Source organism: Ursus arctos, unplaced genomic scaffold (assembly GCF_023065955.2).
Source record: "Ursus arctos isolate Adak ecotype North America unplaced genomic scaffold, UrsArc2.0 scaffold_2, whole genome shotgun sequence".
NCBI lineage: Eukaryota > Metazoa > Chordata > Mammalia > Carnivora > Ursidae > Ursus > Ursus arctos.
In genome coordinates this window covers 18,249,514-18,380,544 of record NW_026622874.1, presented here as the reverse complement: position 1 = coordinate 18,380,544, position 131,031 = coordinate 18,249,514, and the positions used below count along the sequence as shown (strand labels likewise).

The 131,031-nt window shown below is 46.2% G+C and overlaps 2 protein-coding genes across 3 annotated transcripts; both read left to right on the top strand.

The window, feature by feature from the left end:
• Positions 1–10,749: 10,749 nt before the first annotated feature.
• Positions 10,750–38,597, top strand: LOC113262782 (quinone oxidoreductase-like protein 2). The gene is made up of 10 exons (XM_026509287.4): positions 10,750–10,828; positions 10,907–11,015; positions 13,358–13,454; positions 14,797–14,855; positions 15,382–15,447; positions 16,188–16,297; positions 17,713–17,794; positions 21,629–21,810; positions 24,267–24,495; positions 37,325–38,597. The coding sequence occupies exons 1-10, from the start codon at positions 10,779–10,781 to the stop codon at positions 37,391–37,393; spliced, it is 1,053 nt and encodes a 350-aa protein (XP_026365072.2). The 5' UTR covers positions 10,750–10,778; the 3' UTR covers positions 37,394–38,597.
• Positions 38,598–54,140: 15,543 nt separating this feature from the next.
• On the top strand, positions 54,141–109,672 carry SEC16B (SEC16 homolog B, endoplasmic reticulum export factor). Of its 2 annotated transcripts, XM_048225068.2 has the most exons (26): positions 54,141–54,262; positions 71,195–71,544; positions 73,066–73,178; positions 74,509–74,599; positions 75,337–75,445; positions 76,918–77,062; positions 77,730–77,881; positions 78,249–78,310; positions 79,866–80,001; positions 80,478–80,708; positions 86,124–86,221; positions 88,125–88,206; positions 92,538–92,655; positions 93,900–94,011; positions 95,650–95,755; positions 97,394–97,534; positions 98,682–98,795; positions 100,065–100,137; positions 101,428–101,712; positions 102,496–102,563; positions 105,694–105,846; positions 106,024–106,119; positions 106,447–106,555; positions 106,684–106,763; positions 107,844–107,942; positions 108,588–109,672. In XM_048225068.2, exons 2-26 carry the CDS (start codon positions 71,249–71,251, stop codon positions 108,657–108,659), a joined length of 3,141 nt encoding a protein of 1,046 aa, XP_048081025.1. In that variant the 5' UTR covers positions 54,141–54,262; positions 71,195–71,248; the 3' UTR covers positions 108,660–109,672. The 2 variants fall into 2 exon arrangements, with proteins under 2 accessions (XP_048081025.1, XP_026365075.2); XM_026509290.4 differs by lacking the exons at positions 54,141–54,262; positions 71,195–71,544 and having other exon boundaries at positions 73,075–73,178; positions 74,502–74,599.
• Positions 109,673–131,031: the final 21,359 nt, after the last annotated feature.

The following is a 131,031-nucleotide window of genomic DNA, read 5'->3' as shown; positions in this document are numbered from 1 at the left end:
GCCCCACCCCAATCCCACCCCCTTAGCCACCACCTCGCCAGTTCCACTGAATTTCTTTCAGTTCCTCAAATGTGGTCTGCTTCCCCTCTTCCCCAACTTTCAAACGCACTTCCTCCTGCCGCTCCTAACTCATCCTTAAGTTGTTGCCCTGAATATTTCTACCCCAGGAGAGCCGTCCTTCACCCCTGCCGGTTCTGGATTAAGTTTCTCTAGGAGCTTGCACAGACCTCCCCCTTAACCTATCACTCACACACTGCTTTGTAATTACGTGTCTGTTTGTCTGTCTCTCCTACTGGCTTGTAAACACCCAAGGGCAGCAGTAAGGCGTCTGTCTTGCCCACCGTTGTCTTCCCAGTGCATGGTCAGTGCCTGGCACTCGTGGTGCCCCACAAGTGTTTGTTGAATATGTGGGCATTATGCCTGTCTGACAACAGAAGGCCCAGCAGCCCTTCCCATGTTTGCATTTGCCGTGTTTATTTGAGTTAAGTCCCTGCTGAGACATAAGGAAGGGCCCCGAATTAGAAAGGCATGCTGCAGTTGGGCGGCCCTGACCTCCCCTCTTCCTTCCCTCTCCTGTCCCACCTTCTCCATGATGCCTTCCCAAGGATCCTTGGTCTTTCCAAGTTATCCCAGCCAGCTTAGGACCCCTCATGGAGTTCCTGGTTTTTGTCTATACTGGCACTGGTCTCAGTTAGTGATTGGTTATATTTTTTATTAATTTGAAAATTAACATTAATTAGAAATATTTTTAAGTGAGTTCATGTTTATGCCTTACCTTTCTCCTGTTTTTCTCAAAAGTAGGAAGAATGTCTTCTTTTGTCAATCCTTTCTTTAATACCTCATGTTGGGGTAGATTTGTAAATATTGAATGAGTAAACATAGCATGACTTGAAGTCTCATTTTTCTTTACAAGTTGTGTTTATCACAGCCTCACAGGGCAAATGCATGTGAGATGTATTTGGTGATGTGGCAACTGGACAAAGTTTCTTAAAGGAAACTGTGTTTCCAGGATGGGCTTGGAAATTGTAGCCCAGAACTATGTGTAACCCTGGTCGGTTGGCAGCAGAGAGCCCACAGCCTGGGAGAAATGTTGTTCCAGGGTGCCCTCTAGTGATCCAAGGCACCACTCGGTCAGAAAGCCAGGGCCAGAGGCCCTTGAACTTCAGCAGGAAGCGGACTCATGGTGGGAGCCAAGAAAGCTAGAGATGCCAGGATGCCAAGCCAGCAGGGAGACCAATCCTTTTAATCAGTATCTTCAGGAATTGGATGCACAGTGAAATACCAACTAGGTGATGCCCATCAGAGAAAATATCCCAGCTATGGAGTCTGAGGATGCCCAGTGTCATTCCTCTGCTTATAGGGGATGGATCACGGACTCCTTGCTCACAGCTCAAGTGTGGACCTCAGTGAGAAAGAGAGAGACACAGAGGCAGCCTAGGTCTCTGATGTAAAGTACAGTCTGGGACACACAAGAGCAGGCAGCAGCATTTTTCGCTGGACCACTGAGCAAATGTTTTAGAAAGGATTGTGTTACCTTCTCTTGATGTCTATTCTCCAGTCGAATGGAGGCAAGCCCCCCTTCTCTTTTTGTGCCTTTCCTGGCAATGGACTCTTGGTTTCTATTGAGCACACGTTCCATGGCCAGCACTATGTCAGACTGTTCCCACATATCATCAGTAGAAGTCCCTGGAATCAGCGTAAGTGAGGCATTCCTTATGCCATACAAGCAGAGAGAAGGCTTGCCAGACAACTGGTTCAGGCATAGGCAACAGCTAGAATTTGCTATTGTGTGTTCTGTACTTACGTCCTGTTAAGCAAATGTGCTCGAAAGATAAAGCAACAACCCCATCTTTTCTCTATTGTAAAAAGAGCTAATTCCTGCTCAGAAATCCAGTAGACAATTTTTTAAAAGACTGTCTCTGAATCCCCGTCAGTACTTCCTCCCGCCTGATAATTTCCCAGTTGAAGGCTGCTGCTTTAATTAGGGACTGTTCGCACATTAAAATGTTTGTTGAACCTTGAAAGGTGATAAATTACTCTGATTTGCAGTCTAATACTCAAGTCTAATTATTTTATGTGCTTTTTCATGTACTAATAGCACCTAATGAATTCATTTGAATGGTAAAACCACATTTATTGAGTGTCTACTATGTGTCTGGACACCATGATGGGCTGTGGAAATATAAAGGAGGTTAGGCTGAGTGCGGACCCCACCGGGCTCAGAGCTTAGAGGGGACATTACCTCGGATGCGGTGTAATGAGTATCGTATCGGAAATATGAACCCGGGGCTAGGATAGCACAGGACAATTACATCTCTCCATGGGAACCAGTTGATAGAGAAATGCTATCACAGATCCACTATAATTGATGAATATTAGTATTTTTCATGAGGCATTGGGTAAAACCATGTCATTCATTTTCAAATTACCTTGGACGAAAGAAAGAGTTGAGTTATCGAATCTCTCTTCTTACGAATAACACTGTTTTCTTTCACACCCCCACCCCCATTATTATATCTTTAAAATGAAACACGAGGTGCTGGCCTGATGCCGTCTGATTTCAGTCCTGCTCATTTGCTTGTCTGGAAAACTTGAAGCAGAGGCTCACAGAGTCCTTAATGAGAAAGCTCATTAAAAAGCCGTCTGAAATGGGGAAACAAATTACATGCACAACACAGTCCCCTCTTTCCTCCTCATTTCCTTCTCCCCCTCCCAAGGTTAGAAATGACAAGGCGGAGTGAGTCATCGGGTCAAAACAAAGCGCCGAAGCCGAGTGGGTCTGTCTTTACCTTGTTGCTTTGATGCCATTTATCTTGCTTCACTGCCGCACTAAAATGTTGCCCAAACAGCAGGAGGGCCTCGTGCACGTAATGATGGCCTTGGTAAAGCCTTTGATTGTGTGTATTTGGGTGGAACTTGAGCTTGTAATTGGCGATCACACATTGTCTGATTTCAGAGCCTCTCTCTAGAAAGCTTGTTTATTCCTGGTGAAGGGGGAAGTTTCCTTCCTTCCAGGTGCATCTGTGACTACCTTATGAAGCTTTCCTCAGGAGGATTATTTCAGCATGGTAGTGGTCATATTCAGGGCTGGCCCAGCTGCAAAGTGTCTCATTAAGTCCCTCCCTACCCTTCTCAAATCAGGAGTTTCACGAGCCAGGATAGACTTCCTGCCTCCTGGCTCAAAAGGAAGTGATGGTAGTGACTGTCCACTGGGAGGAAGAAATGGAAGGTGGTTTTTTTTTTTTTTCTTCCTTCTTCTCTTATCCTGGAGTTTGCAAAAGGAAGGCTACAAACACCAAACAATTCTTCCACACCTGGTAGCAAGGCACTGTTTGGGGAAAAAGGAAATCCTTCCTGCCACTTTGTCCGCTGATTTCTATAATTTGCTGCGGTTGAAGAACTTACAATGAAATACTTGCAACATGGCTCTTTGCTGTGCCGAGGTGGAGAGACTGACTCCTTTAAAGTTAGAGGATGAGGGTCCATCACATACTAGCTGTTTGGCTCTTTTTAATTTTTTATTATCTGTTATTTTTTAAAGTAGGCTCCATGCTCAACGTGGGGATTGAACTCACGACCCTGAGATCAAGCGTGGCATGCTCTACCAACTGAGCCAGCCAGGCGCCCCCTAGCTGTTTGACTCTCGAGAATTTTTATTTTTAGCTTTTTAAAGATTTAATTTATTTACGGAGTGGGAGGAGAGTGAGAGCATGAGCAGGAGGAAGCAGAGGGGCAGAGGGAGAAGCAGGCTCTCCACTGAGCCGGGAACCCAACGTGGGGCTTGATTCCAGGACCCTGAGATCACGACCCCAGCCGAAGGCAGATGCTTAACCCACTGAGCCATCCAGGTGCCCCGACTCTTGAAAATGTTTAAAACATCTCTAAACCGAAGCGTCTATCGTGTGCCAGGCCCTAGGCCAGGCACCGAGAATGTAAAAATGGAAAAGTCACTCACTCCATCCTGAACTTGTTCGTAATCTCCTGGGGAACACAGATGCACGAACGGTCCCAGCACAGCGTGATGTGTGCTTTACTGAAGCTACGGGAGAGTGGCCAAGAAAGCCAGAGGAGGGGACTGTACATGTTCCTGAGGTGGGGGAGAAGAGCAAGGTGAGAGGTGGGGACACTGCGGTGAGGGAGGCCCCTCAGGTCAGAAGCTGGAGCAGGATTCTGAGGATGAAAAGAGAGTTCATGCAGAGAGAGGGTGGTAGAAAGAACCCTTGGTAGAAAGGGCAGGACTGAGGAGTGGGCTAAGTGGTAGGGAACTGGCAGAGACTGGCTCCAAATGCTGCTGGAGACTCATGATGATGGAGACTGACTGACCTCCATTGGACTGATCATGATGATGGAGACTGACCTCCATTGGACTGATCAGAAACGACAGATGGGACGTCAGTGGTGACTGTAGCAAGAACAACTTCAGGGCACTTAGGGGAAGATCCCAGAGCAGAGTGAACGGAAGGAAAGCAACGGAGCTGCTGCCTTCTTCGCCGAGCTGGGGAAAGGAGATGAATAGGGTGTTGGCTGGAGAGGGATGGTCGATGAAGGGAGGTCTTGGTTGTTTTGGTTGGTAACTGAAATTTGGGCATGGCTCTCTAGCCCAGGGCGGGAGGCAGTGGGGAGGGAAGAGTTAATTTAAAGGACCGAGATGGGATTAAATCGGGTTAATTCCTACCTTGTAGTCCTGAGGATTAAATGAGATCCCCCTAGGCCAACCCTTTCTGTAAAGAGATATACACATGTGAAATATGATGATCCTGCTATTGAAATAAAATCTCCACGGGCAAGGCTGCTGAGTTGGGCAAATCTCCCTTATCTCCCTTATCACTTGGCGGCTCTGATAGGCCAATCTCCCTCTCCGTAGCCTTTTTGTGTGTGGTGCTGCTTTCCTATTTCCTCTGGCCACCACTTTAAACCCAGAGCCCAAGAATGAATTGAACCCTCCTTGACATTTCTTCCTGCCCACAGCCCAACTCCCCAGTTCCCCTGGATCACAACAGGAAGCTGGGGCTGATAAGTGAGAAGCATTAAGGGAGGGGCACGAGCCTTCTTATTGTTGGGAGGTGGGGCTCCCGTCCAGACCTCTTGGAAACTTGCTTTGTCGTTTGATCAGCTTTTCAGCAGATATACTGGAGCTACCTGGGTTATCTGCGCTCTGAAGTAGACGGTCCCCTCACAGACACCAGTGGCCCCCTTTTCCTTCTTAATTGATGAACTACAAGTCCTACTAGGGCAGAGATTTTTGTCTGTTATGCTCGCTGCTATATCCCCAGTGACCAGAACTGTGCTTGGCACATGGATGGTATCTCATAAATATGTGTAAAGTTAATGAATTCACCCATTCATTCATCCTTTCATTGATTCAGTCAAAATGATTGTGTCCTGCAGGCCAACCCACCAAGCCCATCCTAGATAAACAGATAAGTAACACTTGCTATCATTTAAAAAATATATATTCTGTGCCAGGCACTTTACATATAATAGTTCATGTAATCACAATCACTTTACAAATGGGGACACTGACACTCAGAAAGAAGACCCTTACATGAGGGTATAGGGCGGGGAAGTGGTGAAGTTGGAATTCCTGACTGCCTCACTCCCAAACCTTTGCCCTTTCTACACCTGCCTGCTTCTCCAGCCTCCTCTCTCAACGTTCTCCAGCTCAAAGCCATCATTTCAGTCACAGCGGAGCACTTACAATTTCTTGACCATGCCACACGCTCTCTCCTGCCCTCCTTTGCCTGGGACTCACTTAGCTGTGCCTTCTGTCTGCCGAATTCTTACTCCTCTTTCCTCTGGGAGGCTCTCTTGAAATGATGCTCTCCAACTGGGGTAGGTCGACCTTCCCCCTGTGCTGTCCCAGCCCCCTTTGCAGCCCTCTGTCACAAGTGGTATCACAGGCATCTTTGATGCCTAATTAAATGTGTCTTGCTCCATTAGATGGTGAGAGGTTCAAGGGCAGGGACTGTCTTCGTAGTAGGAGCTGCCATTTATTGAGTGCTGCCATGTACTTTCTTCCCTTGCTAAATTCTCGACCACCACCCGAGGTGGGGACGACTATGCTTGCCTTCCGTATGAGGATAAGGGAGCCCAGAGAGGTTAAATATCTTTCCCATGGTCCCAATAAGTAAGGAGCTAGGTCCAGATCACACCCGGGTTGATGTGATTTCAAGGCCCCAATTCTTTTCACTTTGCTATACTAGCCTCAGAACCATCCACGATGCTCAGAGCTTGGCTAGAAAGACAGATGAGTACTACCTGAACAATGAGATTAGCAAGCGCATACAGGTTTATACAAAGTTCTCTGAGGAAAACATATGGAAGGGAAGAATTTGTTCTCTCTGTGGGAGGAGGGGTTGGAAAAGCTTCATAAAGTTGCCAGAATGCTTGGGAACTTGTAAACTGGTTCCATAATTATGGTTTAAGGTGGAAAATAGATTTCTGCATCAAATACTGGTGATTAGTTTTGGGGACCACGACAGCCAGCGTCTGGGCCACCACTGGTTCCAAATTGGCCCGTCAGGGTGCCAGGAATTTTGCCCAAATGCCTGCTGGTACATGCTGAAGTAATGGCTGGTAACCAGGCAACCCGGTCAGCACATTGTTTCATTAAAATCGTGTGTGTGTGTGTGTGTGAAAAACTACTTCACATAATCACAGTTTTAATCTCACATACGATACTTTAAATTTAAATGAAATCGATACATTTTCCAGCTTCTGGCTACATGGGCTAGGGTAGTAACTCCTAATTCTGTGTTCTCCTCCCGCTTCCGTCTCTCAAGGGCTCGCATCCCCTGGAGGCCGCTGTCTGTGTATTCTCTCCTTCAGGGAATTCCTCTCTTTTCTAGGCTACAACTACTGTAAAATTCCTATGAAATTAAGCTTAAACCCACAAGAAAAGCATGGCTTTAAAATGTATCGAATAAAAGGTTCTTTGTCTGCTCTGGAGGGGGTGTGAGGGGAGGCGCGGTGGGCGGCTGGGTACCCGGATACCGATGTCACGGCTCCGGCATCAGGCAATCAGGAGGCTTTTCAATGGCTCCATTTCCTAACCATGTGGCCTTGGGCAAGTTACTTACTTCATCTCCTTAAGTCTACATTCCTGATCCATAAGAGAGTGAAAATAATAGTATACCAGTAGCGGGATGATCGCGAGGACTGACGAAATAATGGAAAAACACCTGGTGACTCGTTTGTAACGTTACCAGTAAGTGCTTGTTGTAATGATAATTATTATTACTCTTACCGATGGCAGGATGAACCAATTTGGGTGACAGTGATTTGCAACCTATGAAGGGCTATGAAAATGCAAAATATTATTATTATGGTGTCTAGTGTTGAGCGAATGCCAAAGAGCTCAGTAGAAAGAGAAGCAAACAGGAAATCAGGAAAGCCAGATCCTTTTTTTCTTTTTTTAAAGATTTTATTTATTTATTTGAGAGAGAGAGAGAGTGTGAGCACATGAGCAGGGGTGGGGGAACGGGGGAGGGACAGAGGGAGAAGGAGAAACAGACTCTCTGCTGAGCAGGGAGCCTGATTCCAGAACCCTGAGATCATGACCTGAGCTGAACGCAGATGCTTAACTGACTGAGCCGCTCAGGCGCCCCAGGAAAGCCAGATCCTAATGCTACTCTTGCCTCTAACCCTGCACTGTGACCTCGTTGGGCTAGTCTCTCCCTGAGCCTCAGCTTTCTGGCCTGTAAATGAACCAGTTTGATTAGATTATCTTGAAGATCAATCCCCGCTCTGAAATTATATGATTCCATGAATGTTGGAGCAAATAAGGGACATAGCACAGCTTACAGAGTTCTTGGAATAGAGCGGAGGGTCCATATGTACTATGTGTATCAATGGCCAAAGTTCATCTCTGAGGCTGATAAAAGTTAACCCCAACTCCAACAATCAGAGAGAGCCATCTGGGGGAATTCAGTGAAAAGGCAAACTACTCCGCCACACCTCAGGAATCTTGGAGGACATCCCTGTGGCAGAAGGTAATAATTTGTATCTATAATGACAATGCTAAACAGTCAGAAGAAAGGTCGGATTATACCCAGCAGCGGCAAGTTTAGGCAGGGACGTGAGTCCAAGACTCTGAAAATGTTTCGGTTTTGTGCCTTGGGATAGTAATGGGCTGGGAGCTCCTCCACTCAGCTTACGTAGGGCGCTTTGCTTCCCATGTTCGTAATGTACCAAGCACCTGCTGCGGGCTAGACAGAGATATGGTGGTAAGCTCTGGGCCACTGAGAAACAGTCCGTATTCTTGAGGAGCTGACAAACTGTTGGATAAAGCATTCAAACTGTGGGGGAATACTTTAACCTTTTCAGCATAGTCCTGTACGGTGCTAGCATCGTTTATATATTATTTGTCCATTATTCTGTGAAAATATAGCCTCTGATGTATTCAGCTCTGACTTGCTTCCCCACCCTCAGCCCTCCAGCAGCTTCTGGATGTTCAATATTATCTCTTCATGTGAGCCGTACCAGAAGGAAGAGTCATCTGTTACTCTTTTACTTCCTAGGGAGCCCCTCATGCTGGTTTGCAGAACAGCTCTGGATTCTTTCTTTTCCTTCTCAGAGGACTGATTGGTTCAGATGTGGCTGCTTGGTCTCAGTCTTCCTCTGAGCTCCAGTTTTATTCTTCCTGTCCACTCTTCCACCTTACTCTCAATTAAAACAAAATAACCAGAAATGATAACAAAAACTAGATGGTACGGTGTGGTGGCAGCTCCTGATGGATAGGCTAAATATTTCTTTTGCTACTATAGCAACTATCATTGAATGCCTTGTCACTTACCTTTAAAGCACTTTGGAAATGTGAAAGTTATTTTGCATATAAATGCTTAAAATCACCTCATTTAGTTAAGATACTTTCATCTCCCTCCAAGATTCTTCTTAAAGGGACTTTTACTATTTTCTTCAGATACTGTTAGACATGTAGAATGCCACATTGATAGATTTCCCCCAAACTCACTGATTTTCATATTCCCTGAGAATGACAAGGATATTATGAAAACCACAATAGAAAAAATTTCCATAAAAATACTTAATCAAAAATAGAAGGCTTGAGGCTTAAAGATACTTCCAATTATCTGGAAAACTGATACTAGATAATTGAGTGCTCATTTAACAATTCGTTAGATAAACATGTATTAAATGCCTAAAAACGTTGCATGTGCAAAGTACTTCAAACATAAAGGAGATTAAGAAGCGGTTGTTACTTTCAAGGAGTTCAACTGAAAATTGCTTGCATTATATCTTGCATAAATACCAAATATTTTACAAAACATTTTCAGTATGTAACAACTCATTTCGTCCTCAGGGCAATCAACCCTTGTTTCACACTTCATAAACTTGAGATTTCTTGTTGCTCACTGTTATTTGGCAACCAGAATGTTCATTTTGATTCCTGGCTTGATTTTATGTGCCTAATGACTAACAGTTCACAAAGCAATTCATTGGAAATAAACTTTTTTCATCTTCTCACTTTCTAGTCCTTATTTCTCTTAGGCCTGAGTTTCCTCCTGAGGGGGTCAAGGGCTCAAATGACTTTTCAGGTTCTCTGGCAGTGACTTCTACTGTGCACCTGTGGTGGGGGCCTGGTTCTCGGATTCCTCTCCTACCCAAGCTTCTAGGCCAGAATCCCAGACGTTCATCACTCCTTCATTTTTGCTCTCTATTTTCCCTTCACTCCACCCCTGATCATTCCTTTCAGGTCATTTGCTATCTTGGACTATTTTCCACCAAAAAATTGAAAGAATTTAGCAATTCGGGAATTATTCTGTCTGATGCTTTCACTTTATAGAGGAGGAAACTGGGGCCCACAGCCATCAGTTGTAATGCCAAAGCCACACAGATAGGCGGTAGAACTGGGCTTGAACCTGAGAGGCTATGTTCTTTGACTGGATGTCTTTTATAGACATCAAGGTGTGTTTAAAAGCCATCTGTCAAATGAAATATTCTTCCCAGGGTTATGTGCTTTTCTCATCTTGCTAATATATGAACATTTGGTTACTGGTACAGTAGAAATCTGTCCAGTTTTATAATATTTCACAGATTATATTGTTATGTTTTTCCAGAGTGTACCTGTTCACCAAGGAACTAAGTAGTCATTGGGTCAATTATTGAGCGTCTACTATGTGCCAGGCATAATCGAGGCATCAGGAATATAAAAACCACCAGCTTCAGGCCTGCCTTTAATTGAAAGTATTCTTTGGATCTGTGTAAGATCATTCAACGGTGGATTACTAGTAACTGCATAATTTTAGTGTAAATAGCCCCGCAAATGTGAGAAAATTAGTAACAGGAACTGAACTCCAGCAAGGTGTTGATGCAGGCATTAAGGCCTTTCCCTGTGCATTTAGGATTTTGCAGTGCAGAGGACCCAAGAACTGCTATGTACATGTCATCAAATGTGGTTTTAAAAATCTCCGAAATTTGCTAGTAAAATGTCAACAGAGCTTAATCTTGGCCGATCTATTCCTTTTATTCGTTTTCTTTCCTCTCCAGCGAGCTCCACCACCGGGGAGGCCGGGGCCCCAAGGGGCTCAGACCCCCGGGGAAGCACCGCGCCCTGTGGGTGCGGTGACCCAGCCCCGGTCCCGGCCTCCGCCGCCCGCCTGAGTCGGGTCGCGGTCCCCGGGCGCCCCGCCGGAGGCTCTTCCGCGGTCCCCGGGGGCCGGGGCGGGGCCGGCGCCGTATCCGCGCTTCCTGCCATCTCCCCCCCCCCCCCCCCCCCCCCCCCCCCCCGCTTCGGCCCGCGTGCCACCCTGCTCTGGGCCATGGCGGCGGTGGCTCGGGGCCGGTGCCTCCCTCGGGCGTGGCTCTGCAGGTGGGGCCCCGACTCTCCCCTGAGCCCCGAAAGGCAGCCGGGGGACCCCCGTAACCCGCCGCTTGCTCTGTGTTGCAGGAGGGCGGGGCCGGGCTGCGGCCGCCACTACCGCGCCGCGCTCTGCGCCGAGCTGAAGCAGCGCCTGGCCATCGACGAGGTCGCCTCCCGCCCTGTCCGGCCTCACGAGGTAGGGTGGTGACTGGACCCCTGACGCCCCCTTTCACTCTCCCCTCGGCCGCCACACCACCCCCCGCGGGCTTCGGTCCTGAATGGAATTCCTAAGTGCCCGCTAGGGGGCGACCGGGAGCCTGGAGCTAAACTCCGTCTGGGCCAGAAGGGCCCTTTCGGGGTTCACAAAAAGGCCACAAGTGTTGAAGGAAGATTGCTCCCCCAAACTCAAATGCAGGCCTCTTGCGAAAGGCCCCAGAGCTGTTGCCTTAGAAACAGACAATTCTGATTTGCACACGACTTTGCACAACCCCTTGCAGGTTATTGGTTGAATACACAGAAATGGACCCCATCCTTGGCTTCCTCTTCAGCGTCAGCATTTAATGATCTGTCCTCCCTCTTCACCCAAACCAGTCCGGTAACGTCTGTCCTATAATTCTGAGTACGTGCCTTGTGCCCTGCTCTGGTGTAGTGCCGTGATTTGGGGTGGGATTAGTTTAGGATTGTGGGCATTTCCAGTGAAATGTGGAAGTCACTTTGGCCCTGCCTGGTGACCTCTCTGGTGACACGATGTCATCTCGAATGGAGAATGAGAACCTCTAACAAGGTGAAGCAAGCAGTGAGCCTCAGCGTCAGGGACCCCTGGTGAGAAGGAGCAAGGCGGCCACAGCGCTGAAGTGTCACTTCACTAGCAGGGACCCCGTTGCGAAATGGATTATTTGAGTGAGCATATCATGGCAGCTGATCTGCTTCCTGGGATTCATGTGCTGAAAGACGTTTATTCTTGAATCATCCTTGAATCAAGGTGGAGTGGCTTGAGGACCTACGTGGGCCATGCATGTCAACAACTGACGTGTCACGCACACAGTGTGTGCAGCCTGAAGGCTGGGCTCTTTTGTTCTGTTCTTTGCCCAGACACTGCCTCGTAAGGAATTAGCTCATGGGAGTTGGGTCTCTGTGGGTTTACTCACCATCAAATCCTCATATTCTGGAATGGTGCCTGGCACATGGCAGACACTCAAAACATCGTTGAATGGATGCATTTTGTCCATAGAAATGTCTTCTCACCAACATGGCTTCCTCTGTACTAAATGGGAAATGTAAGCAAACAAAGACATGAACGTCAGCGATTCTTTCAGCCTTCATTTTCTCCTGTTTCTCAGCCCTCTTCTCAGCCTGTGTCAGAATCAGCTGGGGCTTGTTAAAACAGATTGCTGGGCTTTGTCCCCAGAGTGTCTGATTCCTTAGGTCAGGGTGAGGCCTGAGAATTTGAAAGTCTAAGTAAGCTCCCAGGTGACACTGAAGCTGGTGGTCTGGGAACCAGACTTTGAGAAGCACTGGCTTACAGGGTCTAGAAAAAGTGCTGGGTACACTGCCTCAGGTCTGCCTCTGCTCTAGCATGGGCACGAAGCACAGAAGCCGGGGATCTAGAACTGGCCTCCACCATGATTGCTGATCCCCAGAACAGCTGGTCAAGTTACCCTTCTGCTTAAAATCCTTTAATGGCTTCCCACTGTTCCTCCTGTGAAGACTCAGAGCCTCCGTAAAGACGACATACCCTTGGACGGTGTGGACCCTGCTCTGTAGCCCCATCTCTTTCTCCTCTTTGTGCGCTAAGCTCACTGGTTTTTCTTCTGATCCCATCACAGGGCCTTTGCACATGCCATCATATTTGGTTGTGTTAGTTGTTCTTAGTTCAAGTGTTCCTTTCTCAGAGATGTTTTTCCTGACTTCAACAAAAGGTTAAATCACCCCATTATGCACTTTCATAGCACCATATATTTCTCTCTTTAACATTTTGTGTAGGAGTTGTAATTTAACACGTTAATCATCACAATTACTTGGCTGATGTCTCTCTTCTCCCATCCAAGTACTAACCAGGCCCGCCTGTGCTTAGCTTTTGAGATCAGACTAGATGGGATGCATTCAGGTGGGATGGCCATAGACAGATATCCGATATCTACTATACTCTTAGCTCCATGAAGGCAAGAACCTTGTCCATTGTGCCTCATGATTGCACACGGGCACTTAGTTCAGTCCTTGGCATATAGTAGACATTCAGGAAATATTTTGGTGCAATTGAATGAACTTTGTCTCCGTGGACAAGCACCACTCTGCTTGCTGCCCCCCCCCTTTTTTTCCCTAAAGATTTTATTTATTTATTTGAGAGAGAGTGAGCACGAGTGAGAGAGAGAGCAGGAGCAGAGGGTCGGAGGAAGAAGGAGAAGCAGACTCCCTGCTGAGCAGGGAGCCCGACCCAGGGCTCCATCCAAGGATCCCAGGATCATGACCTGAGCTGAAGGCGGGCACTTCACCGTCTGAGACACCCAGGCGCCTCCTGCCGCTGTGTTTCCTTTGCAGGTCAGAGTTGGTGTCCATTTCTGTGGAGTTAATTTTGCTGACATTTTGGTCTGCCGTGGTCAGTATCAGGAAAAGCCCCAACTTCCCTTCACACCTGGTGAGTACGAAGGGGCCAAGTGACTGCTCGGGAAGGAAGCTACAGAGTTTTCAGAACCGTGTGCGTCTCGGGCGCGACGCTGGTGGTGCTTACGTCCCCACAGTGATGTGTCAGATATGTCAGCCTCGCCACTGATAGGAAGCACTAGATTGTGAGCCCCCTGAGGGAAGGTTCTACGACTGTCTGGCCCCTAGCTTTAGCCCCCATCTTAACGTTGGGCCTGGCTCTTAGTAGATGCTCAGTAAAGATGTTAACGGTGCATAAATGAACTGTGAATTTCATTTCATAAGTGAATTTTTGCATATCATGTCCAGCAGATTCTGCTCAGAATCCTCATTGGTCCTCGTCATTCCCTTCCATTCCTTGTGAGTGCCTCAGTGTTGTTTTTTCACCGAAGGATCATAAACATCTGTTTGCAGCTAAAACTCTCAGTCATCAGAACCACATTCCCAAGGAAACCTAATATCAGAGGATCAGAAAGAGGACAAAGAGTTTATACATTTCTAGCAGTCCACTGTCTGATTTTCATTGTGCCCACTCTGATTACATTTAGCTCCTGAATATGTGGACAAATGACTGCTTTTTGTTGTTGACATTTAGTTAAAGAGATAGAAGTATAGCTTATTGTGTATAGCACATGTAGATTTTATACAGACATATACTATTAAGGATACAGTGATTGCAAAATAGCTGCTGTGTTTTGGCCTTGGGGTGTTTGGTTGTGTCTCAACATTTGGAACCATTTCCCTCTGTTTGTATTTGCTGACATGCTGGATGGGGGGAAAATGTCGTAGTCAATGGAGTTATTCCTCTGGCAGCGCAAGTGGGAAATGTATGATCATTAAATTCAGAAATTTTGGAGGTAGAAGAGGAAAGAGCAGACAATATCAGTTCATCCAAATTGAGCCAAGTACTGTATGAATAAATATAGTTCATGTCCTTGAGGGCCCCATAGTCTACAAGAGGTGACACAGAAACAGATAAATACAATATGATGAGTGCCGTAACTGGGGTGCTGTAAAGAGCCCAAGGCCCCAGTGAGCAGGATCAAAAGTACTTGTGTACCTGTGCCTCTCTGTGTTTTTGCCCATTCTTGAAATTTTCATTTGTAAATTGGTAAGAGTGGGACTGCTGTCACTTTTCAGGTTGTGAGCCTGAAATCTTAAGTTCACTTTCCTGGGCTTTGGGTACAACGCTCTTCCTGGGGGGGGGGGGGGGGGGGAACGACGCTTAAGCCCTCTCAGCTCTAGAAAGCAGGTAGGATGGCCTGTTGATCAGGCTTTTCTCTTCTCCGTGGTGCTGGGCTTTATAGATAACGTAGCGTTTAAACCAATTGTTTTAGGAATGGAGTTTTCCGGGACTGTACTGGAGACAGGCGCAGATGTCAGCACAGTGAAAGAGGTAAATGAGTTGAAATCTAGGGAATTGATGTGTGTGGAGCCATGAGAAATGTGCTAACCTCATCTGTAGCCAGAGGGTCTTACTTCTTTTGGCCTTTGCCAACAGACACCAGAGGGAAACCAAGATGAAGGGGGAAGAAACTAATTCTGAATTGGAGGAAGGAAGCCAGTGGAAGTTCCTGGCTTCGTCAAACCTTTTATTACTAAAGAAGGCAGCACCTCAGTCTTCAGTTACTGAGAGGATAGAACATTCTCAAGTTTCAGCCTCTTGTGAAAAAATTTCTGGGATTTTAATTTATTTCAACTTTTTCCTTACTCTGTCCTGTCCAAAATGTGCTCATATTGTCTTGGTACCCTGGTGCGGGTATTGAGAAGATGGTTGAATTATTTACTAAACATTAACTCTGAACAGATGTGTCTTATGGGGTCAGAAGGAAAGATTTTCTTTCTTTTTTTGATTAATTTGGGAAGAGGTAAATGGCAAGGCCATGCATTTAAACAAGCCCTTAATGGTATTTTCTCTTCAGGGAGATCGAGTTATTGGCGTGAGTGGCTTTAATGGTATGGCTGAAGAATGCATCATTGACCAAAAGGTATCCCTAGCTCTCAATATGTCAGCTTGGAGATTGTTTTTCTCCTTTCTTTTCTTTAATCTCCACCTAGCTCTTTCCTTGTTACCCTTCTCTCCCCCTTCTTTGTATTTGTGTCTCAGCCAAGCACTTCTTCCTTTCAAATGCTAAAGCCCTTTTCCGTATCGGAGTGACAACCCTTGCACAGAGCTTTGTTTGTGTGGAGCCCTGAGATGAAGGGCATTTTGTTTTCCGAGTCCTGGAGCGACTGGCTGGCTGTCCAATTGGACCATAGGTAGTTTTGGTAGAAAAACTGGTTTGGGGCATTGAGCTGGATATAATAGGTTTCTCCACCACGTCAAGCTTGTGAAAGAGATAGTCTTGGGAAGGGAGCCAGCCAGGGTGGAGGGTAGGCTTGTACGGGGTGTGAATGGCGGCCCCTAGTGGTGCAGATTACACAGTTTTCCCCACCACTTTATTGAGGTAAACAGACATAGAAACATCCTACTCATTGATTACAGTACAGTTCCATTCTCTGAAACTTGATTCCTTCCTGAGCTAGATGCCAGCCTTGGGATTTGTGACGACCCATACACCCAGGTTGTCACAGCTTGCTTGGTTTTGACTTGTGGTGGGTTTTGGTTCCTGACAGGCTCGGTTCCTTTACAAATCAGTCGCTCAATCCGATCATAATGTTTCCTGAGCAGCTTTTATGGACAGGTACACGTGCTTAATCCCTACATTACTGTTATCTCTTTTTATAGACACTGTGGCGGATTCCAGAAAGGGTGCCCCTCCGAGAAGCTGCTACCCTGCCTGTATCTTATGGCACTGCTATTTTGGCTTTGGAACATCGGGCACGTACTCGGCCTGGGTAAGAGGCTTTGTAGACAGCCCAGTATCTCTTTCTGAGATCAGAAATGCCCAGCAAGACCTTGCCCCTTCCTCTCCCCTCCCTAACCTTTAGCTCTTGTTCAGTTTGTGTGAGGAAAGCCCAAAGGGAGGTAGTGACCCAAGATAGGGGTCCAGTGTCCGAGGAATGATAAGACTGTGAACTTGACCAGTATGAATTTGGGGAAATAGCTCTTTCAAGAACCTGGCCACTCTGGAGATCCCCTCCTAGAAAACCTTACATTTTCTTTTATTTCTTTTATTTATTTATTTTTTAAAAAGATTGTATTTATTTATTTGACAGAGAGCGCACACAAGCGGCGGGAGAGACAGGCAGAGGGAGAGGGAGAGGGAGGCTCCCTGCTGAGCAGGGAACCTGACATGGGGCTGGATCCTAGGACCCTTTTTTTTTTTTTTTTAAAGATTGTACTTATTTGACAGAGAGAGATACAGCAAGAGAGGGAACACAAGCAGGGGGAGTGGGAGAGGGAGAAGCAGGCTTCCCACTGAGCAGGGAGCCCGATGTAGGGCTCGATCCCAGGACCTTGGGATCATGACCTGAGCCAAAGGCAGACAATTAACGACTGAGCCACCCAGGCACCCCAAAAACCTTACCTTTTTTTTTTTTTTCTTAAGATTTTCTCTATTCATTTGAGAGAGAGAGAGAGAAAGCACGAGAGAGGGCAGGGTCAGAGGGAGAAGCAGACTCCCCACTGAGCAGAGAGCCCCATGTGGGACTTGATCCTGGGACTCCAGGATCACGACCTGAGCCCAAGGCAGTCGCTTAACCGATTGAGCCCCCCAGGCACCTGAAACCTTACAATTTCAGAGAGTTGGTTTATGTAAACTTGTTTCAGTCTGGTTTTAATGGAGCCCTGTGGTATTTGTTTCTGTGAGGCGTGGTTCGGTATGCCTAACTAGGGTATTTCAGACTCAAAGGTGCAGAAGTTTCCCACTTTACCTGAAATATATGCCTTTTGCCCTTTTCAGAGAGACTCAGAATTGCTCCAGAGAAGTGACTTTAATTGAGCGGTGGCTGTTCCTTGATCACCACTTTCTAAAATTCAGCAATGTTCAGTATGACAATGATTTTAGGACAGAATTTCTGAAGCAGAAATTGGAGTGGTAGCTGAAAGAAAGGGTTGTCCCTGTCACGAGGAAGAGGCTCCCTAGAGAGAGTAAGGAATATTTTTTCCTGGGAAGTCTTCAGCTGGACCAAATCTGCACTGACCGAGCAGTCACGTACATAAGCCCACTCCAAACACTGAAGAACGGGTGTCCGTGAAGGGCTGAGTGAAATGGCCTTTAAGTTCTCTTCTTGCTTTTAAATGTTCATGAACTCATGTGATTGGATGATTTTTGAAGGTTTCTGAAGTAACGTTCCTCTTTCTCTGGCAGAGAAACTGTCTTGGTGACGGCAGCAGCTGGAGCCACAGGCCTGGCGGTAATAGATGTGGCAACAAATGTTCTTCACGCTCAGGTATTTGTGTGTTAGAGTCTCCGTTTAGAAAAAGTCGTGCCTCCAGTTTTCAAACATAGAATATATTCATTCATTTGTTCATAAATATGGTGGGCGAGGCACTGAGGTTATAAAGTAACCCAGAGTAGGGTCTTGCCGTCTATTTGTTTACAGACTGGTGAGGGGACATGGGAGTGGATCACTCGTCCTTCCAGCCACCGGAACCTGGCAAGAGCTGACTTGCTTCATGGCCTCTGCAGGTTCTGTTCCCTCTACCTGTAAAGCTTTTCTGAATTGTCTTGTCTCTCAGGAGATGTTAAGCTGTCCACCACGCCCCCGCCCCCAGCTGTTTGTAGATTCTCTCCCAGCATCCCATGGTACACACCTTAGTGTGTGGTTAATCCTTTGCTTGGGTCATGATTGGATTACTGTCTCCCTCCTACCTGACTGGAACCCCCATGAAGGCAGGGACAGTGTGTGTTTGGCTCATTACTGTAGTCCCAGCCAGCTGGCATGGTAGCTAGACCATAGTAGGCACTCAATAACTATTTCTTGAACAAAAGAATAAACAAAGGAAAGAAAGACCCAAGTCTCTGCAAGGGCATCGCTCTGAGGCTGTGGGTGTCAGATAAGGAAGATTTCTTGGAGACAGTAGGCCTTTCAGGTGACTTCTGTAGGACTGGTAGCAGTTGAATAGAGGAAGAAGGGAGGCGAAGGCCATTGTAGTGCTGGGAGGGCATGTCAGAAAACAGACATGGGATGTCTCAGGATGTGTTCAGGGAGTTGCAAGTAGCATCTGTGGAGCAAAGCATCGGGGGGGGGGGGGTGGTGGTGCGGGGAATGGTGGAAGATGACTCTAGGGACAAAGGCAGAGACACGATCATGAGGGGCTGAAGAGTTTGAACCCTTATTGGAAGCTCTCAGGAGCCACTAAGGACTTTAAACAGAGAAGTACCAGATCATATTTGCATGTAGCCAAGTTCATTCTGGTAGCAGTGGGGATGCGAGATGGGGCAAGGTCAGGGGTAGTCTGGAGGCAGTAAGGCAGCCTCTTGGAGCCATCCAAGCCGGCGGTGATGATACTTGAACCAAGACACTAGAAGGGATGAATTGAGAGATACTGAAGTAGAAGAAAATAGAGAGTTTGATCCTCATACAGGTGAAGGAACAAGGACTTTGAAATTAGTCTGACCTACGTTCGGATTCCAACGCTGCCTCTAGCTTAATTGCTTCAGTTTCCTCATTGGTGAAATAAAGCTTTCCTCATATGGGGTCATTGTGGGAATATTGAAATTACACGTGCAGTACGCCTGCTAGGAGGAATGGCATGTTGGTAAGAATCTCTTAAAAAGGGAACCTGTTATTATTAGACATTGAGTGGGAAGGAGCAAACTAGGTTAACTGGTGGATTTGCCGTTATTTCGTGGAGAACACGGGAGAGAACGACGAGCTCAGTTTGGGAAGCATTAAGTGTGAGGTTTCTGTGGTGCGTGCAGTTGGGATATCCAGAAGGCACCGAGATACCCAGGTTTGGAGATAATTGGATTGCTCCGGAATTTTTTCAGGGGGTGTCTCTCCTTTCTCGCATTAAGTTCTCTTTGGGAAGGACATGTGAGTTCTGAAAGCGATCTTAGCTACCAGGAGGCTCTCCATGGAATATTAACACATTTCATGTCAAAGCAAGGGCTTTTAGCACCTCTCAGTGGGGAGACCAAAATTAGTCTCCTTGTCTAGAGCCACTGACTGTTTACCATTTCTAGGAAGATAAAATTGCACCATTTGTTATGATTAGACATGGTAGGTTAAGTAGAGAGAAAAATTCACTTCAACTCCGATATTAAAATTAATTCAAGCTGTATATTCTTTCATAGCCATCATGGTTTGCAGCAAAAGCAAACAACAACAAAATAATAAAAATAACTTTAAAAATGTCATCATGCCGCCTACTTGGAACGGGTTATTTTGAGAACAACCTCCATTCACAGCATTTCATATCATTTTCAAAGTGCCTCCACACCAATTATCTTACCTCCGAGCCTAACAAACCCCTGGAGATGGATAATGTGTTTATTATCCCTATTTCACAGATAAAGAAAGTGAGACGCCAAGGGAGACGGGTTCGTGGCAGGTCTCGCAGGCACCCTTGTGAGAATTGAGACTGGCGTCAACTCCCTGACCCTAGGCTGGGGTCTGCCGTCTGTGCGCTATGTGAAGCTACTAGAGGGTTCCCCTGGGGAGTACTTGAGGGTAGCTGTCAGGTTCAAATAGTTAGGGGTGAGTTTGAAATCTTCTAAGGGCACCGATGATCTTGTGTGTTTGAATGCAAGTTCTCAGTGTCACCTTGGGGCCAAACTGCTCGGGCTGGTGGGTGCTATCCAGGGATAAGTCACCTCTAGGCAGTGCTTATGTGTTGGAAGCATTTCTGGAGACTTCCAAACCCCAGACCTGCTCACAGGATGGCCCATGGCCATGTTTGCCAGGCTTTAAGCGTGGTTTTCTCCCAGGCAGATGGAGTAGAAAAGCATGGGCTTTGGAGTCAGGCAGCAACATTGGGTTTGAATGGTTCTTATACCACCTTCTACCTGTCTAAGCCTGGGTTCATGACTTAACCTCTAGGTCTGTGTCTCCGTCTATAGAATGGGCGTAATTATACTGCCCCTGTAATGTTCTTATGAGGTTTAAATACAATAAATGATTGTGTATGTTCAATAATAGATTCAATTTATCTAGTACTCTGTTTTCCAAGTGCCTTATGTACAGTATTCCATTTGATTTTTAAAATAAATCTTGTTTCACGGATGAGGTCGCTGAAGCTTAGGGAAGCTGGTGGGCAGCGTGGAGGTTAAAAGCGTGAATTCTGGAGATGGACAACCTGGGGTTGATCCCAGTTCTCCCTCCCACTAGCTGTGTGACCTTGAGCAAGTTACGTAACTTCCTTTGCTTCAGTTTCTTCATCTCTAAAATGGGGATGCTCGTAGTGTGCATAACATTGGGCTTTTAAGACTGAGTTATGAGTTTATGTAAAGCTTTGAGGAGTTCCTGGCACACAGTAAGCATTATGTAAGTATTAGTTCTTACTAAGTCATTTGTCTTAGGTAACAGTGCTAGTTGAGAGCAGAGTCAGGATTTGAACTCAGGTCTTTCCATCTTCAAGATCTTTTTACTGAATCATGTTTTACCCTCTGAGAAGCCTTTTGAGATCTCGATCTAGATTGGCTACCTCTCCTTTGCACTTTGCAACCCTCTGTACTTCCCTACCTTCACACTGCTGTATCTTGCTATCTTGACTCTAAGCTTGGGTATCTTTTTTTTTTTTTTTTTAAGATTTTATTTATTTATCTGACAGAGAGAGACAGCAAGAGAGGGAACACAAGCAGGGGCAGAGGGAGAGGGAGAAGCAGGCTTCCCGCTGAACAGGGAGCCCGTTGCGGGGCTCGATCCTCGGCCCCTGGGATCATGACCTGAGCCGAAGGCAGACGCTTAACAACTGAGCCACCCAGGCGCCCCAGAAGCTTGGGTACCTTTACTACTTAACTCATAGTAGGTGCTCAGGAAATGACGGTTTCATCCATATTTGGAAAAGACTTTCTGAGTGTCTCCTGAATCCTCTCCTAGCTAGACACATTGGGGTTTTAGGATTCTTGGAACTGTGGATCCCGTGGCCAGTGGGTGTGGAGGGGCCAGTGTGATGGTGCTGTGTGCTGGCCCTGATGTGTGGGGTGGAGACTGATGCTAGGGCAGCAAGGTCACATTGGTTTCCTTGGGTAGTACCCTTTGGGGGGAAGCTGGGTAGGTAGGGTGAGCCCCTCTTGGTTCATATTCTGGATCATCAGAAGCTTTGTGTTCTCTGTGCAGGTGATAGCTGCAGCCGGAAGTGACGAGAAGTGCAAGCTGGCGATGCAGAAGGGTGCACAGTCCGTCGTGAACTACAGTCGGGGCAGCCTGAAGGAGGCAGTGAGGACCCTGGTGGGCAGTGCTGGGGTGAACGTGGCCATCGACACTGTGGGAGGAGATGTCTTCCTGGAGGCGCTCCGCAGGTGCGTACGGTGGACTTTCCAGAGGGGCTGGACCTGGGGGTCTGCTGAAACCTTTCCAGACCTGTCTTCCTTCTGGCCTTACTTCTTTTCCATTTTTGCTGCTCACTTTTCCTGTAGGCTTCGGCATCAACGGGAACAGCTGAGTGGGAGGGTGAAAAGGAATAGAAGCAGAGGGAAAATCAGGAAATGCTTAAATATAGAAAAACAAGATATCCAACTGGAAAATATCCAGAAAATGACTGCAGACTCTCTAGTTGGCAATATTGAATGCTTTAGAAATTATGCATGTGTTAGATTCAGCCATGCCGGACCCCATTAACTACTTTATGTACGTAGTGTTGGTAATTCTTGGCATCATCGTTCAGATGTTAGAAGGACCAGGGGGAGGGGTGGTGGCAGGTCCCTAGTTCACCATGCACCAAAGTACAGACTCTTTTGATCTCACTGGTTTCAGAAGCAGCCAGCGAGTTTTAGTGAGACTGTTATATCCACACCAATTCTCATTCTGTTTTTAACCAGAGACTCTGGAGTGTTCCATTAATACTGACTTCATTTCTCCTGTCGTCTTGGCAAGCACAATTTTCTGGTTTATCTCAGTTTAAAGTTGAAGAAACAGAAGCGGACAGAACAGCTTACCCACAGAAGGGACCCAGTTGGTTCTCTGGCCCCTGAACATCACTACACTGTGCTCAGAGAAGCAAAGGAAGGAGGCTATCGACTCCATAGAGAGCCAGGACAGAGAGCTGCTAGCTCTCATGCCCCTCTTGCCTTCTGGGTAACGGGTAACAGTGTTATCAGAAGCGGTTCTCATTTCCCTCTAAAGAAGAAAAAGCAAAAAGCAAAAGCCAAACAAAGATACACACATTCTATATCAAAGATGTTACAAGTTTTTTAGAAAAGATTTTTATTTATTTATTTATTTGCCAGAAAGAGAGAGAGCATAAGCAAGGGGAGCAGCAGGCAGAGGGAGAGGGAGAAGCAGACTCCCCACTGAGCAGGGAGCTCAACTCAGGGCGGTATCCCAGGACCCTGGGACCATGACCTGAGCCGAAAGCAGATGCTAACTGACTGAACCAGCCAGGTGCCCTGCTTATGGCTTATTTTTATGTTTTCCTGCAGAATCCAAAGTGCTATAGAATGATTCACCCCTGCCAGCTTGTCAGGTCAAGAGGAATTTCCAGCTGGGGGTTGCTTTTTTTTTTTTTTTAAAGTTGTGGTAAAATATACGTAACTTACCATTTTAAACATTTGTAAGTGTGAAATTCAGAGGCATTAAGTATCCTCACAATGTTGTGTCCCTCTCCCCAGCGAGGACCCTGTACATGTTAAATGATAACTGCTCCTCCCCTCCCCCACCTCCCTGGTAACTTATACTTTTTCTCTCTACCAGTTAACGTAGATTGCTTTATTCATTCTACACTTTTTATTGTGATTTAAAAAATACGTAACATAAAATTTGCTCTATTAACCTTTTTTTAATAAATATATTTTCCCAAGATTTTATTTATTTATATATTTATTTATTTATTTATTTATTTATTTGTCAGAGAGAGAGAGAGAGAACGCACAAGCAGAGGGAGTGGCAGGCAGAGGGAGAAGCAGGCTTTCCACTGAGCAGGGAGCCCGATGTGGGGCTTGATCCCAGGACCCTGGAATCACGACCCGAGCTGAAGGCAGACGCTTCACCGACTGAGCCACCCGCGGCACCCCATATATTAACCATTTTTTACATTAACCATTTTTAAGTATGTAGTTCTGTAGTGTAAACTATGTTTATATTGTTGTGAAACATGTTCATCACTTTTTCAACTTGCAAATCTAAAATTCTTTACCCATTAAATAATAATTCATATTTCTCCCTCCCCCCAGCCACTGGTAACCACCATTTTACTTTCTATGAATTTGACTACTCTAGATGTCTCATATAGGTAGAATCATACAGTATTTGTTCTTTTGTGACTCGCTGATTTCGTTTAGCATAATGTCCTCAAGGTTCATCCATGTCTTAGCATGTGACAGCATTTCCTTCCTGTTTAAGGCTGAACAATATTCTATTGTATGTATATGACACATTTCGTTTCTCCATCTCTTGGTTGATGGACATTTGGGTTGCTTCTCCCTCTTGGCTATGGTAGATAGTGCTGCTTTGAACGAGGGAGTGCAGCTATTTCTCCAAGACCCTGTTTTCAGTGATTTTGGATATAGACCCAAAGTGGCATTGCTGGATTATATGGTAGTTCCATTTTTAATTTTCTGAGGAACCTCCATACTGTTTTCCTGTTGCACCATTTTACAACCCCACTGACAGTACATGAGAGTTCCGGTTTCTCTATATCCTTGCTAACAGTGGTTATTTTCTGTAGTTGTTGTTTTTTATAGTAGCCATCCCAATGAGTGTGAATATATATATGTTCCTTTTTAAAATAATTTCCTTTCCTTGTCCTTTCTTCCCCCAGCTTGGCGTGGGAGGGCAGGATCGTGGTGGTGGGTTTTGCTGGAGGAACCATTGCTTCTGTTCCGGCCAACCTTCTGCTCTTGAAGAATGTCTCTGCCATGGGGCTATACTGGAGCCGATACAAAGAGCAGAACTTTCCCGTCTTCTCCAGAACCCTGTCCTCGGCTCTTCAGTACTGCCAGCAAGGGCGCATCCAGCCACACATCGGAGCGGTTTTTAAGCTGGAGGAGGTGAGACGCTCTGAAGGGATGGGATATGGCTGACTAAACCCCAGGACCTAATCGGTGTCAAACGACTGGGTAGTTTCTCTCTGGGTTCCATAAATCCTCCTTTTATGGAATGAAAAGGTACAAATGCAGTGCAGAATAATGGGGTCTCACAGGCTGCAGGGGGACAGGATTTCTCCAGGTCTTCCTGGGTTGAATGGCGGTCGCCTCAGGCCCAGTGAGCCACCTGGGAGACTGAATTTGCGCAGGCCACGAAGGAGCTGGATTTCGAGGGCTCTCCTTACGTCATTGGTTTCTTAAGCAGAGGGAAGTGATGTTACTTTAGAAAATCATTTACCCGTGTTTATCTGAACTCTGAACTGCATAACATACACGTCTAAGAAGGAAGCATTTAACTTGACCTTTGATTTTAGAAAACAGACGCTTTAAAGTACAACCAGATGATCTAGACTGAGGTTCTGTGAACAAAACACTAAATCGTGCCGCACGTCATAGGACTGTAATTCATCCATTAGTCACCGTAGTTAATTTTGTTGGCTCTTCACTCCCTTTTCTCATTCCCCCTCAGTCCCATTAATGTGGCTTAAACTTCCTCCGAAGTGTAATTGTGTGCATGCATATGCAATATGGTTGTAAATGTGAATCTGTTAGGCATTCACTGTGAAGTCCTTTTTTTTTTCCCGTTTAATTTGCTTTAATGTTCAAAAAACTGTTTTGGTGACTCTAGTCAGCCGTTGATGGCGCCCCTGTTTTGTTCGTATGCAGATTAGGGGGCCGGAGCTGTCAGTGCCAGACTTCCTTGCCCACCAGCCTTCCGTTTTTATGTTTTTCCCTATAATGGGGCATATTCTTCTCAAACATGGTTTACTTTCTTCCTCTTCTTTTTCGTATGTCAGTCCAGAGGGTCGTGTTGGGTGGTAGAAAGAGAACCTGACTGGCCTTTGGAAAACTGGTTGGATTCTACTTCTGGCTTTGCCTTCTCTAGCTGCAACCCTGTGGAAGTCTCCTCTCCTTTCTGACCTACAGTCTCCATGCCTCTACAGGGGGGCCGCAGCCAGGATGTGGGCAGGTGGAGGGAGACCTGAGTGGCCTGGGCTCTGGGCCCCCCTCCGCTGCTGGGGTCTGAGTGGCTGCACATTTTTACCTTTCTGTTCTGCCTTTTGTGAAAAGGTTTTGCAGCTTACAAACTTGAAGATCACCCGTTTCAAGAATTTCTGAGTCCCCTTCCATCTTGTGGCTTTTATCATGTGTCTTGCGAGCTGAGGTTTGCTTTACCCGAGGCTCACGGATACCTGTTGACAGAGGATGAGGATAATAGGACAGGTGCGCAAACGCTGGCTGGTTTGAACCACCTTGTCTCCTCACTGACCTGTGTTCAGGTGCTGCTCAGGCAGGAGAGAAAGTCAGACGGGGATTATTGTTTTATTATTTTTTAAATTTTTATTTTTTTAAGATTTTATTTATTTGTCAGAGAGAGAGAGAAAGCACAAGCAGAGGGAGCAGCAGGCAGAGGGAGAAGCAGACTCCCCGCTGAGTGGGGACTCGATCCCAGGACCGTGGGATCATGACCTGAGCCAAAGGCAGACGCTTAACTGGACTGAGCCACCCAGGTGTCCCTGAATTATTGTTTTAATCACTCACACTGAAGTTCTCTCTTCTCTTAAACACGAATTAACTATCTAATCACTAACCTTCTGTCGGCTTCCATTTGCCCTGCTGCTTTCCAATGAGGGCTCCACATACAGGGTTAATCTGGTTCTTCCCACTCTGCTGACCATCCTGCTACCTCTGGGCCCTCTGAGGAGACCGTTCTTCCTAATCATTTCATCTCATTCACACACCCTCTATTCACAATTTCTTCTCTTTTCCCCCCATATGTCAACTACTTAGAGGACTAGTGATAGAAGTGGTAGCTCCCAGGCGTTAGGTGCGTACTGTGGGCCAAGAACTATGTTCAGCACTTTAACATCCATTTTCTCATTTTGTCTTCATAATGCTCCCTTGAGGTATGAGCCATTTTTATTACACTTTACAGATGAAGAAATCAAGACTCGTGGAGGCTAAGAAACCCACTCGGTATTATGTAGTAAGTGACAGACCTGGAATCCAGTCCAGGTTGGTCCGACGCCAGAACTGGGCTCCTTATGGCTATGTCGGACTCTCTCCTCAAGCAAGCCAGGAAGTTGCTTCTTAGAAACCTTCTTCTAGAGTATGAAGTTCGTTCATCCACTGGAGAATTATCTATGTGAAAGAGCTGTCTTACAGTTAAAACTACCAGGACGCTTGACCTTTCCCAAGCACTAGCAGAATTTATATATTTTGTTCTTTTAAAATGAAGATGATTAAATGAATATATAGTTAATTTCACTTAACCTGGGTAATATTTTTCATGTAAATCTCTTAATGTTTTAGAACAAAATTATTTGTCAGAAACTGCCCGGGCTCAGAAAATGACCACAAGTATATACATATAATAACCGGAGACACCAGTGCTTCCTAGCTTGATATTCTCCCGATATATGGGTTTATAGGTTTGGCCTGATAGTCAGTATTAATAACTACATACTTCGTACCCTAGCCTGTGTAGTTGGCACGAGGTCTGAGCTCCCGTAGCACTCTGTGCGTTTTCTTTGTCTACTTGTAATTGTTCAGTGCTTGTCATTCCCATAGACCGTAAACTCCATGTGGGCAGGGGCACGCCTCTCTTTGTGTCCAGCTCCTGGCAGGTACTCATGTATCTGTCGAATGACTGAGGGCAGGAGGCTATCAGGTCAGACCACCTGAGGTCAGATCCTGGCCCTACCACTTAACTGGCTGTGGGCAAATTGCTCACCTCTAATGCTTGAGTTTCCTCATCTGTAACGAGGGCAGTAATATACTTTGCCTCCTAAGGTCGTTGTGAAGATTAAATAAGATAACACATGTAAAAGCACATAGCAAACACTTACTATATTGTGTAAAGCAAAATCTGGCTCGTTATGAAATACAGAGCTGAGCTTTCTCAGGTCCCATGAGCTGTAACACATTTGCGTGGACATTTCATGGGCAGGATTAGAGAGGCAGTCTTTAGATTTTGAATTTTAACTAGAATTTATTATTTCCTGAAGTGTAGCATCTGTGCCCGATGGGTGGGCCCTGCGTGAGCGCTGTCCTCTGTCCAGGGGATGGCCTTATTCGGAGCTGCCAAGTCTGCTTTCCGTAGGGAGATGCTCACACACGTCTCAACCAGACATAGGACTTACACCTCAGAGATCCGAACTTGTTTCAGGTGACGTCAGGTGAGGTCAGGGGAGGTCACCACATCAATAGATTTGATAGAAATTGTTTACTTGGAGTTTCCTGAGTGTATGTGTGGAATATTCTTAAAAATTAAATTACTCTCTTAAGTTTAGAGAGTACATTGATTTGAGTCCACTCTTCCAGACCCAGTATATAGGGTTCTCCATATCCGCCAGCGACACTTGCCCCAGGCCCTGGCCCCTTGCCACCCTTGTCTAGTGATGGCTCACACCACTGATCCCTGCTGTCATACAACCAGACCCTGTCCCTAGGGCCCATCTCCTAACACTTGGTGGTCAAGTGCTTTCCCTGGCGTGGGGGTGGGGGGTGGGGGCTGAGCCTAGGCAGGGCCTCCAACGTGCTCTTCAGGGTGGGAGCTGCTGTGGTCCTGGTATGCGGTGCTGATCCGAAGGAGCTATTGAAGTGCTGGCTTCTCCAGACATTGGATGCGGGGGTCTGGGTAACACAGCTGGGAAGGTGGGGGTGCGGAGCTTACTGCATGGGGTAGGATTTGACAAGGGAAAGACAGGAGACAAATTGTTGCCTTTGTTCCTCCTGATGGAGTGTGTCGACAAGCAGTGGGTTCTATATATGGCCTCTCTGGAGAGGTCCCCTGGAGCCGTGACCAGTTCCGGATTAGTAACACACACCACCTTCCTTGATTCACTTCACCTTTCCCACCTTTGCCTCCCTGGGGTTGCAGTGAAGCGTTAGGCCATACATTTTTTTCCTAAAGATTTATTTATTTATTTATTTATTTGAGAAAGAGAGTAGGGGGAGGGGCAGGGGGAGAGGGAGAGAGAGAATCCCAAGGAAAGTCCCCCTCTGTGTGCAGAGCCTGACCCGGGGCTTGATCCCACAAGCCTGAGATCATGACTTGAGCCGAAATCAAGAGTCCGTTGCTTAACCCACTGAGCCACCCAAGGGCCCCTAAGGCATACGTTTTGACAAGGCTCTATTTTCTAAGGAACCCAGGCTGACACTTAGTTTTGAAGATTTATTTATATCTGTGTTTCATAATACACGGCTTGACTTTTTTCTGTAAAGTTAGGTTTATTGAGCCATCATCTACATTTAGTAAAATTCACTCCGAGCTTCGACAAACACATATAGTCATGTAATCCCCCCACTGCAATCACGATATAGAATGGTTCCATCACTCTGAAAAGTGCCCTTGTGCCCCTTGGTCATCACTCCCCTTCTCCTACCCCACAGCCCCTGGCAACCACTGGTCTGTTTTCCCTCCTCATCGTTTCGCTTTTTCCAGAATGTCGTATAAACGGCGTCATACAGGAGGTAGTCTCTTCAGTCTGGCTTCTTTCAAACCTTGTGTAATACTTCTGAGGCTCACCCATGTTTTTTGTTTTTTATTTTTTGTTTTCAAGATTTTATTTATTAGAGAGAGAGAGAGAACATGAGCAGGGCAAGAGAGGCAGAGGGAGAGAGGGAAACAGGCTCCCTGCTGAACAGGGATCCTGATGTGGCCTCGAGCCCAGGACCCCAGGATCATGACCTGAGCTGAAGGCAGACGCTTCACCGACGCAGCCACCCAGGCGCCCCCCGCCCCGATGGTTTTGCATGTGTCAGTAATTTGTTCTTTTTTTTTTTTTTTTCTTTTTCCTGCTGAAGAGTGTTTATTGTGCGGGTGTTTCACCACTTACTTTTTCATTTATCAGTTAATAGTTGGTTGATTATTTTTAGTTTTTGGTGATTATGAATAAGCCTTCTATAAACATTCACTTGCAAGTTTTGTATAGACATTTAAAAAAAAATTAGGACTGGGATTTCTGCGTCACATGCTAAGCGTAGGTTTAATTTTTATAAATTTGCACAGACATTTAGTTGGCGTTATTTACAGAGCAGGTTTATTCCGCCCAGTCTCCAATGGTGCCTCGTTAACATCATTAGGTAAGAATGTCAGTTTAAAAGAAATCTGTGCAGATCCTACAAATGCCAGTTATCTGTGGTTCTCAGGAAGAGGCATGCTTGACTATGTCCACTGCTCGCTCTCTCTCTGCCTTGTTACAAGCGCTTCGGATGCTGGGTCTACCGCCCAGGTTTTGAAGACACGGCCACTATTATCGCATTCCCACCAAAGCCCATACATAGCATGTGGGTTTTCTATTTTTTGGTGTATCCTGGGGGAGACGCCGGTGCTCTAGCATGCATTTTCTGTTTGTACACGTCAGGATTTTGTTTGTACTGATTTGCTGCTGTATGTTTAACTTTTAGTAAACTACCGACTACGTATCGGAGCGGTGGTATTGTTTTACATTCCCACCAACAATATATGAGAGTCTAGTCGGGCACCTGCCAGAACTTCACACTGTCAGGTCGTTTTCCTTCATTTTAGCCATTCCAGTAGGTAACTGGTGGTATCTGATTGTGGGTTTAATTTGCTTTTCTCTATTGAATAATGATCTTGAGTATCTTTTCATATGTTTATTTGTCAGCTGTATCTCTTTTTTTGGTAAAATGCATTGACTTTTAAAAGGAGATTCAGATCAACTTGTATTAGAGCAATGACATGATAAATATAATTCAAATGGGACTGTGTATCACTAAACATTTTTACCTTTTAAAAACAATCCCACTCAGTCCCAGGTATATTCATTCATTCATGAGTTCATTTTACTCATCAACTTTCATGGGGTACATTCTGTACGCCAGTCAATAAAAACGAAGACTTAAGGAATGTCTTTGTTTTGTCGGGAAGCTCTCAGGACAGGGTTATGATAGGGGGAAGGGATGGTTTCTAAGGAGGCATGAATCAGCATGATGTATTTAGGGAGCTATAGCTTACTCTGATTATTCCTGCTTGACAAGCTAATTAAAAATTCAAGCAGCGGAACCTAAAACAAAAGAAGTATCCTCACCCTGCCCCCACGTTCCGGGTTGCATATCTCCAGAGACAAATTTAACGATGGCTTCACCCACTGCAAGGGCGGGTTCTGGGAAGGGCCTGTGGATCTCTCTGGGGAGCGGGATGGAGCACTTCCCTCTCTGCAGCAGTAGAATGCAGGAGGAAAATGTCCCCAGGCATCTAAATTAGCTGTCGGAAGACTCTGGTCTGGTGCCCTGCGCTTCCCTTCTTCGTCTCTCACTCAGAGCCCTATCCTACTTACTAAGCATCCAGTTCTTCAGGCCACTGGCTGTCTGTTTTCCCAGCCTGTATAGAAGCCACAGGGTGGAAAGGGGACAGAGCTGGATTATTTTTAGAAGTGTCTACAATCACAGCAGAAGTGGCAACTGGACAGAGATGTAACAGAATGTCTGAAAAACAGAAGGGAAAATCACAGACGTTCAGAGTTAAGAGATTCCCAGATCATGGAACAAAAGTGTATGCTTCCTGCCAATATTATCTTTCAGAGAAGTTAGGTAAATGTGCCCCACGGTTTTATATTTATACGCAAAATGATTAAAAAGAAGCTCTGGCTCTTAAAGGGACAGCTTTCTTTTTATGTTAAGATTTACTCGTTAGGAGATTCCTTATTTCTCTAGGATGCCAGGTAAAAGAAGTATCACTATCTCACATCATGCTTGCTTTCCTGAGTATTTTCTGTCATTGGGCTGTGACAGATCTCTGGGAACAAGCGGCTTCAAACTGACAGGGAGAGATGCTGCTGTGAGTCGCCTGAGCTGTGCCTCCTAGTGACAGGGCAGGGAGGCATGTTTCAAAACACGTGTCTTCGACCTCTTCCAGCTCCTTTGAGTATGTCTAAATTTGCATGGATTGGAAAGGTCTCTATAAGGCACGAAGACCTGCAAGGCAGATGTTTTTGAAACCAGGAATTTCGTGCTGCCGAGAATGGGATTTGTTTGATTGATTGATTGGTTTCTCTGCTTATTTTTACTTATTTATTTTTTTCTATGCTTTTGGGGAAGGATTTTAAGTGGGAAGGGTTGGTGATTCATTTTTCTCATTTCAAAGCACATTTGCATTGTTGGACCATCTTTTGTTTTTATGTCTGTGTATTTCTGGATGTCTGTATTTACTTATTCCCTTTATCCTCATGACCCACTACCATCCTCCACTCTTGTGTTTGATACGTGTCCTTGGATTTATATTTCCTTGTAAAACATGTAATTTTTTGTTTGCTAATTTATTTTCCAGTTACACAAATAACAGCACAGGGTTGTGCTGTAGACCTTATTTTGCTTCTTCATTTTGCACTCAGTGCTGTCCTGTTAAGATCGCCTGTGTTGCTGGTGCTGTTTTCAGTTCATTGCTTCCCGCCGCTGCAGAGACCGTGGTGTGCACCTGCTAGTTTACAGCTTGGCTTCGCGGTGATGCACGCTGGGGTTGACCCGGTTCCCTGCCACCATAATCAGCACTAGCATCCGCAGTCTCACAGTCGGGACTTGTGCGAAGTTGCTTTGGAAGTATTTTCCCGGAAGTGGGGTTGTTGGGGCACAGGCTGTATGCAGACTGAATTTGACAGCAAACTGCTCTCCAGGATGACTTGAGCAGTTTATGCCCCTGCCAGCAGTGCGTGCGAATTCTTTCTTCGCCACCCTGTTGCTGTGTGGCATTGTCCTACTTTCTGATTTTTGCCAAACCGAAAGGCATAAACTGGCATCTTATTATTTTAATTTGCATTTCCCTGATTTCTAATCAATGTAAGCATCTCTTTATAGATCTGGTAAACATTCGGGTTTAGCAATTTAAGCCCTTTGTGCAGTTTTCTATAGGGCTTCCTGCCTCTTTCTTACTAATTTGCAAAAGTTCCTTGTGTAACCTGTAGTTCGCAAGTTTTAATGTGTACATGAAACACCTGGGGATCTTGTTAAGATGCAGATTATGATTTGGTAAAGGTGGGAGGGGGCTCAAGATTGCACGTTTCTAATAAGCTCCCAGATGATGCAAAAGCCTATGGTCCTTGAACTACCCTGTGAGTAGCAAGGTTCTAGATGTTAGTTTGAGACTTTGCAAAAGTCTGTCCTTCCAAATTTCTCGTTTCTCTGTCGCCTTTGTCTAGGTTTAATGTAATTGAACACATTGATATTTTGCCTTGTGAGTTAGTGCTATTTGGGACATGTTTAAAAAGTCCTTCGACTGGGGTGCCTGGGTGGCTCAGTCGTTAAGTGTCTGCCTTCTGCTCAGGGCGTGATCCCGGGGTCCTGGGATCGAGCCCCATATCGAGCTCCTCCGCTGGAGCCTGCTTCTTCCTCTCCCACTCCCCCTGCTTGTGTTCCCTCTCTCGCTGTCTGTCTCTCTCTCTGTCAAATAAATGAATAAAATCTTAAAAAAAAAAAGTCCTTTGTCATATCTGGGCCACAGTGATCTTCTCTACTTTTCTCTACTAACTTTTTTAAAATAAAGATTTATTTATTTTAGAGAGAGAGTGAGCAAGTGCGTGAGCAGGGGCAGGGGCAAAGGGAGAGGGAGAGGGAGAGACAGAATCTCAAGCTGACTCTCAGCTGAGCAGGGACCCCGATGTGGGGCTCGATCCCAGGACCCTGATCATGACCTGAGCTGAAATCAAGAGTCGGCTGCTTAACCGACTGAGCCATGTGCCCCCTCTACTAACTTTATACTTTTATTTCACACATAAGGATTGAATCTATCTGAAGTCACCTCTGTATTGGGTATAAATTAGGTAACCAATTTTTATTTTTCCCCTTGTAGTGAGCTAGTTTTCCCAGACCAAATAGTTTGTTGTTTCTCCATTGAGAAGTGAAGCTTCTGTAAGAAAATGAAACAAATTCATCTTGTTTCAAGTTCACAGATACACTCTGCATTCTCTTCTATTCCCTAGGTTCAGATTTCTGTTCCTATAATGGTATCATACTGTTTTTATTGTTATAGCTTTGAAGTATGTTTTAATATCTGGAAGGATCACTCTTCCACCTTAGTTGTTTTTAAAAATTTGATTTAGCTCTTTGTGAATCTTTATCCTTTTAGGTAAATTTTGTGGCTTTTTTTTAAGGTTTTATTTATTTGAGAGAGAGAGACGTAGCGAGAGAGAGAGAGAGAGAGAGTACACGAGTTGGGGGAGGGGATGCAGGACTCAATCCCGGGACCCCAGGATCATGACCTGAGCCAAAGGCAGACATTTAACCAACTGAACCACCCAGGCACTTTTAGGTAAATTTTGGAATAGATTTGGTTAGTTCCTAAAAAATATCTGGCTGAAATTTGGAATGGAATTGCATTGACTATTTAGATTAATTTGGGAAGGTATTGATATTTTTACAATGTTATCTTATTTGTGAACAGGGATATATTGCCATTTATTCAGATCTTTCATGTTTTTAAATAGATTTTAAAGTTTTTCTCCATAAAGTCTTGTGGATCATTCTTAGTTATGTTAATTCTAAGTACTTTACTGTTTCTTTTGCCTTTGAGAGTACTGTTTTATTTTTTATATTTCCTACTTGATTATTTTGATACAGAGAGACGTCAGTAATTTTTGTTAGCTGATCTCATCCCTCACGATCTTGCTGACCTTTCTTATTTGCTTGTCTGTTGCTTCGATTAATTTTTCTATGTAGATTATTCTATTATATGCAAATAATGACACTTCTATTTTCCTCCATTCTCTGTTTTTTTCAATTTTAATTTTTTGCATTTGTTGTTTATCTTGGTAAATATCAGGAGACTTTGCTTTTTCAGCAGTTTTAGGTTTACAGAAAAATGCAACAGAAATATAGAGCACACTCATATATCCCTTCTCCTACCACCCAGTTTCCACTGGTGTTAACTTTTTTTTTTTTAAAGATTTTATTTATTTATTTGGAGGGAGAGAGAAGGAGAGAGAGAGAGCACAGAGGGAGAGTGAGAGGGAGAAGAGGCCCCCCACTGAGCAGGGAGCCCGATGCAGGGCTCGATCCCAGGACCCTGGAATCATGACCTGAGCTGAAGGCAGACGCTTAACCGACTGAGCCACCCAGGTGCCCCTCCACTAGTATTAATGTCTTGCATTGGTGTGGTGCATTTGCTACAATTGATAAATCAGTATTGATATATTATTATTAACTGAAGTCCGTAGTTTACATTAGGGCTCACTCTTTGTGCTGTATGGTTCTACAGGCTTTGCCAAAACAAATGTATAATGTCATGTGTCCGTCATTGCAGTATCATACAGAATGCCTTCACTGCTCCGAAGAATCTCCTGGGCTCCACTTATTCACGCCTGCTCCCTACCCCAACCCCTGACAGCCACTGATCTTCTTACTGTCTCTACAGTTTTGGCTTTTCCAGAAGGTCATATAGTTGGAATCATATAGTATACAGCCTTTTCCGACTGGCTTCTTTTACCTAACAGTCTGCACTCAAGATTGTCCCGTGTCTTTTCGTGGCTTGATGGCTCCTTTCTTCCTACCGTGGAATGACATTCCATTGCCTGAATGGAGCACAGTTTGTTTACTCATTCACCTGCTGAAGGACATCTCGGTTGCTCCCAAGTCTGGACAATTGTGAATAAAGGTGCCATAAACATTTGTGTGGACCTAACTTTTCAGTTTATTACCTCGGAAGGTGATTGCTGGATCACATGGTAAGATGGTGTTTAGCCTTGTGAGAAACCACCAAACTGTCTCCAAAGGAATCCATTTTGGATTCATTGTATGATACAATCCCACCGGCAATGAGTAAGAAGTTCCTTTTGCTCTTCCTTGCCAGCATGTGCTGTTGTCAGCGTTCGGGATTCTAGCTCTTCTGAGAGGTGTGTGGTGGCGTCTTGTTTTTGCGTGCATTGCCCTAATGACATACGACGTGGAACATCTTTTCATGTGCTCTTTTGCCGTCGGACTGTCTTTACTGATGAGGAGTCTGTTCAGATTTTTTGCTGCTTTGTAATGAGGTTGTTGGTTTTCTTATGGAGTTCTTTTTTTTTAAAGATTTTATTTTTAAGTCTTCTCCACACCCAACACGGGGCTTGAACTTACAACCCCGAGATCAAGAGTTGCATGTTCCACTGACTGAGCCAGCCAGGCGCTCCAACTTATGGTTGAGTTTTAAGAATTCTCTGTATATTTTAGGTACAAGTTCTTTCTTAGTCATGCATTTTACGAAGATTTTCCTCCCAGGCTGTGGCTTGTCTTCTCATTCCCCTGAGTGTTTTTTGCAGAGCAGAAGTTTGTAATTTTATGATGTCCGACATACCAGTTTTTTCTTTGATGGATCATGCTTAGGTGCTCACTACCGATCTAAGGGGATGTGGATTTTTTTTTCCTGTTTCCTTCTGAAAGTTTTATAGTTTTGCCTTTTACGTGTAGGCGGAAGATTAATTTTGAGTTAACTTTTGTGAATGATGTAAGAACAGTGTCTTGATTCATTTTTTTTGCATGTGGATGTCCAGTAGTTCTAGCACCATTTCTTTTTTTTTTTTAATGATTTTTTATTATATTATGTTAGTCACCATACAGTACATCCCCGGTTTCCGATGTAAGGCTCGATGATTCATTAGTTGCGTATAACACCCCGTGCACCATGCAATACGTGCCCTCCTTACTACCCATCACTGGTCTATCCCATCCCCCCACCCCACTCCCCTCTAATGCCCTCAGTTTGTTTCTCATAGTCCATAATCTCTCATGTTTCATTCCCCCTTCTGATTACCCCCCCTTTCTTTATCCCTTTCTTCCCCTACCGATCTTCCTAGTTCTTATGTTCCATAGATGAGAGAAATCATATGATAGTTGTCTTTCTCTGCTTGACTTATTTCACTTAGCATTATCTCCTCCAGTGCCATCCATGTTGTAGCAAATGTTGGGTAATCGTTCTTTCTGATAGCTGAGTAATATTCCATTGTATATATGGACCACAACTTCTTAATCCAGTCATCTGTTGAAGGGCATCTCGGCTCCTTCCACGATTTAGCTATTGTGGACATTGCTGCTATGAACATTGGGGTGCATATGGCCCTTCTCTTCACTACGTCTGTATCTTTGGGGTAAACACCCAGTAGTCTAGCACCATTTCTTGAAAAAACTATCCTTTCTCCATTGAATTCCCTTTGCTCCTTTGGTAAGGATCAGTTGCTTGTATTTGTGGGTTTATTTTTGGGCTCTAATTTGTTCCATTGATCCGTTTATCTATTCTTTCCCCGGTATCACACTGTCTTGATGACTGTGGCTGCTTCTTAATTTACGTTTTATAAACTTGTACTTCTAAAAAAAATAGGATTTGAGGTGGATTGCGATTTCAGTTACACTGGACACAGGAGAATTTTAATAAAAAGATAAAAATTGTAAAATATCAAACTATTGATTCTTCTGGCAGTGGCTGTATTCTTTCAGAAACTAGAACATGCAGAAATATTGCAATAGAGTATGGACAGGCCTGAGGACTTTTTACCTGCTGTCATTTATCTGACAACATTGAAAACTATACTTTAGACAGAAAAATTTCGAGGTTGGGTTATTCTTAAATATTATTGTTTTCCTTTGAGTTTGTGGTGATTAATTATTTAGTTAGTATTGCATAGTTAGCTCTATATACGTCATTGGAGACACATCTTGATATCTGAGCTATTTGAAGACTCAAACTACCAACAACTGTTTGTTGAAATATGCAAGCGTGACCACATTTTTTTTTGAATTTTTTTAGGTCAACGATGCTTTCCTTCATGTGATTCAGCGCAAATCCACGGGCAAGGTGCTTATCTCCCTTAAATAAATCCTCACCTCAGCAGCAAACTCAGCGTGTCCAAATCCAAACTCATTATCTTTCCAAAAAACCTCATTTCCCTCCTGTGTGTCTAAAGGTGTTACTACTTTCCTTATTAATCCAGATTCAAAGTCTTTTAGAGTCACCGTTGATTCTGTTTTCTTTTTCCTCATAATCAGTGTGACATACGCTTTATTGCCCTAACTTGGATGTCTTTGAGAGTGAAAGGATGCTATTAGTAGTGAAACCAGGAAGGCAGGTGTCCCAGGCAGAGCGGGGGGTATGGTCATCCTGTTCGTAATACGCCAGTGGCCGGGCTCTGTCATCCCGGCCTCTAAGGCAGCTCCACCTCCTTATCCTCTTTTCCATTCTGCCCAATTATGTCTCATCTGTTAATTCCAGTAACTTCCTAACTGGCTTTCCCACCTTTAAACTACCCCCACCCCTCCATCCTTGTTATGCACTGTTCCCATCATGCCCTTCCCAAAGCACAACTATGACTGTGTTTGACTCAAAACCCACAATGGCTTCCCATTGTCTCCCTGGTGGAGTGTAGACTCTTCAAGCCAGTATTTTTTTATGTCCTTGATTTTGCCCCTCTGTGCTTTGCGGCCTTACGTTACACACCTCCGGCTCCTCTGTACGCTCTTACATTTCCTGCCAACCCTCCTTTGCTCTGCTCAGGTTCCTCAACTCCCTTATCTCTGTGAAACATAAGCCCTCCTGACCTCCAAGGCTGACCTCTGCCACGAATGAGCCTGTCACTTTAGGAGGACGGTCATTTCTTCCCTTCCACCTTCCTGTAGCTTTTTCCTCAGAACTGGTTACATTCTGCCTTGCACCGAAGGGAACAGCTGGGCTAGTTGAATGAACACAGGATTCTGCATCTAAGATGTAGGTTTGAATCCCAGGCTCACCACTTCGGAGGTGGTTACTGTAGGTCTGAGAGATTTCCTTTTCTCACTGTAGAGAGGATATTACAATATCTACCTCATAATGTTGCCATGAGCAATACGGGCAGTGATTGGGCAAAGTACCTGGCGTATGGTAAGCTATTAGCAAATGCTAGTCACTTCTTCCTTTCCTCCCTTCCCAAGGTAGTGTAAGTTCCTCGAGAGCAGGTACCATGTCTGATTCACGTTTGTATCTCCCACAATACCTAGCACAGTGAGTTACCCTTATTAAATACTCAATAAATGGAACTGATTTTAAATCATCTGCAAGTCTAAATTGTGGGAGTAAGTTAAGAATACATTACCTTGGTAACCACCCAAATGTCCGTCAACAGATGAATGGGCATACAGAATGTGGTATATCCAAACCGTGGAATATTGTCTGGTCTTAAAACTGAAGGACGTCTGACACATGCTACAACATGGATGAACCTTGAAGACACTATGCTAAATGACATAAGCCAGTCACAAAGGGACAAAGATGGTATGATGGTATAGGAGATACTGAGAGGATTCACAGTGATAGAAAGTAGAATGGTGGTTGCCAGGGACTGGGGGAGGACACCGTGGGGAGTTATTGTTTAGTGAGAGCAGAGTTTCAGTTTGGGAAGATGAAAAAATTTTTGAGATGGATGGTGGTGATGGTTGCATGACAATGTGAGTGTACTTAATGTCACTGAACTGTCCATTTAAAAATGGTTAAAATGGTCATTTAAAAAAAAAGACTTTATTTATTTGAGACAGAGTATAAGCAGGGGAGAGAAGCAAGGGAGAGGGAGAAGCAGATTCCCTGCTGAGCAGGGAGCCCAATGCGGGGCTCGATCCCAGGACCCTGGGATCATGACCCGAGCCAAAGGCAGACACTCAACCAACTAAGCCACCCAGGGGCCCCTAAAATGGTCATTTTTATGTTATGTATATTTTGCCGCAATAAAAAAGTGTTTAAAAAACACAACGTATTTCCCTCACATTTAAGTGAATCCATTCAGAGAAGAGAACAGAGGGTGTGAGTAGGGTACCCAGCTCACGCTAAAGTAAGTGCCAGTCTCTGCCCACAGTTTCTGGTCTGTGGGGCAAAGTCCTCTACATTTCTTGGTGCTAAACTCTGCTCTCTACTCCTCCTGGTCCACGAGCGATAATTCTGCACCAGCAGAGTGGTGGGGTGGTGAGAAAACAGACAGCGGGCGCCACAGGGATGAGTGAACCTTTACTTATTCTTGATGGGGTCTTCTTCCAATACATGTGGTAAGAGGCTTTGTTTTCTGCTAAGCACCTTAGGCCATTTGGAAACACCTATCTTCTCAGGAACTCCTCACCAAAAAAGCTTTTGGAAAAATTGAATTGTAAAATAGGAAGTGAACATTTGGGGAAAGAATTTGAAATCAAGAAAGTAGCAGAAGGAGGGGGAGGGGAAACCACACTTAGGTCTATTGTGGGCCCACGTCGTGCTTCTGTGAGGCTCAGAGCCCACGCTGTACCTCTCCCATGCCTTCTGGGAGCTACCTGCCCTGAGGTTCCATTTAATAGTATGCCTCTCCTTACCTGCTTCCCCCCAACCTTACTTCTTAGAATGAGCTATTTTGTATTTAAATGAAAGCTGGTATTCAAAAATATCAAGACACCAACTCTGAGGCTAATTTAAAGATTTCCTGACACCCTGTGGGATAATTGAAGACAGATCCCAGGAGAGAAGGGAGACAAATCAGGATTGGGAAAGGCGCACAAGCCCAGCTGGGAGCTACCTTTCCCTCTGTTCAGAGCTGATCAGTAAGTGTCACTAGCCATAAAGATTGATTGTCCTCAGCTCACTAATGTCAAAATGACTTAGATTGAAAGAGGCAGTCATTAAGGAGAGCGAATTTCTTCGGGTTTAGCAAGTATTGGTTAGAACCCCTAATGACCTGCTCTCTGCTTGCCGTGTCCCTGCTTCATTGGAATGATTTGATTTGAAAGCATGTGACTCATAAGTTAGTCACTGTTTGGTTGTTCCACCCTCTGAGCCATTAGTCTGAAAAAAGAATCAATGCAGCTCCAAGTGACGGCATTTATTCCATATTCACAGACTTTCCCCAGCTCTTCCTTGCGGGCTGGCTGCTGGAGAAGTCACTCCCACGCACCTACCTCTCCCTTTTCACTAACTGTGGGTCTGTCCACCTGCACACACTTCTCTCAGCAACCCAAGGGAGATTTTGTGCTATTAGCAGTGGAGTCATCTTGTCTACACATCTCTACAATCCGTATGGCGTTAGGAAGCTTAGAGCTACGGTAAAGACCACAAAAGATTTGTTATTTAGCAAGTGAAGAGAAATAAAGGTGTCTTCGCATAACCACTTGTATTCAACAAAAAAAAATTAAACTCAGAAAAATTTATGCTATTATTTCTTGCACTTATTTTCTTTCTCAGATTGTTTAAGTGAATCAAAGAGCAGTGATTTTTCAAAATATTTATTATTTATAAAAGTGTGAAGGGAAGACCCCAGTTAAGCAAACAAATGCTGGCATGTCTAATTATGCTCTTCCCTTGGCATCTCTGTCACAGCCCGTGCCAGGTTGAAGCTCTGAGCTACAGGTATGCTGGCTTCTGGAACTTTGCTATTGTTGAGGAACCCCATACAACGTGATCGTTGTTATTTTTATTTTTTGCTGTAGTTAGAGACTGTTTCTTAAACTTCAGCGAATCGCCTCATTATTTTTTAAAATGATGTTGTTAAAATCATTACAAAAATACCGTGTGGCCATTGAGAAAAATCAAAGCAGCAAGCAATTTATGAGTAGAAATTGTTCTCCTGTTCTTCTCTAACCTGTCTTATTCCCATTCTCCAGGGAAACCACTGTCAGCAGTTTGGTGCTGGTCTTGCAGGCCCTTTAAAAACATATACGTGTATGCGTACCCACAGAGGGGTTTTTTGGTTTGTTTTAAGATTTATTTATATATTTGAAAGAGAGAGAGGGAGAGTGCGCGTGTGTGTGTGCAGGCTGGGGAGGGGCCGAGGGAGAGGGAGAGAGAATCCCAAGCAGTCTCCGTGCTGAGCATGGAGCCTGACGTGGGGCTCAATCTCATGACTCTGAGATCACGACCTGAGCTGAAACCAAGAGCTGGATGCTTAGCCGACTGTGTCACCCAGTTGCCCCCCAGAGATTTTTTTTTTTTAGAAGAAGACATAGATAGGTTTTAAAAATAACTGATCATAATGTGCGTACTGTTGTGGAATGTACAGCTTTTAATCAATACTATGTCATGAACGTCATTCCATGTTAGTAAATATAGATGTCTCATTCTTTTTTTTTTTTTTTTTTAGATGTCTCATTCTTTTTAACAGCTGGTTGGTGTTCCATAATGAGGACGTATAACATAGGCAACCACCTCCTTGTTAGTGGGATTATTCATTTGTTCACCTTGATATGATAAACGTGGCTGCGCCTCTGTGTGCGGTCAGCAGATGTTTACAAATTTAGTAGGGGGGACGGACATTAATTAAAATCACAAAATCATCTCAAATTAGTGTCTTGCAAAATATAATGGGGGAATGTAACTCATGGAAGTCAAGAGAGGTTTCCCTGAGAAAAGACCCTTCAAGCTCTCTGAAGATGGAGGCTTCTGGAACATTTAACTCTAGAAATTTAAGGAGGCAGGGAAGAAAGGGAGGAATGTTCTAGGACCCTGTGGCAAATGAAAGCATGTGTGAGAAGGGCTAAAAGAAGGGGAGTGGGGCTGGAGCAGGAGCAATGGAAGCAGGTGTTGTGAGATGAGGCTGCAGGCAGGCCCAGATGAGGCAGGGACCTTTGGGCCAGTTACAGCTTTGTGCTTTTACCTTAAAAGAATGTGATGCCACAAAGTGCTCTAAGCAGGGGTGAGGTTGGGGCAGCCTGCCCAACATGGCATTTTGGGAAGAATCCTCCTAGCTATGGGGAGAGAGTATTGGAGAGGAACAGACAAGTTAGGAATCCATGAAAGTCAAATGGGAGAGGCTATCTGGGACTAAGGAGCTGATGATGGGGAAGGAGAGAAATGGACAGGATAGAGACCTCTGCAGGAGACTGAAGTGGAAGGACTTGGTGTTAGATTGGTTACAGGCAGGGTTGTTGGAGGGGAGAGGGAGGGAAAGGTCAAGATGATTCCTAGCTTCCTGGATAGGTATTTGAGAGGAGGAACATCAGAAGAGAATTGGGCTTTGGCCATGGCAGGGGATATGATGGGGTCAGAAGATGAGTTTTTGTACATATTGAGACATCCAGATGTCACCAATGTGGTTTTATGTACTTGTCCAGTGCTCGGAAGAGAGGTGTGGCCTGGAGATGCAAATCTGGGTGTCATGTGCATGGAGGGTACTATTGGCGCCTGTGATAAGATTGTAGAGACAGCATGGAGAGAGAGGGGAAGAGGGTCTAGACCAACCACAAACAACCTTCCTCTCAACAGAACTATAGAGTATTCTGTGACTGTGCCGTGGACCACTGAAAGGGACTTGGAGAGGAATAGGGATTTAACAGGAATCACAAGAGGTTATCAGGAAGGCTGTGTGGCATTGCACAGTGGATAAAGCACCATTCTCTCAATGGAGGACCAGCAACTCAGGCTCTAACTTCCAGCTGTTTGATCTTGGGCTAGACTCATCTTTTCCATTTTTCTCATGTAAAAAATGAAGATCCTAATATGTTTTTTCTACCTTGCATGGTTCGTGTGATCATGTATGTGAAAGGCTGTGTAAATTGTCATTTTCCTAATAGATTATGAGGTTGTCTACTCCCAGTGTGTTCAAATTCAGCTCAGAATTGAAGCAAAATGTATCTTTTTTCAGCATTTTGGCCTGACATGGAGCAAAGGAATGGTTTGATTTTTAAAAGTGTCTCTCAAATATTTCTACACTTATTTTAGCTGAAGTCATTGTGCTCTTTTATACAGAGTAATGGACAGAGTGATGGGTGCCCGATGAGCTGATGTACCTCAAAGACATACAGAACCAGACAAGGTCTAGAGAAGGACACCTAAATTGATCCAGGGGGTAGAGAGGATTCTTTTGTGAGAGATGATAAAAGAATTAGGGCTCTTCATTCTGGAAAGACATAGGCTGAGAGGGGAATATGAGTGAAATTTATTTAAAAAAATGAAAATCATAGGATAAAAATATGAACTTATTAAATCCCAAAGCTAGGGACAACTTTATCATTTTAAAGAAATAATTTTAGGGCAAAGTAAAAATAGCATGTCTTTGCATAGGAATAGTACACATATGGAACTTACTACTCTCAAAGATTGCTAGGACCAAAATCAAATATTATAAGAGAAAGATGTGTGTTGCTGGAGGATAGTTTCATAGGAGATTATAAAATGAAATTAAAACAACTTAAGGGGCACCTGGGTGACTCGGTCAAGCATCTGCCTTTGGCTCAGGTCATGATCCTAGTGTGCTGGGATAGAGTCTGCTGTTGGTCTCACTGCTCAGTGGGGAGTCTGCTTCTCCCTCTCCCTCTGCCCCTCCCCCAACCCTCTCTTGTGCTCTCTCTCTCTCTCAAATAAATAAATAAAATATTAAAAGAAAACCAATTTGGGTAAATCTCCCTGATCTTGAAGGATGGCACCATAGAGAGTGGCCATGAAGCTTCCCTCTTCCCTTCTGGTGTCCTTGTCCAGTTCGAGACTCCTGAGTGCCGGAGAGGACAGAGCACAGAATTGGAGCTCAGTGGGCCTGGCTGCAAGTGTTACCTCTCTGACCCTAGGGAGTCACTTTTTTTTTTTTTGTACCCCAGTTTCCTAATCTTCAAAAAGAAAAAACCAAAAGGTAATGTCAACATTAAAACCTGCCTAATTATTGTGAGAGATTCAACTGAAGGGATGTCTGTGGAAGTGTTTTGTAGTTGATAAATATATCTGTACAAGCGTGAGAATTTCCACTTTTATTGTTGTATTTCCAATTCTATTTCCTTCAGGGGGGTTGACCTTCCCCTTGTCCTTCCTGATCCTGGCCTCATTAGGGAGCAGTGTTTCCCAGCTCAGAAGTGAAGGAGAACAGTGAGGGCAGGGGCAATCCCTCGTTCTCAGGGGAGGTGGAGAGAATGCAGATCTCTCTTCTTTCACCCCCTCTTCCTTCCTGTGCAGGTAGAAAAATAAAGTTAAGGAGAACTTTAAGCATCTCTCTTTCTCCTTTAGTTGTTTGGGTATAAGATGCCACCTAAAAAATGGGGTGCTCCTGGCCGGCTCAGTCAGTAGAGCATGTGACTCTTGATCTTGGGGTTGTAAGTTTGACCCCCATGTTAGGTATAGACATTGCTTAAAAAAAATGAAATCTTTTTTTTTTTTTTTTGTAAGATTTCACCTATTTATTTGACAGGAAGAGAGAGAGAGAACACAAGCAGGGGGAGCAGCAGAGGGAGAAGCAGTCTCTCTGCTGAGCAGGGAGCCCGATGTAGGGCTCAATCCCAGGTCCTCAGTATCATGACCTGAGCCAAAGGCAGATGCTTAACTGACTGAGCCACCCAGGCACCCCCCCTCCAAAATGAAATCTTATTTTTTTTTAAAAGATTTTATTTATTTATTTGACAGAGAGAGAGAGATAGCCAGCGAGAGAGGGAACACAGGCAGGGGAGTGGGAGAGGAAGAAGCAGGTTCCCAGCAGAGGAGCCTGATGTGGGGCTCGATCCCAGGACTCTGGGATCATGCCCTGAGCTGAAGGCAGACGCTTAACGACTGAGCCACCCAGGCGCCCCCAAAATGAAATCTTAAAAAAAAAAATTAAAAACAAAAACCCTGGGGTGTTCCAGTTTCTGGGCGAGTTTGAGGGTTCTTATAGATCTTAGGAAAACTAAAAAAAGGTGAGTACAGGGCTGGATGAGAAAAACCATGGGGACTGGTTTCTTAATGGCATCTATAGGTTTACAATTTAAGGGAGAGAGAAAAATAATGACTGAAATTTCCTTTCAAGATGGCCACCACTGGAGGGAGACACTGTGTCTTGCCTGGAGGGGCCTCTGAATCTCATGTGTATCCCTAAGGAATCCGACTTTGGCAGAGGAGATCCAGGAATGGCAGGAAGAGAGAACAGATAACAAATAACTTTTTATTTCCACCATAGCAAATATGAACTGCTTTGCCTGGCTTCCAGGCACTCCACCCACCGTACCACCTCCCCTGACCTCATTTCCCATGGGGTATAGTGAAGGAGAATGGCCCACAAGCCAAGGCTGCCCTCAGTTTGAATTTTGGCCTCAGGACTCATTAGCTGTGTGGGCTCAGCTTCCAGGCCATACAATGGTGATGATAGTAACCCTTATGCTTGAGCTGTGGGGAGGTCAGGTCAGGCTGTATCTGTGAAGCACTTAGCATGGTGCCTGCGCAGCATGGGCCCCGAGTGAATGTCAGCCTTTGTCACGATCCATCAGTACCCTCTGCTCTGAGGACGGACTGCTAGATAATGACTCCGTGAGTGTGGGGACCAGCACGTGCTTTGCTCACTGGGTGTCTGTGGCGTACCTACCCCGCCCCTGAAGAAATGAATTTCTCTGCACCAAGCCCCTGTCATTCCCTTTCTGTGCAAGTTATATCCATTCAGGGCCCCGCTGAAGGCTCATTTCCTCTGGGAAACGGGCTCATACTGATCTTGCTCTCCTAGGGACTCCCGTAGCACAGCGTTCAGCCCTTAGAGAGCTGTGGATTTGCATAGCTGTCTCTTTGCATCGTGTATGGTGGTCTCAGCCCTCAACGACGTTGGGCGTTTAGTGAACATTGCCTATGATCAGGGCCTTGGGTTACAAATGCAACCAGGGAGGAAGTTTCTTCATCTCAGGACCTTTTTCTGGCACTTTCTCCCTGCACGGGACCCAGTGTAGGAAAGTGCCCATTTTGCTGTATCTATGTGCTGCTTTGGACACATGACACACCGGGATGCTTGTGGGAACCTCTCCCTTTGAGGTCCTGGGAGACATACGTTCTGGCACTTCTGGTGTCTTCATTCCTGGTGTCTTTGAGTTGATGGGAAAGCTGGGCAGGCGGTTTGTAGTATGGCTCATTTGTCTCAAAAGACATAAAGCCATACTCAGAATATTTTTTTCTCATAAGAGCATCATTCACATGTCAGCCGGTGCCACTCCCGCATTGCCCAGGGCAACCGCTTCAAAGATTCCTCTTCCTTTCCTTCTGTTCTGAAATATGCAAAAGCCCGTGGTAGAAGCTGGACGAGGCCCACCTGACTCTCTCTCTTTCTCTTTTTTAAAAAATTTGTTATTATTTTATTTTATTTTTTAAGAGATTTTTAAAAATCTATTTGAGAGAGAGGGGGGGAGAGAGCACAAGCAGGGGGAGCAGCAGGCAGAGGGAGAGGGAGAAGCAGACTCCCAACTGAGCAGGGAGCCTGATGTGGGGCTCGATCCCCGGACCCTGGGATCATGACCTGAGCCGAAGGCAGACGCTTCACCGACTGAGCCACCCAGGTGCCCCCCACCTGACTCTCTTTCTCCATTACTTGTCTGAGGAAAGAATTAAGGGCAATGTCTTTTTTGAAGGCAGGTCTGGGGAAGTGGCACTAGCACCGGCATGTCTCCTGCCTCTGGTTTCTGCTCCTGTCTCAGGTTTCCTTTCTGATGTGGATTCCAGGCCACCTTTCATGGTTCCGATGGAGCCAGGAACTACTGTGATCCGCCAGGGACCCCTCCCTGTGGCTTGCACGGCAGGGTCAGTCACCTACCTGTTCCTATTGAGCAGCTCCCTTTTGACTTAAGCTTGTAAAATTTCTGATATATATATATTTTTCATTTTTATCCTCTCCTTTTCTTTAAAGGTTATTTTTAAGTTAAAAATAACCATAAGGAGACCTTGTGATCCTCTTCTCACTGACCCAGATATTTTAAGAGCTGGAGGACTGACAGCAGCTCCTCATCTGGGGATACAGGCTGGCTCTCAGGAGCCAATTAGCTAAATGTAATAATAAAATATTAATCCTATTTCCCACACATAAAACACTCTCCTTGTTCTTCCCTTGCTGATCCAAACCCTACTCACCCTTCAATGCATTGTACAAAAAGCCATGGACTTGAGGATAAAAGACTTGGGTTCGGTCCCTAACTTGGACACCTGCAAGCTGTCTGACCTTGGGCAAGTCACTTTATGTGTGTGGACCTTGGTTTCTTCTCCTGGAAAACTGAGATGTGATTGTCTCATAGAGTGAAGGTTGAAGGCTTCGGTCCAGCCCCGTTCCTGGGGTCCACAAAACAGATTCCAAGGAAATACTTATTGAACTCCAGGAAGCCTGATTTGAGTAATCCTGGGATCATTAACCTGTCCTATTTGGGGATTTCTGTATTCCTGGGTCTATATACACCATACAATTTAACAGTTAATTGGAGCTTGTCTTTCATCTGTGGCTCTAGTGTTTTCACATCCTCAACTGGTGGATAGGTTCCTTTGCAGGATGGTGCCACAGTTTTTATTTTTATCTTGTCAATGTTGCAATAATAGGCACTTAATCCTTGATAATTGATTGATAGAGTACATCACCCATCTTACTAAATTTGGGTTCTGTAGCATAACAGAGGTTATTTTCTTTGTCTTTATCTCTCTAATTTCACTGCCTGATGCTAACGGTGAGATAGTAGGAAATCTTTTAGGCTTTCATTATCTTGTCAATTTTAGCTCCTCATCAAATATGTGCTATTCATTTGTTCAGGATACTGCTGACCTGCCATGAACACGAAGTTTGTTTGAATTTCTTATCCAGTATAAGGTTGGGTTTTCCACTGAATCGGCTTTGTTTTCTCACTCAGGCAGGGTTGAGGACAGCCCACCAAGCTGCATCTGTCCTGGTGAGACCTCCAGCTTTTCCTGCCCTGGAACTGAGGTCTCTAAAGCCGACCTACAGCTCTCTTTTGTGGTGACAGGCTTTCAGGGGAATTAGAGATTTATTTATTTATTTGAGAGAGAGCATGAGCAAGCATGGGGAGGGGCAGAGGGAGAGAGAGAATCCTGAAGCAGACTCCCTGCTGACCAGTCAGCCCCAGGCCTGGCTGCACTTCAAAATTATTTGGGAAACTTTAAAAAAACCTCAGGTACTGCCACCCCCACCTCTGAACCAATGGAGCCAGAATTAGAGGATCGGAGGCCTGTGTGTATTTTAGGAGCTCCCCGGGTCATTCTAGTATGTGGCCGGGTTTGAGACCACTGGTATGCGTGATCAACAACGCCTCCTCGGCCGACGGGTCTTACAGTAACGCTCTGTGTTCCGCATTAGTAGGACTTGTACTGCTCGTGCTCGTGGAGTTCTGGCACCCCTCTGGCCACTACCTTCTCACTTCCAGCTCACTCCCTCTGGAACCCTATTCCAGCCGTTGTTTGGTCTCACTCCATCCACGAGGCCATCATCCTTATACCTTGTCACCATTCCTCACGGCCCTCAGGCCTTGCCTTCCCCTCACTCTCCTGAATCTGTGGAGCAGCTCAACTCCCTTGCCTCTCTCCTCTCCACTGCCTTTACCTGGCAAACCCCCAGATCTGATAACACTCTACTCACCTACTCATGTCTGCATCCAAGCACCAAATCTCCAAATGTGGCTGAATAAAAATACACAGCAGGCTTACTGGTCTTAATTTTATGAACTCAGAGCTCGAGTGGATTCTCAGTGCTGCCTGGCAACGCTGTCTCATTTCCCCAGTTAATTTGCTTCCCTATTATTCAAGAGGCCCTTTTACACCTTCTCCCTCCAAACCAGCTCCCTCCAGTATCCAACCTTCTCACTCCTCCATTAGGCCGACCTTGTTCCTGTCTCAAGACATTTGCACACTCAGTTCACTGTACCTTGCACACTTTCCCCCAGATCTTGCCATAGAATACCCCTCACTGGATTTCTCTCATCTTCGCAGGGAAATATTCCCCGACTCTTCTACCTAAAATAAGCCTCCCACCTCGACCCTGATGCTCCATCCTCCGACTCGTTCTTATTTTCTTTGTAGCACTTACCATCGTCTGATATTACATGATGGCTTTATTTTTGTTTGCTTATCTGTCTCCCTTATAAGCATACAGGCTTTATGAAGGCAGTTCCCTTCTTTTCTTTCTTTCTCTTTTTTTTATTAAGATTTTATTTTTAAGTGATCTTTATCATGGGGCTTGAACTCATGACCCCAAGATCATGAGTCACATGTTCAACCGACCGAGCCAGCCAGACGCCCCTGAAGGCAGTTCCCTCTGATCTGCCTAGTTCACGTCTAGATCCCCAACGCCAGGTCCAGTGCCCGGCACACTGTAAGCTCTTAGTGAATGAAGGAGTGAATGAACAAACACAGGAATGGGTCTATGTTGTGTATTTTTGTTTTGCTTTTTTAAAAGATTTTATTTTTTTACTTGACAGAGAGAGAGACAGTCAGCAAGAGGGAACTCAGGCAGGGGGAGTGGGAGAGGAAGAAGCAGGCTTCCAGCGGAGGAGCCTGATGCAGGGCTCGATCCCAGAATACAGGGATCGCACCCTGAGCTGAAGGCAGACGCTTAATGACTGAGCCACCCAGGCGCCCCAGTGTTGTGTATTTTTGAACTGCTGACTTGGGAGGCTGTGAAAACAGTGATTAATACACGTGCTGGATCCAAAGTCTGGTTTGACCAGGGCTGGCTGTGGGATGTGGAGTACATTACTCAGTCTCTCTGTAAAGAGAGGGGGATCTTCTCCATTGGTGAATATGTGGAGATACAGGGAGAATGGCATGCGGAGAGAGGGCATGCAATAATAATAACAGTAATAACTAGTATTATTAGGCTAGTTATAAACCATAGACCGTAGCACTTTTCTAAGTGTTTTACCCATAATGATTCAGTTGACTCTTGAACAACATGGGTTTGAACTGCATGAGTTCACTTATACGTGGATTTTTTTGATAAATACAGTACAGTGCTGTATGTGTATTTTCTTTACGATTCTTAACAGCATCTTTTTCTAGCTGACTTTATTGTAAGAATACGTATTGTAATACATAGAACATACAAAATATGTGTTAACTGACTATTGTTGCTAAGGCTTCTGGTCAGGGGTAGGCTGTTAGTAGTTAAGTTTTTGAGGAGTCAGAAGTTATACATGGACTTTTGACTGCACAAGGGGCTGGGGAGTGAGCACCCCAACCCCCATGTTCTTCAAGATCAACTGTACTCTTCACAATAACCCCTGATGTAGTTACTTTTTTTTTTTTTTAGATTTTATTTATTTATTCGACAGAGATAGAGACAGCCAGCGAGAGAGGGAACACAAGCAGGGGGAGTGGGAGAGGAAGAAGCAGGCTCATAGCGGAGGAGCCTGATGTGGGGCTCAATCCCAGAATGCTGGGATCATGCCCTGAGCCGAAGGCAGACGCTTAACCGCTGTGCCACCCAGGCGCCCCTGAGTAGTTACTATTAACCCCATTTTCAGATACAGAAACTGAGGCCCAGGGAGGGAGATTCCGTGATTTACCCAACATCAGTGGATCTAGAGAGTGGCAAAGTCAGGACCCCAGCCTGGTGGTGTGGCTTCGGAGCCCGTGCACATAACCATCGTGATATGCTGCCTCTGCTCAGAATCTTTTTGCAGAATCTCTCCTGGGGAGTTAAAGAAGTTTTCCCATCACTTGACAGTCTTGTGGTGGGTGAACACAATTTTGGTCTGCTGTATATAAGTAATTTAGTTTAAGGGATGGAGCTTACAGTTCTTTCAAGTAGAAACATTTGTACTTGTTTTCTGCCATGAATTTTGGTTTAGCAAAGTCAGAGCCAACACCTCCAATCCGCTGCTGATATTTGAAAGAACGTGCCTACGAGACCCAAAAGGTATGTATTTGGGACCTAACAATCATTGCATTTTTCCACCTTTTATTCCATTGTTTAGTTATATACAGATAGGTCTGTAACTTCCCCAGTTTACCCAAGATGTCTGAGCCAAGGAAAATGCAGGTTTATGAATATATGGATGTATGCTTTTTGCACATTTCCCAAATGTGTCTTTTTTAAGTAAGGGAAAACGAGACTGCAAGATTGTCTTCAGATCAGGGTCACAAGTCCTGTGTCACTTAAGGCCCAATATCGTCAATAATAGCCTGAACAGTAGAAGTATTCTCAAGTAAGAAAGCTCATAATTTGAATATTCTTTCCTATCTCTTTTAGCATTGTTTTCTTTTCTCACCCCCCTCGAAATTACCTTATGTTTCCCCCTCTCCTGATCTCTTCTCACATTTACTACTGACATTCCATGTTTGTGACTTATTCACATTCTGCTTTTTATGGATCCTTTGTTTCATATAGATTAGAATGATTACTATCAAGATAAAATACAATAAACGAATCGTAAGACAAGGTGGCAAATGCAGTTCATATTTAACTATTCTTTGCATAAATCTAGGGAGGAACTCTTTGCATACAAAGCAAGAATATGGTAATTAGGAGTGTCTTCTCTGGTTATGACAAGTCACCTTAGGCAAGAGCTATGCTTAATATTTAGAGCACAATGTTGTGGAATGCTCTCTGAGAACCAGAGCCCTAAGCTCTACTTTGTGACCTTGGACAAGTTATTTAACTTCTCTGAATCTCCATTTCTATCTAAAATGATGGGTGGAAATAAAAACCCTTTTACGATTAAAGAAATTTGAACTCTACTGTGGATTATTTTTGTAGTTGAAAATGAAAGAACATTTCTTTTTAAAAAGTTGTTTTTAAGACAGTCCTATAATTCGGAAATTTTACGTAAGTCTGTCCTTTTCCTCGTTTAAGTTTAAAATCAGGAGCTTCCCCAATTCCAGGGTAATGAATAAATACCAACAATATATGCCTTCTGATTCATACACATATCTGGTTGTTACACAGCCCTTATGGTGGTGGGACATCTTGAATTTTCTATGATTGCCCCAGTTAAAGAAAAACTCTGTGTTGTTGTTGTTTACATAATTAAGATAATTTAATGTCTAAGGATATTCATATATCTCATTTTATTTTAATTCAGAAAATGGGGCCGGTGAATATGTAGTGACCTTTACCGTGCTTTAATTATGTAAAATGTGTTGGTTACTTGGTCACTGATCAGTACATGCTCGTTTCCCAATCTCTGGCTCTGTTACTGAAATGCAGGGATTGGTTGGTCAATTCCAGCTTCTTTCTTTTTCTCAATCGGCGTGTTCCTAAATGATCTCTGGCCACTGCTACAGGCATCATCTGAGACAGTATGGATTACAGCACTCTCGGCAACACCATTGTGTGTGCACGCGCTGTGGAAAGCTCCCTCTGAACCCAAGTTGCAGAAGGGGGAAGAAGGGACCCACCTCTGACATCACCTTTAGGGAGAGGAGGGCTGTGTGAGGTCTGGGCTAAAAAGTGTTTTACATTTTCTTTGGCATGGCTTGTCTGCTCCAGAGAAGCACCAGAACATCTTTAGAATTCTTGAGTGTTTTGGGGACACACAGAGGAAAAGAAAACCCCACATCTATTTAAGATTCAGCACAGGGGCTGGATAGTTCGGCCCCATAATACATTCAGGCAAGATAGCATTTATAATTTTTACACAATAGAAACAACTTTAGTGTTTCTTCTGATTATATAAATAAACATTTTTCCTTGAAAAAAATTGAAGTATTGGGCACTTGGGTGGCTCAATTGATTAAGCATCTGTCTTTGGCTCAGGTCATGATCTTGGGGTCCTGGGATTGAGCCCCACATTGGGCTCCCTGCTCAGCAGAGAGCCTGCTTCTCCCTCTGCTGCTCCCCCTACTGGTCTCTCTCTCTCTCTCTCAAATAAATAAATAAAATCTTTAAAAAAATTGAAGTATATGTAAAATGATAGAGAATAAAATCAGTCAGATAGCATTCTAGCACTTAAAGACATGTAATTAACACTTTTATAAGCTTAACATGTACTTCTCTTTAAGCACACACATCATTCACATACAGATGATTTTACAGGAGTGATGTAGTAAGTGCTGCTTATTGTGAAGCCTTTGGAAAAGTTATTTGTGCCCTTACCCATTGTCCTTACACATTCCCTCCCTCAAACTAAGTGTTTTAATTGCCCGGTATATGTCTTGTATATACTTTTGTCTATGTAGATATATAAATGCTCATATAATTGTCTATATGCATATAGAATAGTATATAGAATAATCCTTTTCACTCAAAAGATTTCATAACAACCCCAAATGGGATAATATTATATACTTTTTTTTTTTGGTTTGGTTAATATGCCATAGAAACCCCTCCAAGTGAACCACTGCAACTCTAATTTATTATTTGTTACTAGATACCCTAATATTCCATGACATAAATGTCTCATAATCTATTCAACCATTTCCCTATTCATGAGCATTCACTTTCTCATTTTTTTGAAATGAAATTAACTTTTTTAAAGAAAGATTTTATTTATTTATTTGAGTGAGAGCAGGATAGAGCATGAGCAGGAGGAAAAGGCAGAGGGAGAGGGAGATGCAGACCCCCCGCTGAGCCGACAGCCGGATGCAGGACTCCATCCCTGGGATCATGAGCCAAAGGCAGCCGCTTAACCGGCTGAGCCACCCAGGCACTCCCCAAGCTCATGATTTTTTCATGCACTAAAATCTGTAATCCTGATTCAAAGTCTCTAACTTTTTCAATTTCTAATCCTGACTTTTTTGGTCAGTTGTTAACTTGCTATCATGATAGTTTAGAAAGTCAACCCGGTATTTAGGGCCAGGAAGGGGTATACAGTGTGGTTTCTTTCTCGCCACTCAGGTAGCGGCCGCTTTTACTAAGACCTTCTCAATATGGTGGTCAGATCATGTTTCCAGCCTCAGGATCCATACAGAGAATCAGTCCGTTGGGAAACTGCTGCTCTAGCAGAAAGGTTCTGGGTGGCTGACGTGGCATCCCGGTTCACAGCGTCTGCCAGCTGTGAGAACAGCAGGCTGTCATGATGGGATATCGCAGCAGCAGCAGCAGCAGCTCCTGATTTAGGGGCAAGAGATGTAAGTACTTATTTTCACCATTAACCAAACCAAACTCACACTGAAGAATGCCGAGAGGGAATCCAATTCCCACCAGAGACTCTTCTAACAGATTCATTTGAGAAGCATTTGGTCTCACCCAGAGTAGAAAGGCATCAAGCTGGCACATGGTTTTCAGCAAAATGAAAAACCTCACAGGGTCTTGTTTTACAGTATAAGCTTCAGCTGCAGCTAATGCCCCTTACCAACCCCTTAAAGTGCCCGCATGCTGCCGCAGGGGCTGTCCCCCGTGGGATGGCAGGCGTTGCTAATGTGCAAAAAGAACATGGGATTTCAACTTGCATAAAAATTTTAGGCAGGTTCGATTATGGGAAGATGGAAGGAGCCTCAGCAGTTACAGTGTCTGGGGGAGAGGAGAGAGCCTGTTAAATATTTTAAGGAGGATTCAGGTAGGTGAAAGTTGACTTGGAGGCAACGTGGAAACTTCTGTGTTCTCAGGCTCTGACTTGGGGTGTGGTGTCTGCCAGCCCAATGACAAATGAAACCCTGATGTGTATCCTTTAGCAAGCGATGGCTCTACGGCCGCTGTTCCCAAGGCTTCCACCCTGGAAGGCACGTCCAGAGTCTCTGGTGTTTTCCAAGTTCATAAACCATGTGTTTATGGGTTGGTGATTTCTCTTTCTTTCTGCTGAGACCTTTTACTCTGATGTTGAGCTCTGCATGAAACCTCACGAATGACCAGTAGCGGTCCGCCCTGAGTGTGGTGAACTGAGTAACAGATATTTCTGCTTGTCACCTCCATGCTGGGGATATCTAAGTGAACACTATGCAAGAGGTTCCTGACCCTGTGGAGTATGCTGCCCAGCAGGAGAAACAGATGTGATGACAGAACGAAAGAACAGTGGGTGGAGAGTCAGGAGACCTGGAATCGAGTTCTGGCCTGGATCCCAATGAACCAGACCGCACTCTGGGCTTCAGTTTATTGCTATAAAATGAACAGGTTGGAAAGGATAGCCTCTTCAGTAGTTGATTCTTCACCTAGTGTAGTTTTTCCCTTGCCAAACAGATTTTCACACAGCCTTGAATTTGCTCCACATCCCATTTGGGAAGGGGGCAGTGTGGCGGGGGTGGGGGGTGGCTTTCTTTATGAAACCTACCTCATGTATCACCAACCAGCCTTCATCAGATCGTGATTTTCTGTAACAGAAACTTGAAGGACAATATCATGTTGGTAGGAGGAAAGGTTGTTTTCAAGAAAGAAGTCTTAAAGGTAGCAATTGCATATAGACTCATCTTAAGTATCTGAGTTTCTATTTTCAAATGGTTATTGATTGGACCAAGTACATTTCCAACTGCTGCTGATTTTTGAGGGGAAAAGATACAAAAGTCTGACACTAAGGAAAATGAAAATTGCTTGAAATAGGTGTGACTCACAGGCTACAGCTTGAAAGAAATGAAACTGACTAAAAAATAAGCCAGGCTGTGGTTTCAGATAGAATAGAAAATACCATTTAGAAAAAAAAAAAAGAAGAAGAAGAAAGAAAAAAATAAAAATACCTATCTTGGTGACTCAGCAGTGCATCCTCAGTGTCCAGAAACATCAGCATCAGCTCAGTCGTTTTTGGCTTTAAAAATTGTGGGAGTTTCATTGACACATTTTAATAGAATGATGGATAAAATCAATTTCTTTAATATAATTAGCATGCATAATTTTTTTTCCCCATCAGCCTTGCTTAGCTTAGCTCACAAAATTACCCACATGGGCATTCATACATCCCTTGCTGCCCTCTCCCTTCTCAATGGCATAAATGTACTTCTTGACCCCTGAGTAATCCCTTCTCTTGGGCTATGAGCTCCATATCCATTGGCCTCCTGGGGGGGACCACACCCATCAGTCATTCCCTTTATTACCCTGTCTCTTCTCTAATTGGCTTTCCACCATAGTATCTCCCATTTTATACCAACCAACCAACCAACCAACCAACCAATCAGTCAGCCAATGAAAACCCCTCATGGTTTCTCCTTTCTGTCTTATCCCTTTTCAGACCATTCCACCAACCCTGTGGAATCCAGGGGATTGATCTTGATCTCTTCCTATATTTTTTCTCTTCATCTCTTCCTCTTTCTTGACACACTTTCCTTCCTTGACGTTCTTTCTTTTTTTTCTTCCAAGATTTTATTTAAATTCAAGTTAGTTAACATATAGTGTAGTATTGGTTTCAAGAGTAGAATTTCGTGATTCATCACTTGCATATAACACCCAGTGGTCATCACAACATGTGCCCATTTAGCTCATCCCCCCACCCACCTCCTCTCCAGCAGCCCTCGGTTTGTTCTCTATAGTTAAGAGTCTCTTACGGTTTGCCTCCCTCTCTATTTTTATCTTATTTTATTTTTCCTTCCCTTTCCCTATGTTCACCTGTTTTGTTTCTTAAATTCCTCCTTCCTTGACTTTCTTGATGCTGTTCTAACTTATGCCTTCTCAGTCCACACGGACTTGTCTTTCTCTGCCTTTTACCTTAAGTTATTGTTATTATTTTTTAATTTTGAAGCGTGTGCTCTTCCTTGACAATCTCATCCACATCCATGATTTTAATGATGACTTGTGTGCTGATAACACCTAAATCAAAGCCCAGACACATCTTCAGGAAAGAAGCAACACATAAACAAATAAATCCCACCCACCGCAAATGTGAGTTCCTGCAGACTTCTCTCAGGAGCTCCTGACTCATTCACTGCCTGAGACACCTCCAGTACATTGTCCTGCAGGCAACTCAACTTACCGTGGCCTCCTGAACTTTCCTTTCCACACAAAACCTGCTTCTTCCAGTCAAAGACAGTTCAGTCTTGATCAGGGACATGACGAGGCCAGAGCTGTGTAAATTAAATTACCTTCTAAATCTCATTTATTCCGCTTCCTTGTTCTCTCCTGGATCTGACGCCCACCCCCTGCTCGCATTTGCCGTTCTGCCAGCACTTTAGTTTGGCTTGCATTGACTTTAACGAGGAAGCTGCTGGCAACTGCATTTTAAGGCTCACCCTGCCTTCAGTCTGGCACTCCCCAAACCATTCTCTACATGGTGACTTGTGTGATTTTTTTAAATGCTCTTCATAGTATTTAGCAAAAATTCCAGATCTTCATGATTCATTCCCAGCTTGGCCATATGGACTCCTTTCTCCCATTCCCCTGAATGGGGGTTACCCTCTAGTCTGATTGAATATGGGGTCACAAGAGTTTGTCCAGCTGAACATTCCCTCCATGCCTTTGTGCTTGCTGATTCCTCTTCAGGAACCATTCCCATGCCCCAATTCACCCTGGTTTGTGCTAATTATCCAACAAGGTTCAGGGAGGGTTTCTACCTCAGGAAGCTTTGCCTGAGTTAGCTGTCCTTCCCAGATGATATATTAATTTTTGTAACAATTACCACATTTTATTAAAGTGATTAATTTACTCTATTTGCCTTTCCAGTTGGTGGTGAAAATCTAAGAAACAGAATTCTGTCTTATTTCTGTATCCCTAATGCCTATAACAGCATGAGGCACATAATTGTTATTCAATAACTGTTATCGAATGAATGAATCGTGGACAGATGGCTGCCTGGAGCTCCAGGTTGATATTCTATTATTTCAGTCAACTCAGGGGGAAACACACTTCTTTCTCAGTAGTCCAAGTGTACGTTCGAAGAGGGTGCTTCTTGGACATGTCCCTGGGCACATGCTAACTGCTGAATTAATCACTGTGGCAGGGAGCCGTGAGACTCTTACTGTCCAGGTATGACTTTTGTGTTGATTCTTAGGGAGAGGGAGGGAGGGTCTGTCCTATATGTGCTATATAAACTGAGAGGGGGCAGGGAAGTTCATCAGAGGATAGGTTGCTGGGAGGCAGACATGGCAAAGCTCGCCATCATGTGTGCAAACAATATGTACTGGGGAGAGCTGGGGCTACACTCTGCTCCACGTGGCTGGCTGAGGCAGCTAGGACAGCTTCTTCAGTCTCAGCTCTAATCACTGCTGTCTTAGTCTGCTTGAGCTGCTATGACATATTCCACAGACTGGCTGGATTATTAACAGTGGAAAATTACTCCTCCCAGTTTTGGAGGCTGGAAAGTCTAAGATCAAGGTACTGGCAGATTCTGTGTCTGGTGAGGTCTGCTTCCTGGTTCATAGATAATCCGCGTCCTTGTGTCTCTGCGTGCACCATGTCCTAACTTGGCAGAAGGGGTGAGGGAGCTCGCTGGGGCTTCTTTTATAAGAGTACTAATCCCATTCAAGAGAGCTCTATCCTGTGACCTAATCGTCTCAAAGGCTCTATCTCCTAACACCATTACATTGGGGATTAGATTTCAACATATGAATTGAGGGGGGGGGCAGACACAATCTTCAGCACTTCTTTTCCTACTGGAGGCTCCAACCACACTGCACATGAAACCCACTGATGATATGCTGAATTCACAGGCCCTCCTTTATCTCTGAGCCTTTATCATAGGCATCCTTTTGTGGGAACAAGTTCTCTCTTGCTCTCCTTCCCCTCCGTCTAGGCTGAGGTACTCAGTTTCTCACTCATTTCTTCGTTATTAAATAGGAACAGGGACTTTTTGGGGATCCTTTTGCTTTATCAGAGAAAGTATGCAGAGTCAGCTTGCATAGGAGAAAATATTTTTATTACATCAAATAATGAATTAATATTTGTCTAACATATTATTTGTTGAATGATGGAAATAGTTTTTTTCTCACTCCAGGGGTAAGGCTATATACCCCAGTCAGTTTCACTTAATGACATAACTCATTCCAGAAATGACATTTGGGCCAGCACCAGGTCATGGTGGCATAATGTCAATGTCATACAAAGTATTGCATCTTTAGTGAGAAAGGAAAATTCTCGAAAAGCTTGTACAGAAACAACATGGCAGAAACAATGTCAGGAAAGGCAGTAAGTATTTACTCATCATGCTGAGAATCTCTAACATTTGTTTATGGGATCCTCCCAGAAAAGAATGAACTTTGGCCATCTCCCTTGTGATACCTGCAGACATCTGTGCTTAGAAAGGAAACTTCTCCATCATCTTGACATGCCCTTCAATGGCCTCCAGAAATTGAAATTTGAACTTTGTTTTTTGGCATCGTAAGTGGCTCCTATGGAAATTGCCCTGATGTGCTAAATTCAGCATTAGAACAGCACTCCTGGGTATCTCCGCTGTATCTGCAGTCACTAACTCCAAATCGAGAGAACAGGGATATGAGTGCTGCTAAAATATGTGTGTGTACTGACGCTCAGCACAGGCACAGGCTGTTTCCGTCCACGGAACAGCGGGCAGAGGAGGAGAACCAGCAAAGTGTTATGCACCTTTATGGACTAACAAATGGGACAAGGAGAAAATACAGAAATTAATCTTTGAGTTCTTATTTTTATGATTATATATATATATATATATATATATATATATACACACACACACACATATATCAGGTTGAATGAACCTATTTTCACCGACTGACAGCTTTGAAGATTGTAATCATTGCATTCTCATGGAAGCTTTCTAAATAATTGCATTTTGCGTTAAATGTGCCACATGGCTGTTCCTAACCAATATGCTTTTCTGAGCAAAGCTTTGACTGGAAGTTCTGTGCATGATTTTTCCTCCCCTTGATGACATACTGACGGACACTGTGTGAATTTGGTGAAATCTCTTATCCTTTCTGGTCTTGCCACTGGGTAATGAAAACGATAAGCCAAGGATGTGTGTAGATTGGGAAGACAAGCTATGAATGTAAGGGATAATTATGATGAGAGAGAGGGCAGAATGAAAACGGAAACCAATAACCTCAGGTTATATGCTAAGCCAATAATAAGGAACAGCTAGGATAAAAACTCGGTCTGAACTGTAAGGATGAATGCTCAGTAAGAGCGTATGCCCTGAGCAGCCCAGAGGCGAACTCTACTGCTGTGCTCTTAAACAGCAACACTGACAACAAGCATTTGTCGAACACTTGCTACGTGTTGGTGCTGTGCTAAGTGATTTTCCTAGGTCATGCATGCGTTTATTCATCAACTATTAATCGAGCACCTATGACATACCGTGAACAGTACATTATCTTACTTGTGCTACAACAACGTTGTGAAGATATCTATTATTATATGATCATTTAACAAATGAGGACACTTAGGCTGAGAGGTTAAGTAACTGGCTTGAAGTCTCCCCGCTAGGCATGGAGGTAGTGGGACTCAAATCCAATTCTGACCGCCAAGCCTGAGCTCTTAACTGAGCTCTGCATGCCATTTAGCTTGTCACACCTTTAACAGAGTATAAGGAACCTAGAAGAGGAAAGGCAAAGATTTTTTTGGAAAACCAACTTCCCTATTTAACAGGCACCTTGGTGTTTGCCCATATATCATTTCGTTTCATCCACATTACAGCCCTGTGGGGCACTTTCTAGATTTCATTTTAAAGATGAGGAAACTGGGTCTCCTACATATTGAGTGTTTCCCCCCACACCCCCGAGACACATGGCTGGGAAATGGCATAATTAAAATGAAATCCAAATTTCAATTCCTATTTTCTTTCCCCTGGGCCTTTGCTACTCAAAATGATTGAGGGAAGGAAATTCAACGGGATGGGGAGGAGAAGGCTGCTGAACACCGTGACAGCTCCTTTCCCCTATTCAAAGAGTTCAACCAGAATTTGAGTCACACGTGTGTTAGACATCGGGAAGGGCATCTTGACTTTAAAATATTGGGGTGTGTTTCTGTAAGGAGCCTGAGGACCCACCTTCACTGGAGAGCCAACACTTCCTTCCAAGGAAGTTGGTAAACCAAGAGAGTGTCGCTGGGCTCCTGGGTCCCTACAGTGTCTTATGCAACGTAGACTCTGAATCCAGCAGGAGAGCTTGGAATGCCAGGGGTCTGCAAATGCAACGAGCTGAATGAGAGCGAGGACTGGCCTGAGTCTCCCTGGCTTAGATACTGCTTCCCCTGCAGGAGTGTGTGCTTTCTAGAGATTCTTTCCAGCCCATCAGTCAGGTGTCTGAATGTCTGCTCTTGTTCCAAATGAGTCTCTTAAACATTTCCAGCAAATGGCAGGAGTGATCTGGGGGGTGCAGGGTGTGTGCGTGTGACTGTGTAAGCGTGTGTGTGTGTGTGTGTGTGTGTCTATTTGTCCCATTGCAAGTATGAAATTTCTTTGAAGTCTCATGCTTCGTGGTAAAAATTAATGCAGATTTGAATTGTATTCCTTAATATTCAATCATACCATATTTGTGTTAGTTTAAAATTAAAATACACTCTAAAATTGCTTGTACACTAAAACTGGTCCTACCCTCCGGCATCCTGCACACCCTTCCTGGGCTGCAGGGACTTTGGCGTGAGAAGCCCTGGGCTGTACTTTGTCGAAGTTTCTAATTCTGATGATCTAACCTTAATCCATTCTTTTTGTCCTATGTAGTATTTGACGTAATTTCCCCGATCTCCTGGCTCAGTGGTTGGGGGGGCACTGGATTAAGAACGTGTGGATTTCCCAGCAGTAATGGATCCTGGATTAACCCCTTCCTGACGACTTGTGCAGAACGGTTTCTAGGCACTTTATAGCATTTCCAGGGAAATAACAGTTAACATTTACTGAGCACTTACTATATGCCAAACACTTTGGAAGGGTTAATCTAATTAGACCCTTATAATAACGCTGTGAGGTCACTTCTATTATTGTCCCCATCTTACAGATGACGACAAGGAGACACAGAATGACTTGCCGAGCTCACGCAGCCAGCAGATCGGGAAGTGGGAGCTGAGATTCACTCCCGGGCAGGCTTATTCTGGGTCCACCGGGATAAGTGGTCCTGCTCCTGTGGGGAATTTATGTCCTGTTGGCCTCCTGGCTCAAGAGAACACTCTGAGGATAATGACAGACCTTTATGTTGCGTAGTGGCTGTGTGAGTCACCCCAGGCCGTTGGCAATTGATGTGAGGTCAGAAGTCACAGCAGCAGCCATCCACCACCCACTCATCCTGCTTCGGGGGCATCAGTAAAATGGGGGGTGGTAAAGTGAAGGGAAGGCGGGCGGCCCTCCAGCCCGGGGCTGCTAGGGAAGAATGGAGTCGTTCTTTCTCCCGAGCTTTCTCTCCGCAGCTCTTGGCAGCCGGCGGACGCAGGAGGGCGGGTTTGCAGGCAGTCAGGTGGGTGGCACTGAAAGGAGTGTGCAGACACAGTGTTCCTTCGTCCTGGAGGAAACCTGCTTTGTGCCCAGACCTCCGCTTCTGAGAGCCCCGGTCCCAGGACTGGCAGGTGGCTGATGGTGCCTGTGCCAGGCTAATTGTCTCTGGCCCACAGACCGTGGTTTCCTGGCTCGTGCTCTTCCTGATAACTGGAACTGCTGACTGGCACACGTGCTCTGCTTCTTGCCCGACACCCGGCTTCCCTGAAGGAAGGGGTCAAAGCCTTGGCAGCCAATGACCAGCCGAGGCCATGAGCCCCATATCTTCAAGGCTGGCTCCGAGGGGTGGCTTTGCTGGAGCCCAGAGGCTGCTCTGCCCTAAATCTTCACCCCTTGACTCGTTCTTTTTTTTTTTTTTTTAAGATTTTATTTATTTATTTGACAGAGGGAGAGACAGCGAGAGAGGGAACACAAGCAGGGGGAGTGGGAGAGGGAGAAGCAGGCTTCCCGCTGAGCAGAGAGCCCGATGCGGGGCTCGATCCCAGGATCCTGGGATCAGGACCTGAGCCGAAGGCAGACTCTTAACAGCTGAGCCACCCAGGTGCCCGTTGACTCATTCTTAGAGTCAGAGATAGGAGATGCTTGCTGACTAAAACAGCCTCAACGTCTCAGCCGTGGTTGGAAATGCAGGTGTGGGCATTATTCAGTCGTGCCCACTGTGACAAAGAGGTGGTTTTTTTTTTTGTTTTTGTTTTTTTAATTGTGATTTAATGTTCTTTTTTCCTCACCATCCCACTGGAGCATGTCTCTCAAGTATATGTAGGGACCTCAGTTTAACAAGGTGTGCAGATACTCTGCCTCTGTTTCTGTCTCGTCTCCACATGCCACCCCTTTAACCACTCTCTGGTCAGTCCCCTGAACTTACTGCCTCAACGTTCCCTTTTCCTTTCTCTAGAAACTCCATCTCAAAGTTTAGTTCTATGCTCATGATGGGAAAACTACTAGGTAGAATCGGACAGTTAGACTGTTGCTACTGTCAGCGAGGGGTGTCCGCTCATCTATAAGTAAAAACTTTGCTGAGCCCGTGTCATAGGGCAGGCCCTGTGCTGGGCACCGCGGGCATGTGTGGCATGGAACGAAGCACAGCTGGGCAGGGTGCCCGTGGAGTTCAAGCTCATCTATGTGTCCGGGAACAGCTGCATTTCCAGCCCACTTGTCCTCTGAGCACACGTTCCTTCCTGTGAAAACCCACTCCCACCTTCCACACGGGCGTTCCAAGCCCTCATCAAGTCCCTTTCCAAATGCTCTCTGCTCTCTAGCCGGTGGAACGAGGCAGTCTAGTCCCCGGAGATGTCTCCGTAGCTGGCGCATTATGCACAAGCTTGTCCCCGTCTGTGCTCATCTCCTCCTCCCTACCCCTTCCTCACGGATGAGGTGTCTGTCCCCCCTAGCTGGGTTCCCTTTTTGCTCCTATACTCTGCATCCCATATAACCAGACTTTTTGGGGATCTACTCCTTCAGTACCTGTGTTTCTTTTCTGTATCTCCATGGGAATCAACATGGAACTCTCTTTTGTCTTGTCCGCTTTAACCTGGTTCTTCCAAGCTGAGTGTCCCGCAGCAGCCCCCTCGATTGCCCCTGTTCTTCACATCCGGGCTTCTAGACGGTTGCCCCTGTTCTTCACATCCGGGCTTCTAGACGGTTGCCCCTGTTCTTCACATCCGGGCTTCTAGACGGTTGCCCCTGTTCTTCACATCCGGGCTTCTAGACGATTGCCCCTGTTCTTCACATCCGGGCTTCTAGACGATTGCCGCTGTTCTTCACATCCGGGCTTCTAGACGATTGCCCCTGTTCTTCACATCCGGGCTTCTAGACGATTGCCCCTGTTCTTCACATCCGGGCTTCTAGACGATTGCCCCTGTTCTTCACATCCGGGCTTCTAGACGATTGCCCCTGTTCTTCACATCCGGGCTTCTAGACGATTGCCCCTGTTCTTCACATCCGGGCTTCTAGACGATTGCCCCTGTTCTTCACATCCGGGCTTCTAGACGGTTGCCCCTGTTCTTCACATCCGGGCTTCTAGACGGTTGCCCCTGTTCTTCACATCCGGGCTTCTAGACGGTTGCCCCTGTTCTTCACATCCGGGCTTCTAGACGGTTGCCCCTGTTCTTCACATCCGGGCTTCTAGACGGTTGCCCCTGTTCTTCACATCCGGGCTTCTAGACGGTTGCCCCTGTTCTTCACATCCGGGCTTCTAGACGGTTGCCCCTGTTCTTCACATCCGGGCTTCTAGACGGTTGCCCCTGTTCTTCACATCCGGGCTTCTAGACGGTTGCCCCTGTTCTTCACATCCGGGCTTCTAGACGGTTGCCCCTGTTCTTCACATCCGGGCTTCTAGACGGTTGCCCCTGTTCTTCACATCCGGGCTTCTAGACGGTTGCCCCTGTTCTTCACATCCGGGCTTCTAGACGGTTGCCCCTGTTCTTCACATCCGGGCTTCTAGACGGTTGCCCCTGTTCTTCACATCCGGGCTTCTAGACGGTTGCCCCTGTTCTTCACATCCGGGCTTCTAGACGGTTGCCCCTGTTCTTCACATCCGGGCTTCTAGACGGTTGCCCCTGTTCTTCACATCCGGGCTTCTAGACGGTTGCCCCTGTTCTTCACATCCGGGCTTCTAGACGGTTGCCCCTGTTCTTCACATCCGGGCTTCTAGACGGAGGGATTTTCCCGTCAGTCTCCTTTTCCTTACTTTACATTCTCTGCATAAGTGACTTTTCTTTCGAATTCCTCACTCCCTTGGCCATTGTTCCCCTGAAATTGTTCATGTTATGATCATCAAATCTCCTGGTTGTTAAATCCCCTGATGTGGAGGACACTTCCTGGGGGTTGCCTTTCTCAACATTTCCCTGAAGTGTGGCGTTGCTGAGCTCTTTCCTGTTTTTGGAGCCATCACCTCTCCTGGCTCCTGGGACACCATCCACCCTTGGCTCTCTGCCTATCTTTCCAGCCCCTCCCTATTCTCCTTCATGGGCTCCTCTTCGGTATCCAGCTCTTAGATATCAGTGTTCGTCACAGCTCCTTCCTAGGACCTTTCTTCTAATTCCCAGCATTTTTAGGCAACACTACCCATGTCTGTGACTTCAATCACCCCATCTCCCTCCACACACCACTGTCTTGAGCTCTAGACTCTTAGTGTCTACTACCTCTTGACCACTCTTACCACTGCCCACAGGCCCCTCAGTTAGCAAGGCCAACACAGAAATCATCATCTCCCCACCAAACTGGGTCCTCTTCCAAGATTATTATCCCCCCAAAAGGCAGCATGGTCCCCTCTCTACAGCCTGGAAACTTGGAATTGTCCTTCATTTCTCTCTCTTCATATTCTACATTCAACAGAGTATTATTTTATGTTGATTCTATTTTATAAACAAAAATACATATATATGAACATATGCTTTATACACACACACACACACATACACACACACACATGCACACACAGTCTGTGAATATATATTTTATTTCTCCCCTCTTCTCCATGTCTGAATGTCTACTGCTCCACTGACTGAAAGCTTCTACAGGGCAGGGATTATATGTTATTTATCTTTATCCCCTATGCATGTGACAATGCTGGGCATATAGTGGATGTTTAATAAACGTTTGTTTATTGAATGAATGACTTTCTGGAATCTTCTTTCCAGAAGAGCAGACTGAGCACAGTTAACCAATCTTGGACACTTTGGGGAGTTATTGCCCCATTTTAGCATAATTGTTGCATATGGGTGCATAATCGTTGCTGATGTGACAATGACACATTTGGATTGAGTATTGATTAAAAATAATGTTAGTTGATTTTTTTCTTTAAAAATAACATGTTTATTGTAAAAAAGTTAGGAGATATGGGCAAGGAAGAAGAGAAAAATAAAATCATTCACAATCCCCTGATCCAGACAAATAATTGCTGTTAACCTGTTGACGTGGGGCCTCAATCTGTTTTCTAAGTTTTTGCTTTTAGGAAAGGAATGGCCTGGGGCACATCTCAGCTGCTAGGCTGTCCCTTGCAAGAGTAAGCAGTCATTAAATCCTAGTGCTCACGGATTCATGGCCAATCTGACCTGGATCTAGATGGGTGTTCACATTTATCAGCACTAGTCCGGTGGGCAGAGAATAACAACATTACTATAGCAGCAATGATACTCTTGTTAGACCGGCGTCAAACCAGGGTAGTTACTCCTATGTGAAGCAAGTCAGTGACCTAGCATTTGGAAAGGGGAACAGAGACTGGGAAAGGAAATTCACATCAATTACCAAGCGGCCCAGGTTCCAATTCCAGTGGATAGTTGGAATGAAGAGCGGGAATCAGGCATGAGGACAGGATACCTGAGGAAGGGGATAATGTGAAGACTGTAGCTGTTCCAGCATTCAGAAGCCTATGGGATCATGCAAGGGCATTGCCACTAGGACTTGGGGTGACAGGACTAATTTTAGCCCACATCCTGCTGGGGACGAGCTGCTAATGTGCTGTCAAGCTGGGCAGATTTGGTTAGAAACCAGGAGGAATTGAGCTGCTAGGTTGAAAGATTTAGTAACTGTAGGTGTGTGGGGCTGGGAAAGGCAGAGATTGATAAATCCCAAACCTTTGAAGCAGTCAGATCCCACCACGATCTATTTCATTCCATGACCCATATAACTGTTGTATGCCATATGTCGATATAAAATAATTAAAGCTAATTAAAATTAATTTTGGTTGGTGAGTGTTTGAAGAGTTTCATAATAACTCTTGAGATAATTAGAGATGCTTTGGGATGTCACAAAAGGAGCATTTGGAATAACTGGGCTAGATGTTTAAACCAGAGATGTGCAATGAAAGCTAGTAACAGAATGATAATTCTGCAGTTGAAAGAGCACTGAATCAGGGAAGAGGACATTGGGGTTGACCTCAGGATGCTGCTAAATTGGCCTGAAATCAGCAACCGGCACCTTGCTTTGTAACATTTGGGAGTTTCTGCGTAAATCCTCCCACCATGGTGGATTCCAGATTACCAGTGGTTTAACTACTGGCTCACACCGTTCATGAATGTTCTTAAATCAGCTCTTGGAAGCCCAGGACAAAGTAACTCCAGCATACCACCGTAATCCTGACTGAGGTTCCAGTTAGCTTTGTGGTCTTGGATAAATCACTTCCCTTCTCAGGATTTTAGTTTTATCATCAACAAGGTGAAGTCACTAAAATAATCTCAAGGTCCCTTCCGGAGTTCACATTCCAGTAATGTAGCTAGCTGGTGTTCAGTGCAGGACTAGCATCATGTCATAAGCCAAAAGAGTTACATCAGATTTTCAGGAATATTATTGTGATATACTGGAACATATAATTTGATACCTGGGTCTGTGTCATAATCAGCCCTCTTCTGATTACAGCTGCTAATGTGTGTGTCCTTCTCTAGGACTTCTTCTCAGGAGGATTAAAAATGGCAGTACAGCCAATGGCTTACCAGTGGGGGTAAGAAACCATTACTGCGGTCTGAGAATTCTACACCCAGCTGCCGGGCCCTAGGAGTCAGCTGAGGGTCTGAGACAAAATCTTATAGTTGACGTACGTTACCTTCTCTGACCGTGAGACCCACCCAAGTTGGTCTTCCCTGGGCTAGTCGCAACATGAGAGGTTAACTTGCTCCTGCTTTTTGAAGTCAAGGACTGCGTCTTTCATAGTTATGTGTCTCAAGTCCTGGCACATAATAGGCCCTCGGTAAGTGTTTGCTGAAAGAAAGAATAAGTGATTTGGGCCTTTTTAGAGCGAATTCTGAATTCTATTTATTCTCCCCCCCGGCTTTATTGAGTTATAATTGAACTATAACATTATGCAAGCTTAAGGTGTCTAACACGATGATTTGCTGAATTTTAAAGCAGTGATTCAAAAGTGGGCATAAGCTTCTCTATGTTTGCCTGAAGAAATGTGTTTTTTAAATGCAAACAATGATTTTCTTTTTGTAATAGAAAACTTCTCAGTGCCTGCAGTTCAATATCAGGCATTAAATTTGCCTTCCATCTGCTGCCACAACCAGAACCCAGCAGAGAAAAACATGAATGAGAAAACCCCAAACCAGACAAACCAGGTGCCTGCTACGGACCAGTGAGGGCTCTGTCTGCCCCACCAGTGCAATGAGCTCACCTTTTTTGAAAGGAAAAGGATCCTACTTATTTATAGAGCATACGTATTTCTATATCATGTGCCACTTTCCAACATCTAATCCTCATGACTCTCAGAGGCTAAGTATTGTTATTCCTCTTTTATTTTATGTTTTTAAAAGATCGTATTTATTTATTTGAGAGAGAGAGAGGGAGAGAAAGCGATCATGGGGAGCAGGGGCAGGGGGAGAGGGAGAAGCAGACTGTCAGCTGAGCAGGGAGCCTGATATTGAAGCTCGATCCCAGAACCCTGAGACCAAGACCTGAGCCAAAGCAAACATTTAACTGACACCAGGCGCCCCTCTTATTGGTCTTTGAGAGGAGGAAACTGAGACTCAGAGGCTGTGCGTTAGAGCCAGCAGTGGCAGAGCCCTGAGCCCACACCCCGGAGGTGTTACGCTTCTCCCCAGGGCCAGGCTGCCTCGGGCTTTCTGCATTTCCTCTCTCTGCTGTCTCTATTCTTTGTTTGCTCTGGGATTTGGATGCAAGCGACAGGGGCTCAGCCCATGACCAGGCAAATAGAAGCACCAGCCTCCCTCGGGTTTTGAGCAAATGCGCGCCGTCAGGCCTGTCCCCGACTGAGGTAGTAGGACTGGACTTCGCCCCAGTGAATCAGCTCCATGGAGGGTGCGCCGTTGCAACAGGCACCTGACAGGCTGGAGAGCTGAAGGCCAGGTGAGACCTGGTAGATGTGGCAGCTGGACTTTGACATTCCCCAAGAGGAGAGAGACACGCTTGGGCCTGGTGAGTGCTGAAGGAAGCGGCGCTGGAGGAAGGGGGGAAGCCACGGAGCAGGTGTGTGGGGACGCTGGCTCCCTTGCTCTCTTTCTCTCTGCGGTGCTGTCCTGTCGGATTAGGAAAGGCAGTTCCGCCCTTGCTGGGGCCACCGAGGGTCACTTACGTGAATGCGAAAATGTGGCCTGTCCTTCTAGATGTGATACCTCCAGTTTGAGAATCTTGGGTGCTTTTCCTTTGGGGTCCTTCATGATAGCCTGAGGTCTAACCAATGGGAGCCGATATGTCAGCAACCGAATGATGTGATTTCAGCCAAGAGATCGGGTATCGTGCCTTTGCGACCGAAGAAGGGCAGTCTAGTGAAAATATCTGGGGACAGGGCAAAAGAGGCTTTCTTCTTGTTGAGCTTACTTGTGTCCAAATGGTATTAGGTTCCATGGGCCTTCAGGAAAGACCCATGTGCCCTTTCACTGTGTTGGGGCATTTGGCTTTTGCTGGGATTTTCTGGGAAGGCTTGCATTGCACCTGGCTGTTTTCAAGGGAGGGGGCTGACACAGGAAGGAAGGTGTGAGTTTTTCTGAGCTGTAACCATTCTCGAGGTGGAAGGCACTTCTGTGCCTTGCTCTTCTCGTATGTTCTGCTTACAGCTCTTGGCTCATAGCTGTGGACCCTGGCTCCATGGTATTCAAGCACAGTGATATCTCGATTTCAACATATACCCTTTGACCTTTTGTTCTCATACAATTTTTTATGTGAGGCTGGGAGTTTCAGGAGTGGGAGCAAGTTAACTGTATTTGATTAGAATCTTTCAACCTAAAACAGTTCCCAAGAGAGAAAAAACATGGGGTCTGACTGAGCTAATATATCCTCCTGATGTAAGAGAATCCCCGTCACCAGTAAGGGCTGATCTGCTTTCCTTTTGGAGGCTGTGGAGGCAGGTGCCCCTCTGTGATACAGGGTAGAGGAACTTGGAAGACCATATGTCTTCAGAGCTATTTCTCATGTTGAAAAATAAGTGGGGAAAATTTAATTTGATGCCGGGAGACTTCCAGATTTAAAAATTTCCAGCCAGGAAGATTACGGAGACATGGCTGTCTAGTTGGTCACGAGAGCAATCCCAAACTTGAGTCCCTTGGAGGAAGGGTGGCCGTGGCCGCATTATAGAGCCTCCTTCTTCTAAGAGGTTAAGGATTCAGAAAAGATGTCTCTTGAGGTCAATGTAAGCTTCTTTTTGTTTAGGAAATGTCTCCATCCATTCATACTGCCCTAATCTGATCTCTGATGACATCAACTACTGTTAAAATGAACAACTACCATATACCAGGCAGTGTGTTGGGCACTTTCCAGAAGTTATCAGTGACTCTGACAGTAACCTTGCAAAGCTAGTCCTTATGGTCCCCATTCTATTTCTCAAGGAAATTGAGGCTTGAAAAAATTAACTAGCTACTAAGTGGCAGACTTAGGATTTAAACTCTGGCTTAGCTCTTAGCCCACCTATTTCTCTGATAGCAGAGGGCCTCCACAGTAACTGTTGAAGGAATAATTGCTGGTGGGATAAATGAACACACACGTATTTAATTGGGATACTTTGATAGTGTTTTGGAGCTTTATCTCTGCCTGTTCTCTGCCTCCCTTGCCTCCCACATCTATTGTTGCTCCAAATACGCTTTTTAATTTTTAATGCAACATCAACATAATTGTCTAGCCTGTTATTTATTTCATGTATCCGCTTGACAATTTCCCCCCCGGATATCTCTATATCAGTGTCTATGTGTTTTGTTTTAGATAAAAGATTTTGAGGACCGTAGGTGCTTTTTTTCACAAAACCTCATCAACCATCATGGTTGGAAAGAAGCCTAAAATGGTGATTTTTTTTTGTCATCTGCAGGAAGAGAAAATACACAACTGACTAAAAACACGAGAGAAATTCTGAGGGTCGGGGATGGAATTTTGGGCTCCCCAGTGGCCACCTCAGCCACGGGGGAGGCCCACGGCACCAGCAAAGGGTCCAGACCGAGGGCTTCGGAGAGATGGGATTCATCGGCCCGTTCCTCACTCTTGGCACAATGGAGAGAGGTACCATCACTGGCAAGAAACCCATGGGAGCCCCCCGTCACAGCAGGACCCCAGGACAGACCACCAGCAGCCCCGTTATGCGTCCAGGCCTGGGGAAAGGCATCAGCCCGTGCCCGGGGTTGGCTATTATGAAGGTGGTTATCCCAGCCAGTTGTATTCAAGGTATGGTTCTAGAGCTTGGAATTCACCCAGCTCCTAAGTGCTTCTGATTGGATTGTTCCTTTCCTTCTTCCTTTTCCTTCTATTCCTGCTCTTTTTCTTCTATTTCCTTCTCTACCCTATTACACTGACTTCGCTAAACACTTTCCTCTCCCAAACTGAAGTTAGGTGACTGAGAATAGTATTTCCCTCCTCTTTGTCCCCTGTGGGTCTTCTTAAAGAGACCATGACTGTTGGGGGGCAGAGGGTAGAAAGAATGGTGGATTCAAGACAGCAGATGAGCCCCTCTTACTCTGGGACTGCAAAAGGTAATATTTGTAGATTATGGAAAAGTTTGTCCTAGAAATTCTTATGTTGTGAGTGTTGACACCACCAGCACCAAGGGACCCAGTGTCTAGAACAGAACTTAGGGTGTGATAGACACACAGAACTAATATGTTTTGGATCAATACATGCGAACACTTTAGAAAATGAAATTAACCTCAGAGAAAGGTCTCAGCCTCCAAGTTCAGAATGAAGAGGGCTCAGTGAGATAATTCTAGGAGAATCTGGAATTCCTATTCCCGAATTCTAATTGATAGCAGAGGATTTAGTATTTTATGAAATTTGGAAGCCGTCTATGTTCCACTTTGGCTTTTCCAGGTGGGGTGATATTCACCTGCCTACAGATTTAGGGTTGAAATTATGACAGTTATTGTAAAGCATTTGTTCCTATGAAATACTAAAGAATTATTAATTGATAGAGACTAACAACATGACATTCCTTTCCCCAATCTTTTTGTATTGTTGAATTCTCAAAGGAAGGGATGTTAAGGACAGAGACAATAAAGACAACCAAGATTTAAGAGAGTCCAACGTGACTTCTTCATCTCATTTCCCTCTGTACGTAATATGCATGGGAATTACAATGGCGTATTGGGTACCTACACGGTCATCTCAGGAAGGGTTATCTAAAATAATATCAGGGCAGAGCAGGGCGCCTGGGTGGCTCAGTCAGTTGAGCACCTGACTCTGGATTTGGTTCAGGTCATGAACTCGGTGTTGTGAGATCAAGTCCTGCATCGGGCTCTGTGCTCAGGGCAGAGTCTGCTTCTCCATCTCCCTCTGCTCTTCCCCCTGCTCACTCTCTTGCTGTCTCTCTCAAATAAATAAATAAATAAATAAATAAATAAATAAACAAATAAATAAATAAATAAAATCTTCAGAAAAATCAGGGCAGGGTTTTCTAAGATAACACCTTGTATTGTTGAATGTATTTGTGAAGTAGGAGGAATCACGGGGAAGGAGAATGGGACACTTGGCTATGGTTTTGCTATAAAAATCCTAGCCTTGTTCTGAAACAAAGGCCCTACTCCTGCTCTGACTCTGGATCTTCTGTTTATAGGATCTAGAATTAACTGTGGTTTTAAAGCAAGTTCTAGAGTGAGGTCACAGTTTTGTCCTGTGATGTTGTCAAGTCCTCCACTGGTTTCTCTCTTTACCACACTCGTCCTTGACCGGCTGGCCTTCTTTGCGGTATTTTAGGCCAGGCATGGAGGATCCGTACCGGAGCTATCATTCTTCAACCCTAAGGGAAGATTATGCTTATGGAAATTATTACTACCATGGACACCCGCAGCAGCTACAGGAAGAAAGAGGTATGGAATAATCTCCAAGGAGCCTTTCAGATAGCGCCGCTGATCGGGTAGACAGGACCTGCTCAGAGCCTCACCTTGGCCATCGCGCTCGGCCGAGGTAGAGCCCCTATCCTCATCTACTTTCTTGGCCAGATGAGGCCACAGCAGGTCACAGCACAGACACTACTGCTAGACATCTTGAGGAGAAGAGACAGAAAGGAGTCACTTCTTTGTGCGTGTTGGTGATAGTACTGAACTTACCATTATGTTACCAGGATTATGGATAGCTCGCGCTTTGCCCACATTTCTTCTTCTACTCCTCCTTATAGCCAAGATTATACTCTCTGACCAAGTAACAGTGAAGTCAGTTCTTCCATAATTCCTCAGTTGCATATAACACCTAGTGCTCATTACATCACATGCCCTCCTTAATGCCCATCGCCCAATTGCCCCAGCCCCCACCCCCCCTTCTGAAACCCTCAGTTTGTTTCCCAGAGTCAAGAGTCTCTCATGGTTTGTCTCCCTCTCTGATTTCTTCCCATTCAGTTTTCCCTCTCTGTCCCTATGATCCTCTGCACTATTTCTTATGTTCCACATATAAGTGAAATCATATGATAATTGTCTTTCTTTGCTTGACTTATTTCACTTAGCATAATCTCCTCTAGTCCCGTCCATGTTGATGCAGATGGTGGGTAATCATCCCTTCTGACGGCTGAGTAATATGCCCTTGTATGTATGAACCGCATCTTCTTTATCCATTCATCTGTCAATGGACATCTTGGCTCCTTCCACAGTTTGGCTGTTGTGGACAATGCTGCTATGAACATTGGGGTGCAGGTGCCCCTTCATTTCACTACATCTGTATCTTTGGGGCACATACCCAGTACTGCAATTGCTGGGTCATAGGGTAGCTCTATTTTTAACTAGTGAAATCCGTTCTTAACAATGAAGTCATCCAGGGTGCGGCAGGGCTGTGATCAGTCTGACCATCATCGACCTTGAGGGTGGCAGATATGCACCAACAGGAATTTATACCCATCGCCAATAGTAAGGTTCTAGGGATGTGCTATCGGCAGCTTCTGACCTGCCAGCCAAGGGAAATCTGTCCTGAAAACACATACACACGACCCCGATGCTTATGCAGTTGTATTGAGCCATGCCAATTGGTTCAGGGAGGACTGAGAGGCGTCCTCTTGACCTCCATCTCGCGTCTCAGTTTTATCCAATTTGGCAAATGCATTTTCATACCTACGGTGCTCCAGTAACTCAGCCCCACAGCTCGCGGCTGTCTTCCTGAAGTTTCAGGAGCAGGAAGTGACCTGTCTTCATTTTGTTTTCTCTGAGGGTGCAGTGCCAAGGCGAGAGAGCCCTTATATCTGGCAGGAAGATCACCGAGATCAGAAGTACCTCAGTGAGCAGCGTCACGACAACCAGAAGAGTCCGTAAGTGTGAAAGGAGAGGCCAGCTCCACATGGTGCGGCCAAACTCAGACTATGTTAGGCAAGTGTCATGGCATCTGGGGCTTGTCTCTATCTCCGGAACCCTGTCTGCTTCTGTTCTGGCCACCGGGGCGTGGAGTAGCCCAGGGTGGCCCAGGCCACTTTTAATGGAGTCTTAACTTTGACAGGCGGCTCCCAAACGTGGGGTCCTCTGAGTCCTGGCAAGGTTACCTGAGGTCCATCCTACAGGAGGGCCTTCATTCTATGTCGGCTTCGGAGCAGAGGTGGCCTTGCCGAAGTTTTCATAATTGGGTCCTGGCTGAGGGACCCACTCCTGCGCCCTGAGAATGGGAGGTCCCCTGGGGTAAGGTGAGCAGAAAAGAGCCTTTTGCACAGCACCTGCCCCCGTGCGCTTAGGCCTGGTGCCTTTGCCTTGTCTGACCAGCTGGCCAACCCAGCTGCTCTGATTTAAGTCCGTCAGGATGTCTGGCTGCAGGAACCAACCCTTCTCCATGGGGCCTAGGGTGACTTCTAGTGACCACACTGTGGAACCCAGGAGCTCCTGTTTCTCTCGTATTAATTGATCGGGGGAGCAAAGCGAGGTCAATGCTTTTCCCTGTGGCACTCATGCCAGCCTGACGCGGCCCACGCTTCGCAGCCCACCAGCCTCCGTGGAGAGCAGCCCAGTTTTGCTGGCTTACCCAGGACCCCCCTCACCTGCTGCTGTCATTTTGCTGCAGATCCAGGAGTCAGAACGCTTATAAAGACAGCGCTGCTTCGAACACTGGACAGGAGAGGCCTGGGGACCTAGTTCCGGACACTCTGCTACCCGGAGCCCAGAAGAATAAGGTAATCTAAAGTGACGTGGGGCCGTGGGCTGTGGCAGTCACAACCGACGCTGAAGCAGTGGCACGGCGGGGCTCTTGGGATGCGGGGTGTCCAGCGGCCAGCAGTCTGAGGGGTCCCAGTCTCCCCTCTCTGCAGAGCCTCCGCTCAGACCTCCACCTTTTCCTGCTTCCCTGTTCCAGTCTTTCAGGTCTGGGGCTCCAATCTGGCCCTTTTGCATTTTTGTCAAAATGGCTGGATCAGGAAGTGTCACCCAAGTCACTCTGAGGTGCAGGGCAAGAGGAGAGGCTGTCACCAGTGCCCCAGGGGATGGGCAATTTGGTTTAGCCGGGAAGGGGGTTGTTGCTAGAATCTTTTAATTCAGGTCTGAAAAGCAGAGCTTGAAACCTCTCTTGACTCTCCCAACTCTCTCTTCTGAAATCTCACTGGGTACACCAGTGGGGCCACAAAATGGAGTTCTTAAATTTTTTAAAATAAACTTTCAATTTTAGAATAATTTTAGATTTATGGGAAAGTGGCAAAGATACTGCAGAGACAAGCTCTTGATTTCTGACAGTCTTATATTAATTTTGTTTCCATGATGCGATCTGTCTGCCCTTTTTTTTTTTTTTGAAGATTTTATTTATTTATTTGAGACAGAGAGAGCAAGCAAGAGAGACAGCACGAGCAGGGGGAGGGGCATTGTGACCTGAGCTGAAGGCAGACGCTTAACCAGGCTGAGCCACTCAGGTGCCCTGAGATCTGTCTGTTTTTTGAGAACACTTTCTTCTGTCTACCTAATGCTGAACGGGACAGGGCACACACTATGCAATCTATGCCCACAAGAACAGCAGCCACACACAAGAACAGCCCTTTACAGTGTGCAAAGGGCTTTCTCATGTATTGTATTATCCTCCTGGGATGTAAGTTCCATGGATTTCTCGTACACCTGTATCCCCAGGGAAGGCACAGTGCCTGGAGCATAGCAGGTGCTCATTCAATCGTTGGTGAATGAATGCATGAGGAAATACTCGAACTTTATAGGGCAGATATTATATTATAGATGAGGGAGTTGAGCTCAGACAGCCTAAGTCATTGTCTCAGGTCACAGCAGGTGTTGACAAAGCAGGGATTTGAAGATTTACTTATTTTATTTTTAAGCCATCTCTACACCCACTGTGAGGCTCAAACTCACAACCCCAAGATCGAAAGTCACATGCTCTACCAACCGAGCCAGCCAGGTGCCCCGACAAAGCTGGGATTTGAATTCAGGTCCCCTGGCCTCAGGGCCTACACCCTTTCCGATAGGCCATCGTTCATTTTTTCACAAACACCTGTCGATTAAATGAGCACTTCTTTTCCTTGCGATACATCCACATTCAATGTATTTATTTGAAAGTTTCGATTTTGTGGCTTTGAAGGAACACGTGGGAGGGCCATCTCTCTGAAAGTGCTTCTGATTCTTCCCATGTGTTTTCATTATCTGTAACTTGCAGCCGCCACTGGCCGCCGAGTCCAACCTTCTCCAGCAGCACGAGTCCGGTCTCAGCTCCAGCGCCTACGAGCTGAGCCAGTACATAGGCGATGCCCCCGAGATGTACGGGCCCAGGGCGCCCGCAGCTTGGAGTCCAGTTCCGGCCGGTGGGTACCGAAGTGATCTGAGGAATTGCTGAAGTCTGGTGAGGAGAGGGCTGGGTGGCCACTTCTTGGAAAGTCCCCGTTCCTCTGTCGTTCCAAGAGTGGATCACTGCCTGCCTCGTCTACCCATGGCCCTCTCTGAGGTGGAGATGCCATCTTGGCTCCATTTCTCACCTTTTCTCTTGTCCTGGAGATGGCATCAGGGCTGAGTCTCGGAAGGGAACACTGCTTCTAGCCGTCAGGGTCAGGCTGGGAGAGGAGGCACCCAGAGATGCTTTGATGTAGCAGGTGAAGAAAGTGGAGACCAGAGCCAGTTTGGAAAAGCAAAGGCAGGCCACGAAGCACAACTGTCCTGTTTGGATGGAGGAGACGGGTCATGAGTACTGGGGCCACGAGAGCCAGAGTCCCCAGCCTCTGGCCGTCTTGGGCAGTCTGGGCCTGGTGCTTTCCCATTTGGACCAAACCACCGAATCCCCACCTTATATTCTGACATATTCTGAGAGGCTTAATTCTGACTTGGAGCATACGCTTCTTCTAATTACACCACCTGCCCAGAGACTTATCTTGGCTCTGGTGGGATTTGGATAGAAACGTGTCTGCGGTGTTCTTCTGTGGCGAAGACAAGCAGTCGCAGGGATGCTAACGGGGGGCATCTGTGTCTGTTGGTCAGAGGATGTCTCGGCTGCTGGTCCCAAGGAGCCCATGAAGTTCTACATCCCTCATGTGCCTGTGAGTTTTGGGCCAGGAGGCCAGCTGGTGTGTGTGGGTCCCAGCTCTCCCAGGGATGGACAAACGGCTCTCGTGGAACTGCACAGCATGGAGGTAAACAAGATTCTGCGTCCCAGGAACCTGGCACACTGCTTTCCATTTCCCTTTGCCTGAGCCCGGGCATCTCCGGGAATGGGGGGCTCGTAGGGGGACGGGGCCATGCACTCCATGGTTTGGGGCATGTCTTGGGAAGGAAAGGGTAGGGATCTTCTCTCAAAGAAGTGATGCTAGATTTATGTTTCTCCTGAAGTGCCATTGGCTCCCTTTCAGCACCTGGAGAACTACTTTTGTCCTCGTGTGTCCTCCCCAAGACGCTGAGCCACATCCCAGGACCGCAGCCGTGGGTTCTGATATTGGGCTTGACTGACCAGGGCCTTGGGTGGACATGGTATTGCACGCCAAATCTGATTTTTCGTTCCAGGTTATTCTTAATTACTCCGAGGAACAAGAAGAGCTGAGGACTTTCTCAGGACCCCTGATCAGGTAGATTATCTTAAGAGCTGCCAAGGGAGGGCTTTTGAACCTACGAAATCTGCCTGCCCAGATCAGCATTTGGGGGATTTATTCTTGGCTTCGTTGAAACAAAATGTCTATCCCCCATGGAGCAGAATATTCTGTGCAACAAGATAGAGACAAATGTGGCCTGAGCCATTTTGACAAGCAATTTGATAGTTGAAGGGCAGAGAGAAAAATTAAGATTAAAAATCTGAAAACAATTTTGCAGGAGCTATATGGTAGGAGGTTTTAGCATTCTGAGTACTTAATCGGTACTGGTAGAAAAGTAGAGCACAGCCTGGGAAATCATAGACAAGTGGTTCAGAGTGGGAAAAAAATTCTTGCGTTTTTCTGGAGAGAGAAATAGCACGGTGAAAGTGGAGTTCCAGGACAGTGTGCAAGACTGCCCTCTGCAGGATTGAGCTAGAACTGCTTTTAAATTCCTAGTCCTGTTCTGATAAATATTCAGGACCCTCTGCTGTGGAGTCCTGGCTGGAGTCAGAGGACCGGCGTCCTTGGCCCCTGCATCCTACTAAGGAGAGGTCCCATGGCGGACAGGTCAGTCAGTCCTCTCTGAGTTTTAGTTTGCTGTTAAGGAAATGACGTAACACCACTGTGTCTGCTTTAAGTGTAGGGAAGCGCTGTGTATGTCATCACTACTGTATAAACTTATTCTTATCCTGAAGCTTTTGCCTCCAAGAAAAGCCCACAGTATTTTTTTTAAAATAATATATTTATTGTTTGAGAGAGAGAGAGAGAGCAAGAGAGAAAGCACAGCCGGGTTGGGGTGGGGAAAGAGGCAGAGAGAGAAGCAGTCTGTCCATTGAGCAGGTAGCCCTATGTGGGGATTGATCCCAGGACCCTGGGATCATGACATGAACTGAAGGCAGACGCTTAACCGACTGAGCCACCCAGGCGCCCCAAGCCCATAGTATTTTGACAGTTCCTTCAATAAGAGTATTGAATCTATTTCTTACACGCAGGTATACAGATGTGGGGTAGAGCGCCGAGCTGGGAGTGAGGACACTGGGGGGCCGGTTCCAATTTGATTGATTTTATTGAATGACCGCCACCAAACAATATTACCCATTTATTGATTACTTAGTGTATGCTACAAAATTTCCTAATTCCTTTTATATGGAGGTAGTTTTTTTTTTTTTCTCATTATCCCTATTTTAGGGGAGAAAAGCAGAGGTTCAGACGGTATAAGAACCTCGTATAAGCTGAGAAGTGGCAGGCTGGATTTAAACCCAGGGTAGTCTGACTCCAAAGCCTGTGCTCTTGCCTGCTATCCTGTGCAGTCCCTGGGCCTCAGTTTCTACATCTGTAAAATAGAAAAGGGATACGAGAGAATCTCTGTGGTCCCTTCCTGTTCTACAAAGAAACTACAGACTGGGTAGCCCAGCCCTGGGTTATTAGGCTTCTCTCTCAGCGCCCCTCCCCCCCCGCCCCGCTAGTATCCTCAGAATGCAGAAGGAGCCCACGTTCCTGTGCAGAGAAAGCGTCTGCCGCTCACTTTTCGCTCCCTGAAATCTCTCCGTAGGGAAGACGTACACAAGGTGGATATCATGACATTTTGCCAGCAGAAAGCAGCTCAGAGCCTAAAATCTGAGACGCAGAGGAGCAGAGACTCAGCTCTACTGTGGCAATTGTTGGTTCTCCTTTGTCGGCAGAACGGGGTAAAGTATTATCGTTCTGACGGGTGGGCAGGTGCAGCTGGATTGAAATTGAAGTCTTTCTGGGATAGAGAAGATTCGGCTTATGGCATGATTGTAAAAGATAATGTGAAAGAAGAACGAATGGCCCTCAGGGAAAAAATGGCTCAGATGGCAACCCCGTTTGCTAATGATAATCTTTTCCCTGCCCTTCTCTACTGGCCTGGGGTTATCTTACAGTCCTTGGGTTACTGTACCAACCACATAATACCCCTGTAAGAGGGTGCATATTTCTGGTTATCTCCGTGGCTCCCGACAGGCAGAAAATACCTGAGAGTGTATGAGAGGGAAGCTGAAGTTTGAAATACAACAATCCAGGGAAGGACGGTCTTGTGTTTGCAAGTCCGCCTCCTCATGGAGAGGGCAGGTGCTCTGGTGCTGGGGCTGTGGGCACAAGGACGAGAGGATTCTTCCTCAGGATGACCGTCCTTGCCTTGCAGTCCATGGTGGGGTCCGACATCGCGGAGCTGCTGATGCAAGACTGCAGGAAACTGGAGAAGTACAAGAGGCAGCCGCCTGTGGCCAACCTCATCAACCTGACCGATGAGGACTGGCCGGTGCTGAGCTCAGGGACCCCGAACCTGCTCACTGGGGAGATTCCCCCCAGTGTGGAGACACCTGCACAGATCGTAGAGAAATTCACTAAACTGCTCTACTACGGAAGGAAGAAGGCAAGTGTGGCCCCTGCATGCTTGTTTTTAAAAAGTAACCCCGCCCCCACCCCCAGTCATATGAATAATATATATTCATTTTAGAGTGCTTAAGATGTTCAGAAAGGTACAAAGAAAAGAAATCATATAGTCTTGCCATTTAAAGATATAATCTGTTGGAGTGCCTGGGTGGCTCAGTTGGTTAAATATCTGACTTCAGCTCAGGTCACGATCTCAGGGTCCTGGGATCGAGCCCCGCATTGGGCTCCACACTCAGCCAGGAGTCTGTTTGTCCCTCTGCCCCTCCTCCCAGTCGTGTTCTCTCTGTCTCTCAAATAAATAAATAAAATCTTTAAAAAAATAACATTTGTTAACATCTTGATATATTTACTTCTAGCATTTTTCGATGCATATATATTAAAAATTAAATTACATATACAATTATTTCTATTTTTTCACTTAAGATTATATGGCGTAATGTCCCAGGGCATTAAAATGTACCGTTTAAAAAATGGACAATGTTCCACTGTATGAATGTATAATATTTTATTTATCTAATTCACTGTTTTTGAATATATAGGCTATCTACAATGTGGCCACCCATTATAAATTACACAATTTGAACATCTTGTTATAAAAATCTTTGGCTCATCTTCTTATTTTTATAGGATAGATTCCTAGAATGGAACTATGGGTTAAAGTATATGCACTTTTTTTTTTCTTATTTTTATTTATTTATTTTTAAAGATTTTATTTATTTATTTGACAGAGAGAGAGACAGCCAGCGAGAGAGGGAACACAAGCAGGGGGAGTGGGAGAGGAAGAAGCAGGCTCCCATCAGAGCATGGAGCCCGATGGGCCGAAAGCAGACGCTTAACGACTGAGCCACCCAGATGCCCCTGAAGTATTTGCACTTTTAAAACATTCTTCACATATACACTAAATTAGTTTCCAGAAAGTTTGTTTGCAAATGTTATCCCCACCAGCTCTAACACATGCCTACCAATATTGAATATTTTAATTCAATAGATGAAGTGATATCTTGTTTATTTTATTTTTATTATTTATTTATTTTAAAGATTTTATTTATTTATTTGACAGAGAGAGAGACAGCCAGCGAGAGAGGGGACACAAGTAGGGGGAGTGGGAGAGGAAGAAGCAGGCTTCCCGCTGAGCGGGGAGCCCGATGCAGGGCTTGATCCCAGGTCCCTGGGATCACACCCTGAACCAAAGGCAGACGCCTAACAACTGAGTCACCCAAGCACCCCAATATCTTGTTTATTTTTTGATATGCAAATTAGACAATTTTGATCTTTACATTATTTATTCAAAAATTTTAATTGAGGTGTATTTGACAAAATTGTAGGATATTTAAAGCGTACAATGTGATGATATACAGATATCACAAATTCATTGTGAAAGGATCCTCCCCATGGAGTTTAATAATAACATTCATCACCTCACATACTTACCTATTTTTTTATGCCTCGTTGATTTTGAAGTTGAACTCACATTTTACGGAAGTCTGTTTCTTAAAGATTTATTTATTTATTTATTTATTTATTTATTTATTTATTTATTTATCAGAGAGAGAAAGAGAGAGGGGAGAGGCAGCACGAATAGGGGGAGCAGCAGGCAGAGGCAGAAGCAGGTTCCCTGTTGAGCAGGGAGCGTAGTGCTGGACTCGACTCCAGGACCCTGGGATCATGACCTGAGCCAAAGATTGACGCTTAAATGACTGAGCCACCCAGGCGCCCCTCACATTTTACAAAAGTCTTAAAGGAAATGTAAATATTGGTATATAATCATATATCAGTATGGTTCAAAACTCAAAAGATAAAGGGGATATAGTGGGGAAAATGATGCCCCCACCCTTTCGGTCACTGAATTGCTGTCTCTGAAATATCCAGAGATATTTTCTGCATATATAATTATTTTCTCCTTTTTAAATAGCTTACTATTTACCGTTTCTTTTCTTTCTTTCTTCCTTCCTTCCTTCCTTCCTTCCTTCCTTCCTTCCTTCCTTCCTTTCTTTCTTTCTTTCTTTCTTTCTTTCTTTCTTTCTTTCTTTCTTTCTTTCTTTCTTTCTAGATTTTAAAGTAATCTCTACACCCAATGTGGGGCTTGAACTCACGGCCCCAAGATCAAGAGTTGCGTGCTCTACAGCCAGGCACCCTCTCTATACCATTTCTTCACCTTTTCTTCATTTAACAAAATACCTTAGAAAACACTCTATATTGGGATTGACAATTGTTTTCTGTAAAAGGACAGACAGTAAATATATATATGTATATCCACATACATAAAATGGTATTGAGTTAAGTAATCTCTACACCCAGTGTGGGGCTCAAACTCACGACTCTGAGATTAAAAGTCAAATGCTCTTCAAACTGAGCCAGCCAGGCGCCCCAGACAGTAATGTATGAGGTTTTGCAGGCCAGTTGCAACTGCTCAATTCTGCTGTTGTCAAGTAAAAGCAGCCACAGACATATGTAAATGAGTGGGTATGGCTGTGTTTTATTTATGGACATAGAAATTGGAATTATATATAAATTTCATGTGTAATGAAGTATTATTCTTTTTAAAATTTTTCTCCCAATCATTTAAAAATGTGAAAAGTTATCCTTAGTTTGTGGGCTGTACTGAAATAGACAGTGGGCTGAATTTGGCCTTCCTGCTCCTTATAACATATAAATACCTTCTTCATTATTTTTTATGGCTGCACAGATTTGTAAAGATAAATTATAATGAACTAAACCCTGATAGATTGACATGTAGATGATTTACAGTCTTTCGCTATTACGAATAACACTGTAGTGACAGCCAAAGTCATTTGCCATGTGAGAGAATATACTATGATTTCTAGAATAGTTCCTGGAAACAGAAGTGTTGAGTCAAAGGGTATATGGCTTGAAATTTTGAGAAGTAGCAACAAATTGCCGTTTCAGAGGTGCACCAAGTACTCTACCAGCAATACGTGAGAGTGATCATTTCTCCACTCTCATGAACTCAGTGCGTTTCCAAGCTTTTGATATGTACCAACCTGGGAGGTGAAAAAAAAAAGTAATTTAGTATAGTTTTCATTTCCTTTATTATAAGTGAAGTCTAATATCTTTTAATCTGTGAATTTTTTGTCATGGATTTTCTACATTTTTCTGGCGGATTTTTGATCTCTATTTATTGATTTGTAGTAGCTCTTTATTTTTTTGAACTTTCTGTGCAAAATTACTTTTTTGGGGTGATATTTTGAAAGACTTTCCTATTTCAAAATTGTTAGATAATCAAGTTCAAGTACTTTTGTGACTTCTCCTTTACATTTGAATTTTTAATCTCTGATTATTTGTATATGATGTTATATTTTATTTATTTTTAAAGGATTTTATTTATTTATTTGAGAGAGAGAGAGTGCACAAGCGGGGGAAGGGGCAGAGGGAGAGGGACAAGCATACTCCCTGGTGAGTGGAGAGCCCAATGCAGGGCTTGATCCCAGGACCCTGAGATCATGGTTTGAGTTGAAGTCAGGTGCTTAACCTACTGAGCCACCCAGGAGCCCCAGTGATGTTATATTTTAAATGAGTGCAAGGCATGATACTTAGTGAAAACTAGTGGGATCATACGCTAGCCATCCCCTGTTCACTATATAGTAGAGACCTGCAATTTCACCAGTGATTTATTTATTCAGTAAATGTTTATTAAGCAACCACTACTTCTAAGCCATTGAACCCAGTGGGGGATACAGAGATAAATCAGTAATAATCTCTTTCCTTAAGAAAGATTAAGTAATGACTGTAACAATAACAATAACAAAAGCAAATATTTTAAAAATACTTTCTATGTACCAGGCACTTACTTAACATGTTACATGCCTTGTCTCATTTATCTTCATAGAAACCCTGTAGGTTAGGTCCTATTCTTGTTTTATGTACTTACAGATGAGGAAAGTTACTGAGTAATAAAGCCAGGGTTCAGATCTAGGCAGCCTGATGTCTGAGCTTGGGCTTCTAACCATCCACCACACCACCGGTCATACCTGCACCAAAGGTGAGCAGGGGATAGAAAGGGCACTCTGGCAGCTCAGAATGGCTCATAAGGAGCTGGAGACCAAAATATCCTTCGTATCTTTATTAATATTTGACTGGTGTCTCATCTCTGGTGCTGTGTGAGATTAATATCCTCAGTGTAATTTCTCAATTTCTTCACTTATTCTGAAGTTATATTTTTGATGCAAATTTTTGAGCAAAATGGTGATTCCCAACCACTTATTAGTAATTCCCTTAAAAAAATACTATTGTGAACTAGTTTAACATATGAAAAGAGTAGCTCAATGTCATTTTTCCTTGTAGTGGATGTGAAGCTGATTTTCCTAGGGGCGGTGGTTTAAATGTTCTCTGTCTTCTAATAAGATAGTGTGGGAGATGTTGGGGTGATCAGCTGGAGTTACCTCATTAGTGACTTCCTGTCCAAAAATCCCATGATTTTTGAGTACTAAGGAAATTATTAATACCAGGTCAAAACCTCAAATATAAATCAAGCTCTTACTAAATAATTCTGAAAATTGGATGAAAGATGAGTGTGTGTCTGTGTGTGTGTGTTAAGATTTTCATCTTCTGATCTCACCAAGTTAATGGTGTCATTCATTTGGCATATGAAGTTGCTAGTTAACAAACACTTGGTAGTTAACAAGCAATTAGCTACATAATATTAGGTGGGGCAGGTTAACAGCTATGTATCTTGGCTTAAACATAGTAGCAGCTTCTTTCTAGTCACATGGGAGTCCTGGGCAGGTGAACAGAACTCGGCACTGGGGAGGCTGTACCATCTGAGCATCTTCCTTCCCGCCAGCCCGATGGGGAAAGGGGCAGGGAAGATTGGGCAAGGGGCCTCCAGGAGCCAGACACGTTACCGGCACACATCACTTCTACTCCCATTCCACAGCCTGGACTCAGCCACTTCTAGGGGCAAGGGAGGTGGGGAAATGCAGTGCAGAAAGGGGAGCACGGGTTTTGGTGGGGAACTAGCCGTCTCTGCCGCAGTTGTAAAAAACAAACGGTTCCTTTAACGCGCCCCCAGGAGTATCATCTTGCTACCTGTATTTTGAAGCTCAGCCCTTGGGGTGAGGTGCTTACGTTCCTGAAAGCATTGTGTGATGTCTGCTATAGAGATAAGGCTAACTGGAAACTATGTTTGAGGGGCAGCTAATAGCATAATGGATTTGATCAAGTGAAGGCTGGAGAAGGGACATCTTGCAGAGAAAAACACACCAGTTAGAGCCCATTTCCCCACTGCTCCTCTGTCGCACTCGCAGATGACGCTCTGAATCTTCCTGGGAGCCCAGCCGGTATGGCTCAGGGGCGGCCTTACCGGAACACCGTCCCATGCTGTCGGTAGAGGAAGGGGAGGAGGGCCATGTTGAATGCGATGTGCTTTTGTTTTCAGGAAGCCTTGGAGTGGGCCATGAAGAACCACCTGTGGGGCCACGCCTTGTTCCTCTCCAGCAAGATGGACCCGAGGACCTACAGCTGGGTTATGAGTGGGTGAGTGAGCTGGCACTGGTGAGTGAGGGGGCCGGCAAAGGAGACCAGTGAAGCCAAGAGGCCTCCCCCCACCAAGGAAGGAGATGGTGGGGAGAAGTGCAGGATACCCTGGGAAGCCCCCCACACCAAGCATTCTTCCAATTTCCCTTTTCTGATCTACACGCAGGATATCACTTCTCCAGATTCTTATAACCTAGACCTGGACACATTCTTTCTACCCGCTTGATAAATAAACACTTTAATAATATTTCTCAGGGTCTGTTCCAAAAATTACGTAGGTTTCTACAATCTGTTCGTTCTCTTTGGGAGGAACTCTTCTAGAATGTTCCATCAGTGAAGGAATAGGTGACCACTTACAGTTAACTGACAGGGACTTACACCTGAGAGTTAGGAGTTGTCTACCACTTAGTCTTGCAGTGGGGAATGTGGGCACTGAGAGGAAGGTCAGGATATGGGGGAGCAGGAGCTGTGCTAGGAACGGGCTTTATAGGACTGGGGACTGGATGTGGCGGTCTTCGCCTAGGGCAGGGGGACACGACGAGACCCAAGGGATGTGTTTAGTCAGAGATCATGGCAGCACACCGATACCAGGAAGAATGCCCAAACCAGGACGAGACAGGACGGGAGGCTGACTACATGGCCAGGAGTTTGGGATAAGGAGGAGCGAGTAGGGGAGCTGGGTGTCGGGGCGCTGGAGAAGGAAGGGTTTCTGAGGAAGCTCCTTGGGCTGCAGCCAGATCCCTGGGAGGCAGGGACAGACTTGTGGCGGGGGTGGGGAGGGCTGGGGGGCCCTCCCGGAAGGGGCAGACTGGATCCGACAGGGAGAAGGATGTTTCTCTCCCTGTGGTGGTGGAAGCTGTGACGCTGTGAACCTCTCAGCTGAACTCAAGTTTAAATTGGCCATAAACTGGCTGTTGGGCCATTGGCTGAGAAGATCGCACCTGCCTTCAAGGCTGTCACACTACCCTTCTCCACCCTTTCTACCCTAACCCTCAGTCTTCCCAGGGACGAGGAACGGCTCTGTGTACTTCATTATGCTCAGGGTGGTGGGGAGCACTGGAGTTTTACTAAGATAAGCACTCCGAGCTCACGAGGCAAGGGTGCTATTAAATAAAAGACCATGTTCTGAGGGATGATTCTCCTTTGGACTTTGGAAATGAACATCCCACAACCCCACGGTAGAGCATACATCTCTGCTACAGGATTTTGCCTTGGGCCATTGATTTTTGATGGGGCCCAGTGAATTGTGAAGAATATCTCTTACTGAGTATGCTTAAATCTCAAATCAGCGATAGAGCTTATTATATCCTTGTTAAGCATATCCCACAGTTCGTCATCAGCAGGATCATTTCTGGTCCCTGCTCTACGCCTCTTTGGTTACGGGAAATGGCTATTTAGTGCTTGTGAGTAAAAGCACTGCAGAGCGGGACTAGGCTTGAGCCAGAGAAGCCAGCCCTGAGAGCTGTGGGCGGGGCACGAGGGGCTGCTGGGCGGTGGTGGGGAGTCCAGGGGGACCACTGTGGAGGAGGGGCCCGTGGAGAGGAGGTTTGGGTTAACTGCTGGGGCTCTCCAGGGACCTGTGCAATGTTGGGGCATCATTTCCGTGACAAAGGAAGCCTAGAGAAATAGGTACTCAAGAGTTAGGGTATCAGTGCCGGAGTGCGGGAAGTATCCATGAAGTATCCTTCAGCAGCGGGCTCCGTGTGGGGTATGTGGTAGAAGGAAGAGCCTGCAAGCCCCCCAAAAGTGGGAGTAGAAGAGGCACAACTGAGAAACAGAGAAATTCACGTTCGAAAAGAACCTGCTGCAATCAAATAGGAATCTATGGGAGCTTTTGTGCCGCCGGCAACGGGTAAAAGGCTCTCTCGGCTTGGTCCCCACTAACGGTCACCTCTCCCTGCAGCTTCACCAGCACACTGGCCGCCAACGACCCGCTGCAGACCCTCTTCCAGTTCATGTCGGGGAGGATCCCACAAGCAGCCACGGTACTCTTTGTAATGGGACCCCTTCATACCCCAGCATCCTAGGGGTTTAGGGGTGGGGACAGCTCGGGAATGAGGTGATGACTTTAAGGATTTTTATTTTTAGTTTTAGAGGGGGGAGGGACAGAGGGAGAGAGAGGAAAAGAGAGAGAAAGGGAGAGAGAAAATCTCAAGCAGAGTCCGTGCTGAGCACGGAGCCTGACTCAGGGCTTGATCTCATAACCCTGAGATCATGACCTGACTGAAATCAAGAGTCAGACTCTCAACCGACTGAGCCACCCAGGTGCCCCAAGAAGTGATGATTTTAAAGACTAAACAGAAATAATAGTCGTTAATCACCTACTGTGCACTTGGCCCTGTGCTGAGCACTTTGCTTCATATTATTTCATTTAATGCACAGGGGTAGGAATTATTGTCCCCGTTTTGAAGATGGGGACGCTAAGGTGCAAAGGTGTAAAATGACCTGAAATCACAGAGCCTGGAGAAGTGGAGCCAGGATTGGCTCAGGTCTGTCTGATCCGAAGACCTTGCCCGTTTCACGATAGCACAGCTGCCTGCATTGCGTGCGTGGAGAGAGCGCCCTGTTCCCAGGCTTCCTGCGGCGAGGCTGCCCTTCTTTTCCACCGCTGCACGCTGAGCCTGCAAAGCTGCACGTACTCGATCTTACACGTTGTATGGAGTTGGGTATAGCTCAGGAGAAGCCTGAGGCCAGCTTGATGTTTTTCCCATGAAAGCAGACTTGAGCTTTTTGCCCCAAAGTATCCTTTATCCTTGAAGTCAGGAACTTTATTAGGATCTATCTTGGTGTTGACTGTCTGGGTCAGTTTTTTTTTCTCGGTACACAGCATGCTCTTTTAATATCTGCATTCATATTTTGCAGGTCAGGAAAGTTTTCTTGAATTATATCCTTCAGTATTTGCTTTGTTCCATTATTTTGGTTTTCTTTCAGGAATTCCATGGATTTCTTGTGTATATATATATATATATATATGCACATTTCATATGCACAATTTCATATGTATATGAACATATACTTATATACATGCAGATTATATGTATATCACTTTCTCTTTAACAAAAATATCCTTCCTTCCTTCCTTCCTTCCTTCCTCCCCTCCTTCTCTCTCTTTCTTCTTCCTCTCCCTCTCCTCCTCCTCCTTCTTCTTCTGCTCCTCCTCCCCTTCCGTCTCCCTCGCCTTCTCCTTCTTCTTTTCTTCTTCTCCTCCCTCTCCTCCTCCTCCTCCTCCTCCTCCTCCTCCTTCTCCTCTCATTTCCATCCTGTGTGTCCCTTACTGTGTTTTCATCAGTGTCTTCATTTTTGGGCTCTTGCCATTTTTGTCTTGATTTCTTTGATTTTTCTTCCACTTCTTCCCTGAACTTTGCAGGTCACATTTACCTCTTCCTCCTGTCAGCTGTCTCTTTCTTGAGCTCTTATAGCTTAGCTTTAGGCCCTTCCTCCATAAGAAATTGTTTTATGATTTACTTAAACTCATGAGGAAACGTTTGCTGATACTTCTTTGTTTCGTGGTAACATTTTTCCAGTGAGTGTTCTTTCTCCCTTCCGTTTATTTTTTCACGTCACTTCCCTCCTTTTGTCTTTATAGTGAGTGTGTACAGATTCTGTCCCTGGCCAACTGTTTGGGGTAGGTCTGTGCTGGGGAGGAGCCAGGGCCACACTGCAGGCTACCTGGCTTTTCCCACAAGATCTGGAGTGTTCGGTGGGTGTCTGTGTAGCCATGGCTACTCCCCAGCCGGTGGAGACGGCTGTGGGATCTTCTCCTTCTGGAGTTCTCTTTCTGCTTCCTCCTGAACTCACCTCTGGTCAATCTCTACTACTTTTGGCAGCTTTTTCTCGTATTTCGAGGTTTGGGTTTTTGCTGACACCTGGGTTTTAACGAAAACGGACTTCACACTTCTGCTCTTTTGTTCTTCTTATTGCTTGGGGACAATTCCTAGAAAAGAAAAGCAAAATGATGACTTTCCTCAAGGCCACTGGCTATACGGGAACACCGTGTGCTCACGAGTCCGCTGAATGGCCGCGCCCTGCTGTGAAATTGCATCACATCATGTAGCAGGAAATGACGTGATCAGTGTGCGGCCCATTGGGTCTCCCTGCAATGGTAGAGTTAGCTAAATGCTCCCTGCTTTTTAGGTGAGAAAACTGAGAAGCCAGAGGTGATGTGCCCACGCAGTATTTGAGCCTAGTGTTTGAGCGTTTCCTCGCATCGTGGCATCCAGTAAGAGGCGAGTCTTTAGTTACTGGGAATGAGTGGAGAAAGCATGGCAACCAGAAAACCCAGACGTGGGCTTCCATCACAGCTTTAACCAGAGCCTGTGCCTTCTCGCTCTGTGAACTTGGCCTTCTTACTCAGTCCCAGAGTGGCAGGCTGTCCTCTTTGTGGGCATTTTGATGCCTCACCAATAGAGTTATTGTGAAAATTAAGAAGAGAATATCTGAACACAAAAAACCCACCATACTTGACCCATTGAAGTTGGTTAGGTGTTCACTCTCTCTCGAGTGCTCTTGCTCTCCATAGATCTGCCTTCCAGTGAGTGTTTTCACATCACCTGGGGAAGAGACAGAAGAATGACTTCTAAGTGTTTGTTCTTTTCAGCAAAAGGATTTTTCTTTTGCTCGTTCCTTTAGTTCCAGCAAGAAAGGGCCTGGCTGACGTGGGGAGAATAATAGCACCCAGTGCATGTGATTGCTCGCAGGAGAAATGCTTAGCACTGGGCACGTTCCTGGGCAGAACGCAGGGAGTGAGAACTGCTGTTCTGGTGATTTATTGTCCTCATCCCCCTCATTCACACTGCATCACCCAGATAAACAAAGAGCAACCAGAAAATGCAGTTGGATAAAGCATCTTTTGTTCCTTGGGATAATTACAAAGACCAAATAATTACAAATTGTTCTGACCTCTAGATCTTAGCTATTACTGTCCATCTCCTGCTCTACCCATTCTGTGTAACAAACTGGGAGATGGACTGGTCTGCAAATCCCCTCTTTCATTTTGCGGGGCTTCCGTCTGTGTGTGTGTGTGTGTGTGTGTGTGTGTGTGTGTGTTTGTACTTATGTGTCATTTATAAAGAGCAAACAAACTAATTGCGAAGCATTGTGCTATGTGCTTTACCTGGCTATCTCATTATCAACACTAACCCTTTAAGTAGAAATGATGATCCCCATTTAAGAGATGAGGAAAAAAGGTTTTGAGAAACTTGCTCAAGGTCACAGAGCTAGTAAGAAGCAACCCGTGTGGCTCAGTCAGTTGAGAGGCCAAATCGATTTCGGCTCAGGTCATGATCTCAGGGCAGTGCGATGGAGCCCTGTGTGGGGCTCTGTGTTCAGCGGGGAGTCTGCTTGGAATTCTCTCTCTCTTCCTCTCTCCCTTTCCCTCTGCCCACTCCAGCGCCCCACCCCCTGCGCTCTTGTGCTCACTCTAAAATTAATAAATAAGTCTTGAAAAAAAAAAAAAGAGGAAGAACTCCAGTTGAATCCAGGGCCCAAGTTGTTTCTGTGATGTCATATGTTTCTTTATTGATATTTCCTGTCCTGAAATTCCCCTTCATTCAGGAGAAGGGAGGTCCAAGCCCCACCCTTTGTGTGGGGTATTTTCCCTCTTCCCCCACCCCCAGTAGGGCTCTCTGTGGGCACCCTGCTGCCCCCTTGTGGAGCTCTGCAGCTCCTGCGTTGTCACTGGAGGGGAGGGAGCACAGCCCTCCGCTGGAAGCAAGATGAATGGGGACTGGGTGCTGGGCAGGGCCACATGGCCTGCTTTTCTCATCCTTTGAGTGGCGAAAGGAATTGAACTTCTAGGGTTGTTGTGAAAATCAACTAAGGTGATGTGTGTGAAAGGCCTTTGTAAAACCAGAAAACATAAGCCATGTGGTAAGGTATTAAGGGCCTAGGGTTCCCCTGACTTCTAACTGACTAATGTGGATTCTTCATATGAGTTAAGGATGTTCGGTCTTCCTTCTCCCACTGAAACATCAGGGTTTGTTTTGTTTTGTTTTTCTGGATGTTGTCCCTTGCTGTTGGGAATGGGTACACCGGGAAGAAATTTGAAAATCAGGAAGTGATCAATAGTGTCATTTTATTTACCTACTTCCTGATATTTCTATGACTGTATGTATGTGCATGTGTTTGTCTGCCTACCCATCCTTCGAGGAATCTTGCTTTTTAAAAAGAGATCTCGAAATCAACGAAGGACAGCTCCGCAGGCGGGTGTAAGCGTGCATTCCCTGAACTCCAGACTAGGGGATGGACAACTTTCTTCTACACTCTGGCTAGTGCTACATTAGTCAGTAAATCTCCCATTTGGTCTGCTGCCTTTCAGTGCTGTGCGGACAAGCAGTGGGGAGACTGGAGGCCTCACTTGGCTGTGATTCTGTCGAATCAGGGTGGGGACCCGGAGCTGCTTCAGCGAGCCATTATCACCATGGGGGACACCCTGGGTAAGCAGAAGGCAGCCCCTCCAACCCCGCCCTCTTCTCCTCTAGGCCATCTCCAGGCCAGCTTTAAACATCTATCCGTAGGCTCTTAGGTGCTGTGCAGGGCCTGAGTCTGCACCGTAGGCTCTCCTCTGACCCAGGAGCCTCCATGTTTGGGGGACAGAAACTCCAGAGAAGGGAGTGTCATTCCTGCCTCTGTTTCCCAGAATTTCTGCTGCAAGCCAGTGCAGTCCAGGGCCCCAAGATTGGGGTCGTGCTGCTGTAGGAAGCAACTCTCAGCAGTTGCCTTTCTATCCCTGGTCAGGTTCCCCTGAGGACGGAGTTAACCCTGGGGAACCTCTGCTCCTATTATGGTTAGTCGTACAGGGACCCAGCTCAGCCAGATAGCAGACTCCATCTTTGCCTGAACTACCCTGGGTCATTGTGTAGTCTGCACTTGTATTCTCTCAGGGAACGTGGCCTTATAAACACTTAGGGGCTGTTGGATGTTCCAGATCCGTGGTTCTCAAATTTGGTCAAGGAGCAGAACATCTAGAAATCATATCGTCTTTGTAAACTTTGTGACACAGCGCCCTGTTAGACTGAAAACAGCTGTGTGTAAGGTTTGCCAAGTCAGCTGGCAGGCGGCTCACACTCGGTCAGAGGGGGGAGTAGGTTTTGTTTAGTCCTTCCCGGGTGCCAGGCTCTGTGCTGGGTACTTTACCTACTTGAATTAATTCACTTTTGAGGTAATGGGAAATGTATGCGAGAACATTCTGGAAATGGGAACAGGTTGGCAATTATTGTGAATTTTATGAGCCCTGGGAAAAGTTTACTATTGTTTGATTTCAGCAGGAGAAGCATTAGTGCCCCAAGAAGCCTCATTTAAAAAGGGCTCCTCCCCCTGGCCCGCATCTTTGCTCAAGTGCTCGCATCTGCTCCCTTTCACCCTCAGGAAGGACTAACATGCCTAGCAAATTCCCAATCACAAATACGTGAGGGGAACAGGAATTAGAGACCTATTCTGGCCTAAGAGAACTGAAATGGAATGATGTCTGAAGCTAAGAATGTGGGTGGGAGGGGGCGTGTGATTTGGGGCATGTGAATCCTGATGTGAGTCGTTCTCCCCTTCACTCCCCTGAGGACTCTCCCCTCTGATCCCCAAATCCCCTGCCATCTCCCTCCCATCCCGCCCAGGGAGTGGGTCCCCACAAGGCATGCCCACAAGGCATGCTCTGTGACTGGGGCTTGCTCTCCTCCTCCTGCAGCTGGGAAGGGGCTGGTGGAGGCCGCTCACTTCTGCTACCTCATGGCTCACGTGCCCTTCGGCCACTACACCGTAAAGACAGACCATCTGGCCTTGCTCGGCAGCAGCCACAGGTGCGTGGTCTTCTGGGGAAGGGAGAGAGAAGGACATTTTCTAGGGGATTGTTTTAGCCGGTGCTGGGTTTCACGGCTCCCTTTTCCACTTTTTTGTGTGAATTTCAGCAGCTGCTGCTCCCTTCCTCTGGGTCTTTTCTGCAGGGGGCAGGGCAGGGAGGTGTCGAGTGGGGACCGCATCCCGCCAACAGGGGGCCTCAGTCTCCAGTCCTGCTCCCCCAAACTGCGTGTGTGCCCCTGGGGTGTCTTGTGCCCCTGTGACCACTGGGTGGCACCCTGGCTCCATGAGCAGAGGTCACCTCTTGGATTGGGTAAGACAGGGCGGCTTGCTGCTCGCTCCGTGTTAGGCAGCCCTGGGCCTGGCTCAGAGTCGGCCCTGGGCCCAACTGGAAATTGGAGGAAGTTTATGCTTACTCCTTACACCCCTACACTGACCTGGTGCACAAGCTCTAAAAGTCCCACCTGTTACTTCTTCTTTGCTGGCCGTAACATTAGGATCCTTGTGATCCCGTAGACAATGAATAAACGGACAAAAAGTTCTGTTTGCTTCCTAGCAGTCCTCTGTGCTCTGGATCTTTCTTCTCTCCCCTCCCGGTCATAGTTAAGATTTCCAAGGCGCTTACACTGTGCCATTTTATTTGCACTATTTCCTTTAATCATTACAAACTGACCCTGTAAATAAGCTGTATTTTTAATCTTCACTTAATAGAGGAGGGAAACCAAGGCACAGAGAGGTTAAATAACTTACCTAAGACAGCACAGCTAGTGTGGGGTCACGCTGGACTTGGAACCCTGGCCGTCAGGCTTCGAAGCCCTGACTGATCACTGTTGGGCCAAGCGGCCTATCTCTGCAGAAACGTACAGTCTTGTGGCCGGCTCTCTCCAGGCGTGGTCTCTGAAGGTGTCTTGTTGGCTTGTCGTATCCCAATCTGTGCCCAATGCGGCAAGAAAAGCGTGGGGTTCATTCGTCTCTCTCCTATGTTTGTATCCCACGAGGGCATTTCTGGAGATAGCAGGGAGGGACCGTGAGCTCAGCTACCACGGCAAGCTGTCGGGGCACGTGGAGGGGTCTGCCAGCCCCTTGCATCCCATTCACTCAGCCTGCTTCCTCCTTGGCTGAATGAACACCCAGCACAGGGGCTGTCATTTGAATTTTGGCTCAGTTGTCCTCCCCTGTCTGGGCTATGCCTTCCTTTCTTGGTGCTCTTGGGGCCCCACGTCACTCCCTCTTCTCTTTTCTTCAGGCCAGGAGTGGCCTCACACAGGTGTGAGGGCCTTCAGGGCACTAAGGTTCACTCTCAGCATGTTTAAGGGACCACCCACTGCCCCGCTGAGGTGGGATGGGGAGCAGCTTGCCTTAGGGGACACTCCAGCAAAGAAGGGGGAGGACCCCCTTTTTCTGCAGTCTTTGCTCCCCAGCACCTTCTGTTCCATCCCCAACCTCAAGAAGGTGGAGCGAGAGGAGGCCAAACCTTTGCTCTGGAGGCCCAGAGCGGCTTCCCTGTCTTGGCCGTCCTGGGGATCAGCCCAGGGCAGAAGCTCTACCGCGAATGGGTGTAGCTGGGGTGACTACTAGGATTGAAACTCCTCCCCTCCCATCCCTCCTCAATTTCTTTCATTATTATTCCCTGGTTTTAGTCAAGAGTTTTTGAAATTTGCAACGACCGAGGCTATCCAGAGGACGGAAATCTTCGAGTACTGTCAGATGCTGGGCCGCCCCAAATCCTTCATCCCTTCTTTCCAGGTAACCGAACGCACGGAAGGCCGCTGTCTTCGCGGCCCATGCCCGCCGGCAGCTGGATTTCCAGCTTGGCTGTTTGGCACAGAGTCACTGTGAAGTCACTGACAGCACTTTTCCTCATTAGCTTGAGCCATGGGAAGAGTTAGGATTTCTTCCGAGGTCTCCTAAAGGTCTGCATTTTAAGATACGAAAGCCAAACAAGGCAGCGGTCCCTCTGCCGGAGGCTCCTGCCTCCTGCCTGACAAATGGAAATTGGCTGGTGTCCTGGGACCCGACCTCACACCTGGTCTGCAGCAACTTCTGCTCCGCTCTCTGCAAACAGCTCTCCCTTCTCCTCTGCCCCTTGGCCATCCTGCAGGGGGTAGAGCCTGGGGGCCCAGCCCAGGGGCTGCCCAGTCTGCTCCCTCTGTCTGACCTGCTCCTCCCATCTCTTTTGGACCCCTCTGTCTTCGAGCTCTGGAAGTTCCTTCCGGCTCTGTCCCCGGTCCTCTCCCTTCCTTCTTCCTCTCGGGGCTTCTGCTGTGCGGGTGGCGTGCACGCGGGTTCTCCTCTCTTCTCTCAGCGCCTCTGCTGGATGCCGTGTTGTCACCTCAAATTCATCAAGACTCCTTCAGTGCCTGTCCCTGGGGTGCACCCAGCCACACACACACACACCCCACAGCACAAAGTGCAAAACCAAACCTTGAAAATGAGTGAATTAGTTATGATAAGGTAGTGACCCCATTAGTACCTTCTTTCGGTGTTTTACCAAAGCCGTGCCGGACCAGCTCCTTCGAGAACAGTCCTTTCATCTCTCTCTCCCTTCTTGGGTCATCTCACCTTTCAGTCACTTCTGGACTGAGAGTAAGGGGGTTCACTAGTTTTAGTGAGTGCGCTCTAGGGGTGGGCATAGTGCTTTTGTGTTTTTAGAATATTATTTCTCACCCCGCAAGGTGGGCACGATTACCCTCCTTTCCCAAAAGAGGAAACTGACGCTCAGACGACTTCCATACTATTGACTCCCATCTCTTGCATACCATTTGTTCTAAGACCTTTACATGGAGTATCTAATTTAGTCTTTACAACAGCCAGGGGGTAAATGGTATTATTATTCCCATATTGTAGTGAGGAAACTGAGGCACAGGGAGGTGGGGTAACCAGCCCAAGGTGGCACACCCAGTGTGGAGCTGGGATTTGACCTTGGACCTGTCTGATTCCCAGACCCTTGTGCTCCATCTTGCTCTGCCCCTCATGCGTCCGTGAATACCTACCTGCCTCTCTGAGTTAGAGTCATTTCTTCTGCCTTTCTATGTCCCCATGGTGCCTGGTCTGACGCCCCACCTGCTCCAGGCTTTCCAGGTGGGTGGGCTTCCTGATAAGAAGTAAATAGTCCGATGCATTTCCATGGGGACTCAGTCTATGGAGACTGAGCTGATGGTGACTCCCATCCCTCTCGAAATGATGCAGGACCTGCAGGCTGGACTTGAAATTGTGCCCAGACCCAGATAGAATGCCCCGAATGGCACGAAGCCCTCCTTGATATTTGGATGCCAGAGTTAGCAGAAGCTGGCAGTCAGCTGACTTCCAGGAAGTCTTATCTACATTCCTCTCCTTCTATGCCTGCCTGGATGGACTCATCACTGGCCCTGTTCCTCTTCACAGGTGTATAAGCTCCTTTATGCTTCCCGTCTGGCAGATTACGGCCTTGCGTCCCAGGCCTTGCATTACTGCGAAGCCATTGGCATGGCCCTCCTTAGCCAGGAAGAGAGCAATCACCCTGTGCTATTAGTAGAACTCATCAAGGTGAGCTTCTCAAAGGGTTCTTTGCAGGTGTTTTATCTTCGGTGTTCAGAGAAAGCTATTGTAAAGCGGCTTAGACTCCACATCCCATCTCCTTTGAACATGCTGGAAAATTGGAGCCCATGGCTGTCTTTGACCATGTACGCATGCCCAGGTGTGATAAGCACAGTCCCGACACCACACAAAGAAGCAGGCAATGGGCAGAGGGTGGTGGGATCGGGAGACGAGAAACCAGGAATGTGCTCGGCCAGAAACTTCTTGCAACTGCTTTTCTGGGACAGTAAAACTGCACGTTATTCTAATTATCAATGCTGGACTTGGAAAATATATTTTAGTGATTAAAACAGGAAATGATCCTTATTAAAATGCTTTTAAATGCATGGAATATTTTATCACATGTGGGATACGTTTAAAAAAGAAAACAAAAACAAATCAACTTTTAGTTCCTGGGGAAGAAAACAATCAGGCGAATAGTTGTTCCAATTAACTGAAGAAAAATCCATTAGCTGGAGAGTACAGCAGCCCACTGTCAATTTTTGCTTTGCTTTAGATGAGGCCCGAGTGTTGGATCCTGTAGCCAACGACCCATCTGTAGTGCCGAGCCCCCTGCCCATGAGGGGTCTGTCAATGGGCTGGCGGTTGTAGCGAGCTCAGGGACCTGGAATGGAGGAGCTGGGAGGTTTGGGGACTTCATAAGGGAGTAGAATCTTGCAAGACAAAGTAGTCCCTTGACCAGCAGTGAGGGCATCACTTGGAAGCTGATTAGAAATGCAGAATCTCAGGCCCCACCCAGAATTCTGGGATCAGAATTAGCATTTTAGCAACAGTCCAGGTGGTTCCCCAGAGCACGGAAGAAGTTCGGGAAGCCCTGCTAGAGCAGACAGCCTTGCAAGGATGCAGAGCTGGGTAACAGTTTCTTCTTATATCTCATGGAGTAGCTAACACCAAGATGGGTTAGTTGTTTATTTATGTTGCAATTTCGGGAAGGTACCTGCTGAATTTGCTACCTCTCAATTATTCTTTGTAATCTAATTTGCAAGGGAGTGAAGACTGTCTTTCCCCTCTTCCCTTGTTGCTTCGCTCCCCATTGTCTATTTCTCCTTTCCCCTCTCTTACGTTCACCCCTGACCTGGCTGGAAACCTGGCACAGCTAGCAGAGAGACTGAAGCTGTCAGATCCCTTGGTTGTAGAGAGACGCCGTGGAGACAGGGACCCGGAGCCAGCCTGGCTGGCTCCCCTTCGCCAGCGGCGCCAGGAGCTGGTGGTGAGTGGGGCTGGAGCCGGGCCAGGGGCTGAGACCTTTGTTTTGCTCTTTGCTCCCCTAGCACCGAGTAGGCAGGCACTGAATGTGGCAAATCCCTCACCCCATGGAGGGCCCTGAAGTCCCCTGGTACCCACGAGGCACATGTTGACCCGGGCAGGGGAGGTGCTCAGCCTCCCAGCTGCTGCCTCTCTCTCTCTCTCTCTCTCTCTCTCTCTCTCTCAGGTGGAAATGGTTTCCTGTGTCTGCCTGTGAGACCCTGGGGCCCTCTTGCCGATCCCCCTTGCCACCCTTCTCTGTGGTCCTAGAGGATACATTTTATGACTATTAAAGCTTTCATCTCTCTGTTAGGAACAATGGATCACAGTGGACCCGTGTCACTTTCATGTAATGTAGGGCAATTGCTTAAAAGATTTTCAGGCCTTTCCTTTTTGTTCTGACAAGTGCAGAAGCTGCTGGCAGTAATTGTAACATAATTGGAACGGGGCTGCCTCCATTCTCTTTCTTCTACTGTCTCTGAAGACAGGACAGGGTGGATTTTTTAAGACACACACGGCCCTGACTCCTGCCATGTACTGTGCACACAGGACACCGGGCCATGCGGTTTAGTCCCTTCCACTTGCGCCTTCCTCGGGCACATGATGGATGGTGCTGGTGTCCTTGTCCCTGCTGGCTCTGAGCAGGGCTGAGGCCTCCCTCCTGCCGGTGTGCCTCTCCCACAGCCCTCGGCATTCAGGCGAGGCTCCCCTACTTTGCCACTGCTTCTGAAGTTTCTTTTTGACTTAATTTTAATTTTTTTTTAAAGATTTTATTTATTTATTTGACAGAGATAGAGACAGCCAGTGAGAGAGGGAACACAAGCAGGGGGAGTGGGAGAGGAAGAAGCAGGCTTCCAGCAGAAGAGCCTGACGTGGGGCTCGATCCTAGAACTCCAGGATCATGCCCTGAGCTGAAGGCAGACTCTTAATGACTGAGCCACAGAGGCGCCCCTTAATTTTAATTTTTAAAAATTTTTATTTATTTATTTTTAAAGATTTAATTTATTTATTTGAGAGAGAGAGACAATGGGGGAGGGGCAGAAGCAGGGTCACCGCTGAGCAGAGAGCTGGACATAGGGCTCGATCGCAGCACCCCTGGATCATGACCTGGGCTGAAGGCAGAGGCTTAACCGACTGAGCCACCCAGCCACCCCTTGACTTAATTTTTAAGCCATTGTTCCCTGTTCTTGCTTTTCTTTGTGTGGCTTAAGAAGATTTTACTTTATTTTACTAGCACACGGTAGCAGGAGACACTGGGGACCTTCGTTCTGCTCACTCCACTATTTCGGGAGCCAGAGGATCCGCAGGTACCCACGCTGATGACCTGACGCTCAGCCCCTGATCGTACGAGATGCAGAACTTAGGAAACACTCGTGCCCTACCTGTGGCGCTTCCTTCCTGTACCAATCCGACCCCCACAGCTCCGGCGGGCCACAGCCATCCCGACACTTCTCAGTTCCCGCTTATGAGAGTTTCCGTCCCACAGTCAGGTTTTAATACTCTTTGTATTGGGCTGTGACCCCCTGGTTTCGCCGGCCTTAGCAGCTTCTCCCCAGCCCAGTGGGTTTCCTGAGGCCAGGTGGATTGTCCATACTTCATGTAGGTGTTAGGGACACAGGAAGATTTTTTTCAGCTATCAATGTTGATTTTTGAGCATTTATTTGCTATACACATGTGACACATGGTTCAGAATGTTTTCAACACATCCCTCCCTTCCCCTCAGGCTGCCTCTGGGCGCTGGGTTGGACAGAAAGTATTACACCCAGCTGGCTCTGTGCCCTTTCCTCCAGCTACCCCCATGGTGGGGTCAGGACAGGGCTTCATCTCTCTACTTCTAGCCATTTCCCACCCTTTAGCACTTCCTTCATGGACGAGCAAGGGGAAGGCAAGGCAGGCAGGCCTCGGTTTCTGTGTCTGGGCTTTGCCGCTGTGTCACGGAACCTGTGAAGGTCAAGGACGGGAGGGGAGCCAGGCTGGGTGTTTCTGAATGCCAGTTCAGCTAGGAACTGTCTCTTGTCACCCAATTGAGCATGTGGGTCAGCAGCCCCAGCAGCCCCAGGACCTTGGGCCCGTCACGGCACATGTCCACACCGCCGTCCAGCTCGTTGGCAGAAAGGCAGAGCCAGAAGGAATACCGCCAAACTCGCTTCCAGGGCCGATGCTCTGAGTCTTTAAAAGCAAAGCCATGGTGTCTGTGGTCTGATTCGGGTTTGAACTGGAAACTGTCTACGTTTCAAACACCCAAGTCCATGAGGAAATCCTTAAAGGAGAAAGTTTATCCAAAAGTAAAAATGTATGGCATTAAACAAGGTGGTAATTCCTACCCTCCCGATGCACTAATGCACTCGTTCAAGGCTAGGAGATCGTACGCGGGAGTGAGGGCAATCATTTTGTCAACTCTAAGTCAAAAGCAGTGAGACGTGTTACAATCACTGCTGGGTTGTACTTGTCATTACATTAATGGCAGCCACATCAAGTGGCCTGTCTTTGTGACTTCTTTCCAAGGAGGATGTGGGCAGCAATGGTCCTGGTGTGATGGGTCCATTCTAATGCTGTATTTCAGGTCTCAGCTCTTCCTCTTTGCCCTATGTCCTTAGAAAGCACTTTCTACCATGATCTTTCGGGACGTCAAAGCGACTCAGGAGCCCTTGCGGACCGCTCAGCCTTGTGGCCAACCCTGGAGCAGACGGCCCTGGCCCAGCCCAGCCCACAACAGCCCTTTCCCCACCAGCCCAGCTCCCACCCAGAAGGAGGAAGTGTGGGGCAGATGGGGGTCCCAGTGCCTCTTTACTCGGTTTCTGGAGCTGGTGGCAGCCTGGCAGTGACAGGGACTCCTGGAGGAGGAGCTTGGGAGGAAACCCAGAAGATACACCCTCCCCTTGGTAAGACTGGGCTGAGGAGTTTTGAAGGGGAGGAAGCAGAAGAGGGAGGTGGAGGGACCAGTAGAAGAGGGTGGGTCAGAGCCGATAAAGCCCTGAACGGCAGGTGTGCGCCTGACTGTGGGCCTACTATGTGGCAGTACTTTGCATGCATCTGAGGGACACTGCTCCCTTCCTTTGCAGTCTGCCTCTCCGCGGGGACAAGCATAACAAGGCCAGTAGCCATTCCTCCCGCCCTCCTCTTGGATGCATAGTTTCTAGGAGAGAGGCTGCAGGGTGGAGGAAAGAGGGAAATGCCATCCTGCCCCCAAGAGCTCACTGTTAGGGGTTGCAGGCAGAGGCCCACTCTTCTGTCCCACTCCCCAGAGTGGTGATGGGACACAGAAGGGCTGAGCATGGTGAGCAGTGCTGAGCAACACCACGCTGGCCACCAAACAGGACGGTTAGATCTTCGACTTCTGGGATAACGGCCTGCCCAAGGCAGGAGGCTCAAGCGGAGGGGAGGGTCGGGAGGATCCCCGTGATCCAGCTCCACGTGGCCCGGTTTCCACGATTCCTAAGGAACGGCTTGGTTCAGAGGCCAGGTGACCAGCATGTCTCGGGGCAGCTGGAAATGAGAGGGTTTTGTGTGTGGTCTTCGCATTTCCGTGACCCACGTGGGGTCATGGGCTTGGCCCTGCAGCCGCTTGGCAGTTAGAAAAGCTGACGGTGTCCCATTCCTCCTTCCAGTTAGATGGGAAAAGCACAAGTTCAAATCACAATGTTTGTCTGTGTTTCGTGCCACAGGAGAGAACACAGATTCTCAAGGAAGTTTCCAGCATCCTGATGGTCAAAAGGTTGTTTCTCAGCCCCAGGTGAGAGGACAACCCCAGCAGATGCTGACGCCTACCCAAGGCTTCAGGTTTTTTCCAACGGCCCAGATTTCTTAGTCATGTGCAAAGTCCTTCCTCTGCCTGGCACCTGCTCTCCCTTCCACACTGCACCTTGCTTCTTCTTGTTTCTTTCCACACCAAATCCTAGTGGGATTTGGGAACCCCTAGTGGGAACATGAGAAGGGGCGCCATGTTCTTGTTTATGTTCAGTCCACCAGCCAGTGTCCATGGAGGAGGGGTGGTGGGGCTGAGTTTCGTTTTGGCCTCAGAGATCTCTCATGCCCTCTGCTCACTGTTGTTCCAAACGCTCTCCACGCCCTGTCCTGTCATGGGGGACTTTTTTTTTTTTTTTTTAAGATTTTATTTATTTATTTGAGAGAGAGAGTGGGAGAGAGAGAATGAGCAGGGAGGAGAGGGAGAAGCAGGCTCTTCACTGAGCAGGGAGCCTGACTGGGGCTCAATCCCAGCACCCTGGGATCATAACCCGAGCCGAAGGCAGACACCTAACCAACTGAGCCACCCAGGGGCCCCTCATGGGAGACCTTTGATGCCTTTATTGTAATTTTTACCTCACCTTTTTTCCAAGAAGGATCTAAGGCAGCTGTGTCTTTTCTCCTCAGTTAGGCTGGAAGGTCTTAGAAGGGGTCCTGGCTAACTGATCATGTTAGCTAGCTGTCCAATGAATGCACCCTTCCCCCAACAATCGGTATTTGAGGTGTTCTTCAGCTTTGGCCGGCTGGAGGGTTTCACTGTATAAATTTCATCAGATAAATAGTGGTTACATCGTATAAATGTCTCAAGTAGTAACGGGGCTGCAGGACTTAAAAAACTTTTATGCTTTCCTTATTTTTTTCTGACTGAAAAAGTAGTACATTATTGTTATAGAAAACTGTATCATAAATTGTCAATGAAATATCACTCATGTTTCTAAAGGTGTATATAAAACTTTATTTTCTATTGTTATTAATACCATAAAATGAGGTTTTCCATGTCATTCATAAATTATTTTTATTTTTATCTATTTACTTATTTTATTGTTATTTTATTTATTTTTAAACTTTATTTTATTATTTGAGAGAGAGAGAGAGAGAGTGAGCCTGAAGGGGGGAGGGGCAGAGGGAGAAGAGGAAGCAGACTCCCTGCTGAGCAAGGAGCCGGATGTGGTGCTTCATCACAGGACCCCAGGATCATGACCTGAGCCGAAGGCAAACACTTAACTGAATGAGCCATCCAGGCGCCCCTATTTTATTATTTTAAAAAGATTTATTTGATAGAGCTCGTGAGTGAGTGTGCAGGGTGGGGGAGGGGCAGAGAGCCACTTAAGCAGACTCCGTAAATGGTGCTCGATCTCACCCTGAGATCACCAGCTGAATGGAAACCAAGAGTCAGATGCTTAACCGACTGTGCCACCCAGGTGCCCCCAGTAATGATTTTTAATATTGGTATGATAAAGTCCATTGCGTGAAAGCACCATCATCTGTTCTTTCGTTCACTCATTCACAAATCCCAAGTTCCCCTGTGACTGCTGGGGACACACAGGGAACCTACTCTCATGTGCTTCTGTTTGGTGGAGGTGACTTAAATAAGCAACTGTGTGCATGAGGGATTTTACTTTAGATGGGGTGGCCAGGGAGGTCTCCTCTGGGGAGGTCTTGAGCAGAGGTCAGAATGGGGGGCAGACAAGGTGAGTTAAGTGTCTGGGGAACAAGTGTTCAAGGTGGAGGGAATAGCAAGAACACAGGCTCTGAAATGGGACTGACTTGGTGCCATGAAGAAAGAGCAAGGGACCCACTGTGTGTAGAAAGTGGGGAGCAGTGGGCTGAGAAGCAAGGCCAGAGCGATAGAGGCTGGATCACACAGGACTTTGGGGGCCACAGGGAGGAGCTCCAGGTTTCCCACATAGCTAAACATTTCAAGTGTCTCTCCTCCTCTCTCTGTGAATCCCCTTCCCTTCCCCTCACGTATCAAACACAGTGCTGCACATTCTAGTGACGGACATGCAAGACTTGTCTATTTCTCGAATTACTCAACCAGGAGAAATTGCTAGAAGGAGAGTCAGACTGCTGAGGTTTGAATCCTTGCTCTGCCATTTACTAGCCATGTGGCCTTAGACAGCTTGCCTAATCCTTCTGTGTCTTGGTTTTCTCATATGTAAAATGGGATGATAATAACCCACCTCACAGGACAGTTGTAAGGATTAAACAAATCACTATATTTAAGTGCTTAGAACAGTGTTTACTACCTAGTAAATTCTATACTCAGAATAAAAATTGAAGCTTTTTCTAGGTTTGCCAAAGTATTTTCCAAAGGTTGTACCATTTATGCTTTTTTGGAGTATAAAATGTGAATATAACACAAAAGGACAAATGTGTGATTCTGCTTTTAGGAGGTATCTAGAAGAGGCAAATTTATGGGCAAAAAGAGTAGAGGCGACTAGGGGCTTGGGGGGAGGGGAAAACGGGGAGTTAGTGTTTGATGGGCACAGAGTTTCTGTTGAGGTTAATTAAATGTTCTGGAAAAGGAGTATTAGTGGTGGTTATACAACAGTGTGAATATACTGATGCCACTGAATCGTACACTTAAAAATGGTTAAATCTGTGAATTTTATGCCATGTGTATTTTCCCACGCACACAAATATAAAGGCACATGGTGGATTTTGCTTTTCTCTGCTGCATTTTTCGCAGTTGACCTTGAGCAAGTCTGCTAGGAATGAGCTCTCGGATGAGTGAGGGTCAATCTCTGTCCTTTCAGGTGTGTGGGTACTTGTGAGTGCCCTCTTCCTTTCCACCGGTGACCTTCCACATCCTCTGTTCCAGGCCGTGGGATACTTCTGGAACTCTGTTCTGGGGGTGGGGGTGGGGGGAGCATGGTGGCCGAAAGCCCATAGGATTAGGGGATAATACGAGGACGGAGATTGGGCTCTGGGCTTGTTCTGTGGCCTCAGCAAATCATTTCTCCTAGCTAAGCCCGAGTTCCTCATCACTAAAATGTGAGCCTGTAAGTCTATCCCACTGATTTACTGAGTGGGGCTGGGGAGGGGGAACACGCGATTTGCCCTCATCACCTGTCAAGTGCTATAAAAACATTTGTTCTTATTTTCTTGAATTCCAGGTGCCAGTGATTCCCAGATCACGAAATAATTCTCAGAGTTCCACTGTTTCAGTCAAGGAGGATGAGGAGGAGTCCTCCGATGAGGCAGATAAAAAATCTTCCCAAAGCCCGGCACAGAAGGAAAAGCCAGGAGACGGGAAAGAGAACACGAGGGTAGAGGGTTTTGTTCTGTGGCCACTGTCTCCTTCCCAAATGGTGTGGGCGGCAGGGTTGGGAGCCTGGGCTTTGGCTGGGCCTCTGACTCCCCACCATAATGCTGGGGTGGGCCTGTTTCCTAGTCAGCGGGAGACGCACATCCGTAGGCCCTAAACCTCCTGCTTTCCCTTCCAGAGCTCAGGGTTTGGCTGGTTCAGCTGGTTTCGCTCGAAGCCCACCAACAGCGCCTCTGCGTCTGGAGAAGACTCATCGGACAGTCCCGACTCTGAGGTAAGTGTGAGGGCCGAGGGCAAGGACCCTTCCCCTCCTGTGGGCCCGTCGCAGGAAGTTTCCTCAGAACCTCGGAGGCCCGGAGCTGGCATCTGGCAATTGGCAAAGGCCAACTGGGTCTTAAAAATTAGGATGGAGAATATCAACTTCAGGGCACCAGTGGTGGTTTGATTCTTGAGCAGGGGAGCGACCAGAGGGTTTTGGGGTGGCAAGTGGAGTTTTGGGCTGAGTCCCTGGCAGCCGGTCACAGGTTGAGGCCACTGTTGTGGGCATGAATTTGTTAACAACCAGTACCCCCAACACTGCCTGTCTTTCCCCATGACACAGGAGACCTCCAGAGCCTCTTCTCCCCCTGAGGCTGGCCCTGGCTTCACACCAACTTCTCTCCCAGAGCCCCAGTCTCTGCCAGGTGCCAGCACCTTGTCCGGGGCCACAGGTACCGCCAACCTCATGTCCTCTGGGTCTGTGGGCTCTCTGTGCTCCTCGGGCCTGGAGGGTACCTTCTGAGAGCGGGGCCTCCTCAGCTCGGAGCAGTGGAAACAGCTCTGACTCATTGCTTTCTAGGCGAGGGCGAAGTTCGAGGATCGGTGTCTGGTGGGGGAGCAGCTGAGGGCGCTGGGAGTGGAGGCCTGTCTGGGCCTGAGGTGAGCAGCGCACGGGCTGGAGCTTAGGGCCCCCCAGATGCCTGCGTGCGTGAGGACTGAACATTGAGTGTGGGCTGGAGGTGCCACTGGTGAGGGCAGAAAGCTTCTGTAGTAGTCCGTTAGGGCCACCATGATGAAATGTCACAGACTCCAGCTTAAACACAGTGATTTCCTCACAGCTCTGGAGGCCGGAAGTCTGAGGCAGGGTGTTGGCAGGATTGGCTTCTCCTGAGGCCTCTTTCCTTGGCTCATAGATGGCCATGGTTTTCACGTGGTCTTCCCTCTGTGTGCATCTGTGTCCAAATTTCCCCTTCTTATAAGGACACCCGTCATATTGACTTAGGGCCCCCCCCATGACCTCATCTTACCTTAATCACCTCGTTATTTTTCTTATTTTTATTTTTTTAAGATTTTCTTTTTAAGTAATCTTTACACCCAACATGGAGCTTGAACTTACAATCCCGAGATCAAGAGTCACATACTCTACTGATCGAGCCAGCCAGACACCCCCTTAATCACTTCTTTAAAGACCCTACCTCCAAATACATTCTGAGGTACTGGGGGTGAGAATTTCCACATAGGAAGTTTCGAGGGGACACGATGCAGCCCATAACGACTTCCTTAGGTGAAGTCTAGAGAACGGCCTCTTTCCCTCTCCTGGAGTTCGCCAGCGACTCTGGCAAGGACTGTAAAAAGTTCTTGATGAATCGTCCACACGGTACGGATTTCATGCCGATTGCTAGGAAAACATTTTTATTTTCTTGCGGCTGGGTTAGTGCACTCTTGTAGTATTTTAGGCCTTTCAGAGAATATATGATATTACTTTTTATGATGCTATCAGGATAATTGACTGTGGCTTTTTCATCTCATGCTCCGGGTACAGCAGCCCCTGAGCCTCTGTGTTGGCCTCCCCAGACCCGGGGTTGGCCGTGCCCACTTGAATCATGTTTGTGTGCTGAATTCTCTGAGGTCTATCAAGGGATCTGCATCCCTTGATCAAAGTTGACACTCAGGGACACCTTTAATGTTCTGGAATCAGAAGCGGCAACCGAGAGGATTTTCTATTATTTTCCATCACAGGCTGTTTCCTCTGAGCTTTACTTCAACCCTGGTGTTCTGCTTCCCCCAACCCCCTTGAAAGGAAGTGTTCCTCTCTACAACCCATCTCAGGTCCACCAGGTAAGGGAGCCCTGAGGAAGAGGGGTTAGGAGCACAAATTTTGGATGATGGCAATCCAAGTTTATTATCCTAGTCTGCCGCTTACTGTGTGTGGGTTCTTGTGCAATGACTTACCTCCTATAAGACTCAGTTTCTGCATCTGTAAAGTGGGGTTACTAGTAGCCTCCTCGCAGGGTAGCTGTGAGGATTAAATGGGAGCATGTGTGTGAACGGCCTCACACACGGAAAATGCTCAGTCAATGTCACTATTATTCATCACTCTTGACTTTTCATAGGTCTTGAGACTTTGAGAGACACATAGGTGTTGGTACCAGTGGTGTGGAAATACCATCACTCCATCCTGGGGGTGAGGGGATCACTGCAAACTTCAAGAGAAGCTGAACTCCCTGCCCTTCAGTGACTTGGGGTAGATTGGTTGCTCTAATGTACCCGTTTGGCCTCACCTCTTAATAAAATTGAATTTCTCTTGCCATGTTTAAGAAGTGCAGGTGTTGGGTGAAAGTAAATAATTAGAAGATCCCCAGGGGAAGCCAAATGCAGCTTGAGTGTTCTAGACTCAGGATACCCTAGCTCAGCCCAAACAGCCAGCCCTGGATGGAGTCCTGCCTGGGGCTATAATCTCATGCAACCTTTGTTCTCTTCCAGCTCTCCTTGGCTACTAGCCTGAACCGACCGAATCGCCTCGCTCAGCGCCGCTATCCAACCCAGAAATTATGAGAATAGCCACCCGTCCCAGGCTGGTCTCCTTCCTTGATTTCCAGCCCCTCTGCCATACTGGGGCCCCCAACAGGGTTGTGCTGGCCTTATTGCTTCCACTGGGAAGCAACAGGCTCTTCCAGGACACAGCTCAGTCCAGTCTCTGAACAGTAGCTTCAGAACGATGGCTAGTACCACGTCGGATGGAAAAGCTGGGAAGGACAGCAGACTGGAGGTGAGCGGGGTGCCATGGCGGGAGCATTCAAGATGGTGCCTTCAGATCCTCAGGAGAGTCAAGCCAAAGAACCCCTCGGCTGGAATCAAGGCAAATCTGCTGGGCTCTGTGGCAGGAAATTATTTGGGGGAGGTGCCCAGAGCGATATTCGTGACTAACGTTGACGCATTCCTCAGTCTTAGTTATAGACCAGTTCCCGGCTCTAGTTAGCGAAGTTTATATACTGAAACTTGATTATTGCTTCCCAGCAGAACTCCCTCCTCAGTGACATTTCAGCAGTTTCCCTCTTGGTCCTAGTTTTGTGCACATTTTTATGTGCTTCAGATTAATTATATTTCTCTCACTTTCTTAGCTGGTCCTATTTTTTCACATTCTGGCATCTGGCTATCAAGTTAGATTGCTGTAGGCATCATATTGTCATGGTAACTACTGAACCTAATGATGCAGATGGATGGAACATCGGTGTAATAAATGATGGGAAATGTTTCCCAAAAATCCACCCCTTCCATGAGAGGCGAATGAGTGCCCGATAGTGTTAATACCGCCCTTCCTACCTCAGGCCTTTGCAAATGGACGTTGGGAGGGTCCCTGGAGCCAGAGGGAGGAGGGGACATCTTGGAAATTTCCAGTTCTCTTTTCAAACCCAAAATAGGGATGACTCTTGCTGTTTGTCAGATTTGCTGAAAATTGCTCCTCACAAAGAAGGTTTTTCTATGTGTAATTGTACATACAGGTTTTGTACTCTAAGGTACTACAGTCTGATGTTGATGGCGATTAAACCAGATAGTTTTATAGCAAATGCTTGTCTCTGGCTGATTTTTTGCAGAGGGAGAGGGCACACTGAGCGCTCTCTACACTGAAGTGCTTCTAATAATGGTTTCATTGTGTGATAAGGTGCGTAGAGCTGGAAAGAGCCCTTTGTTAACGAAGAATCTGGGGACTGATCCTCTTCACTTCCAAGCCTGCTCTAATGTTATTTTTTCAATTTAGAAAATATGGACAAAAGCGCCTCTGATGCAAATCAGTCACTCCATTAACTAAATATTGCACTTTCTGTTCTCTAAAAAGTTTATTCATCTCTCAGATTAAATTAGGAAATGTATGCGTAAGTGTTTTTTGGACTGAGAGGGCCCTCGGTGAATGCCGTCGTTGCCTTACTTCCCCCAAAAGACCGGGCTCCTTCGGTTTGGTGCGCTGACACCCAGTGGCGGTACTACGGAAGCCGTGTGCGAGTTTCGGAGGAACGGAACGGTTTTGACTTGGATCTCAGTGCATCCACAATTCACCCTCTTCAGGCTCTCTGCTCACGGGGGAGTCGGCTTCGCCCTCTCCCTCTCTCTCTGTGCTCTCACTCTTTCTCAAATAAATACATAAAATCTTTTAAGAAAAGAATTAGTAAATGATCCAATAAGTACAACCCAGACTGTCTCATTGCCTACCACATTGAACTCTGGATCTTTCGTTCGTGATATAATCATTTAAGACTACTTCTTGGGGCCCCTGGTGGCTCAGTCTGTTGAGCATCTGACTCTGGGTTTTGGCTCACATCAGTGAGCTCAGGGGGGACCCCTGTATCAGGCTCCTCGCTCAGCAGGGAGTCTGCTTGAGATTCTCTCCCTTTGCTCCTCCCCCTGCTTGCCTGTGCATGTAAATGCTCTCTTAAATAAATCTTAAAAAAAGACCCCTACTATTCAATAGATGTCCTTATTACTAAGCTAGTTTCTCTTCCTGTGTCCTCTCTGCCACCAATGCTAGGGCATGTGGCTTAGTGCCCCTGGGAACCATGACAGGAGGGAAGGCCTAAGACACTCTTTAGAGGAGGAGAGGGAGGCCCAAAGAGGAAGGCAAAGATGTCAGATGTCTGTGTATTCACTTCCTCTTCCCACTGGGATAATTCCTGGAAAATCAGTGACCGAAGCATCAGCAGAGCCAGCACTGAGCTCAGTTACCTCTTAGGCGAAGGGACACACAGCAGGGCACATCTCTGAGGGCAAGTCGGGGGGCTTTCGGCACTAGAAAGGGAGGTCATGATATTTATGCTAATTCATGATTGACAGCTTGTGCTCTGCCAGGTCAGAGTGCATCCACGGATCTGTATGTGGTTGGTTGAAACAAGTCCTCGTGTTCATCGGGCAGGAAAGGGCTCTCAGCTGCTGGCAAGGTCTGATGACCCAGGTCACTCAGAGTTCTTGGTTGTTTATCAGCTTTTTTTCATGGTGGTGATGGTGGTGAGTTTGCTAAAGGTCCTGATCCTTCCACAGCTTCAGCTGGTTAAAACCAATTGTGGCGAAAGCAAGTGCAGCTGTGAGTGGGGAGCATTGGTTTCCTTCTTTAGGAAGTGGAAGCTTGGGGAGCAGAGCAGGCTATGAGCAGAACTGCTGGAGATGGGGAGCCTGAGAGCACGGGGCTTGGGGCCCTTTCCTCATCCGTAGCTCAGGAAAGGCTGCCAGCCTGGAGGAGAAGCTGGCTCGGGCCTTGCAACCTGCCCTATGTGCGTGGCTGGAGAGTCGTAGCAGCTTGGCCTCAGGGCTGACCATGGCCTGAGGCCGAGCTGCTAGCTGCCTGCAGCCTGGTGTATGTGGATGCCTGCAGGGGATGATGGCAAAGCGTCCCTCCAGGCCACAAGGGACCGGTTGTGCACCAGCAGGGCAGGGCTGGGCCAGGCCCCTGCACCTCAGCCGCCCGTAGGCCTGCTTCCCCGTCACCAGGAGCCATTTTGGGGAGCGAGAACAAGCAGAATTCTCTACGGGAGGGCTTTACCAAGAGACCCTGCTTGAAAGAGAAGAGCCTGCGACATTATCAATGGGCAAGTTCGTTTTCGCCCCTAGTCTTCAATGGGGCATGAGCTTGGAGGAAGAATACAGGGAACGAAGAAGTTACATTTTCCTTAAACTGAGTGGTGATGTGCAAACGAGATCCTGCAATATACATATAATTTAATATTTATATGAAAACATTTGAACTTAATGTTCAGTAATTTGGAAGAGAGCAAACCATTAAATTCCATTACGTGTCTTTATCACACATCACCATTCCAGGCTTCTGCCTAATCCCCTTAGGCGGCTATAAAACTGCGCACGGGCCTGGCTTCCTTAGTCACCTGTGTGCCCTCCCCTTTCAGCCTTAACTCAAGCTTTAGGTTGCAAAGGATCAAAGCCTCTGCGAGCTTTTCTTCCCCCCCCCCCAGAAAATTTTTTTTTTTCTTTTTTCCCTTTCTCTTTGCTCTCTTCCTTTGGGCAACCAAGACGAAGAGCGGGAGCTTGCATCACCTCTTCACTAAAATTGGAATATTTTCCTCCCAAGAGGAAATATGCAAAACAGTCTTCTGCTTGAAAAGAACGATAGGTGTGTAATTTGGGTCCCTGCACTCAAGAGTTTCTCTGGGAGCCCCTCCCAGCCCCCCCGGAGAGTGGAATGGAAGGGACCTTTCTCCCCTCTGTGTGCCATCTGAAGCTGGAAATGGCACATGCCATGATCTGCACACCGCAGGCTGCGGTTCCACGTGGCCCCAGTGCTGCCGGCTCACTACTGCGCTTGAGACTGGCCCCATCCTGCCAGCGTCCTCCAGAAACAGTTTCTCAGTGAGATGTGAAGTTACTCTGAATGAGGATTAACAGCACATTAAAATGTTTTATTACACTTCACCAAGTAGAAGAGTCTGCTTTCCATACTTTCTTCCTTGCTGCGCGAATCTCCAGGTACCAGCTCTTCACGGGAACTAGGTCAACAGCAGCAGGGCTGGGCTGACCGCACAAACTGCTTGTTGCTTGACCGTGAGGTGCTTCCCTGGTCTGTATCCACCTTAGAGCCGATTAAGTATCCAATTTTTAATGAATCTCAAGAGATGGGGATTCCACGGCTGCCCTCGAGGCAGCCCAGACTTTCACACCCTCCCACATTAGGAAGCGGCTCCTAATACTTTATACCCAAATCACTCGTGCGGCTCTTTAAGACTCTCAGCTGGTCCTCAGCGGAGATGGGGAACAGCTGCTCACCACCACCTGTGCCCAGAGCTCTTTCACATTCTGGAAGGCCATTCAATCCTGTCTCAGCTTATGAAATGAAGGTTCACCAAATGGGGCTTTCTTGACTGGAATTGGGGATAAAACCACCTAAAGGCTTGGAGTTTTCTGGGAGCTTCAGCGGCCAGACATCCTGAATTCAGTAATAGTAATAATACTTAGTGTTTACTTTGTGTCAGGTACTGTGGAATGCATCCTGTGAGGTGTCTAGTACTATCGTGACATATTATAGATGGGGAATCTGGAAACTCCAGAGAGATTGAGCAATTTGTCCAAAGGCACACAGCCAGGAAGGAGGGAGCGGGGGTCAGAATCCACGTAGTCTGAATCAAGTGCCCAGAACCTGGGCGTTTAGCCACATTGTCCCTGGACATAGATACCTTTATTCCATTATTCGTCAAATATTAATTGAATGATATTTCAGACACTGTATGGCTTTCCCAACAAGATAGGTTGTTTTTTTTTTTTTTAAAGATTTTTATTTATTTATTAGAACGGGCTGGGGGAGCAGCAAAGGGAGAGGGAGAAGCAGGCTCCCCGCTGAGCAGGGAACCCGACGCCATCCCAGGACCCCGGGGCCATGCCCTGAGCCGAAGACAGATGCTTCACTGACTGAGCCACCCAGGTGTCCCTCAGTGAGATAGTTTTGACACTTAAACTACTCATAGTCTACTGAAGGAGACAGGGGACATAGAAATTACTACATAATGTAAGAACTTTTATATTTAAAAACATGTTCAAAGAACTTAGCACCTTGATATCCCTTAATAATAGAGGGGTTTCATCTATCTAACTTGGGGGCTAATATGTAATATGTTCACATTGTACCACCTCTCATAGGCTGAGCTCAAAGTTCAGTTCACTGCTCGTGTGTCCATAGCAAATCTGCCAGCCAACGGTTGAAGTGGCGCTAAGACGTCGTGGGTGTGCCGAGGTCTGCAGGAACAAGAGTCATAGTGCGCTGGGAACCCAAGTACGAGGGAGCAATGACATCTGAAAGAGAGAGAATCCGACTTCGACTTGCCAGATGGCCACACTGAATCCCCTTGGCTTCTCTCTGCCCTTTGCAGGATTCTGACTCTCGCAGTGGAACTCTCTGAAGGGCAGGGTCCCGGCTGGGACACGTGTGTGATTGTGTGTGCGTGTGTGTGGACATACGGGTCCACCATCCCGGGAAGATGCCTTCTCAATGTATCTCTTCACCTAGGCTCCACCCCTGCCTTTGCTTTCCTCTTCTTCACAATTCCTGTTTGTTCCCAAGAGAGGATCATTCAGAAGCTTCTTCATTAAGTATCATCCAAGTGGCTGATACTATGTAGATACCCGTGGAATCCCACTGACTCGAATAGGATGTAACAAGTCCTACATTAATAAATCCAGACATTTGGCTAGAACACTTTAGCTCATTTCTTATGTTCCTGAAAACTGGGTTCTTAGAAATCAAACGTCTTGACTTTAAAAACTTGTCTCTGAGTTCTAGGAGCCCATTTGGGAATGTAAAAGATGATCACTGACTATTTTTTGATTTACTTTTTCACTGTTCTTGTGCTTTACAATCATGATTTGGGATTACAAGGAGACCTCATTGTCTTGGAGCAGAAATAGTTTGAGTTTTGGGCTTCAAGATTTCATTGCTGTTTTTTTTTATATTTAAAAAAATACCCATGAATTAAAGAAGAAAGCAGGGCCTCCCACTCATGACTTTTTAATGTAATTTTTCAGCTTCTTCTCTTTGCAGACGGCAACAACTCTTCAGCCCACAGATGCTGTTAGCCGTTCCGATAATGCACGTCAGTTAATATCTTGAGTCAGGATCCAGGTGCACGTGCTTTGTGTAATAGGTATATTGCCAACAAGTTGCAGATACACTGGCATTTGCTAAATCAGTTTTTAAATGCACTAGAGTAGTTTGCAATTTAAAGGTAGTTGATGTCAAGCCCCCTAAAATAAAGAACTATTTGCAAAGGAAACAACCACTTTCAATTATACTCTGTTGAGGCTGATTTTGTAGTCTCGGGGAAGGCATTGTAGCAAAAGTAAGAAGACTCTATATGGAAAACCCAAAAGACTCCACCCCCAAATTACTTGAACTCATAGAACAATTCAGTAATGTGGCAGGATACAAAATCAATGCTCAGAAATCAGTTGCATTTCTATACACGAACAATGGGACTGGAGAAAGAGAAATTAGGGAATCCACCCCATTTACAATAGCACCAAAAACCATACGATATCTCAGAATTAACTTAACCAGAGAGGTAAAGGATCTATGTTCTAGAAAATACAGAACACCTATGAAAGACATTGAAGAAGACACAAAAAGATGGAAAAACATTCCGTGCTCATGGATCGGAAGAATAAACGTAGTTAAAATGTCTATGCTACCCAGAGCAATCTACGCTTTCAACGCCATCCCGATCAAAATACCAATGACATTTTTCAAAGAGCTGGAACAAATAAGCCTAAAATTTGTGTGGAACCAGAAAAGACCCTGGATCGCCAAGGAAATGTTGCAAAGGAAAAACAAAGCTGGGGGCATCATGTTGCCTGATTTCAAGCTATACTACAAAGCTGTGATCACAAAGACAGCATGGTACTGGCACAAAAACAGACACATAGACCAATGGAACAGAATAGAGAACCCAGAAATGGACCCTTGGCTCTCTGGGCAACTAATCTTTGACAAAGCAGGAAAAAACATCCAGTGGAAAAAAGTCAGTCTCTTCGATAAATGGTGCTGGGAAAATTGGACAGCTTCATGCAAAGAATGAAACTTGACCACTCTCTCACACCATACACAAAAATAAACTCCAAATGGATGAAAGACCTCGATGTGAGACAGGAATCCATCAAAATCATAGAGGAGAACATAGGCTGTAACCTCTTTGACATCGGCCACAGCAACTTCTTTCTTGACACATCTCCAAAGGCAGAGAAACAAAAGAAAAAATGAACTTGTGGGATTTCATCAAGATAAAAATTTCTGCACAGCAAAGGAAACAGTCATCAAAACAAAGAAGCAACCCACGGAATGGGAGAAGATATTTGCAAATGAAACTACAGATAAAAGGCTGGTATCCAAGATCTATAAAGAACTCAAACTCAATACACGTGAAACAAATAAATCATAAAATGGGCAGAAGATATGAACAGACACTTTTCCAATGAAGACATACAAATGGCTAACAGACACATGAAAAAATGTTCAAAATCATTAGCCATCAGGGAAATTCAAATCAAAACCACATTGAAGTACCACCTTACGCCAGTTAGCATGGCAAAAATTGACAAGGCAGGGAACAACAAATGTTGGAGGGGATGTGAAGAAAGGGGAACCCTTTGGTGGGAATGTTGGTGGGAATGCAAGTTGGTACAGCCACTTTGGAAAACAGTGTGGATGTCCCTCAAAAAGTTAAAAATAGTGCTACCCTATGATCCAGCAATTGCACTACTGGGTATTTATCCCAAAGATACAGACATAGTGAAGAGAAGGGCCATATGCACCCCAATGTTCATAGCAGCATTGTCCACAATAGCTAAATTGTGGAAGGAGCCGAGATGCCCTTCAACAGATGACTGGATAAAGATGTGGTCCATATATACAATGGAATATTACTCAGCCATCAGAAAGAACGATTACCCAACATTTGCAGCAACATGGATGGGACTGGAGGAGATGATGCTAAGTGAAATAAGTCAAGCAGAGAAAGACAATTATCATATGGTTTCACTCATTTATGGAACATAAGAAATAGCAGGAAGGTCGGTAGGAGTAGGAAGGGAAGAATGAAGGGGGGTAAAAAGAAGAGGGAATGAACCACGAGAGTCTATGGACTCTGGGAAACAAACTGAGGGCTTCAGAGGGGAAGGGGTAGGGGGATGGGTTAGCCTGGTGAAGGGTATTAAGGAGGGCACGTATTTCATGGAGCACTGGGTGTTATACGCAAACAATGAATCATGGAACACTACATCAAAAATAATGATGTGCTGTATGGTGACTAACATAACATAATAAAAAATTAAAAAAAGTAAAGACGACTTTCAGTTCTAGGCTTGCATCCCACTAGGAAACCTGGTGACTTGAAGTAAGTTAATTGAATTTCTCAATGTCCCCAAACTCCTTAGTCAAAACCTCCGATCCGCCATTCAGCAAACATTTATTTAGGACCTCCCATGGGATAGATAAATGAAAGTTAAGTACTAGCTCTCAGAGCACACAGATGAGTTGAGAGGCTGTCACCAAGCATGTCCTAGCGTAGTTGTTGCCCCAGGAGCTGTTTATGTGTTGCACCCTGGTTCTGCCTCCTAGGAAGGAGGTGATGGGGAAGGTTCTGGAAGAGATAATTTTATCCATGAAAAGACCACAGCCCAGAGAGGTTGATCAATTTTCCTAAATCCCTTTAATTAAAGCTCTGATTCCCAGGCTGATGAGCTTTTCCTTTGAATATGAAAACTTAAAATGTAAAGCTTTTTTAAATGACTGCATTGGGGGTGTGTTTGTAGTAACAAAAACAACAGTAATAATAATATTTCATGTTAGACATTGATATGAGTGTAAGTTTACATGTGCTTTTCATTAAATTCTCATCATACAACGAAGTGAGTATTTTGTAGAAACGAAGCACAGAGTTCCAATAGCTTGTATAACATCGCACAGCCAATGAGGGGACTGGGCAAGCATTGTGCTTGGTGCCTCTTCTTCAATCCTTAAAATAACACAAAGAGGTGGATTTATTAGCTTCCCTTCCCAGAAGAGGAAATAAGGGCACAGAGGGTCTAGTAACTTCCTCAAGATCACACAGTACATGGAGGAGCAGGGATTTGAACCTGTGCCGTCTGGCTCCAGAGCCAAGGTCCTTACATCGTGTTCATTTAGTTTAAGGTGGTCGTGCCTGTTTTGCAAACCTCAGCAGGACCCCTGAACCTTGTTCCCAGTCTCAGCCACAGTGAATCTCTGTTCCTCCATTTCTTATCTGCAGCTGAGGGATATTACTCATTATCTTGTATGTTTATGCACATGTCTATTTTCTCCATTAAGCTTGTGACTTCTCAGGGACAAGGTGATGTAACTTACTCATCTTTCGATTCCCAGCACCTTGCATAACGCCTATGCCTAATAAGGGCTCAAAATTCAAAATAGACCTGAATAAATAATTTCCTATCATGAGAACCTCAAAACTGTTTGTAAGAAAATGCCCCCAAATGACTTCTGGCCTAGAGGCTGCTGTGTGGGTTCATCTTATTAGAATTTGATCCCTCTCTGCATCTTTAGAAGCTAAGATAGGTCCTGGTATATAGTAAATGTAAAAAAAAAAAAAACCAAAACAACCAAAAAAAACCCCCCCAAAACAAATGAGAGGACATTGCAGCTTTGGAGAAACTGTCCGTAGGAGAGATGATAGATGTTGGAAGAGGGAGCCCGGTGCCCCTTGCAGAGACCCCTAGGCAGGCAGCCTTTATGGTAGCTGATGGAAGCAAGGTGCCCCTGCTTGAGGTCAAGGCAAGTGATGTCCTGCTTAACTACTCCTCATTCGACCCTCAGGGGTGCATAATTTTGGCAGAAACATCTCTTGGTTTTAAAATGTACTTCACCCCTTTACAACCTGTGTAATTGCTGTTGGAACGCTTTGCCCCGGTAGTGTCTTAATTAGGTCAGATTTTAAACCAAGGGCTTTAACTTAATCCTTCTGCATCTGCAATTCTAAGGTCTCCTACTCTTGGCACTGCCAGGAAACATTCACATTTTCTAGACGTGGGACACACTGACCCAGACCCTGTTTTTGTGCTCTTACAGGGGGTGGGGGTGCGGACAGGGTCCAGGAGAGCTAGGTGAAAGGAGATGTATGTGCCAACAGAATCATCGAAATTCTTCTAAAAAGAAAATCCCATTTCTAAGTTACCCCGCTCTAAGCACTGCTTGGATGTTGCTTGGATAATTGTAGGATCCAAGGCTCTTCGCGTTTAGTTAAATTATATACTTTTGCACTCTGTGCATTAAAAAAAAGCCACCTTTTTATTATCTGCCTTTTATCAAGCAGAACATGCCCCTAGAGTTACAACCTTCCTCTCCCCACCATGCCACCCAATAATGAGAAGTACGCCATTTGCCAAGAAAACAAACACAATATAAAAATTACACAAATACATAATCCCTAACCCAGAAGGAAAAGAGCAGCTGCCAGCTGGCTGTTTAATATTTATCCAGAAGAGAAGGTCCCCCAACAGGCTGCAATTCCTCTGCGGGGTGGGGGAGGCCGAAGGGAGGTCAGTGATGAAAATCACCTGCACCGGGCTGGTCTAAATAGGGACACGGTGGAAATCAATTCAGCGAGCTCGGTGTTGCTGTCCCCTGTTCCGGGTGCAGTCGGGAGGCACCTGAGGAGGCCATCAATCTGCCATGTGAAAGGGGAGACATGGAGGGAGAAAGGGGGTAATTGGAATTGAGCTTCACTTGAGACTTTTCCTCCAGCGGGAAGTGTAGCTAGAGAAATACGGAGCAGAGCCATCCCCAAGGTAAGGTAAATTGGGGCTTGTGCCCCGGCCTTGGGGAGCAAGCAGTGTCGGGAGAAATGAAAGTCTGCTCTGGCTTTAACATTTCAGATAAGCCTCTTTGCTAACTCCCGGTCCGATCCTGGGTTGGGATAAAATTTTACTCCTCCTGCCTGAGAAATGCGCTTTTCGTGGCCTCAGTTGACTCGGGGCCAGCGTTGATTTATATATAACGTGCGTCTAATTCCTTAATCAAATGCTCTCTGAGTGAATAGAAATTCCGTTATTAGAAATTGTGCAATGCATGGAAGCTAGTCAATCTTCCGTTTTATTGATAAATCGGAATTTTAAAACAACTATGCCAGTCGATACGACAGTTCTTTCTAAGAAAGAGGCCGTTAACAGAACCGCGTAAATCAGAAGTGTCCTGAAACTGTGGTTGGGGAGACATGAGATGGCAAAATGTCTACCAATAAAGTGGAGTATTACAGCAAATTACCCAGTTTATACATGCAGGCAAAGCTTCGTTTCTCATGCCATGTTTGAGAGCCAATAAAGCTTGCAAATGTGATGGGAGCCACTATTTCTGCCTCTGTGCAGCTGTTTATCAGCAGCTTTTTAACACATTTTCACATATTAATGAGGTGGCATAGCAGTTCCAGAATTAGAACAGTGGGATGTATCATTGTCTGCCTTATCTGAAGATATGCCTGCTGTCAGCGTCGTTACCAGGGCGTGCACAATGGAAATGGAATTTTGGTGGGCGCCGCACGTGCACGCGGCCCCTCCTTCCCCGTTCCCGCAGCCCCTCAGCTCTGACTCTGCCTGGAGAGACGCTGGCGCGCCGACGGGCCGTGGGGCTGCCTTATGCAACTTGGTCTCCCTTGTTCCGTGATGGCTGTATCAGGAGGTCTCGAAAACTCTTCTTTGCCTCCCCATTTCCTAAAATAGACCCTGGCGTCTAGGAGGTGCTCGGTAAATGTTGAATGGAGGAATGAACGAGTGGGTTGGTAGATGGATGAAAGCGTTTGTTCCCCAACTGAACTTCAAAAAAGAAAAGGAAAGGAAAAAAAAAGTGTCCCCTCTGTGACCACTGTCTGCAGGCATAGTCTACCTGTCACTGTGGCTTCACGAAGCAGCCTAGGGAGATGGCACAGCTTTCCTCGAATGTGCGCACAAATGGCAAAGTGGCAAATGAGATCTCTACGAGCTGCAGAGACGGAAGGGGCGTTCAACGCCAAGATTCCCAAACGCGGGTCTGCAGCTGTGGCCAGAACACGGCAAAGTTTTCTCCAGCCTCCGATGTAAGGAGAAAAACAAGCACAATGGAGTGTGTTTTCATAGAGCTACGTGAATTTTGTTAGATTTCTGAGATTAGGTTCTTCTACGTTACTTGACATTGAAATGCCATTTCTTTTATAAAATTATGGTAATAGACAATAGCACTTAAAAGATGCCTTTACTTGCCCAAAAAGTTTCCGAGTCCCTCACTTTTTTTGGTTGGGGGAGGGGAAGTTTAATTGTTCTGTGAAATCCCAAAGTCTGGAACCATTGGTTGAACTCCTCTCTGTCCCTTTGAAAAAAAATTCACTGAAATCACCTAGCGGCCTTGAGTGAGACTAACATATTAGTTCATTTCAGCAAATGGTAAGACAAGTCAAGTCCTACGGTACCTCTCCGTCTTGTCTCTTCGGAACAGGGATCCAGGCTGGGTCACATGAGTCTTGTAGTAATGCCATCACTAAGCTACAGGAGATTTCTTAAATCCGGGTCAGTCACTGTAACGGAGGAGCGAACAGGCTGGTATACTGATGTCTAATGCATTCTTTTCAGATGTGGCTGCGGCTTTGTCTTTCGGTGGGCCGTATCTGTGCCCGCACTGTGCCAGTGCAGAGCTCCTCCCTGAGCTATGAGGATTCTAGTTGGTGCAAACTGTGGGAAAAGAAGGCTACGCATAGACACACCTTCACCGTCAACGTCCCCTTCCTCTGAATTCCCACAGCTCTTAGCGTCTACGCGGTACAGCCTAGCCCTGGGTTTTTAGACTGTCGTCTGTTCTGTGTTTTTCATTCTTATCTCTCCTTAAGAATAGGAACACATGACTCGAGTCCTGTTATTAATCGAGAAATTTTTTTTTCTTTTTTGAAAACACGATCTCTTCTGGAGGCTGTTGGCCACTCATGGTTCTCCACATGACAGGGAGATGTGAGTTTCTGTTGACCTGGTTTCCAGCCCTTGCCCTGTGACTGATGGATGACACTGGGCGAGTGAGGGCTGAGTCTCACAGACCCCAGATCCCTGTCGCTAAAAGGGAATGACAGGACTGACCTGCCTCGCCGAGAGAAGTGTCATATGCATTAACGGCCTAATGACGCTAATGCTCTCTGAGAATATAAATGTGAAACATTATCATTATGGATAATGCTAGTCTTCAGTTTTTAAATTTTTTTCCTCAAAGGGGAGAGGCAGAAAGATTATTTAAAGAAATAGTGAATAGAAGCCTACAGTTTGCGCTTAATTCATGACTGACTTTGATCAGAATGGCATAAGCAGTGGGAACGCGGTCTTGCCGTCCTGGAGGTAATTATTTCTACTTCGGGGCATGAAGTCTTCTCTTTCTCCTCCTCCCATCAGGGAAAAGAGAAAGAGAGAAAAAGCTAGGCAAGCTAATGCTCTTATAAAATAAGACGATTTCTCGATGTCAGGTCTGGAAATTGTGTTTGCTGAAGCTTCTGCTACAAAAGAGGACCAGCTGAGTCGACAGGGACTGGCGCAAAGCTGGCCTCCGCCTCTACCATCTTGCCACGGAAGAAGCCAGAAGCAGGAGAGGCTACAATGATTTTGTTTTTTTTAAAGGCCCTTTAGTTTCTTAGAATTTTAAGTGTAAAAGGAGATCCAGTAATCCCTGTCCAGTGTCCTTTCTACTTGTGACAGACATTTGTGGTTCCCTGGTTATATGAGTTTCCTCTCGGTGCTGTAAGAAATGACCACAAACTTGGTGGCTCAAACCAGCAACAGACTGATCTACAGTTCTGGAAGCCAGCAGCCTGGTGAGTCTTAGGGGGCTAAAATCATGGTGTTAGCAGGGCTGGTTCCTTCTAGAGGCTCTAGGGAGGCTCTGTGCCTGGCTTCTTCCAGCTTCTGGGGGCTGCCTGCATTCCTTGGCTTGTGGCCACATCACTCCAGCCTCACTTCCATTATTACGTGGCCTTCCCCTCTTCTCTAGCAGGTCTCTCTCTCTGTGTGTCTCCTCCTTGTAAGGAGTCTCTGATTACATTGGGCTCACCTGGATAATTTAGAGTAGTCTCCTATCTCAAGATCCAGGCAAGTGTAAGGGTCCTAAGGTAGTGTGTTTGGTTTGTAACAGTTGAGAAGCCAGCACACTAGGGGTGAAGCAAGGGGAGAGGGCAGTAGGAGAAGAGCCCAGAGAAGGCGGCAAGGGCAGGTCATATAGGATGTCTTTGACTTCTACTCCAAATGAGAGAGAAACTCCTGATGGGTTTTGAGCACGGGAGTGACACACATGACCTGACCTACATTTTCTAAGGATTACTCTGGTTGCTGGGTGGAGACTAGATTCTGGGTTGGAGACAGGATGCTCTAGCCACCATCCAGGTAAGAAATCATGGTGATAGGACCAAGGTGGTAGCTGTGGAGATGGTGGTGGGAAGTGGTAGAATTCTGGATAGACTTTCAGGGTCAAACTATTAGAATTTGCTGATGGGGTGGCTATGGGATGTGAGAGAAACAAAGGAGTAAAACCTAGGTTTTTGGGTCTAGCAGGAGGAAGATGGGGAAGACCACAGGAAGAATGGATGTGGGGAAAAGATCAAGAGTTTGGTTTGGACATATTAGGGCAGAGATGTGTATGGGAATTACAGGGAGTGATGTGCCAAGTCCACGCAGCTGGATTTGCTAGTCCCGAGTTCAAGAGAGAAGTAGGTGAAAGTCTTCAGAGAATAAATACTCAACCTAGAATGTCTGCTTATTTGTCAAAGGACACAGACCATGTCCTTTAATATGACATTTAAGGTTTTCTATGACCTGGTTTCAGCTTCATCTCTCATTGAGCTCCTCCTACAACCAATGCTTCAATCGCTGATATTCTCCAAACCCTATGCCTTCTGTGCTTCGTAGTCCCCGTTCATGTTGTTCCCTTGACCTGGAATGTGCCCCCCTCCCTTGCCTACAAAATCCTGCTAATCCAGGTTGCTTTTTCTGATTGCTTTAGTTGAAATCCATCATGCCCCCCTCTATGTTCTCGGGTAGACCGTGTGTTCTCCGCCTCCTTACACCTGACTCCTTGCATATAAGTCTACATCCCCTCTAGATTATAAGTTCCTTGGTGGTAGAGAAGGACCACGGTTCATTGATCCTTATGTCACTAAGATGTCTCCAAGATGGAGGTAGACATGGCAGGTTTCAAAATTCTGAAAACCAGAATTCTCAATCAGTCCCTCTTCACCACTACTGGTTTTGAGGCAGATCCGCGTGGAGGACATGGCCAGACAGTAGCACACTATTGATAACTACAGGTGTTGGCCAAAACCTCCGTGAGGAACTCATGGCCCTGGTGAGCTGGCTTCACCGTATATGAGTCACGGTGTCTTCTTTGCCTCCTGAAGAGCTCAAAAACTGGACTAAAAACTAGCTTCCTAGGTTCCTTTCTCCGAGGCCCGCCTCCAAGTCTTTACCACTCTCTGTGAAGGTAGAGGCCCAGGACAACTGAATCTAACAGAGAGAAGGTCTAGGGAAATATGGCCTAGAGCAGAGCTGGCCTAAGTCATGCCCCTGAGAGACTTGGGAGAGGGGAGTTGGCAGGAAGCTGGAGGCTTAAGTCATCACATTTAACCAGATATGAGGACACAATATGGAAATAAAATCAGGGACTAAGTAAGGAGGAGAGAGAGCAGGTCAGGGATGCAAGAGCATCTAACTTCCTGTTCATTGCGCAGGATATCCCACTCTACATTATGATACAGCAGTGTCCGAAGCCATGTCCCACATGCAGGGACAGAGGTGCAGTGGGGAGAGCCCTAAGTCCCACCACCAGGGCGAGCCTGCCCTTGCATCTAACCCTGATTTTTCTCCCTGCAGGTGCTGAATGAGGTTTCATTGGCTCTGCTGAATTGGATAAATCCTTAGGAACACACACGTTACTCTGTGTCCATAACAGCAAGTGAGAGAAAAATCTAAGAGGCTTCCCCTTCAATCCTAACATAAGATACAGTGTAATGGAGCAGGTAGGAGTGAAAGGTCTGGAACTCTGTGATCTTGGGTAAGTTAACCCTCTGGGCCCTCAGTTTCCTTATCCATAAATGGGAGTAATGATATTTCTCACGTCATAGAAATTTTTTTTTTTTTGCATAAAATGAATACTCCTAAATACTTAAAAGAGTGCTGGGCACATAGCGGATGTTGGATACATTCTAGCTATTTTACAAAAGTGAGTTAGTTATAGACTGGCAGAGAGGAGCTGTGTTAGAGGACATCTCTAGGTCTTTGTTCGAAGGTTTGAAATTTCCAAGGAAGAAAGATGTAGACTTTATCATATTGTCAGTGTCTTTTACCTGACTATTTCTCACTGCCATGGCACCCATTTCTTGGCAGCATGAGTGACCCTTCTCATCCAGAGGGACCATCTTACTGGAGCTGGTTATGGGGCTGTTATTTGGGCAGCTGCTTTTGGCACGATCCCAAGTGAAATGTTTGAGCTGGCTCTTTCCTCAGGCTCGGAGTCACCTGGCTAATGTGAACTTTGATGGTCCTGGGATGCTCAGCTGGAATCTCTGGCTCGTGTCACACCGAGCAGGTGGCCGAGGAGCAAGGGCGCAGTGGTTGGCAGCAGTGGTTGTTGGAAGGTGAGCAAGGCCTGGGAACATTCCCGTCAGTTTGTATGTGTGGCCTCTCCAGATGGGTAAAAGGGTTTTACAAGGAATCTTTGAAGCAGTATTTTCTTCCCTGCTTTTCTGGCTTTCATTGTTTAGGGTTCCATTTTTGTCGGGGTGGTCTGAGGGTCTTTCGCCTTGCAGCCTCTGCTCTTCATCCTGTTAACACTTGTCTAACCAGTTAGAACTCTGACCTGGGAGCCCTACGTGCCTTTCTGATGGCGTCCTTTGGATTCCTTTATCTGCCTTTTTAAACCAAATACCTCCCTCCCCATTTCTGAGAAGATCGTTCATTGTACGAGGCACCTGGAAGGGGCAGAGGGACTCTTAGGTAAATACAGATTTTTGTTTTGATACCTGATTAATTCAACCTCCCCCTCCCCATATTCCAGTGTCAATAATTCCCACCACTTTCTGAATTCCAAGAGGGGATTTACTTTTGGAATCAGAAAAAAAAAAAAATCAATGCTTTAAGGCTTCTCTTTTTTGAACCCGATTTAGGTGGATCAATTATGATCTTTCGCTTCCATATGTTTTATATGAGAATATTCATTCAACAAATATTGACTAAGTATGTGTTGGGGATGAGGCTGGTTCGAACATTGAAGGGGAATATAAGATCTATATTTCCATCTCTATACCTACGCATATAACATAGATTATAATCTAATAGGGAAGACACAATACATGCAGAAGTGGGAGACCAGAGTGAAGACGACGCTGAGAAACTGTGCCCTAGGACCTCAGGACTTGTGCTCAGTTCGTAATAAAGAACATCTCTGCCTTCTCCTGGGGTGGAAAGAGTTCTGATGTCATTGATGTGTGAAGACTCATTTCTCCTTCCTAGTTCACTCATTCAGAGTGGGTAGCCTGGGTTTAAACTCTTCCCGGGGCACCATTCCTCATAGCCCACGAGCCCTTTGGGGTATACTCGGTGGCTGCCTGTGGGGTCCCATGCCTTCTTCCCAGACAGGCAGCTCCGTAGGAGGCAGATCGAGACTCCACCCCTGCTCCTTCTGTTGTGTGCCTCTGGGTGAGTTACTTCACTTTTGTGAACCCCAGTTTCATCGCATGCAAAGCAGAGATCGTAGCACTTTCCTCATGATATGAAAATCAAAATGAGACATCTGTATCCTACATGGTACATAGAAAATGAGCAGTTAATGTAAATTCTCTCTGTTCTTATATCAAGATTTTCTTTTTTTCTCTTTCTTCTTCTTTTTTTGTTCTCTTTTAGTTGGGGTGAATGTCAATTAGTTTTTCTAGGTTCCAGGCACATCTGAGATTAATATCAGCCAGAACTTGAGCGTTGTTGCCAAACTGTAAGCTCCTTATGCTGACACGTGGACCACAGGAAGGGACCTTTCTCAGTGCCAGGTGAGGCTAATTGCCATCTGATCTGAAGCCAGAGCTGCTTTCCTTTGTTTAATAATTTATATCGTCTCTGAGAACACTGAGCTCAAGTTTAAAATTACAGAAGGGGATGACTTATCTAAATGCCAACAAAGCTAAACTGCAGTAAAATCACCCAAACCCCCTCCGTGGGCTGCCACTCACTCACCACCCAAAACGCCGGGCGGCATTTGAGCGAGTGCCCACGCCAGGCAGCAAGAGAGTTGAGCTCCTGAGATGTTCGGTCTCGGTCAAGGCTCGCGCTGTGGGAGTCACGAGCTCGTGCTGCCGCAGACGCCTGGAGCGGCTCATGGGAACGAGCGCACGACAGCACCGTGCCCCGTGACCCTAGTTCCCGCGCTGTCGTTTCCATTTGTTCTCGCCTCAGGCATTTACTGAGTACCTACTACGTGGCGAGTCCTCTGCTGGGCATCCTCCTGAGCCTGGAGATGGGCACTCTCAAGAGCTGCTCACAGTCAGGGTGCAGAGAATCTACAGGAATGGCCGATGATCCCTTTCTTCCCCTCCGCATCCATGCCCCCAGGTAGCAACAGAACGACCACCCCCTCCAGTGTTTCTCCTCCTTTGCGGCATTTTGGAAGAGTGGGAGTTGAGGAGGGTGAGGGAATCAGCCTGGAAGAACATGAATAAGCATAAAGCAATTGCAACGCGCCAGGTACAGTACTAGGCACTACCTACGTATATATTTCAGTGTCCCTTCCTCATCAGACTGAGAAACCCAGTTTCACTCCACAAACGTGCCTTAGTTAATAAAGGGCTGCTGCTATTGGATAGTGCTTTGACCTTTGTGGAAAACTCGGTACGACTGACCTTGACCGCTCAGGGGCTTGACCTCTCCATGTTAGTTAAGACTGCGACAGTGGTCCCTGGGGCATCACCACTTAGAGCACAGGGAAAATGAGCTCGTCTTTGCACTTTCGGTTCCCTCTCTGTGGAAGGCTGTTTCCCAACATCCTCATAGCTGGTATCCTTCCTTCCTGGGCTGACTGCAGGAACCCCCCCGCCCCCGGCAGTTACACTGAGTACCCCGCTCCCTGACGTTCTTGCCCTTTAGTTTTTCTCCAGAGCACAGATCTGCATCTACGATGACGTATTTTACCTTCCTCATGAGAGGCAAGCTTCACGAGGCCTAGGAGTCATGGGATGTCTGCCCCCTGCTGAATTCTCAGGACCTAGGACCACACCTGGCCCAGAGCACGCGATCAATAATTATCTACTGAACGGATTAACCTTGATGCCATCAAGAAGCACTGACTGTGCCGCCTGCGGGTGGAGCGAGAACTTTCCGACCGCGCAGGATTACAGACTGGACCATTCACTCCCCGACGCATTCATTCCCGAGGTATTTATCGTGCCGAGCACGGTGCTGGGCTTTGGGGCAGCAGAGAGCTCACATTTAAGGGAGCGTACTGTGCACCAGCTGCCGTCGAAAGCACGTTCACGTACGCAGTATTAACTCTTCGAACTCTTTCACAAAATGAGGGATTGCTCTTTGGCCCGTTTTGCAGACGAGGACACAGAGGCACGGAGAGACCACACACCTACTTAGAGTAGAGCGTGGGAAGTGTCCTGAGGTGTGAGTGGGGCGTGTGAGGCAGCTCACATTTTAAGTGGGTATCCCCAGAGTGGGGAGGGGCAGCTTCGAGAGACCTGGCGCCAGCCTTGCTCTGCTGCCTATCTCCACTGACCTCAGGCTCTTTTGGTTGCTGGACACCTTGACCCTCCCGCACTCCCATTCCTGCTGCTGTGAACCTGGTCTCCCCTGAGCTCGGCCAGTGCTCTCATTCGGAGCCTCGTGACTCCCGGCCATTTGAATCCGGAGTCCGAGGTCCCTCCAGTGCCCTAAAGCAGGCACGATGGCTCAGCCCAGATATTCCAATTCCCCACTCTGTGCTCTCCAAAGCCGTGGCCTTAGACACCCCATATCGAGTCCTGGTATCCTCTGTGAGAGGGGAGAGACCGTGAACAGCCCCACATTCCATGACTGCTTGCTTTGCAGGGGCCTGCGAAGGTCTGCATGCACTGAAGGGGTCTGTTGGGAGTTTCCAAAATGAGAAAGTTTAACACCTTCAACCTCCTCACCTTGTCTGCTTTTCCCTCACTCCCTTCTGGGTCTTGGGCGACCACCCTTTGTGCTTCAAAACTCTAGGAGGTCACTTGTCTTCCTCACCTAATGATGTGTTACAGAAAACAAGCTTCCATTGCTTGCAAAAGTGTGACAGGAACATGAATATTAATAACTCCCATGGGTTTCCTGCAAACATCCATCCCCACGGCTTAGAAGGCTTGTTCTGACTTGTCTGGCATGGGGGTAACTGCTCAGCAGAACAATGATAAAGCAGTCATGAACCCAGCTTAGGCGGAGCTCTTTCTGGGGCTTTGAACTCCAGTGCTCCTGCGGGGCCGAGGGGCGGATTCCGGCATGAAGATGTTCGGCTTCCCTCAGGGACAGGACCCGGCAGATGGGCCAGGACCCAGTGGAGCTGGAGCAGGGTTTTTTTCTTTATCAGAAAGAAAGTTCTCCTTGTTGACAGCATCTTGGAAAGCAGGTGCATTTGATCTCAGCCAGGTCAGGCGGGAGCGATGCTAAAATCGGGAGCTGGAGAGCTGGTCGGGCGCAGATTCATAGAACTGCAGAGCTCAGAGACCATCATTTTGGGCAAACTGAGGCCACACAAGCAAGAAGAAAATCAGCAGCAGGGCCAGGAGTAGAGGATCTGGAGGTGACCATTTCCCTTGGAGAATCCTAGGACAAGAGACATCAGGACAGTGTCACCTTTGTCATCTCCTCAGGGTTTCCATTGAAATATTTACATGTCTTCCCAGTAAAAGTCCTTTTCTCTTGGAAATATCCAAATACATGGCATTTTCTGCTCCCTGGGTCTCTGGATCCCTCTTGAGGATCTCCTAGGGTTGACCTGGGCTGTGAGAGAGCTCATAGGATTCCCGTCTCAGGCAGTCTTGTTCTAGTAAAAAGTGGTCCCAGAATCTGAAAGGAATTCCTGACAGGACTGTAGAATAGCTACAGTACTAGGAGATTGGGGTCCCCGGGGTTGAGAAACATGATGGCTCCGTTTCTCGAGTTCCTTTGCTCCAGGAACCCCATGTGATCTTTGGGGACTGAGCTCCTGGTTTGATGGCTGTTCGAAAACACTACAGCCTGGGTCCCCTAGCTGAAAAGCCACTGTTAGAATGTATTTGAATGTGTATTGTGTGTGCCTTTTTAAAAAAATTTAGGACTTAAAAATCATATCTCTAGCTTACAAAAATAAAAAAATCTTTTGGATTTTCTCAAGAAAACTATCTTCTTATGTAATTTCAATGTGATCAAGGCAGCATCTGTTTTGCTGAACTTTAGGTCACTCATCAAATCTATGGTATTAATGAAAATGTTCATTTTCTTGGGCAGAAGCATGCAAAATCTCTCCGCTGTACAATTAATAGTGATGGGGAAATCTGCCGTTTCTTCTAGCTGTCAGATTTTCTTGTAGTTGGAATTCCAACGTCTTGTCTCAGATGTGACCATGCAGATGAAAAGTCATCGAAACGGTCCTGGCTTTCTCCCTAAAAGAATTCACTGCAGGAGGCCATTCCCCAGCAGAGTTCTGACCCAGTTTGCATTGGGTCACTGCCATGTCTGCCTACCCATGTTTACTTGGGACGCAGCTAGTGTCATCGTGGAAGGACTGAGAGAGTTGGAACCAAAAGATCTATAGTGTGAACCCTGGCCCTGAGATTTGCTAGCTCTATGAATCTCTTTTCCGAGCTTCAGTTTTCCCACCTGTAAAATGATAATGTAGCGACAATGGCTCTTTGCACCTATAGAATTGTTCCAAGGATAACAGGAAACCTTTGCGTGGCTGAAGGGTTGTTGTTTTGTTGCATATTGTGTAGAAATAGAGTTAGCCGAAATTTTTCTCAGGATATCCAAGAATATTTTTTGAACCACCCATAAAATGGTTACAGAGTATATGCAATTAAAGCTGATTGTATGGGAAGGGTGCTTTTCCAGTCAAAAGGGGGAAAAAATTGCCACAGTGATTATAGCAGATAACATTGGCTCTGTTCTCTCATCACTCCTTTCTTCTTCGTGAAAGAACCCTGATTTTGTTTACACATACGCCCTCCTTCATCATAACCACATGTTTCTAAGGAGGTGGGATTTAACAAGAAGCGAATCTTGCTTGGTCTCAGCCAGTGGTTCCTAAACTTTAATGTGTACCAGAATCTCCTGGAGGGCTTATTAAAATACCAGTTGCTGGGCTCTACCCCCAGAGTTTCTGTTTTCATAGGTCTGGATGGGGTCAGAGAATTTGTATCCCATGATGCTGATACTGCTGGTCTGA

Bases quoted from the DNA above. Each gene is read 5' to 3' on its own strand.
- LOC113262782 (XM_026509287.4), top strand. From the start codon at position 10,779: ATGGCGGCGGTGGCTCGGGGCCGGTGCCTCCCTCGGGCGTGGCTCTGC. The intron at 11,016-13,357 runs GTAGGGTGGTGA...TTTCCTTTGCAG, and splicing joins GCCCTGTCCGGCCTCACGAG to GTCAGAGTTGGTGTCCATTT. The intron at 15,448-16,187 runs GTATCCCTAGCT...CTCTTTTTATAG, and splicing joins AATGCATCATTGACCAAAAG to ACACTGTGGCGGATTCCAGA.
- SEC16B (XM_048225068.2), top strand. From the start codon at position 71,249: ATGGAATTTTGGGCTCCCCAGTGGCCACCTCAGCCACGGGGGAGGCCC. The intron at 88,207-92,537 runs GTACTCTTTGTA...GCTGCCTTTCAG, and splicing joins GGATCCCACAAGCAGCCACG to TGCTGTGCGGACAAGCAGTG. The intron at 97,535-98,681 runs GTGAGCTTCTCA...AACCTGGCACAG, and splicing joins TATTAGTAGAACTCATCAAG to CTAGCAGAGAGACTGAAGCT.